This window comes from Antechinus flavipes, chromosome 2 (assembly GCF_016432865.1).
Source record: "Antechinus flavipes isolate AdamAnt ecotype Samford, QLD, Australia chromosome 2, AdamAnt_v2, whole genome shotgun sequence".
Lineage (NCBI taxonomy): Eukaryota > Metazoa > Chordata > Mammalia > Dasyuromorphia > Dasyuridae > Antechinus > Antechinus flavipes.
The window spans coordinates 104,136,253-104,280,431 of NC_067399.1; the positions used below are offsets into that span (position 1 = coordinate 104,136,253).

The following is a 144,179-nucleotide window of genomic DNA, read 5'->3' on the forward strand; positions in this document are numbered from 1 at the left end:
GGAATCCTCTTTGTGGAAACTTTTAGGTGTGATGTAACTTTTTTTTTCAATAATAACTTTTTATCTTCAAAATATATACAAAGATAGTTTGCAACATTCACCTCTGCAAAACCTTGTATTCTAAATTTTTCTACCTCCCTTCCCTCCACATCCATGCCTAGAGACAAGTAATTCAATATGTTAAATGTGCAATTCTTCTATATGTATTTCCACAATTATCATGCTGAACTAGAAAAATAGGATCAAAAAGGAGAAAAGAAAGAGAAACAAAAACCAAGCAAACAACAACAAAAAAGGTGCAGATACTATATTATGATCCACATTCAGTTCCCACAGTCCTCTCTGGATGCAGATGGCTCCCTCCATCACAAGTTTATTGGAATAGACCTGAATCACCTCATTGTGGAAAAGAGCCAAGTCTTATCACAGTTGATCATCACATAATCTTATTACCGTGTACAATGATCTCCTGGTTCTGCTCATTTCACTTAGCATCAGTTCATGTAAGTCTCTTCAGACCTTTCTGAAATCATCCTGCTGATTGTTTTTTATAGAACAATAATATTCCATAATATTCATATACTATAACTTATTAAGCCATTCTCCAATTGATGGGTATCCACTCAGTTTCTAGTTCCTTGTCACTATAAAAAGGTCTGCTTCAAACATTTTTGTACATGTGGGTCCTTTCCCTTTTTTTATGATGTCTTTGGGATATAAGCCCCAGTAGAGATACTGCTGGATCAAAGGATATGTAGTTTGCCCTTTGGAAATAATTCCATATTGCTCTACAGAATGATTGGATCAGTTCACAACTCTACTAAAAATGTATTTGTGTCTATGGTGGAATTTTCTACTGGGCTCCTTTTAGTGTATCAAAGCTGTCTTTCTTCATAGTATCTTTGACTCCAATTGCATACACTGCTATTCCTATAATAGTATTAAGATACCAACCCAAATTCTCTTACTCTCCAAAGTTCACAAGATCATCCTAATCTTATTCTTGCCTTACTATTCCCCCTCTTCCTCCCAAGAGATTTTTTTGTAATCATTTGATTAAAACCACTCTCTTTTCTAAAAGACCATGAATAGGACTAGGTGAAGATTTCTCAGAGGCTGTAAGACCCTAGGCCTAAGTTTCAGAAAGATCAGATGACTTCCTGATCCCTATTCTTAGAGGATTATAGATCAGAAAAGACAGACTCTTGGTCTAAGCTTCAGGAAGTCACATGATCCACAAAAAAGAAGAAAGTGTAGGTAATCATTGGTCAATGGTTACTTCCTTTTCTCTCTAGCCATTGAACATTCCAAAAAGGGAAGACAATGAATAGAAATCAGAACATATAAGATAAATATAGAGAAGATGGAGGGTAATCTTAGAGAGAAGGGCACCAGCAGCCAAAAGGACCAAAAAAGGCTGTCTTTTTTTTTTAATTATAGCTTTAATTTTTTAAGATACATGCAAAGATGGTTTTCAACATTTATCTTTGTAAAATTTTGTATTTCAAAATTTTCTCCCTCCTTCCCTTCTCCTCTCCCCTAGATAACATTCAGTTAAATGTGCAATTCTTTTAAAATATATTTTCATATTCATCATGCTGTGCAAGAAAAATTAGACTAAAAGGGAAAAAAATGAGAAAGAAAAAAAAAAAACCAGGCAAACAAACAAACAACAATAAGAAAGGTGAAAATAGTAGAAAAGGTTCAGTTTTAAAATAACTCATAGATCATAGAGTCTAGTTTTTGGAAGGAGAACATTCCAGACATAGGGAACATCCAGTACAAAGATAGGGAGTCAGGAGATGGAGTGTTGTATGAGCGAATGGCATACAAGTTCGTATGGAGGGAATACAGTATTTGTAGAGAAAAATGGCAGATAAGAGTAATTGCAGAGACAGAAAAACAGAGTAAAGTGAAAAATGAAAGGAGCTGTAACAAAGGCTCGGGGAATACCCACTATGGAAAGGGATGACCTTTGGATGAAAAACCAGCAAAAGAAATTGAGGAGTAATCAGAGAGGTATGAGGATAACCAAGAGAGAGCAGAGTTACAAAAAGCCAAAGAGAATAGAATATCCAAAGGGAAAGGTGGTCAGTAGTATCAAATGCCATAGAGATTCAAGGAGGATGAGAACTAAGAAGAAACCATTTGATTTGGCAATTAAAAGATCGTTTATAGCTTTGAAGAAAGCAGTTTCATTTGCAAACTGAAGTTGGAAGCCTCATCAATAAACAAGCCATTGAAAAATCCAGACAAGGGCTTGTCTAATGATGGAGAAACCTTCTATGGTTGTCCATTCTATTTTTGGGTAATTTCAAATATCAAGAGAGTTTCCCTTATATTGAGTCTAAAATCCGCTTCTCTGCAGTGCAATTTTAATTGAATGTTTCTCATTCTGATTTATAAATTCTAATAGATTAAGTCTATTCTCTCTTTTATATGAGAGGCCTTCACCTAACTGAAGACAAATATCTTGTTCCCCCCAAGTCTTTCTCAAACTAAACAACCTCACTTCCTTCCACTGGGGCTTCAGTGATGTTGTTTCAAGTCATCTCACTGTCCTGTCAGTCCCATTGTGTTGGACATCCACAAGTTAGCACAAAACTGTGGCCCAGGGCAGTGGGACAGTCACCTTCCTCATCCTTTACACTGCTTTTTTTTTTTTTTTTTTTTAAAGCAGCTTATGATTGAGATAACCTTTTAGGCAGCCTAGTCACACTGGCAACACTTAAAACCCTCTTATCTTTTTCATATGACCATATCTTATCTTTTTCATATGAGCTCTTATATATTCACTTTTCTTTTTTTCTTTTTTTGGGTTTTCCTTTTTCTCTTTCTTTTCCTACTCTTTCTCCACCACTGTATGCCCCTTTGGTAACCTAGTTATATAGTTTTCAATTGTATATTCGGTTCTTAGGCTGTGAGTTCCTGGAGAGCAGCAACTTTGTGTTTATTTGTATTCTCTGCATTTAGCATAGTACTTGATACAATGTATGCATTTAATAAATGCTGTTGATCGACTATCTTCCATAATTCACTCTGACTAGATACATGGCAGTTGATGAAATTTTGTTTGAGAGCTAAGCGATTATACTCATAGCTTTTATAGTTGTATTTGTGGCTCATTGGATGTTGACTCTCTTAACAGAGGTTAAGATTCATCTAGAATTTTTGGGTTTTGTTTTTTAAAACTGGAGACCAAAACATATGGTATTATTGAGAATGACAAATGAAGGTTAGAAGCCTTTGGTTCCACAGGTGATTTTATTCCTTTGATTTATGTCAACAAAGTGATTTTGCCTTTGATAAAGATGAATTGGTTAATACCTTAACTCATCAGTCATTATATCCCTTGCTGTGAATGAATTTCTCCCAGGTTTTTTAGTGAAAGCCTGCTTGATTGAGAAGATGATGGGGGAGCACAACAATACAGTTGGCTCCTGCTGAGAGAGAGAAAAGTGCACCTGAAGGGGAAGGAGAAGGGCTTAAAGTGCAATTTCATCTTTACAATTTTGTCTGCTTGGTCCAATTTACTATAGATAGCTCTTTCCCTAACACACACTCATGCAAGTAAATCTCTGGTTTTATTGTCTTATTTGTTTCTCGAGTCACTTAAGAGTCTTTGATCCAAGACCTACAGCAAGGCTCTGTGGCAGGAGCTGGATAGCCAGAGCTTTAGAAGTAAGAGGAGGGGACATGGAAGGGTACTGGATACCTTGGATCCCAGTAATTTGCTGGGCTTGCACAACTCCTCGATTGCATGGTTACTGGCTTCAGTGCATCTGGGCACTATTTCAATGCACATCTATGGAGACCATGTTACAACAACAAAACAAACCACTGTAACTGCAAGTTACATTAGCAGCTTAAAAAAACAAGTCAACAGACTCAAAGGCTTCTTTGGGGAGCCCCTCCCAGGGAGTCAGCTTTGGGACAGGAGGGAGTTACTATGCCTCCTTCTTGACTTCATTACTTTTTTTTTCCTGCTAAAATTTAAAAAAATTTTACTCTGAAGTTATTTCCTGCCCATGTTACTTTCCTCTCTTGTACAGGAAGAAGTTCTTTCTGGTCTTGGATCCATCATCTCATAGTTGGTACTGAATCTAGCAGAGGTCCCCCATCAGTGCTTCACTTTTAAAATTGATGTTGGAGCAAGGCATGCAGTCTAGGGAATAACCTATAGGATCTAGGGCTGGAAGGGGAGGGGGCCCATTAATAATGAACTTCTCAAGGGTATAGCATGTTGCCCCTGAGTGAAAGGACAGAAAAGGACTTCCCAAAATGCCAGTGAAGCAAATCCAGGTATCTGTCAATTGGAGTCTTTCCAACATAATGATCCTCTATGTATGCATCCATATTTCCTCAAATCCCATTTATGAATTGACAAGCCAAGAACACCATATAGAAGTAAGATGAAGCCATGGGAGTTTGGAAGGAAAATTAAAGCTTTTCAGAATTCCTTTTAGCTACTCAATTTAATCCCTTGAAAAACAAATATAAGGTAGGATTGAGACATTTTAACTTCATTGAAGTTTCTATTTTTTTAATTCTTTACCTTTCTTTTCTTGCTTCAGAAATTTGCCTCAGAGATTTCCATTTTTCCAAAATACAGAATATTATAATGCTTTTTTTTGTATTATAAACTTTAATTACCTTTGTAAAAAATGCCAAAACAAATAAAAACCAAAACCTCATTCTTTCCATTTCTTTGGGTTTATCTGCCCCAAATTCCTTCTGATTCTTTTCCTGAGTTTTTTCTTTCTCAATCTTTATTTTCCTCCTCCTTGCTCCTTTCTCTGTCTTCTCGATTGGTCAACCTCATCTCTCTACCATCTCTTCTTATTTCTTCATCCCTTTGAGGAGAGAGGAGAGAGAAAGAAAGAGAGAGAGCATTCCTTTTCAACTGTCATCACAGAACTTTAATGAAACTCACTATCAAGGCTTGCTTAATACTATTCTGTCCACAGAACAAATGGCTTTGGTGGCTCTGAAAGGAAACAGGGAATTGTCTGAATGTGTGGGTGTGGGTGTAGGGCATCAGGGGTGCTGGTGGTGGTGGTGGAGAATTCTCCAGAGTCATTCCAGCCATGAGATGCCATAATTCTATGAAAAGATACACTTGAGTGTGGTGGATCATAGAATCAGAGCTGCAAGAAGACCTTAGAGATAGATGGAGTTGGAAGGGAATTTAGAGATTATATAGTCCAACTCTTTGATTTTGGAAATGAAGTAACTGAGGGCAGTGAAATGACTTCCTCAGAGTATAGCTAGGCAACATCATGAAATTCAGTCTCTTTTGGCTTGTTATCCTAGATTCTCCAGTGCAGATATTTCAGTAAGTGTTTAGCTCTTAACATTTGACTCATACATTCTCTCCCTTCTTGGTCTATTCTATGTTAGGAAATTATATCTTATCCTAATTTTAAGTTATTAAATTCTGTTAAACTTAAAGAGAAATCCCACGCTAACAATAGCTTTCAGCTTACATTTACATATAGTGTTATATTCCAGCACATAAACATATAGTGCTATAGATTTACTAAACTCTTTCCTCATAACATCTCTTTCTCAGTAGGTAGTGGAAGCACTTTTCTTTTTGCCCATACCTGTAATTTCATCATTAGAAAGCTTCTCAGTGAGGAAATTGCCTCTGCTACTTAAAGTTATAGAGATGTGTATAGAGATTGCCTTAGGGTTTTGAGAAGTTAAATGACTTTTCCAGGATCCTCCAGTGACTAGATGTTAGAAATGGAATTTGACTCTAATTCAATGTGACCTTGAGGTTCTAGCATTTCACCACATTTGCCTTGTTGCTGATGTCCCATTTTGATAAGAAAACTGAAAAGTGAAAAACTGAAATCTAAAAGATTCCCAGAGGTTTAGGACTATGACTTAGCCAAACTTTTTTATTTCCTTCTGCACCTTGCAGCATATAACATATATAGTAGTGGCTTAATCTTTGCTGATAATAATAATAATACAATACAATGTGCTTAATGTTTGTTGGATATCATCAAGTTACTTACCAATAATCATATACAGCTAGTCAGGGTCAGAGCAAAAATCCAAAAGAACCCTCCAAACAGACCCGCATATAATTCAGCTACTCCTAAGGTCAGTGATATACATTGCACCATCCCATTAGAGTATAAGTTTCCTAAAGCTGAAATTTTTTTTTTTTTTTGCTTTTTTAAAAAAATTTTCTCTACTTGGCAGAGTGCCTGGCACATAGTAGGCACTTGATAAGTACTCATTGATCAAAATAGCTGTGAGGCTCTAAAAATCTTTGAGAAGGTGGAAATCCTGTGAAATGAATTTCTAAATTTTCTAAGATACAAACTTTCTTCTCTATTTGATGTAATATCAGGGCCACACAAGCTTTCAGTTACTAGAAAGACTCTAGCGTATTCATATATTTGTGATAATGAGCTCACAGGGTTATTGTTGTGAGGAAAATACTTTGTGCATTATAAATAGGTCTAGAAATATTATTAGTAACTACTGTTATAAATAATTTTATATCCTTCTCTGAAATCTTTTTTTTTGAGGGATGTTATTTCAATATTTGTATTTAGGGAACTTCAATTTCCTAACTGATAAAATGAGTGAATTGAACTAAATCACCTCTGAGATTTCTCTCACTTGCAAATTCTATTCTTCAATATCTCTTCTGCTTTTCCACTATCCATTTAAATCTTATTTACCCTATAAAGTTCAGCTCAGCATTCCTTCACAGATAACAATAAACCCACAATTCCTCTTTCTCTGTGAACATTTAATATGTATGCTGCCTTATCCTTTTTATATGTCTTATGTAAATATTACATTTAACATATTACACATAAATGCTGTATATGTTACAATGTCAACTAGGTGGTATAGAAGATAGGGCTTATCATTTTGAATTCAAATTTGGCCTCAGCCACTTATTAGCTATGTGACGTTGAGCAAGTCATTTAACTCTGTTTGCCTCAGTTACTCATCTGTCAAATGATCTGGAAAAGGAAATAGTAAACCACTCCACCATCATCTTTAGAACTTAGATTCAGATCTCACGTCTGAACTTTTGTAGTCTTGAACAAATCATCACTCTGAGATCACTATTTATTCTTCTGTAAAATGAAAGGGTTGGACTAGCTGGCCTCTGAGAGCTCTTCTTGCTCTAGATCTATGAACCTCTGGTTTAAATATAGTACTTCAGATATATTCTAAACAATCCATAATGTTGATTGATTGATAAACTTGATTTTTGTTCTTTTCCTTTAAATGACTCTTTAGTTGCCTCTGTGGGAAACCAGAGGAAATCCAGCTGTTAAATTGGGAACAAAGTCCTTTTCCTTTTTTCTGCTTAAAAATAAACTCAGTACTTATTAATTTATTAATTCAGTTGAATTAATTTATCAATTAGCTCTTTTTTTGGGGAGGATTAAAAATTACTTTAGCAATTTTTTCCTTTTTAGGATGTAGTTTAGGAAAAGGTTTACCTGAAGACTGTGCAGTTTTCTCTGTTGCAGTCTGTGGTCAAAGGAATCTTTCATTAGATTTAATGGAAAGTAACCATGCCTCCAAATTATAGACTGTGCCAAACTGAAACATAATGTCCACTAATGAATTATAAGAAATTTTGGATGAACAAAAATTTATTTTTCTACCTCCCATCATTTCCCTTCCCCATTGGAAAAGAAAAAAAATCCTTGTTACAAATATGAAAAGTCAAGGAAAGCAAATTACATCTTTGTTGTTGTTTTGTTATGGTGTCTGACTGAAAAAGAAGACCTCATTTGCAGTTTTCTTGGCAAAGATTCTGTAGTGGCTTGCTATTTTCTTCTCCAATGTATTGTATAGATGAGGAAATTTAAGTGACTTGCTCAGGGTCACACAGCTAATAAGCATCTGAGGTCACATTTGAACTCAGATCTTTCTGACTTTAGACCACTGTGCCACCTTGCTGCCAAAATTGCCAGCTTTAAAAAAATGTCTGTTTGTCTATTGGTTTGTCTATTTATCTATCATCAATCTATTATCTAGGTATCTATCATTTATCTATGTATATATGTATCATCTACAGAGGTCCTCAAACTACGGCCCGTGGGCCAGATTCAGCAGCTGAGGACAATTATCCCCCTCACCCAGGGCTATGAAGTTTCTTTATTTAAAGGTCCACAAAACAAAGTTTTTGTTTTTACTATAGTTTGGCCCTCCAACAGTCTGAGGGAGAGTGAACTGGCCCCCTATTTAAAAAGTTTGAGGACTCCTGACTATCATCTATCCATCTATCAATCCACTTATCTATCATCTATCTATTTATCACCTATCTTCTATCTACCTATTTCTATATCTATGTATGCCACTCTGAAGCTTGAAACTGTACCTCTCTGAGAGAATGTGCAAGCTTCTTCATCAGTCCTTTGAAATCATGGATAATCATTACATTGACTAGACTCTCTTACAGATGTCTTACAAAATCTTACAGATTTTGAATGTATCTAACTTTACAGTATTGTTATTGTATAAGTAGTTCTCTTGGATGTGTTCCTTTTATTCTTCATTAGTTTATACGTATCTCAAAATTGTTTTTATATAATACTTATGGTAGAATATAAATTAAATTATTCTAAAAATTAATAAAGTGAGACAAAATACAGCCATGAGTAAAGTTTGAGATTTGGAAAAATATCTCACTATTTTGGGTAGGCTGTTAAGGGCAGCTGGTGGCCCAGTAGATAAAATGGTTGGGCTTGAGTCAAGGAGACCTGTGTTCAAATTTGACCTCAGATGCTTATTAGCTGTGAGATCCTAAATACATGACTTAATTTTTCTTTACCTTACTTTCCTTTATTTTAAAATGGGGATAATAATAGTACCCATGTGCCAGGGTTATGGTTGTAAAGATTGTTTAGCATGGTAGACTTAATAAATACTTATTTCCTCTATTCCTATAAAATGCTAGGTTACATACGGGTGTTCACACACCTACACACATAATTGTTTCCTGAGTTTGGAATGCATTTTCTCCTACCTCTGGCAGCCCTTTAGAATCCCTACCTTCCTTTATGCTTTTATTTATTTGCATTTAGATAAACATACTTTTATTGCACAATATGATTTTGGTATAATATTGGAGCTGAGACAGAGATAGCATTTGCTTTACAGGTTAAATCATAGGGAGAAAAGCACTGGTACCATGTAACCCAATATATTATTGGTAGATCTTACTATATATAAAATTTTAATTTCATCGATTATTTTGAGTGCTGATGAAAAGATTTGATTCTAAAAAGAACAAGGATACATAGTATACTTTCATTCCATTCAAAAAAACATTCTGAATTCAGTTGGATTCCATTTGAATAACCTTGACTCAAATTCAAGTAGCACAAACAGAACTCAAATTAAAATTCTTTACCAATGAAGATTTACCACTAAAGTTGGCTTAGGCACTGCCCAGAGTCATAAACCAGTGTCAAGAAACCCGAACCCATATCGCCCTATCTCCAAAGCTAGTTTTTTATACATTATGCCATACCTTTAAGTGCTACATGAATGCCAATTATTATTATTGATACTAGTAAACCAATCTAATTTTTTAAAAACAACACAGAACTCTAAGTTCAGTTTCAAAAACAGTATTTCATAAAGAGATGTGAAGACTGTTATCTTAGGCAGGAACATGGAGAATAGGAGGATAATGAAAACTCATGAGTTTATAAGACTACCTTCCTTTAAATCCTATAAGCTACTCCCAGTCGGAAGACTTTTCTGATTCTCTTAAGTATTAATGTTCTTTCCTTCCTTTTCAAATGATCACATATACATTTATCTGCTTAGATGTTGTGTATACTTTATAGAATGCAAATCTCATAAAAACAGGAATTATTCTTTGTTTTCTTTTAATATTCCTGGAGCTCAATGCATAGTAAATAGCACATATTGACTCTAAAGGAAGGGAATAAACACTTCATAAATGCCTACTATGTACCAACTGTACATAAGTACTGTACTAAAGCTTAAAAGCTTCATAAATTACATAGTGGCTTTATATAAAAAAAAGTTAGTTGGTAATGATCTTCATTAATATAATAATAATAAATATTGCTTATATTTAAAACATTTAAAGCACCTCTTATATGTATTGTGCTATCATAGTCTTTGGATAAATTATTTGTCATTGTCTAGTGATTTAGGTTCTAGTTCTTTTTTTAGAGCTCTAGTTCTTTGTTACTTGAATGAGAGAGGCAGAATGATACCTATCATGAGAGTATGTTGGAGCTCTATCATGTCTGGCAGATGATAAAATAATTCTCATTTAAAACTGCTAAATAGGCTGGAATCTTCCAGATTCCACTGAAATCTTTGACTAAGATTTATGCAAATCAGAAAAAAAAAGCAAGAATTCTCCCACTCCTTTTAAAGTTGTGTGCCTCTGGTTTGACTAAGTTTTGAATCACAGATATTTAGAATTAGAAGGAGATTGTAAGCTCCTCCCTTGAAACTAGTAGGTAACAAGTTTGTTCATGTTTTCCATTTATTCTCTTTCTTTGCCAAGTCTTTTGTAGCATCCATAAAACAGAATAGATTCATTAAATCTGAGATGGAGGTAGTGTATTGGTAAATGAGATTGGCAATTCCACCAAAGCATTTTTTAAAAAAGATGTTTGTATTTGAGGGGAAAAAGTATAGTTGTTAAGATAAATAATTGCCAGTTGCTGACATTATCATGGTTTTAGGATAAATGAGGTCAACTCGACCCAAGAAAAGGTAGGTAGGTCAATAGTGGAATGATTTCGTTGATGTTGTTTTGATTAGACTTGTGGATAAGGAAGAATAGAGAGCTAAGAACTTGTGTATCTTTTCACCAGTCTGGTACTTAGCATTTAATTGGATAGCAGGGGCATAGGAGATAGAGTGTTCAGTGAATACCATGATTTTCAAGCCTTGATAACTAGAAGAATAGTGAAATCATTAAAAAGAAAGAGAGGAGGAGCAAGTTTTTTTTTTTTTTTTTTTGTGGAGGGGAGGAAGTTGATAAGTTCAATTTTCAAAGTGTTGAATTTGATGTACTAGTAAGACCTCCAAGTGGAAATGTCTAGCAAGCACCTTAAATGGAGGATGAGATAAATACACATGGAAAAAAAACAAAACAAAACCAGTCCAAGGCAGGATGTGATGTGTGCTGCACAAATGACATCGAAAATAAGTGTAATTGGAGGATATGTAAGTGAGAGGGCATTGTGAGTATTTAGGGAAGATTTAATAAATAATAATAGCTAATATTTATATAGCACTAATTATTTTTCAGAGACTGTACTAATCACTTTATAACTATTATCTTATTTGATCCTTACAACAGCTCTGAGAGGTAAGTGCTATTATTATTCCACTTTTGCAATGAGGAAACCGAGGCAGAGAAGTTAAGTGACTTGCCAGGCTCACACAGCTGGTGTCCAAGATTGAATTTGAACTTGAGTCTTTTGACTCCAGGTCCAGCCCTTAATCCACTGAGTTCCCAGATATGGTGGAATTTGAATTAAGTTAGGTCTCTCTTCCGATCTAAATAGTCTTTAGGTAGACTCTCTTCCTGGATGTTTCATAAGCATATCAAATTCATTATTTTTTATCCTAAGCCCATTCTTTCTTATAACTTCTCTTATTTCTGACAAGGTACCACCACCCTTCTAATCATGCAAGTTTACAACTTCAGAGTCATTTTTGACTCGTCACTTTTACTCATCCCCGTGTCTGATCAGTTGCCAAATCTTATTGTAATGAGGGTCTGGCACAGCTCCAGACCACCTGAGTTGATGTCTCTCTACCATCTGGAAGATGCTAGAGATCTACTTCCAAGAGAACTGTGATGATGTGAAAGTGAAGTACCTTGGAGAGATGGAAACATGTGTGGACTTTCTGTAACTGGTTTCAGTAGACTAATTGTGATGAAGAGAAGCTGTCTGATTGGCTTTGGAGACATTTGAAAAGGCATCTGGTGGAACAAGGAAATTCCTCCCTCATTATATCTGGTGCAGGGAGTAAAATCTGAATTGAGAGCACAAAGTTATAGGGATTTGGGGATAGAAAACACAAATTTGATGTTGTGGCCAGTCCAATATTGAAGTCCCAAGCAACAAGGAATGACCTTTGGGAGTAACTTGCAGGAGCTCAATCCAAAGGATCACAACAATGTCACTTTCTGCATGTGAACTTTGTGGGGCTAATACTATATAAGAACTAAGTTACACTTTGAGAGTAATCTTCACTAGAGACCAAGTTGGGGTTGGGGAGATTATGCCTCCAAGATATTGGGAGAAATGTTTGTGTGTTTTGTTTTTGCTGTATTTTTGAAGTAAATATCCCTTTGTAAAAACTAACCCATAATTAAATGGCAAAATGGAATTGGTGTTCTAATCACAGTTTCCTAACAAATGGGGGAAACAGATAGTGGCTGTTTGGTCACTGGCTATAAGGAAGAACACCCCATATACCCTTCAGAGTTCCTATGAATACTAAGGGACAATGAAGCACCTGGATCCTGAGAGAATGGGGCTAGAATGTAAATGTTAAATGATGGATTCTATCAAGCAATCAGTGAGTATTTATTAAGTACCTACCATGAGTCAGGTACCCTTCTAATTCCATTTACCTTCAACAATATTTCTCACATCTGGGCCCTTTTCTCCATTCAGGCTCTAGAGCAATCTCACCTGGATTATTTCAATAATCTATTAATTGTACTCATTGCTTCTATTCCCTCTAATCCATCCTTCAAATAGCTGTTCTGTGATTATTCCTAAGCATAGGTCTGACCGTATCATCTTCCAACACATAAAAAACATCAGAGGCTCCATATTGCCTTGAGATTCAAATAGAGACTATTTTGTTGAGCATTTAGAGCCCTTTACAATCTTCCATTGTGACTTTCCATATTTGTTATTACTTCTTCTCATACCTTCTACATTCTACCTATCTGGAGGCAGCTAGGTGGATCAATAGATTATTGGGCCTAGAGTAAGGAATCTGATCAGACAACTACTAGCTCTATGACATTGGACAAGTCATTTGCTTTTGCTTACCTAGTTTCTTAAGCATTAAAGTGAGGATAATAGCAGAATTTATCTTGAAATTAAATGAAATAATATTTATACACTTAACACAGTGCCTGGTACATAGTAGTAATTTTCCCTTCCCTTTCCCCTTCTCTTCTACTAACCTACTTGGTTTTCCCTAACTATGACATTCCACATCTTACCTCCATGCCTGGAATACTTTTTTTTAAAATTATTTTTAATTTATGAAATAATATAAGCATTTTCATAACAGCAGAATAAAAAATGACTGTATATGAAACTGCAAATCTATTATGTATGATTTACTATTCCTTTTAAATATACAATAAAGGTATCATGTATCTTTCTTTTTCTTTTTCTTTTTTTCCTTCTTCCCCTTCCTTCCATCCTCAGAAATGGCTATCAGTAGACACAAGTGTGTGTGTGTGTGTGTGTGTGTGTGTGTGTGTGTGTATGTAAAATTATTCTATACAGACTTCTGTTTATCACAGGAAGAACAACAACTCTTTCTTCAATTCAACTAAACAAGCATTTACTTTAAAAAAAAATCTATTATATCGTACTACAAGCTGTGGATATGACAAAAAAATATTCTTTCCCTCCAGGAACTTATATTCTGCTGAAAGGTCTTTTACAGTTAGTTTGGGCATTTTAATAGTCAAAATTACTTAGTGGCTCAAAGTTGTTTTTAAAACAATATTGCTTCTTGGAATCCCAAGTTCCATTTCAAGTCTCAGCTGAGGTACCACATCCTGTAAAAGGTATTTTAAAACAAGAGAAATCCTTTTGTCAAAAATGACTTTGTCTAGAAGGTATATTTACTTATATCTAAAATTATGATCTTTCAGCAGAAAAAGGAAAGGATTTTTTTTTGTCTTTGTATCTCCAAGTATTTATAATACTGTATAATAGTCTTTTAACAAATGCTTGTTTAGTTGAATTGAAGGAAGAGTTGTTCATCCTTTGTTTTCAAAGAGAACCAGTGACATCATGGGTGATGTCTTAACTTGTGTATGATTTTGATTTGAATTAGGTAGAGTTGCACAAAATTGTCAGCTTTACTCTGTCTTCCTGTGTCATCCAAGACTAGTGGCAGGACAAAAGTAAAGATGACTGATGATGGCCCAAGATGAAATGGTTAGTGACTTCAATGTCTGACCAAGCTCCAAGAGCTCCATAGTGTTTGCTTCAGTTGCTTTCATGGACTTTGGTACAAATTGTTCTCTTCTACCCCTTCTTCTGGGAGAAGTCGTCACATCTTTGGGGGTAGATAATCCTCTTAATTTATTTTTGGGTTTGAGATCTTCTTCACCTGATTTAGTCCATCTGCTGATTTGGTTTACCAACTGTATATGCTGTAGCTTCTTGGAACCATAAGTAAGAGTTGGGTGAATCAGACACCAAAGGTGAGTGAACAGCCCTGAAAAGGGCTTGGCAGCCCTCACACCTCCTGAATACCCCATAGAATACCCCATAGAATAGCAGGGTTTAAATAGGTGAAGGTAAAAGTATTCTGGTAAAAAGAATACCTGGTAAAAAGGAGAATGATTTGTTAAGTTAAGTGAATGACCAGTAGATCTGATTAGAATAGAATATCAGTTAAATTCTATTCAACTCAATGAGATTTATTAAGCATAGACATATGAAGACAGGAAAAAAAGCAAAAAGTCCCTGGAACTTTAAAACTAATGGGGATAGAAGGAAATGTGTGGTACAAGGTATAATGTGATAAGGACAAAAGGGAGACCTGGACAAAGTGTTATAAAACCTTTGGTGGGGAGAGATTATTTTCCAGGTATGAGGCATGTAATAAGGTGTCCTCAGTTCTCCACTCTTCCTGACACTATCAGTTAGCAACTTATACCATATAATTATATGAATATGGTCTTGAAAGAACCCATCCAGCTACTATCGAGTGCCTACTTGAATAACCTGAATTGTTCTTAAATAGGTCATGGATTGGAGAGGATGGCTTTCTATAATGAATGTACAATAGGACCCCTTTAATCTAGTTATGCCCTTCCTGAGAAGTTATATAGCCTAGATTAAGGGAAACTGATTTCTCTCTTTTTTTTCTTCCAGAGTTGTTGTGAGGATAAAAAGAGGTATATTTGTAAAGTACTTTGAAAGCTTTAAAAAAAAATTAATGCGTGCAAAGTTTTCAGAATCCAAATACAAAAGCAATGACAGTCTCTACTCTCAAGGAGTTTATATTCTTTTTTTTTTTTTTAAGGAGCTTATATTATTATGGGAGAGACAACTTATTCTGAGAAGTGCTGGCCAGGCAAAAGAATTTTGTTTTGAGAAGCCATAGGGATGGAGAGTGGAGTAATGAAGAAATGTACTGACATGTCTTCTTCAGAATCATTGGCAATGTTAATTTGATTACAAATGATTACGGTGTTGATTTGGGTTCTCAAAACAAAGTAGAAAGCTAAGGAGGAAGAGAAAGAATTGGTAAATGAGTATATAATAATAGAGCAAAAAATGTCTTAGGTAAGGAAGCAGGATCCCAGAAAACTTTGAGCTGAGAGCAATGTAGAGGGGGTAGCTGAGGAATTAGTTTGGATTTAAATGACTAGAAACATGTAACCCTAATTTGATTGGAAGTAGTAAACTGGGTTAAACCAGGGGTTTCTGAAGTGTTTACTTCTTACCATTTCTTACTTTCTACTTAGCCATAAGGAAACAGCTTTTTACTTTTCATACTTTCTTCCTTTTTGGTTGGAGAAATAGGGGCTTGGCTCTGTTTTCACGTGAACAAATTCTCTTTACTCTCTCTCATTGATAGGAAAGGGAAAGTCCAAATATCTTCATAACCATGTAGTACCCACTGAGCCTACAACATGTACAAATTGCAATCCACTACTTTTTCCTTTCTAGGAATAATTGTGTGTCATATTTTAAAGATTTTTGTTAAGGATACCACTTATATTATATGAGAATAATTTTTTTATGTCAATAGACAACATGATACAGTAAGAAGGATGCAGATGATATGATGGTGTACTTAGGGAAATCTAGAGAGTCAACTAAAAATTAATAAAAATAATTCTTAATTTCAATACAGTTAAAAGATATAACATATCATTAGCATTCCTATATATAATTCAGCCAAAAAAGGGAGAATAAGATTGTTCATTTAATATAACTACAGAAGCTACGAAATACTTGAGAGTATATTTTCCAGTATTTATTCAGGGACTATATAAATCTAACCATAAAACATTCTATATGGAAATAAAGACCTAAAAACAAAACAAAAACATTAATTTCTCATGGATAGGTTGAGACAACATAACAAAAATGACATCACCTAAATTAATTTACTTATTCAACATTTTGCCAAACTTCCAAAAGAATATTTGATATAGCTAGAAAAAAATAATAAAATTCACATGGAAGAACAAAAGTTAATGAAGAAAAAAAGTGATAAGGAAAAAGTTTTATTAGTATTAGATCCCAAACTATATTACAAAGCACTTATAATTAAAATATTTTAATACTGGTTTAAAAAAAAAAGAAAGGTTGATCAATAGAATAGATTAGGTATATAACAGAGAAGCAAGCAAATATAGTAGTATATTGTTTGATAAATTCAAGAACCCCAGTTTCTGAGGAAGTATTCACTATCTGACAAAAATTACTAGACAAAATGGATATCTACCTAGGTTATACAATGGATAGAGTGCTTGGTCAGGACTCTGAGTTCTAATTTAGTCTCATACATTATTGTTTGATGCTGTTTTTTTGTCTGCTTCAGTTTCCTCAACTGCAAATTGGGGGGGGGGGGGAATAATATCAGTACCTCCCAGGGATGTTGTGAGGATTAAATAAAATAATAGTTGTAAAGTACTTAGCACATGCATGGCATGACATGCTACTCTTAATACTTGTTTCCTTCTTTTTCTTCCTTTTTATGCTTTTATACATATATACATACCTATCTATGTACATATAAAACTTTTTATCTCTAAGTACTAAAACCTTTCAGAAGTCCTAACTCTGAGAAGTTGTGAGATACTGCAAGTTGGTTAATATTCATATGGACCTTTCTCCCCAAATCCTTTTGTTATATTCTTGTCATTGAGGATATTTTAAATACTTGTTAAAATTATACACACAAGGATAGAGACAGTCTTTTACCTTTTGTCCTTTCTGAATATTTTCTTCCCATCTTGTGATTGCTCAAAGTTTCTATAACAGAAAAACAAAGTCCCTCATCTTAAAATTAGGAATTACAGGCTGTAATAACATTGATAACAACTCACTTATAATGCACAATCAATCATTGTGTCAGATCCCTCTCTGATTTAGGAAGGAGTGGAACAGTGAACATTTGAAACACAGGAAAGGAAGGAGTGACAGCTGGTATTTCTATACTACTTTATGGAATCACAGCATTTTAGAGTTAGAAGCAGTTATCTAGTTTAACCTGTACCAAAAAGTTTCCACTTCAAAATGCTCTATAAATAATGAAAAATCAATAAACGAACAAGGATTCATTATGCATATATTTATATGCCAGGTATTGAACTAGATGCTAGGAATACAGAACCAAAAGGGAGATGGTTCCTGCCCTCAAGATAAGTAAAAGAATGTTCTACTGGTGATGTTGAATAGGTTCACAGATAAGGAAATCCAGGATGTACATAGCCTTTGCTTGAATAACTATAATAAGAGAGAACCCATTACTTTTCTTTTCTTTTTTTTTTGCTGAGGTAATTAGGGTTAAGTGAATTGCCCAGGGTCACACAGTTAGGAAGTATTAGATGTCTGAGGTCTGATTTAAACTCAGGTCCTCCTGACTTCAGGGCTGCTGCTCTATTTACTGTGCCATGTAGTTATCCTGAAACCATTACTTTTCAAGGCAGCCCAATACATTTTTTTGATGGCATTAATTAAAAAGAAGTCTCATTTGATCCTTACAAAAATCCTGTAAGGTAGATGTCACTACTAGTTTTTAGATGAGAAAAATGAGTTGAAAAATAGGTAGGTGATTTGCTCATTGATCAACAGTAACTAAGAGTTGAAGAGAACATTCAAAGCAGTATTTCTCCTGGTTCCAAGTACAGCTGTGTGTTCCAGTACCCTGTGCTACCTTGTGTTCACTCTGTTCCTTCCTGCACATTCAGTTTATAACCCAGAAGATGTATTGGTAATTGACATGCTTCTCTGTGGTAATTGCAAGAAACAATAATGGAAACATGCTGGATTCCTTTGTTCTCCATAGGGTAGATTTCAGTATTCCCATTTTGCTTTGGACAGTTTCCCTTTGTTGCCTAACGTACCCTGGCTTATTGGCACATCCTAAGGGATGAAATTGTGTTATGAGCAAGTGGGAAACTGCATATATGAAAATCTAGTCAGTTCTGACCAAACTGTGGTTGGAAACTTTGACCAGGAACTATAAAACTGTCAAGAACTAGAAACTGATCTTGCTGCCATACCAAATAGCTTGTTACGGAAACTATTGAGAAGATAAAGAGTCATAGATTTAATTTGCTTTGTGCTCAGCATTGTTTGCGACGGGAGCATCTGGCAGAGTTAAATAGCTTTGCATTACATCATTTTTCATCTCTTGCTTTTCATTTATCATTTCCATTGATTTATTTGACATCGAAACTGGTCCCACCCTCTTCTGAGCACGTCCTGTAGAATAAAAAATGTGCATCGATATCATTCAGTGTCCTCAAGATGAAATATCTTCTTTGATTTGGTTTGGCCCTTTAGAAAAAAAAAAAGAGAGGTTTCTTTGATGCTTTTTTAGCACATGGTTTTATTTCTCCATCCTCAGGAGCAAGGGTGAGCAGCTTGTACACTGAAAGTTTTTCAGAGGATTTCAAGTTCTATCCTGGACTTTCTATTGTTCTGTTGCTGCCATTCACAATCTGGGTGTCTTTCTTTATTGTCTTGTTCTTGCTTTTGACTAGATTACACCCCTTACCATTCATTCACCTTGTTCCAGAGCTAGATTGGGGTGTTGTGAAAACAACATTAGATTAGGAGACTGGAGATCTGTTTTCAAATAATGATTCTGACACTTTGTAGCTGTGTATATTCAGTCATATCAATTAACTTCTCTGAATCTCCATTTCCTTACTGATAAAATAGAACATACTAATTGATGTGGCTTATCTGATAGGGATACTAATAGGGAAACTTTAAAGGGCAATATAAATGTGTATTATTATCATTGTCTTTCATCCTTTTTTTCTGCCTCAGTTTTCACATCTAGTCCTATCAATTCTGTCTTTGCAACATCTTTCTTCCTCTCTGTTCTAATTGCTGCCACTCAACAGGCCTTGATTAACATCCATATGCACTATTGCAGTAGCCTTTTAACAAGTCTCCCCATTGTTTCTACCTCTCTTTTTCAAACCATTCTACATACTTCTGTCAGACTGAATCAGAGGTAATGGGATTTAATGGAAAGAGCATGGCATTTATCACAAGACCTGGATTTGAATTCAAACTCTGATATTTACTGGTGATGTGAGTATGACCAGTGACTTAATCTTTATGAGCCTTAGTTTCTTCATCAGGAAAACTAGAATAATTATAGTCATAGGATATCTATATGACAGGTTGATGTGAGGCAAGCACTTTGTAGATCTTAAAAAGTGCCCTATAAATGTGAATGATTATTATGTACATACCACATGTCCAAAAACTTCATTGTCTCTCTTTTGCCTTAGCAATAAAGTTCAAAATGTTTTGAGATATTTTAACATCTTTATTTGTGGACCATCTCAGCCATCTTCCCCTCTCCCCCCCTCCCCGCCCCCCATTATATACTTTAAATCTACAGACCTCCTGAGTGCTTGTCCTGAAGGACTTTCTCTGTTCGGCTTTGGAACTCCTAATGTTGCCTGGAGCTGTCCTGATAATGACCCATTAGACCACGTTTTACATATAATCCAGCTGTCTGCTTTGGCAGTCTTCTTGACATCTGTTCTGCTTCTGGGCATCTTCCTCTTGCCTCACCCTCTCCTCCTACCCTTTTCACTTCTTGCTCTGGAAACAGTATTCAATCAAAAAAGTACTATCATGGCTTCAAAAAATGAACATCTCAATTCACTACCTCACGTCTCTGTGACTTATCAGACGAAAACATCATTTCCTGGACATTATATTTCTCAAAATGATGTCTTATTTCATATTGCTTAACTTTGTGCTCTACTCAAGTTGAACTAATTTATGTTTAAATCGGTTTCTTCCTTTGTAAAAATAAGATTTATGATTTTTATCTTTATATCATAGCCATTTCTGTATCTATCCTGCCCCATCCCCTCCTGCATCCTTCCCCCAACTGAAGTTTCCTTTGTAATAAAGAAAATACAATTAAGCAAAGCAGTGATCAGTCTGGTAATGTATGCAACATTATGATCCTGTAGTCCACAATTTCACTGCTAAGAAAAAAGAAACATTTCATTTTCTGGTCTAGTACAATGCTCTGACAATAATAGATAATTGCTCATTTTTTTTCTGAAATGAATTGTATTGAATTTATAATTCATAATTTAATTACAATCTTATTTTTGGGATCCTTCCGATTTATCTCCACTTTTCTCAAGGGGCAAAATTATTTTTTTCTTTTGGGAAAGGTGAGGAAATAGAATAAGTTAAATCTAACAAAATCGGATACTGCAACTCTGCAGAGGTGGGGAATCACTGCTAAGGAAAACTTCAAGGTTCACTTTTAAATGGTCCAATCACAAAGAGAAGAATGGAATAAATCCCTGATGATTTGCAAAGTTTCTCCTGTTTCTATTATGCATGAAGCTAAATAGACTAGGCTTGTTATCTATAGATTTCCACAGGGCTAATTAGGCTTGCTCTTACAGATGGGAAGGATGCCAGATCTTGAACATGTTGTAATGAAATTTTCCCTTACTCTTCAACAGGTCCGAATTAATTATAATATAGTATCTTTTGTTTCTTGATCTGGAAATTTTATCCGTGTAATTTCATAGGTGTAGAAATGTTTTCCATTGATGCAGATGGGGAAATGCATCTGAAATTTACAATCTCATTCTCTTTTTTCCACTCATATTATCATCTTCTTCTTTAGGCCCTCATCAACTGTTCCTTGGGCTATTCAAATAACATTTTATTTGGTCTCTTTGCCTCAAGTCTCTCTCAGTCTCAGTTCATCCTCCATGAAGCAACCAAGTGATATTCCTAAAATGAGGGTCAGACCATGTTACTCCCTACTAAAAAAATCAAAACAAATGCCTAAAAGCTCTAGGATCAAGTATAAAGTTCTCTAGTATATAAAACTCTCCACAGTTTGGTTTTAGGCAAATGGACCAATTTGCCTTTCCTGTTTAGTCTTTTTAATACACAACTCTTTTGTATTACCCATCTTCATTAATATGGATTTTAAAATTATATAAAAACATATGAGATTCAAGAAACTTCTCCTATATCTCCATATTTCCATCATGTACAAATTTTTGTACATGCTGCTAATCTTCTTATATAGTTATTACATACTCTAAATGAAATCAAGCTAGGATCCCTGACTTTTTTTTTTTGAGAATTTGGCTTTAGACATTGGAGTACCCTAAGGTAGTCCAACATATCCTCTTGTTTTCTGCCAGAGGAATAACTGGAAAATGGGAGTGAATAGTGGTGCTGGCTCACACTCAATCCAATCATATGGATCCTCCATTGGTTCTCCAATGCTATTATTATCCTCATTTTACAGATGAGAAAACTGAGGCAGATATTTAAATGACTTAATACAGGGTCACATAGAATATCTGAGGAAGGTTTTGAATTCAAATCTTTCTAACTCCAGATTCAGCACTGTATCTACTGTGTAACCTATATACTGTACCTGTCTCTATTAGAAAGTGATAATATTGCTTCATCATTGGTCCTTTGGAATCACAACCCCTCATTGAGTTGATCAAAGTTACTAAGGTTTTTGAAGTTTGTTTTGATAGCATTATTATTAGTATATAAATTGTTCTGGTTTTGTTCATTTCATTATGAATTAGTTCACACAAATGTTCCCAGGTTTTTCTGAAATCATTATCTTCATCATTCTTACAACACAATAGCATTCCATCACATTTTTATGTCATGAATTGTTCAATTATTCTTCAATTGATGGGAGTTCCTTACATCTCCAATTCTTTGACATCATATCTCTCCCTGAACCCTACACAAATTTGTTCTGGATTTGGAACTTCTTATTTGGTGGATAGCCTTTCCCTGTGAAAGGCCAAGGTCTCCCACTTCATGCAGGCTGTCTCCAATCCCAGGTCCCAGGCCAAGCTCCACTTGTTATTGTTTGGGCCCTGATTGGTGCAGACTGAAAGTAAATAGCAATTATTGTGCTTTTGGCCAGAAACCCTGAGGGATTTCCCCTCCCCATTGATGTTTTTTTTTTTTTTTTTTTTTTTTTTTTTTTTTTTTTTTTTTTTAGGTAAAAGAGGACACTCTTTGCATCATTTCTTACTTAGCCTTAATCATTGATTGGGCATCAGCTTTAAAAAGTCCAAGGTCTTTCACTGCAACCAGGGCCATCTCTAGTCATTTTGATCTGTATCTTGTCACTGGACTCAGACGGTTCTGGAGGTGAAAGTGAGGCTATTGACTTTGCACAGCCCTTTTTAATTTAAATCCAATTAATTTGCATGTCACGGAATCACCTTTCTGATATCATGGTCCTGCATGGCATGGCTTTGGTTGGCAACCTCTGACTCAGATATGAGTGGTACATGGGAATATTTGCTCCTGGTTCTCGTTAGAGGTGTTTAAAAATCTCAAATTGGGAGCTTTCTTTCTGGCTATTACCTGTGGCTCCATAGACATTCTCATTAGTCCTCTTGTCATTGAATGAGCTTGGAGATCCACCAGATGGGAGAGCCCTAAAGGAAAAATTCTGATCCTATGTCATTGGACCCTTTTACAACACAAACTCTACTGATCAAAGGCACTTTGTTATCAGAACATCTGCTAGTTCTGCTATATGGTTTCTGAAATCTCTTGTAGGAGAAAATTTGAGTTTTCTCTTTCAGTGACCCTTGAACACTTAGTTTTATAAAGAGAGCAGATATAAAGAATGACTGGGTTGGATCTAGTTCTGTGGTGATGGGTTCACTAGTTCCAGTCAAGCTCTTACAAAGTCAGGGCTTTGAGAAGCAGTATTACATAAGAAGGAATTGCCCACAGGATCTGGACTATTGTCACAACTGGAATAAATATCTTTGTTTTTCTTCTTCTTGGGCATGTTACTGGCTATTTTCATATTTGCTTTGATCCATTTGTGATCTGACAGCCTTTCTCACAGCTATTTTTCTTGATAGAGATAATTTCAAATGGCCTTTTTGATGGGAGCAATTGCATCTCTTTCAAAATGGTATCTTGCCTTTTTCATTCACTAGGAGTTGCCTGTATTCTATTGGCTCTCTGATTTTGGCTTCTTTTCAGAGTAGTTCTGAGAATTGTTTTTTAGTAATGCAGGTTTCAGGGACTCCCATATTGTCTTCCTCATCTTTTCAGTCTGAATCAGGAAGGGTGGGTATTGCTTTTGCAGTATGTTGCAGTATGCAGGGTCCTGCTTATTTTTCATCAACCTCTAGATTGAGGGACTGATTGTTTTTTTATCCCCTCTATGGGAAAACAGTCTAGCTATGAACTGGGCCTTCATTTCTACTTTATCATCATGAGGTACTTCTTACATTTCATTCAATGCCTCAGCTTCAATCTACTGCTCTTCAACCTGTCCACTCTGACAAGTCTTGTTCTCCTCATTCTGGTCATTGACCTTTTGGGAATTATTATTGGGCATATGGGAGTTGATATTTTGAAGATTGACATTTTCATTATTGAAATTCTTGTTGCTCACAAGGGCTGATGAAATGCCTATTCCCGTATCTGCACTCAAACCATAATATGCACGATTCTTGAATGGTTCACAAAACATCTGTTCTAAAGAGATAAATTACAGGATTGGTAAAAATTCAACAAACTGACTGAAAGATTAAAGTTTTACTGCATAATATTTCACCAAGGTAAGATCAACAAATCCTATCCATATTGAAAGGTTTGTGATCCAATTATTTGGGTTATGCAAATGAAGACAATTATAAATGAGCAGGTAATTGATACAGGAAAAAAAAACCTCATTGATAGCTTTCATTTTGTTATCTGTGAGGATGCCAGAATCAGCTAAACCAAACTTCACCAAATCAGCTTGTCTACTTATCTCACATAGTTTCAAAATATGGGAACTCCAATTCTGCCATCTTTAGTGCAGAAAAGATACCATCTTTGGCTAAAAAGCTGAATTCTAACTTCATGTAACTCTTTCAAGTAGCATTTATGTTGAGGTAGCAAAGATTTATTTCAAGAACAGCTCCAAAACAAAAGCATATAAATTAAAAAATAAGCTGATCATCAACTATATTCAATTGCATGCTGGATGAACTCTCTTAAGGAAAGGAACTTGAATTAATTCTAATTGTTCCAAGTTTCAGGCTAAAGCTAATTCTTCATATTTCATATTTCAAAGAGTTTGTTGACTCTCAATCATTCCTCATGGCAAAAGTGCATAAGTTAATGCAAAAGAAATCTTTAAAAGACTGAGATGTGCTGAATCTCGCTTCAAAATGAAGGACCCAAGCATTGGTGACTAGAGGTTGACAGAGAGACTAAATTACTATATACAATCTGGAAGCATAGGTTCTCTTTGTGACAAACAGGGAAGAGCACTGATAGAAACATCTCTGCCTTAAGTGGACCTTTTATTCTTAAGTAGGTCTTTCATTTCTGTCTTGAATCATCAAAATTATAATCCCTCAGTTATTATATTCAATTAGAAAGCTATGATGTCAATCCTGAAGATTACATGTCTCCCATAAAACATTTACTGTATTGTAATTCTTTTGCTAAATTCTTTGTAGTGGTAGTTCACTTTCTAAGTCTCACAATAGCTAAGACCTTTTAGGACCCTAACTTCTTTTTAGGATTAGCCTATCAATCAATGGCATAATTCTCTACTTGCCAGGACTTAATGAAGTCTTCCTCCTGGTTAATTGTGAGTTCTGATAGGAAACTTAACTCTCATCTTTCCCTTGTTAGTTGCTAAAATCCCTCCTCCCCTTTTTGTTTTGGCTGAAAACCTTTATGGATATAGACTACTGTTAGAAGTGTAATAAAATCTTTGCCTTTTGATTTGGAGAAGGTCTACTAAGGCTACAAATTCTTTTGAGACATTCTGTGACATTGGCTTGTAATGTAACCCCAATATACTTTTGGGATAATAGCCCATACCCCAATATTTGATGTTTTATATAGGGATATTCTGGTTTTACCTCCATATCCCATGGTTGGGATACAAGGAAGTTCAGAAACATCTGCCCCCACAGATGCAAGATTTGAATTTTGGTTCCTATGGAAATTTTCAGCTTATGTTCAGAAGGGATGGGAAAAGCTCCATTATGATTACAAAACTTCCCCAAAATATTAACTTGAGGCTTATACATCCAGATGGCTTCCACCAGTTCCAAATGTGAAGTAAGTTTGAGTAAGCCTGCAAGGTCTAGCACATCAGGAATGCTAAAGACCTCATGGCTATGGACCATTGCTTCTCAAGGTAAATGGCATAGAGCTGCTCAATGCTTGGCAACTTCTTAAGTGTTAAAAAACTTGAATTAATAAAGCCAGATGGCATGTATTCCCACAAGTGGCCTGCACAGGGATCCTCAACCTTTACTACTCTCAATTTACAGAATTATTGCCTTCTTTAGCTTCTGGGAGAGACATTCTGTATATGGTATCCTTTAAAAGGAGAAACCTAAGAATTTGGCAGAGTATTGTATATAAGAGCTGGTTTATGTAATCTTTTGTTTCATCTGATTTTGTCACCTCAGGGCTTTCCTTCCTTGGGAGACAGATTTTCATAGGTTTCCTTCAAGTAATGACTCCAGGAGAAAATGACCAATTACAACTTGGTTACTTGAGTTAAAAATCCATTCACCTAGAGGTTAAGGCTTCAATGGAGTGCCCCTGGAGGACCATATTCTGGCTGTGGGGAGACACCAGGACAAAAATAACAAAGGTTCTGCATGAGATCACCAAGAGAGAGGACTTTCTGAACAGGTGATGTGAGTTAAAGCTTGTCACACATGTTTCTTATATGTAGGTCTCATTACTATCATGGTTTAAGCTTACTCCTCCCATGGATGCTGTATGTACTTGTAGGAAAGAGTGAACCAGGTTCTTAGGAGGTTTTGTATTAACTATCTTTACCATGTGATCTGTGAACAGTAGTAGTTACCTCTGGAGACCCAACTTACCAATTGAAACAGAAGTTGGGAAATGCTATTTTTTTTTTTCTCCTTCTCCTCTTCTTCCTCCTCCTTTTTTTTTTTTTTTTTTGGCTTTTCCTCCTCCCCCTCTTCCTTCTCCTATATATTTTTTCAAAAACCTGAGACAATTTACTTTTATCCTACACAGTTTTCATTTTTGTTTTCTTGAAATAAAGTTCTGAAAAACAGGCTTAAAAAACCCCATCGTGTTTTATATAGAGCCTACTTAACCAGCCTTTACCCCAAATCATTCTGGCTTTCACTGAATGTCCAATAACCTTGCCTTCTTGGCTCACTGTTTAGGTTTTGATGGCTTAGAATGATTGTAAATAGCATTTTTTTCTGTTCTGGTGAGAAACTCTGAGGGTCTTCCCCTTCCAAATTGATAACTTTGAGATAGTAAATTGAGCTATCTTTTGTCTCAATTCTTACCTAGTCCTTATTCAGTGAACAGATGTGACCTTAGATAAAATGAGACCTGGGAAAGATCTTTGTCTGTTGTCTATCTACCTACCTATCTATCTTGGTGAAGCGGTTAGGATTAAGTAACTTGCCCAGGATCATGCAGCTAGGAAGTATTAAATGTCTGAAATTTTAGATTTTAGATTTGAATTTAGGTTCTCCTGACTTCAGGGCTGGTGCTCTCTCCAATGAACCTTCTAGCTGCCTTGAAAGACCTTAATTTAGAAAGGCCAAAGTCACCCGCTTCATTCTGGGACTTGACTTTTATTTTGCTATTGGACTTTAATGATTAAGGAGACGAGAACAAGGCTGATGATTTTGCTTTAACTCTGCCTCACTCAAATTCAATTCATGAAATCATCCTTATGATATCATTGTTCTCTTTGAGACTGAAAGACCATCCTCACCCCCTACCACCACCAACAGAAGAGAATTGGGCTCAGAAGAGAGGTAGCTGTCACGGCTAGAGACTCAGGAATCTCTGTTGGTACTTCCATGGTTGTAATTTTTAGTATTATGGCAGTGCATTTAAATGAAATGTTATCTTAGAGAACATAAGCCAGGATAATGAAGGTTACTGTTATGGGACCCTGGAGAACAGTAGGGAAATTTTATCATACAAAGGTAGCTAGCTACTTGATTAAGCTCCCCAGACTTCTTTACAGCTAAATAACGACCAGATTTGTTTGTTTGTTTTAGAGGGCTGAGATGCTATACATCTTGTAAACTGGGAAGACTTAATAAAACAATTTCCTCAAAACATATCAACTTTTGTCTTTTTTTAATCCTGCCAGCTTTGATGCAGGCAGAAGTTGGATTCCCCTCCCCCCCCCCCCCCCCCCCCCCCCCCCCCCCCCCCTGCCCCAGTTAGAACCTGGCCTGTGTTTATGCAGCCTTCTTTAAGTGCTTTCAGAAATGGAAAGAATTCCCTAAACCATCAATCAAAGTTGTGTCATACCTAACTACAGAACTGTAAGAATTGGGCTCTTGGTTGTCATGGACTGCCCCGTTTGCTGATCTTTCTATTAGTTCACAGCTCAGTTCTCAAGAAGGAATTAAATCTGTTGAGATTTTGATGGAAATTTTTTTTCCATCTCCAAGTGAAATAAGATTAACAAAAAGCGATCTCATTTGATTATTTTTACCTTTGCTTACCTTTGCTTGTTCTAAACAAGGCCTTATGGTAATTCATTTTCACTTCATGCTCATAACTGAACCAGCCAGTATTTGTGGAATTCTTAAAGCCACATATCTTCTTCTATGTTGACTTTTGTATTTGAAAGAATACCAGATTTTTTTGGGGGGGCAATTCTGATTGGCATTCCAGAGCAGGTAAACGTGACATATGTTACATATATTAAGATATAACTTTTTAGGATTTATTTTTCTTCTCTCCCATCCTTCCTTCCTTTGTTTGTTCATTCATTTGTTCCTTCCTTCCCTCCTTCATGGTTATCTTCCTCCCTTTCTCCCTTTCTCCTTTCCTTCCCTTCCCTTCCCTTCCCTTCCTTTTCTTCCCTCCCTCCCTCTCTCCCTCCCTCCTTCCCTCCCTTCCTTCCTTCCTTCCTTTCTTCTTTTCTTCCTTCCTTCCTCCCTTCCTTCCTTCATTCTTTCCTTCCTTCCTTCCTTCCTTCCTTCCTTCCTTCCTTCCTTCCTTCCTTCCTTCCTTCCTTCTTTTCTTCCTTCCTTCCTTTTTTCCTTCCTTTCTCCTTCCCTCCCTTCCTCTCTCCCTCTCTCCATCCCTCCCTCCCTTCTTCCCTTTCTGCTTTCCATTATTTCATTTCTTCCTTCCATCCAGACCCTTTCTTCCCAAAACACAAAGATTCTTGGCATGATGGAAAACTTCCAGCTATACCACATATATTAGAACAATGAAGTTGATTTCAGCTACAAGGTTCAGGCTTGTAGTGTTGATTTCTCTAGAGTCTGTTAACTTACTGTCTGACCATCAAATCTTAGTGGGAAATAAAGGCAAGAAGACTTCTGGCAGTAGTCAGTTTAGAAACACTGTGCATAGTCCATGAAGAGAGACTGATAGAAATGTGACTCAAAGATCATGCTAACTCTGAGATAATCATAGCTAGCAAACACTTTAAAACTTGAAAAGTACTTTACAAATATCCATTTTTATCCTCATAAGACCCTGCAAAGTAGATGCTATTATTTCCCTCATTTTTATACATAAAGAAACTGAGGGACAGAGAGTTTTAACGACAGCTAGTGGTCTGAAGCTGATTTTGAACTTGTGTCTGCCTAACCTCAAATCCAACACTCAATCCACACCATTGGATCATGTCAGTGCAAGGGTCCCTCCATCTTGATTTCCAGCATCTGCCTGGTCTAGAATATTCTCCCTATTTTTCTCCCTCTATCCAAAGTTTACTTGTCCTTTAAGACTCCACTCAGGTCCTTCTTCCAATAATCTTTTCTCTGTTTTTTTCCATTTCTAAATTCATCTTATATCATCCATTTGACAAATTAATCTTCTATTCTTTCCCCTTATATAACATTCCTACATTTAGGATGACAAGAAACTAGTTACACTTTATGAGGTCAAGATTAGGTAAATTTATCTGATATGACATCTCAGTTTTTAGCTGCAGAGGTGAGAGATCAACTGAGTTTAAAGGAGGCATTATGGTTCCACTCTATGTTGAACTTTACCATTTACAAAGTAATTTCATCACAACAAATCTCTGAAGCATAAAGTTAAAGTATTTTTATCCTGTGTTAAACAAAAGAGCAAACTGTAGTGCAGAGAAATTAAAACTGAACCCAGGGTTCAATGAAACAGAAAGGATATTTTATTAGACAGAGAAGTGTGATTTAAGAGAATTTTAAATTGCTTTGCTGGAATTAATATGTGTTGTGTCCTCTTGTTAAATGACAATGCTTTGATATGGAAGCATTTTTCTTATGGAAGGTTAAAATTGAGTTTCTGCATTCATATCTTAAAACTTCTCTTAAATCACACCTGTCTAATAAAATGGCTCTATCTTCTGCTAACAAATATCTTACCTAGATAGATATTACCAAATAGAAGAAGTTTGTTTATTTTTTTGCTCCAGTTTTATTCAGTGGACCTGATATCTTGGTCTACTGGCTAGATGAAACAATTCTGATTTTTGGTACCAGATGTATCATAGCTTAGGTTTGTGTTACACAGGTGTTCTCCCAGCTGGGAAATATGGAACCTTGCCATAGTTTTGAGATGATGATTTGGTATAGAAATGTGAGAGTGTTAAAAATAATTTTACATGTTAACAGTGGGCTTTGTCCCTGGTGGGCTCCATATGCATAACATATGACCAGTCCAGCAGCTGTTCTATATTGTAACAGTATAGTTATAAAGTTAGAGACATGTATAGCTATTCAAAACATAAGCAATTGCTTGGAGTCATGGAAACAAGATTCAACAATAAACTTGATTTGTGAAGTTTCCAAAGAAAATAATCTCATCATCCTAAGTTCAGGTGGTCTCGGGGTGTTGAATGAACTTTCTTTCAATTTCCATATTTTCAGTTTGCTGAAACATTTACCTCCTTGAGGCAGTGTAGAGAAGAAGCTAACGCCATTGATTTTTTTCTTTTTCTACAATTTTCATTTAACACATTGAGAAGGAAGTAACAGATAGGTTGGGATTCTGCAATAGAATATTACCCTATTCCCAACTTCAAAGTCAAAGGATCTGTGCAGTGGCAGAGTTCAAAGGTCATATCATGTACTTTAAAGTCCTTTCCAATATCAGTGGACAGTGTGTGTGTGTGTGTGTGTGTGTGTGTGTGTGTGTGTGTACACATATAAATATACATATGATAATGCGAGATGAACACAAAAATATAAATTTTCAGATACACTCTCATAACTTGTGTTATCATGACTTTTTTGCCTCAGAATGGACCATAAGAATATCATTATCTCCATTTGTAGGTGGGATAGATCAAAATCCAGAGAAAATTTTGGTCAAGGTTGTATTGGTGGTAGTACAATGAGGTAGTACAAAAGGGAATACTCCTTTTATACTTTCCAGCATTATCAAACATCAGATAGAATATGAATCACACTGAGCTGGATGAATTGGAATTCTATTTAAAGTATTTCAATATACATTGTAATGTTTTACCCTTATTCAATTTAGCCATGTTGATTTTATATATCTCCCCTCATATCCATGTGTGTGTGTGTATTCATATGTATAATTTCTTTATTGCCAATGTATCTCATATCATTAGGAGTCATCATCTCACAGGCTACACTATTCTTGTCCATGGTTTGGCCCCCATATATAATTATTTCTCATATTGATTTCAGTGAATCCCCTCCACCCATTACATAATATAAGCTAAATTGTTATTCAAAGTATAGGCTGCTTTTGAAACATGAAGGGCCCATACTGAGAGAACATGCACCCATTGTTATCCACATGAACCATGAAGGTTTAGGGTGCCTTTACATCAATCAATATAATCATCCTATTTTCTTTCATGTAATAACAATGAAGTTGAAATATTCACTCCACTCCACTCTACTCTAGTCTACTTTTTTCTTCAATTAATTATGGTTTCCATCATCAGTTTTTCTCTTCACTTATCCCCATGCATTATAGTCTTATGGCTGACAAGTTCTTGAATAAGTTAGAGGTTTTTCAGGCCAATTTAAAATTCATTCTACTAGTATAGAAAAAAAGGTGGTATAAAAATTGGGGCTCAACAACTATAGTACCTTTGGGAAAAGGCCTTATAATAGGAGATCAGATCTGATTATCTTTTGAAACTGAAATACTAACAGATCTTGGAAACTCGTGGGCAAAGTCATAACATAATCACATAATATTGTTGGTAAGTTATTTGGCTCTATTATTAGGATTATTTTCTTTGGTGTGGAGAAATCCTGTATTCTCTCAGTATTTTTGTACTGGGTTCACGTTGGTCCCTAAATTCTGATCCACTGTAACACTCTTGGAAACAATAAGAATATATAGTTGTAGCTGCCAGAACTCTGAAAGGGTGTACTTGAATCTAAGACAGCAGGGTGCTTGTAGTTAAATACCTACTTGGTGTGAGATGGTGGTTCTCTAAGCACATACTTTTTTTTTTTTTTTTTTAAATTTTTATGTAATAATTACTTTATATTGACACTCGTTTCTGTTCCAATTTTTTTTCCCTCCCTCCCTCCACCCCCTCCCCTAGATGGCAAGCAGTCCTTTATATGTTGGATATGTTGCAGTATATCCTAGATACAATATATGTTTGCAGAACCGAACAGTTCTCTTGTTGCATAGGGAGAATTGGATTCAGAAGGTATAAATAACCCGGGAAGAAAAACAAAAATGCAGATAGTTCACATTCGTTTCCCAGTGTTCTTTCTTTGGGTGTAGCTGCTTTTGTCCGTCATTTATCAATTGAAACTCAGATCTCTTTGTCAAAGAAATCCCCTTCCATCAAAATATGTCCTCATACAATATCGTTGTCGAAGTGTATAATGATCTCCTGGTTCTGCTCATTTCACTTAGCATCAGTTCATGTAAGTCTCGCCAGTCCTCTCTGTATTCATCCTGCTGGTCATTTCTTACAGAACAATAATATTCCATAACATTCATATACCACAATTTACCCAGCCATTCTCCAATTGATGGGCATCCATTCATTTTCCAGTTTCTAGCCACTACAAATAGGGCTGCTACAAACATTTTGGCACATACAGGTCCCTTTCCCTTCTTTAGTATTTCTTTGGGATATAAGCCCAATAGAAACACTGCTGGATCAAAGGGTATGCACAATTTGATAATTTTTTGGGCATAATTCCAGATTGCTCTCCAGAATGGTTGGATTCGTTCACAACTCCACCAACAATGCAATAGTGTCCCAGTTTTCCCGCATCCCCTCCAACATTCATCATTATTTTTTCCTGTCATCTTAGCCAATCTGACAGGTGTGTAGTGGTATCTCAGAGTTGTCTTAATTTGCATTTCTCTGATCAATAGTGATTTGGAACACTCTTTCATATGAGTGGAAATAGTTTCAATCTCATCCTCTGAAAATTGTCTGTTCATATCCTTTGACCATTTATCAATTGGAGAATGGCTTGATTTCTTATAAATTTGAGTCAGTTCTCTATATATTTTGGAAATGAGGCCTTTATCAGGACCTTTAACTGTGAAAATGTTTTCCCAGTTTGTTGCTTCCCTTCTAATCTTGTTTGCATTAGTTTTATTTGTACAAAGGCTTTTTAATTTGATGTAATCGAAATTTTCTATTTTGTGATCAGTAATGGTCTCTAGTTCATCTTTGGTCACAAATTTCTTTCTCCTCCACAAGTCTGAGAGATAAACTATTCTATGTTCCTCTAATTTATTTATAATCTCGTTCTTTATGCCTAGGTCATAGACCCATTTTGATCTTATCTTGGTATATGGTGTTAAGTGTGGGTCCATGCCTAATTTCTTCTAAGCACATACTTGATGTAGTGTAAAATTATGGTCAATATAGTTGGCATATACTTAGGGTAATGTGGTGATGTGGTGATGTGATGTTCTTCAACTGCGCATCCAGTGTGGTGATGTAGTGTGCTGGGGGTATTTAAGAGGAGTCCCAGCATCAGAGGGCTCTCAGCAACAGCTCTTAGCAGCAGCAACTTCAGGCTCCAGACTCCATCTTGGACCAGCCACATGGAAACTCTCCTGTCTCCTTCACTTCACCCTAAGATCAAGGACTTTGCCTGATTCCGAGATTCTCTAGAGAGCTAGTCCAGACATTGTATATAGTCAAAGGGAACCATGATTCACAATGGATTCTCTCAAGTAACCTGGTGGACTAGCAAGTTCTTGTGAGTTGAGGTGAGACAAGGCATAGTACAGTGGGAATGAAAAATGGAGGTGAAGGAACCATGGATATTGTAATCATAAAGGGACTGGAGAGATCACTGAGAAATGGTTTGGGGAGAAGGGAAAATGAGGCAATGTAGGGTCAAGGGGAATTATGGAGGAGACATGAGCCTGATGGAGGGAGAGATGAAAATTTCACTTCTTTGCCACTAAGTTTTTTCATGTGTAAAATGAGTGCATTGTAAATAGGAGGTGTTAAGCACACTACCTGTGGCTCATAACACTCTTAAGTGTTGCCTGAACTTGATAAAAATGTAAATTGGAAATATTTCACAAATAAATATGCTGTATAGTATAATGTAGATAATATTGCATTTTTATTTTTTGAAAGAAAAAGACAGTTTTATTTTTAAAATATGGTTCAATTTGTACCAGAATTCATCAGTTCTCTGTCTGGAGATGGATAAGCACTTTTCATCATGGGTCCTTTGGAAAATAATATTACATTTTAAAATTAAGTCAATATGTGACTTATATGGGACCCTTATGTAGGATTTAATTATCCCTATTTCTAGTTCAATTTGATAGCACTGCTTTGAATGAACTCTAAAGACCTTTCAATCTTTAAATATTCTATGTCCTATGTAGGATTATAATCCTGAGAAAAGGAAGAGGAAAATATGTCTAATATATGTAATAACAATGAAGTTGAAATATTCACTCCTCTCCACTCTAGTCTATTTTTTTTCTTTAATAAATTATGGTTTCCATCACTGATTTTTTTTTTTCTTTTTTGCAGACTTGACTCTGCTTTGGACTTATCTTGTGAATTAATTCTGGAGCTAGTTCAATGCCCTTTCTATTCAATTATGGGTCTATTCCAAATTCGGTCTTGTGAAAAACCTTTATTCAATTGTGGAAATTAGGGGGAAAACCTTATTGTATTGTTTGAATCTAGCCCTGTGTTACTGGGAAACTGGACCATCTTTACCTGCTATTTAGAAACCCTTAACCAAGGATTTAGGCTATGTTGACCAGAACTCAGTCATCTCCAAAGAATGATATAAGTAGTTTTCTCACAATTATCTATCTCAAGCAACCCATATATCTTATATGAAAACTGAAATTCAGAGAATTACATCTGTTTATTCTCCATCTCCCAACTTGGAAAGTCTCAGTTAGAAATCAGATTACCTAATGTTGTATTGTTCCTTTTAATAACTGGCTTTATTGGATAGTTTTTAATGTATAAACATCTATCTGCCCTTGTATTTGGGGTCCAGTCCTAAACTGAGGAAGTAGCCTAGTCCCAATCTGTTAGGCAACTAACATGCATTGCTTAATAAATTGATATGTTTGGAAAATCGAATTTTTGTTTCCTTAGTTATTTCAACTTTCATTTGCCACACTTTCTAGAGGGAAAGGTGATGTCTGGGCTCACAATGATGCTGATATAACACAACAAAAAGCACTCATGGCTGTGATACCACCATAATAAAAGATGATGTCATAAATCAACCTTTTGCCAATACTTATTGCTCAATCATATAGAATTTCCTTGTTCAGCCCTCTCGTAACTAAAGCAGGTTTTGATTTTTACTCTAAACTTCTTCTACTTCTTGCTTAAATCTTTGAATTTGGTTCACAGGCAAAACTATAAATTTTGCATAGACTAATACTGTAATGCTACAGTAATGCCATTTTCCTTGAACTGCCCTATCTCAGTCATTCTGCCCCAAACCTCAGGCTATCATATCACCCTTCTCTCTTGATCATTAGAATAATTGATAAGGATAAAAGATCTAATATATATTAGAATATCAGATGCTGCTCCTCCCAATCTATTAGAATATCAGATACCTTTCCCCATCAGAATATCAGATAATCTTCCCATCTCTGGTGCCTCCCTATCCTATCATCCACTCCCCATTATGTTATTGTTTCTGGCTCCCTATAAAGAATCTCTATACCCCACATTTGATATTGGATATTTGGAGATAATAGTCCGATCCAGTAATTGACTTACTCTCCAATAAATTAAATAATTATAACTCTCTAATCTCTATCTTGTCTCAGTTTCTCCAGCATTACATTTACATTACTCATCTCTCTCTCTCTCTCTCTCTCTCTCTCTCTCTCTCTCTCTCTCTCTCTCGATATTTATTCCCCCCTCTTCTCCCTCCCCAACCCCCCTCCTCCCCCCAGAATATCAAGACCTGAACCATGATCTCGTTTCCCAGGAGAGTTACTCTCCATTTACTTAATCCTATTAATCAGTCTCAATTACTAGAATGTGCCCCCTCCTACAAAGGGCACAGATTTGGAATACTCTTCTGATTTTTTCCCCTCAAAAACCAAAATTGTATAGGCTAACAGAATTTCACATAGGCCAGAGACTAGATAATCCACTATAAGAATTACATTTATTTTTATAAAAAATATATTTGTACATCAAAGTAAAAACTATTACATTTGAGACAAAAAAGAGGACACAAAAGTTTTTTCACAGATATAAATGGAAAGGCAATTTGATATTAATGTCAATTCTCAGCTCCTCCCTATTCTGGACGTAAGGAATAAAATCTCAAGTCTTATACATCAGATCATTCCTGCTTTTTTTTTTTTTTCATATGTCATGTACTACTTAAAAGTTATGAATAAGGCAGCAAACTTTTGGGACTTAAATGCTATCCAGGAAGGCAAGTCCTTTTAGCAAAAGAATTCTGAAAAATGGTATTTTATCTTCATTTTGTTTCATGTCACATGGCATGAAACAAAATGAAGGATAGGAGCTTTCCTGTTCCTTGGAACTCTATTCAGATCAATGACATCAGCTATGCCATAGGGCTAGAAATAGTCATATTTTTCTTATATGAAAAATACTGAAAATACCTTTCAATACTAATTTTCTATTAAAAGTTTCATGCACTGTTGAACAAAATTTACAGTGCCTGGCACATAGTAAGTGCTTAATAAATGTTTACTGAATGAATTGAATAAAAGAATGAATAATCACAGTCCATATTTTTTTTTTAAAGAAAACTAGGATGTCCCTTGGAAATGAACATCATTGTACTGTAATCAAAGCTTCAATACAATCTCTCCTCTGCCATGTAATAAATAACCACCTCTAAATCAGATGTAAAAAACAACACAAATATAAGATAGGTCTTCATTTTCTAAAGAAATAGATTTTTATTGACCTTTTCTCTTTCTTACAAGGCAGTTAAAAAAAGAAATACACTTAACCTATTAGATAATTTTTTACTTGTATGTTACTTAATATTAAATTTTTGTTTTCTTTATGTAATTGTCAGTAGAACTGTGTTAAAATTGTTTTAAAAATCATTATAAGTATCATGTATTATCTTTTGCTTTGTCCTATTTTGATAGGAAAAAAACAAACCAACTCTGAAATTTCACAGGATAGTATATGTATAGATCTCTTGAAGCAGACCTGTTTAGTGGATTTTTGTCTAATTCAGATACAGCAAAGAAGGCAAACTTTGAATCTTAACAATATGTGACAATGCCCATTTATAAACATGGTGCTAAATTTTTTTTGAATTATAGGTGAGTGTACAGGTTACAGATGCAGGTTTACTAGATATATCTATAAATAAAATATTAAGTGCTTTAAGATAACAATATTCTTTGGCTGATTTAAGTGCCTATGATGGTTTCTGATGACTGACTAAAATGAGTATGGCCCTACTATTATTGTTAGTCTTAACAATGAACTGGTCCGGAAGGTTCCTATGCTGTTGACTGTCAACATTTCGAGATCTACAATATATTCTCTTGGTCCAGTTAGTGACTTCACTAGCACGAGCATTGCACTTATGGCACTTGTTTGCTGAAATTAGAAAAAAAAGAGAGAGTAAGAAGATTAATTTTTCTATCTGCTACTTTTCTTATTAGGAATCTTTTAAAAGTTGTAAGAAAACCTGTAAATTGATTCTATGTTAAGCTCATTTTGTTCACCCTCAACCATGATTCTTCCCATAGGTACCCAATGTCTTGACTTCTTGACAGTACCTTGTGTCCTGCAGGCTTCCATCTGTGTTTATAGTCTTCCATTTAATTAAACCCAATTTTAGCTAAAGATTACTTAAATGAGAGGATCATTTTAAAAATAAATGAAAAGAATCAACATTGCATTATTATTGTCTCAGTAGGACGTTATTGTTACTTGTGCTTTATTTTCAACATTTTGTGAGTCACATACTGGTTGTGTGAAGCTAGGCAAACCACTTAACCTTGTTTGCCTTAGTTTCTGCATCTGTAGAATGAGCTGGAGAAGGATCTCCAGTATCTTTACCAAGGAGTCGGGCAAGAAAAGTCTCAATGGAACAGGAATACAATGACTCCCTTTTGGTGAAAGGGAAGCATGATTGTACGAGAAAGGCAGTGAAAAAGTCAGAGAACTACTGCATTGGGAAATGTTAGAGATTGGTGTTTATAAGTCATTTAAAAGTATTTAACATTCTTTTCATTTAGTGTTCAATGCCATAATACTCGTGTACTTTTTAAAAATTTGTTCCTATAAATAACTTATGATCTTGTGATATTTTAAAGCTGAGAAATAAAAAAGTTACAGATGTATAATATAGAAATGTTTTAGCATGTGAGACTCTAGTTGGGAAATTTTAATATGTTTAAGTTCCAAGATTGGCAAATCCTTAGGCTGTAATGCTTACTAAGTGTGGGAATTCAGTTAATATCTCTAACTATAATAAATAAATACAATAGATTTAAATGTTTACTCTTTAATAATTTTCTACAATTCCTATGCTAATAAGCATTTAAAAATATTGAACAATCACTTATATTAAAGGAAGAGTATCATAATATCCCTTTATTCTTTATAATAATATGAATTTGTAGAATTGAATGACAAATTTTTCAGTAACCAAAAAAGACATTTATGGAGAAACTATAATATATCTTTATTTAAACTTTACTGTGTTTACTGTGAACAAATGCAAGGTAGATAATTGGAAGGAGGTAAGATGTTCAAGCAACTTAGATGATAAAGGTTTGTTAATTTTTTTTATTTATTTAATCAAATAGTCACACAAGTCAAAATGATTCCCTTCTGACTGAAAATAAGAGGTCTCAGTGTAGGGGCAAGAAGTAATGGCTTTGAAGTCAGAGGACCCAAGTCTAAATTTTTTTCTCTTTAGCTTACTTACTAATTGGGTGATTTTGGGAAAATCATTTACATTAATTCCTTGAGCTTCAGTTTCCTCATTTGTAAAGTAAAAAAAAAATGATCTAGACTAGGGATCTCTTAACCTTTTTTTTGTATCATTGGCAGTCTGGTGAAGCCATTGAAAGATCTATTTCAAAATAATGTTTTTAAGTACATAAAATAAGGATTACATGAAATAATTATAATTATATATATAATAAATACATAATATATAATATAATATATATATAATAAATTATTTTGGAATGCAGTTATGAATTAAAAACAAAACAAACAAGTTCAGGGATCTCAGATTAAGAACCCCTGCACTAAGTATCATTAAGATTCTGGGAGTCTCCCTGTAGCATTTTAAAACCTTGCTTTCTGTTTATTGCAAAGAAAGCTAAAAGACAAATAGGACTAGAAGAGTGAAGGTATGAATGCATGTTTAATGCCAGCTGACAGAGTCAGGGTCGAAGAAAACAATTTATAGTGACTTTTCACGTAAACTATGCTGAAGCTTGGAAGAAATAGAGTGATAGTCAGAAGTGTGGATGTACTATAGAATGCTTTTGTTATACAGTGGTCTTTCAGCAAGTATTTTTTGAGTATCTACTGTGTACAAAGTACTCTGTCAGAAATTGTGAAGGATACAAAAACATTGCCTTGCCTCCAAAGAAAAATTTTAATACTTGATTAATATTTGTGATAAATTTAATCAGAATTTATTTAATAAAAAATGAAGAATGGAATCATGTGTAATTGTGTAAAGGCTAGTTGGTTGGGCTCCACAGTTACTATTTATCTGATAGCACTTACTCAAACTGTGGTCATTGTACTCTAGAGGGCACATTAAAATTCTGTATTTTTCATCTCCTTCTGGAACTTTTAAAAAATTTTTAAATTTATTTTTTAACACACATTGCTTTATGAATCATTTCGGGAGAGTTCACACCTTTTTTTTTTTTTTTTCTGAGGCAATTGGGGTTAAGTGACTTGCCCAGGGTCACACAGCTAGAGGTGTTAAGTGTCTGAGGCCAAATTTGAACTCAGGTCCTCCTGACTTCAGCACTAGTACTCTATTCACTGTACCACCTAGCTGCCCTGAATTCACACTTTAAATAAGGTTTTTAAATTTTTCTTTTTTCAATAATGGTATTGTCAGTACCAGTTGTTTTGGAATAGAACTGCTCTAGGCTTGTTTTATATTTATGAATGTTGTCTAAGTATAAGCTCTCTGAGAGCAAGAATACTCTAATAAATCTTCTTCCTCCTGCAATACATCTACCATGGAGGTAGAGCTGGGGCACACAGTAGTTACTGAATTTTTGAATTAAACTTTTGCACAAGTAAAAATTCATTGGGAGAATTTTTGCAGCAATTGTTTCAGCTACTCTTTTGAATTGAGGAATACAAAAGGCTTTTGTGGGATGGTGCTTTTGTGGGATGTAATACTCTTTCCATAGTCATCTTATAAATTCTTGTTGAATCAAATAATAAAAAATGGCTAAAATTTAGAACCCCAAAGTTGTCAGCATTTTATCTTCATGACAGGGAAGATTCATTATTTTCATTTGGGAAAACATTTAATTTGTAAATAAATAAGCTGTGGCATTTATATTTGAATGAATTGGATAGATAAACAATAATAAAGGATTTAGTTAACTTGTAAGAAGTACTCTAAGATGAATTACACTCAGCTCTCAAAAAGTACATATTTATGTTCATATAAAAGGACAGATTGAACTATGCCCCATTTTAACTGCTTGTTAGTTGTCCCAGGATTATTTTTCTTTAGATTTTAAATTATGCTTGCTTTAAACTCTAAAGTTAATTTTTCAAAAGGAAAATTTTGAGATGATTCTATTCAACTGCTTTGCTCTATGATGATTATTAATGATCCAATATTACTGACCTAGCATTCTCTGAAGAAGAAAAAAAATCACTCTACTAAATTTTATATCTGGCACTTTAGGCTTTAGATATCAAATATTGAATGAATCTGTGCTTCTCATATGTAAACAAAGAGTAGCAAAGAATTGTAAGGTCAAACTTTAGATGGCCATTTTTTTTTCTTTTCAGAAGTCAGTTATAAGACATTAATCATATCTACTCATTGGCAAAGAAACACATACATCACAGAACTGTGTAAACAGGTAAACATTTAAAAATCTGCAATCCTTACCACATAGTTTCCCCAGTTTATTTTTTCTTTTCTTAAAATGAAACTTTGACTTTTAAAGTTAGTTAAGAATAAACTATTCCTGAAGGGATTTTTGAGAAAGACTTAACTTCATGAATAAGGTTATTTTAGAATGAAATGGCCTCTATCAACTTATAACTGCTCTGTGAAGGGTGTTGATCCTTAAAATGTGCCAGAGTTAAGACCAAAAATAAACTCACTGAGATTATATAGGCTGGCATTGGGGGAAACTTGAAACAGGGAGAACACAGGAGGCTATTGCAATAATCCAGTTGTGATGTATTAAGTGCTTGAACTCAAGTGGTAATAGATGTAAAAAAAAAATAGAGTACATTTGAGAGATACTCTAAGACAGGACTCAATGACAGATAGAGGGGAAGGAGAGAAAATGACTTTAAGGTTTTTAGCTTGTGATTCCTGGAAGAGTAGTAATAGTAACAGTGGCAGAAATGGTTTATTTGGGAGGGAGAACATTTCTCAACCCATTTAAAGAAATAGTATGTGTGTTTGGTTACAAGTGAAAAATGAAAAATTTGTGAGATTAAAAAATAAACTTTTAAAGATTATTTTCTACCTTTTTTTAAAAGATTGATTTGGTGAATTTGCATTTTATGAAGAAATAATACCGCCCTCCTCTCCATAGTTGATACATAATGTAAAAATACTTACTCGTAAGTAGAATTCTCCATTTTCATTTCCAGATTTAATCCTGAAAGTGTTAATAGTGTTGGCATAAATAGTAGTGGCTTGGATTTGGAAGATATCTGATGGCACAGATCTATCTGATCGGATACTCATGTACTTATAGACTATAGACTGAGGAAGCTCTCGACATACGGCATTGGATACAGGGCAGAAACAACGACTGTAAAACAAAACAAAACCAAGAAAAAAAACCATTCAAAATGGACATATATATTCATGAAGCTGCTAATTGTTTTGGCTTTCTGAGTTCTGAACAGTGCCATCTTTGAAAGAGATGATTTTTCTTACTTCTCTGATGTTAGGATGTAGGGATCTGAGCAAGGATTTCGTGGATAACAGCGGAATCCACCATGGTAATTCCAACACATTTCCTCTTCCCGGCATTCATTTGCTGTATCACACTCATTTATATCTAGAGATGATAGGTCAAAATAATTTTTATATAAAAATAAGTGTCTAAATGTCAAATACTGACTTTACAAAGAAGGATTTCTTTCTTTTTTTTTTTTTTAACAGAGAATGGATATGATTTAATCTTTTAAAATATTTTATAGAAGCCTTTTGTATCAACATCATCATAATTGCCCACAACAAAAAAAAAATTAAGCAAAAGTATTAGATATAATAAGTGTATACAATACAATACAATACAATACAATAGTATAGTACAATATATAGTATATATAAACAATACAAATAGTATAATAGTTCTCTATCTGCACTATTTCTTCTCTGAGATTTTCCTAGTTTTCTCGTTATTTTGGATTTTTCTTTCTTTTCTTTTCTTTTTTCTTTCTTTCTTTCTTTCCTTCCTTCCTTCCTTCTTTCCTTCCTTTCTTTTTTTCTTTTTCTTTTTGTGCCAAAAGATAGGATTATTTAAGAAATGAGGTTACAGAAAAAATGAAGAGGTAAAATAGGCACTAGGAGTGGTAGATATGAAATAGATTTGGGAGAGCAGTAGGGTTAACGAAGCAAAGGAGTTTAGAAGAATCCATTAAAAGAACATCCTGAATATGCCATTGACTGGCAGATTAAATCCACAGAGGAGTTTAGCAAGCTTAAACAGAGTTATCAATAGTGAGAAGAAAGATGTCATTAAGGGGAAAACACTATGAGGGAGGGAGATGTGTGTGTGTGTGTGTGTGTGTGTGTGTGTGTGTGTGTGATAGAGAGAGAGAAAGAGAGAGAATACTTCATAGTAGGCTTAGTCCTGAAAAGGACTTAGCCTTTACTTGCTTTTAGTGAAATTTTCATTTACATTATTGTAATTTCCATGTATGTTGTTCTCTTCTCACATTTCTTTGAATTACTTAAATTATTTCTTACTGACAAAAAGAACATTTCCTTATAATCATATAAAATAACATTTTCTAGCTATCCCTAGATCAATGGCATAGATATACTATTTCTAGTTTTTTTTTTTTTTAACTACCACAAGGACGTGCTGTAAATTTTCTGGAATATATTGAAGTTTCTGTCTTTGACTTATTTTCCCATAGAGTATATGCCTGGTTGTGGCATTATTGGGTCAAGGGGTACGGACAATGTAGGAAACTTTTTTGAATACTTTCAAAATGATATGTAGAATTATTGGACCATTTCATAGCTTACCAATCAGTACATCCCTTCCAAAACCTTCCAAATCTAAAACTTCTATTAATAGACTCACTGAATTTATAAGAAATCTCTCTTATTCATTGGATCTTAAAAGCTGCAACTTTTAGGCTCTTCTAGAGATTTAGGTTAATTACACATAATTCCAAAATTGATTATTCCCAACTTCTGTTATTTTTGCCATTCCCACTGCATAAAATCAAATCTCAGAGTTGTTCTGATTGTCATTTATCTTAATGTTAATGATTTGGAGCAAGTCTTGAAATGGTCATTTATAGTTTGCAATTCTTTTAGAAACTTCCCATTCTTATTTCTCTTCTATTTCTTTTTTGATATTATTAATAGAAAATTTTAAAAATATCATTTAGTCAAAAGTGCCTATGTTATCTTGCATAATCTTTTCTATTCCTTATTTGAGAATTCTTTCCCTACCATAGAGAAGTAAAAATTTCTGATTTCATTATTTTCTAACTTTTTAATGGTGTGACCTTTTATATTTAATTTATCTATCAACTTTGAACTTATTGTGGTGATATGTGGTGATATATAATGGTCCAAACCAGATTTCTGCTTAATTACTTTCCAGTGTTTCTAACACTTTTTGTCAAAAAAGAGATTTTTTCCTCTATGTAACTGCTTTTGATTATTTATGCTTCTTGCTTATCTAGTCTGTTCCACCGCTCTACTTTTCTGTTATTTTTAACCTGTGCCAAAAAGTTTGATTACTATTATTATATAATATAGCCTGAGATCCAGTAAGCCCCTTCTTGTATTCAGTTTTTCTCATTATTTTCTTTAAGATTTTAGGCTTTTTGTTCTTCCAAATCAATTTTGTTATTTTTGTCTAATTCTAAAATGTATCCCCTTGATAATTTGATGGGCATAGAATTAAATATGTATATTAATTTAAATAGCATTGTCATTTTTATTATATTGGTATTGCCCACTCATGAGCAGTGAATTTCTTTAATATTTTGTCTCCCTTTATTAGTGTTTTGTAATTGTATAAATCTTTGTGTACCTTGTAGTTTTTCTACCATACATTTTATTTATTTTGTAATATAAATTAATTTCTCATAGCTTTTCCTTTTTTGGGGTGGGTTAGTACTTTGTGGAAATGCTGGTAATTTTATGCTTTCATTTCTATTTATCACAATGAAACTATTAATAATGGTGATTAATTTTTTTTTTTTGCTAACATGGAGTTACCTAAAAAATAAAAGGTCCATTATGTCATGTTCAAATAGGATAATAATTTTCTCTTCTTTGCTGATGTTTATATCTTTGATTTTGTTTTGTGATCTTACAGCTATAACTAGCATTTTTGGAATTATATCAAATAATAATAGTGAGAGGAGGCAACTTTGCTTTACCTATTTGTACTGGGAAAGCTTCTAGTTTTTACAGTAACCAATGCTAACTTTTGTTTTTAAATAATTTTAAATTACAATTAAGTAATTTAAGTTACAGTTAAGTAAGCCCCCATCTAATTCTCTGTTTTTACTTTTGTTTTTTTCTTTAACATAAATGAATGTCCATTATATACTTTGAACTTCACAACAATCTAGTGAGGAGGAATAGGGCTATTTATTAACTTCATCTAATAGAAGAAGAAATGGAGATTTAGAAAGGTCACATGACTTGACCACAGTCACAGAGTTAGTGGCTAAACCCCGATTATTCTCTGGTCACAGCTTCTACTACAACCTAATGAATGGCACTTAACTGGATATCTTCCATGTCTCATCTTATTTTCAAAAAATTAAGAATGAATATTCTGGGCCTCTGATTTATATGTAATTAACCTAAATCTTTAGAAGAGTCTACAAGTCACAACTTTTAAAATCCAATGAATAAGAGAGATTTCTTATAAACTCAGTAGATCTATTAATAGAAATTTTAGATTCCACCAGAGTAAATTTCAGGAGACTTTCCCCCTTGATATTTTTTTTAATATATTTTTTAAAGTATAAATGTGCCATTTGTTCTCTGGTTGCATCAGAAGCCAAGAGCAGTTTGTTAATTAAAGGCTAGCAAACTGCTAAAAGAACCTTTATACTGCAGTCTCATTCACAACTTCCAGTAATGTGAATTTTGATTTAACTCTTTTATCTATATAGATGGGCTTTAAAGGATTGCTTTTGCCACATAAGACTTAGTAGTGCAGCATGATTTTGATGAGTTATGAAGTAAGGATGTGAAGAAGGGAGTTATTCAACTCTATTCAATATGAGTTGTTTGAATATTAGTTGTCAGATAGGCTTATAGAATATAAGATAAAGGGTAGGTTTTTTTCCTTTTATAACTTAAAAGAAGTAAGCTTCATTAGAAAAAATACCCAGGTCTGGTTCTTTTAAGTTCTTTTGAGGAGTTGGACTATAGGTAAACAAAAGAATACAGAATAAAAAAAATCTTAGCTCCTCACATTTAATGTTAATAAGGTTTATCCAGGCAGAGTCCAAGGTAAATTCAATTCATTTAAAAACCTAATATGTTAAAGGCACTGTGCTAAGCCACAATAATAGTGTTTATATAGTTCCTATTAAAATCAAGACAATGTACTAAGTGCCTTATTTATTATTTCATATCTCATATTGATCCAAATATCAAATCTTGATCCTCATGACAACCCTGGAAGATAAGTACTATTATTATCCACATTTTATAATTTAAAAAATTGAGGCAGAATAAATGATTTGCCCAGAGTTATACAGTTAGTGGATGATTTGAATCTGGGGCTGAATTGAAATCAGGCCTTTCTGATTCCAGACTCAGCTCTCTATCAATTATACCTGCACTTGTTTCAATCCATGAGAATCGAAAGACAAAAATGAAAAATGGTCAGTGCTTTTAAGGCAATAACATTCACCTCCTAGCATATTCTTGGCCAGTAAGCCTTTATTAAGTACTTATGTGTGATGGGCACTGTTCTGTAAGGGTTGAAACTCTTGAGTCGATGCACTGAGGTCTGTTGGAGCACTTAAGGCTAATTACCAATTGGACAACACTCTATAAGCATATGCTTGGAAAATGGCCCTTCCCACTATCCCACTGGCTTGATAATTGGTGTATACAGAGAATTGTAGGAGGGATTAGAGGTGTGGAGTAAGACTAGCAAGTAAGAAGAAGGAAGGTCGTGGAGATTCTGCTTCCATTCAATTCACTCCTACCTCTAAAGACCAAGAATAAAGACTAAGGACTTTTGCTTATGCTGACTAGGGCTGATTCTAAGGTATCCAAGGTGCTAACATGGTCATCACACTGTTCTAAGCCTGAAGGCAAAAATATAACCCTCAAAGACTCTACAATGATGAAGGAGACAAGGTATGAATAAGCAAGTACATGTAAGATAACTGATTTCATCCAAATCTTGCTTTCAAGAAAGCATCCATATCACTTATTAATGCCTAAGTATGCATTTAGTATATGCATTTTGAGTAGATGACCTTATTTTCATATTAGTGGAATTTTTTCTTCCATTAATAGAAATTTATACTTTATAGAATAGTGAGAGAAACATATTTTTTAGCCCAAAGATTTTTTTTCCTGAATCCTTGAAGTTAAACTACTTAGCTGGTTTCTTATTGCTTGTAGGCATAAAATTTACAATATCCTTATTCTTAAGTATAAGAAACAGAGATTGAGGTTAATAGCATTTTTTCCTTCCCCAAGAATACAAGTTGTGTCCAGGTAGATAGCAAGTGCTATGATAAAAGAAGTCCTAATTTCCTGGAACATAAGTGATTTTCTAATTTAAAACTTTGGTATCCTTAAAACAGCTTATTTATATAAAGAACCTAAATAATTTATCTGAAGATTGGATACTAAGAAAATCAAGTTCATAATAGAACTTTCTTTTCCTGGGATGTTGAAAAATTATTGATCTTGTATATATAACAAAGTTTTATAATGCTAGGATTTGTATTTCATAAAAATTCCATCCATAAAAAGCTAAAAAATGAGTTAAAAAAGGCTCCAAAATCTCAAGAAAAGTTAATGTTTTAATTCATTTGTATATTTAGACAAGAAGCTTTTAATCTGATACTTTTCTTGTTAAATAAAGGAAGAAAGAGCTTGAAATGTGACACTAGTTAGTGAAATGAAGGTCGGCACTAGAAGATTCAATAATTTTTTCTTTAATTTCCCCCCATGTGAAATTCCCAGCTAATGCCAAATAGTTTAAAAGTACTGAAATAAGGAAACTTACCTTGACAGGTTCTGCTCCCAATGACCTGATATCCTTCAGGACACACACAGGAGAATTTTCCCGGTTCATTGACACATTGATATTGACATAGGTAGCTTGAAGTTCTGCATTCATCAATATCTATAGATGAGAACAATAACTAATTCCATTCAATGAATTTACTATAACCAATCAAAGTAGCCAAGCATTGTGTTAGGTGATGGTGATATAAATACAAGAAGTAAAATAATTCCTCCTCTCAAGAGCTTACATTCTAATGTGAAAGCAGGGAAAGAGTTCCCTATCACTTGAATGTGTTCAGAGACAATTTGTTGGAAATGTAAGAGATTCATATTATCATATGGATGATAGACTAGTGATAATGAAAGTTAACATTTATATAATACTTAACTATGGTTTATGTAAGGTTTTATAGTTTTTGTTTTATTGGATCCTCACAATTCTGAGATGTAAGCGCTATTATTATCACCATTTTACTTTTGAGAAAACTGAGGGAAAACAGAGGTTGAGTCATTTGCCTCAGAGATAATTTCTGAGACTGGATTTGGACTCCAATCTTCCTGACTCTAAGCTTGGTCCTTGATCTTTTTTTTGCGACCTATCCATTCCTAGATGGTCTCTGAAGTCCCTAAAATTATATGATTCTATTTAAAAAATAAATATGTATAACAAGAATACAATTCTAATATTTATGAAGTGCTTGGTGAATACAGGATACTGTGTTTCTTGTTGAGAGAGAAACAAAATTTTGATAAGACACACTGTTGCTCTCATGTAGCTTACAGTCTATAAGAGGAGTAAGATAAAGTCAAGAGACTTATATTGGGTATTATTTCATCATATTTTACAGATGTATTTCAAGATGAGCAACAGAATGAAAACAAACATATAACACTGTAATAAACAAAGAGAATTATGAGAAGTAAAAGTAAGTTTTAGCAAAAGCTAACTATATTAGGTACTCTTCAGAGCACAAAGTGAATTGAATGGAATCTTTTTTGAAGGTTGGGGGATTTCTAATACAGACTGAATGAGCTAGTTAATAAAGTTACAACTATCTCTCTTGTTGTTGAGTAGGCAGTCCTAAAAGCATACTATAAAAATTAAATTTCTCAGAAAGTGAGTGAATTTGTCATAAAGATGATCTGAGGACTGAATAAAAAAAGTCCTAGTGCTGGCAGGGAGGGAAGGCCTGGCAGGCTTTGGGAAATGGCATGCTCCAGCCTGGAGGCAAGGAGTGCTTTGCATTTCTTTGTGGTGATATCCCTCTCATTTGTTTCGATGGGGCAATGACAAGTTCCAGGGAGCAACTCTTTTTTAGTCTGAAGTACAGTAGTCGTGATGTGGGGTTTGCAGGGTGGGGTATGACCCTTATGGCCCCAAGTGAAACTTGGAGGATCCTTTGGGTGGAAAGGGAAATGAAATGTGGATGATATCACCCTCAGGAAAATCTCATGCCTTTCGAATTATACTTGTGGGACTCTGCACATGCATGCTTTTCAAGGGACGAGCTACTTTTCCTTCCCATATCAACTAAGTAACAAAGAAACAAGTCTCAGTTCAGTGCATCTGTGACTCTAGATTATATAAGATTCTATCTTTGGAAACAGGAGATCACATAGTCCTACTTCTTCCTTTTACAAATAAGGAAACTGAGTCATCAAGCAGTTAAGTCACTAAGATAATGAAAAGTGTTCTTGAATTCGAGTGCTAAGTTCTGAATTTGAATCCTTCCACTCATTTCCTGTATGTTCTGGGACAAATTGCTTCACTTCTCTGAACCTTTTTCCTCATCTGAAAAATGAGGGGACTAGTCTGGATAGACCATGTCTAAGACTATGGCATTGTGACACAGGTAGTAAGTAATAGAATTGGGAACAGAACTTTCTGAATCCAATGTTCTCTTTCATTTGTAGGAAATGAGACTCAAGAGTTGAAGTGACTTGATCATAGTCATATCACTGCATAAGTGATGGCAGGGATCTAGTACCTGAGTATCTATGGCACATTCTTCTCTTAAGAACGTTAAATGACCTATTTATTATCTATCATAATGCTATATTTATTTTGGTTTCTTCCCATTGACAACTCATACTACAAATCTGATTTTATTGGTTTTATTTAATCGGTTATTCAGTCTGACTTTTCATGGCCCCATTTGGGATTTTTCTTGGCAAAGATACTATACAGGCTTGCCATTTCTTTCTCCAGCTCATTTTACCGATGAGGAAACTGAGGTGAATAGGGTTAAGTGATTTGCCCCAGCTACTGAGTGTCTGAGGCCAAATTTGAACTCAGGAAAATGAATCTTCCTGACCTCAGGTCTGATGCTTTATCCAGTTGCACCATGTAGCTGTTCCACTTTAATAGATGTACTATATTAATTGGAATTCAAAGTTGAATTTCTCTGAGCAGAAATTCATTCCACAAAAGGTAAAGGACACTTCCCCACTCCCGGCCACCCCACCTTTGTACTATTCACATTGCACCGATTTGAAAAATAACTCACCTTCACAGTTGAGTCTGTCACTGCTTAACTCATATCCCTGGTTACACTGACAGATGAATGAACCAAGGATATTGTAGCACTGCTGAGCACATTGATTGCTGGCATCACATTCATTGATATCTGAAAGACAGGTTTCATATCTTTAAACATATTTTCTTTCTTTGTACCAGTTGCATCAGCTGATGACAAGTGGTTGATTTCCCTAGCTGAATCTTTTGCCCTGCAGAAGCTCATTGGAGAACATCAAGTTATTTTTCATAGTCACTGGAACAATTTCAGATCACTTCTTTACATTTCTTTTTAGAAACATTGCAATCATTTTTCGAGGAATGACAGCTATTCTAACGTGTGATGAACTTTTCCAAAAACAATTTAGTGCTGCTATTAAACTGTACATTCCAGCATCTTTCTTTTTTTCAGGTACAAAATGCCAAGTCTATAAATAATTGATATAAGAAACACACACTGATATGGTCTCTCAGCATGCTGTGGTGAAGATTTATCTGTGCTATTTATTACTTTTTAAATAGGTTCTGTTAAATTCCATTACAATTATAACATGGGCCTTTGAGACTCATACAGAGTTTTGCAATGCTCTGAGGCACTGAAAATATTGTGAAAAGGCATTTTTCCTGTGCTAGATTCTTTCCATGTCATGCCAATCTGAAAACTGTGTGCCGTGACAGTGCATTCTGAAAAGAGAGAAGCAGCATGTGAGAATTGGAGGTGCTGTCAGTGGAAAGTTTATGTACATGAACTTGCAATAACCCCCTATCCCTTTGGCACCTCCAACCCTTATTTCACATGCTATTGACTAATTGGTGTGTGTACATCAACTGTTCTGTAGTGTTTTTTAAATGCATACACAGAGGAGAAATAAAACTGAGAGTAAAAAATTTTCCATTCACATCTTGATATGTTTTGGAAAACAGATTGGTTATTGTCTTTTTCAGTTTGGGGATTGCTTAAGGGATCCTGATGAAAACTAGTTCACAAAAAATCCATCAAACTGGAAATAACCATGTTATGATAGAAGATTTGCTTTTTTTTTTTTGAGACCTCATTAAGCTAAGGGGGTTATTTCTTCATGAAAAGGCTTACCTACACAGGTGTAGTTGTTTGCTGCCAACTGAAATCCAGCACTGCACTGACAATAAAAGGAACCTGGTGTGTTCACACATCTTTGCTGACAGTAAGGAGGGATGCTGCATTCATCTATATCTATAATATCACAGGACAAAATATTATTATTTATTCATTTTCCAATAGTTTGTGTTTATGCCCCCAGATTAGAAGAATGAATACAAATAAATCTTAAGAAGAAGTGGAAATTCAAAAATATTTTTTTTCCTATACCTGATACTTTGGGGATATATAACAATACCTTGAATACTCTTTGGTTTAAATCTCACCATAATGTTAGGAAGATGGGAAGTCTTTCCCTTTATTCATCACAAACTTCTAAGAAGAGTGATGAATTGTTTATTCAAATCAGTTATAAGCAATATTGTATGTGTGAATAAAATTTAAAGAGGATTCAGCGATTACTTTCAAATATTAGTGTGTCATTTAAGGGGTGATATCTCTACAACATGTAACACATGAGTAAAGTAAACCAGAATTCAAATTTCTAGGTGATATCATTGGAAAAATTCCAGGTCCAAGGGCCCAGAACCCTAAGTTTTAGATCCATCAATGATTTTTTGGGAAGTCACTTAGCCTTTCAGTGTCTATTTTCTTATTCTGTAAAAGGGAACTGATATAATCATGTTTTACAAAAGTATCACTCCATCCCCTCCCTCCTATGTCAGAAAATTATTCCTCCTCTTAGCTAATGCTAATAACTTTATCTCTTACAATCTTTTAAGAACTTTGGTCCAGAAATCCTTTCTCTCACACACTCTTCAAACTAATTTTCTTACATATTCAGATCTTCCCAATTCTTAAAAAAACCCATTCTTTGATCTTTATACACTATCTAGCTATCATCCCATTTCTCTTTGTTTTGAACAATTAAAATCCTTCATAAAGTCACCTAAATTGCTACTTTTATTGCTTCTCTATGTACTCTTACCTCAAAAACCTCTTGATAATTGGCTTTTGCTGCCACACTCAGCCACTTAATTTTCTTTTGAGGTGGCATGATGAATGGAATATTGGGACCTGGGTTCAAATACTCCTTCAGATACTAGCTCTATCATCCTAAGGAAGTCACTTAAGTTCTTTTGACTTCAGATCTCTTATGGTAAAATGGGGATAATCATAGCACTTCCCTTCAAAGGCTTTTCTGGGGAGCAAATGAGATAATACAGAAAATATTGTTGCAAACCTTAAAAGATTAGCTATTATTATTTCTTAGATTACCAATAAAAATAACCAAGTCCAATGAGAACTTTTAAAAAGTCCTCATTCCTTTTGATTTCTATAGCATTTGATTTTTCATACCTTCCCCTTCCCCTCAAACTCCAAATACTTCTAGAAATTTTCTCTTCCCTGGGCTTCTAAGATACAGGTTTCTCTGGTTCTTCTACCACTGTTCTTTCCTTGTTTCTTTAGCTGTCTCCCCTTCCTCATCTTGATCTCTTTAGATGGGTAGTTTTCAAATTCTATTTTTGGACTCTTTTTATTTCTATAATCTCTCATCCACTTCTCTGCTTATCACCTTTATATTGATGATGCTGAAATATGAACTTTCAGCCAAGATCTGTTTACCGAGTTCCACATTTTCAGTTTTGAATGCATTTTTAGCATCTCAATTTTAAGTATTCAGATCTAAATTTCCAAACTTTCTCTCTCAACCTGCCTTTTCTTCTGCATTCATTAAAGTCAGTGGCATCAATATTTATAAGCTGTCTCTTGGCACTCTCTTCAACTTTCTCTTCCTGTAACCCACCCCTCATCCTCTTTTAGCCAATAAATAATCTAAGTCCTATTGATTTTATCTCTGCAATATCTCTCTACTTTTAGTGCTATACTATCTACTCATTACTACTTGCCTAGATTACTGAAGTACCCTCCCAACAATTCTTCCTGCTGCCATTCCTCTTTTCTCAAGTCAATCTATTTCCATCACTGCCTGATTAATTTTCCTTATTAAATCTGGTCAGTCCATTCCTTTTGGCAGAACACTGCAAAGGCTTTCAACTACCTACTGAGGAAAGTTAAGCTTTTTTGTTTGTCATACAAGGTCACCTACAATCTGGTATCACTCTATATTTATCTTTTGTAATCACCTTCCATGTATTATATTTCTTAGCCAAACTGCTCTACTGCCTTTCCTTATAGTTATTTTCAAGGTTGTTTGTCCTTGACAATGGTGTTCCCCACACATGAAACCCCTTCTTTGAATTCTACCCATTACTTAAAAGTCTAACTCAAATGCCCCCTTATGTATACCTTTAAATCCTAGATTTAAAAATGCAAGGGACTCCAGAAATCATCTAGGCAAACCTCCTTATTTTAGTCCAGAAGAGGGTTAAGTGACTTGCTCACAGTGTCACAAGCATTGACCCAGGCCTCCTGATTCTAAAGGCAGGTTACTTTCCATTCTCCAATGAAAAACATCATGGTTCTTTTGTAATTTATACATTTGATTATATCATGTAGCCTTACTAGATTGCCAGTTACTCAGTGTTATGGATCATGTCTTCTCCAAACATTATATATACCTAAGATACTAAGCATAGTGCTCTGGATCTAGTAAGTATTTAATGGTATTTCCTCATATGTAAATTTACACTGAAGCAACACAGAGAAAGGCTAATATTTTCAGTTAATATCTAATTAATTTGGAATTGTGTTATATATTGAATTTTTATGTTTTTGATACTACTATGTGTTAGAGCTATCTGATGATAAAAGATATTTATACTGAGATGCTTTAAGTAATTAATCTTCAAAATGAACTTGAGTGATCTGAACTGGAATCTTTTACACAAGCCTGTAAAGTTTTGGAATTCCATCCTATTGTAAAGGTTTTAGATGAATATTTAACTTTCAGAGTTATTTGCTATTAAATTGTATTTGTTATGTTGTGATTCCATGTGCATATATTTTTGCATATTTTGTGTGCATTTAACAGATATTTGTCAGGTCAGTCAATTAGCATTTATTAAACATTTACTCTGGACCAAAAACAGCTAAGTGCTATGATACAAAGAAAGATAAAACATAGTCCCTGCCCTCAAGTAGTTTATAGTCTCTTCTTGCTCTACTGTCAATATTTATTCTGTCTTTGAAAATATTTATTTTGCTTTTGAAAAGACTTTGAGTGTGATTTTCTATTTTTTCTTCAGCACTAAAGATTTTTCTATGTCCTTCGTATCCAATAAACTGCCACTTGACAAAGAAAGAGTTGAGCAAAAGCTAAGTCCCTGCTGATTTTTTTAGACTGTTTTTTTCTAACCCTAAGGCTTAGTCAGTAAAGTCAAAGACTAAAGCCTAACAATGGCCAGGCACTTTCTATAGTGCTCAAGTCCAGGCTGATGACAGGAGAGTAGGTAGCATTTGTCAGATACTTAATATAATTTTTGGTATATAGTTAGGTATTTAATAAAGGCTTTTGCTCTTCCCTTTTCCTCTCTTCTTCCCCCACAGTTAGCTACCATCTTTTAGGAATATGGAGATGGTTTATCATAAGAGCCTATACACTTAAAAATGCGATGTCATCTAGAACCAGCAATGCTTTATTCCCCAGAGTACTTACCAACACACTGATCTCCCCGCTTTTGATAACCAGGGCGACACTGGCAGCTGAAAGATCCTCTTAAATTGATACAGACTTGATCTGCTCTGCAGTTATGAGTCCCTGTAGTGCATTCATCGATGTCTTTCAAAAACAAATAAGACACAAAGAAATAGTTTTAGCCTGTTGTGAAAGATTGCTGTTTCTATCTTTTGGTCTTGAAATTTTCTGTTTCCATTTTATCCAGAAGACATTACTACAAAGAGTGGATAAAGAGCTCCAATTCATTGGGTGGATCTTTCTTAAAGGACTTAAGGAAAGACAGGGATAAGTAATGAACAGCATGAGAAAACTTGGAAGGACTGCAATATGCATTGATGGAAAGAATATCCCCAATGATGAAGTCAAATGATGAGGACATGACTTCTGTAAGTAGCCCTTTTAATCAAATTCTATGGAACACTATCAATATTCAAATTTTTTTAAACCAGTTTGTTTCTTGACCTACAAATGCTATTGTTTTTACAGACTTTATAATTTGAATAAAAAAAAAAACCACTGCAAATTTCAAAATGAATTGAAACACATTTGACATATTCTAATGGGGTACAACAGAGTACTATAATTTAAAATGCTTAATTTTTCAAAACTTCCTGGTTTTTCTGACAGAATAATTTAAAATGTCAGATTATATATTCCTCCTTCCCTTTCTAAAAAGTATATATGTGTGAAAATCTCATATTAGATTTGTTACAAGAGAAAAGGACAGTTTTTTTTTTTAAACCAGCTCTAACACACGAAGTCACTTGAAAGAATTTTAATTTGAGCTTAATGTGTGATTTTGTGTGTTTCTGGATATATGCATAGGTGTATATATATATATATATCACATGCACAAATATATATATAATATAGACAATATTAGTAATTTATACAATTTAATTTCTATTTCCTTTGCCATGTCTTTAATGATCCTTATTTTAAAATTGTAAATGAAAGGATTATGCAATCTTTCAGCAATTGGAGATGGTAAACTGCAGCAACAAATTCCTCAAAACTTGTGATTTCTGGTCAACAAATTTCTTAGCTGTACTGGCTGTTCATACAAACATTGGGGATTTCAGAACATCACGGTGGCAGACCCCGGGTGGTGCTTTGGAAAAAATGATGAACTTTTTAATGTACTAAATGGAAATGATTTTGACCAAAAGATTCAGTAGAAAATAGATCACTGACAATGTGAATTAATTCTCAATGCTTGTCTCTCCCCAAACTCATAGAAAGTACACAGATATTTTAAGAACACATCTCCAAATCTGGCAGGTTTAATTATGGTTCAGTATTTGTTATAGACTTGTCTTTTACATGTCTATGTGGATTACTAAAGCATAATATCTTCTTGAGTTGCCCTATTCTGCCAGTGGAGCAGTTTGAGTTCAGGCAGAGGGTAGGATTTCAGACATCAGTTCAAACTGACTGGACATTGAAATGAGATGACAGATTCTTTCCCTGAGGAAGAGGGAGGGGTGGGTGCTAATAGACAAGAGTAGACATCCACCTGTTTCATATCAACTCTCAAAAGATTAACTTTTAACCTTGCATTGAGCTTGTGAAAATGCCCTGTCAGATTCTTAATTTAATCAAAATTATACTGCTAGATAAATATGCTTGACAGATATATACCACTGTGACACCTATGGACACGTACTGACACATTCCTCTGAATGTGCTGTAAAATTCCTTGACTGTTCAATAGCCTCCTGAGAGGCAGTAATTACCAGTTATTTTCTTTCTATGGATTGTGCCAGAGGTGGAGCCTACCTCCCCTTGGAAATCTGTGCAATCTTTATGCCTTCTATTATATTCTCGTTTGCAGCTGATGAAAACATTCCTGTAGGGATTTCTTCAGTGCTTTATGACTCTCTCATGCAAAATGACTGAAGGATTCCTATTGTTTTAGGTCAAGAAACTTTGCCAGGACTTACAGTGATAACTGCCCTTAGAGATACTGAAATGCTAGATTCAGATATGGCAAGATTCCCCATTTAGCAAGTGCTGGCTGTCAATTATGGATTTGTGTTTGTATTGCTCCATTTTCTAAGGAAACCTCATAAATGACTGATACTTTTCCAAGACTTTTCTATTCATAATGTCTCCACCCCATTCACATTTTGAATAGTTTGGGACTCCCATATATCGTCTTTTATTTTGTATTCCAAAATTTTCTTTGATAAAACTGGTTGATATTTTGAGATTTCTTGTGAGATAAGCTTAGAATTAATTAGCTTTCATAAATAAATTCAGTGTTGCCTAAACTTTTGACTTCTTGAATATCATAGCCATTCAACTCTAGGAAAGTTTATTCAGTAGGGAAGGATTTGATATTAAATAAACACGACTACAATTAACTGAACTAGTGCTGTTAACTACATGTGTCCCTTAGAATTTGATAAAGCATATATCTTCATTTACTCCTTCCTTTTCTCCCTAATCTCATAATACATCAGAAACATGAAGATCCATGAGGGTGTTTCATTTTGTTTTTGCATTCTCAGTGTAGTGATATCCAATGTAATCAGTATTTTATATTGTATAGGCAGTAATTCCAGAGAAGTTACTTGAAGGTTTAGGAAGGAGCTTTAAACAATGTCTTGCTCTCAGCAAACAAACTAATTATTCAGAAAGATTAAAGCTAATTTGTGAAATTATACATCAAAGTTAAATTGTGAAAAAAAATCCTTTGTCACTTTAAAAGAAGGATGTGTGGAATACAATAGTAGCATCAAATTTAAAAAGAAATCAGGGTCACCAAACTATACGGTATATAAGAATCCCGAACGGGTTGCATATTGATTTAGAAATCATTATATTTTTTTTTCAAAATTAATACATCAACATATTAAAATTAGGTAAGGATTATGTTTTGGTCTGCCTCAGGCCACACTAGGGAGTATTATGGGCTGCATGCAACTCATGGGCTAAGGAGTCTCTCTGATATTAATAGTATTGTTTCTACATACTTCTAAACATACACTTCTAAACATTTATTGTGGACCATGGGTACTAGGTGTAAGGGGCATCAATGAATCATTTATTCTGTCAATTCTTTCTTCTACTTTTTATTGCCTTGGTTCATACTGTTTACCCAAACCCAAATGTCCTTATTTATTCTCATGGCTTATTTAAATATTTATATGTTGGGTATAGCCCTCAACTCACAGGTTGAGTTCCTGAAAGAATAGTTACACATATTCAATGTACTCAGTCTTTATTCCTAAATCTTCACCAATATGTTTACTTTAATAGTTGAAGGATGCAATAAATTCAAAGTAAAGGTATTTACTGAAAAATTAGGGCAAGAAAAGGAGAAACAAATCATCTCTCCCCATGTGGGGTGTCTTCTCCCACAAATATACTCAAGAGGAGTTCAGAGAATGGACACACATAAAGGTTATATAAAGGAATAGAAAGGTGGCATGTATGGTCAATATGAAGGGTGGCAACTCTTAGATCTTATGCAATGAAAACTCTGACTTTTCAATGCTTCTTGTGACCTTGGTCTCCAGTACATGCTGCTGTATTGAGTGCTGCCAGACATTTTGGTATCGGACATTGCAGGATGTTGCCTTGTTGGACGCTGCCAGATGCTTCTTTGCTATGGCTTCCACTGCTTCCAACATCTGGATAAGTTGAAAATTTTGGGTAGCTTACTGTGATGCTCTTTTAGAAAGAGCAGGAACTTGCATCTGGCTTTGTGTTTGAATCAGAACAATGCCCTGGACCAAATAGATTGTCGTTTTTCTTTGAGGAGCACAATGCTCCCCTCTCTTTAGAAGATACAGGGCCCAAGTTTAGAAGTTCTTGAACTTGGAATGATTTAAGAAATAACTCTCAAAGTTGGTACTGTCTTGCAGGTAGCATAGAAAAATGAATAGAGTGCCGGACTTGGAGTCATGAGAGTTCAAATTCAATCTCAGACACTTACTATCTGGTTGCTTTTTTGAAAGTCACTTTAGTTTTTTCAGTTTCCTCATCTAGAAAATGAGGGGGCTAGAGTCAGTGACCTCTGATACCTCTACCAGCTCTAAATGTGTATGATCTTATAATCAGATGATTAATCATAAATTTTGAGGAGGTATAGAATAAAAAGTATAATTAGAAGTGGGTTGGATTAACCATGAAAGGTTTCTTGAAGAGTTCAATTTTGGATTGGATTCTGAAGGTTTGGTTTGTTATAGAAGAATAGAAAGGAGATTCCCAGGCAAAGGGAATAGTATACACAGAACTGAGGGCCAAGAATAAATAGGTTGTCTATGGAGAATGGTAATTAAATTGAGCAAGCTGAAACAAATAATTCATGTAAAGAAGGAATCAAGGTAAGTGGTAGAAGGCTTAGAAGGCCAAGCTAAGGGCTATGACTTGTATACATAATATAGGAGAAAAACTAAAATTAGCTACAAATAATGCCACTTTGTAAAATGTTATAAAATGTCAAGCTACATTTTCTTGTTATTCTAAATACAGCTAGAGGTAATAGCTAGCAATTCCCTCATTTTCCAAAAATGTGGCAAACCTCTCTTTTCTCATCTCCTCTTGACCCTTGTGCCTTTCATTTCTAAATTATTTCCTGTTTATCTTGTAGGTATATGGCCGTTTGTATGTCTGTTTGCATATTGTCCTTCCCAAAGTGAACTCCTTGAGAGTAAGGGCTATCTTGCCTTTCTTTGTGTCTCCGTGCTTAGCATGATTCCTGATACCTAGTAGGTGCTTAATAAATGCTTATTGACTATTTCATGGCATTACATATTTTGATTTCTTTCAGAGTTTAATGGGGACAATCGTATCCCCATTTTACTTATGCCCATTCAGTCCTTGCTTAGTTTCTCATTTTCTAAACTATGAGTTTGGCAAATTTTCCTCATTCTGTGACTCATATTTCCCAAACCCCTGACTCATGCTGCTTGCTCTCTGTCTTATGCAACATTTTAATCTCTGCAATGTTCTTTCCACAACTTGATAACTTTGCACTGCACATGGGCATTTCAGTGAGTTCTCAGCAGTGCAAGAATTAACTTCACTCAAAACATTTCTGTAAAGCTTCCCTGAGGGCCTTTTTTGATTTATGAAGATCCTCAGTGTTGAATCTGTATTAAAATGAAATAATTCATGATCATTTTTTTTGAGAGGCTTCAGAACAAAGGTAAAATTAGTACTGGAAACAGGGGACTTGAATTCTTTCTGGCTTGGCTTCTCATTTTGTAGCTTTTGGCAGAGATTCCAATATTTTTTCCTCTCTCTCTCCCTATCTATAAAGTAGACATAATGTTTACTCCAGCCCCTTTCATGATGATCATGGAAAGATTAAAGAAAAAACTACCATTTTCCAGGAGGACAAAGACCATATCTTTGGCATATGCTGAGTTGGGGTATATAGTATCTGGAACAATGGTTTGTTTTTGTTTTTACAATTTTTATTTAAAAGAGACTTTTTTCCTGAAATACCAGCAGGGAAAATGCCAGGTGTTTCTTGATTTGTATGTATTCAAAAACTTTAGTTTTTGCTTGGTTTCCAGTTAGGGCCTTTTCACATTGAGAATAAATGAGAGAAAATGGCAGGAAGGATTTATATTTGATATAAATAACAATTGTTCAGCTGTCTGATGAGTATCAGACACAAGTCTTTCAGTCATTCCTTCCTTATAATATTTTGAGATTTGGATATATGCCAATCTGTCTGGGATTGTTTAGGCATAGCTCTCTCCTGAGGGAGAAAGGGCTGAATTAGTTTGACCTCTAGGGCAGTGGTGTCAAACTCAAATAGAAATGGAGGCTGTGTTCTGTGTCAATGGAAGAAATATGCAGACTGACAGAATCCCAGATAACTGGATATCAACGGTTCTTATTCTCTGAAATTTATTATAAGTTTATTGATTATTGGGATTATAGATATCATGAAGCTTTTCTGGTATCACCACACACTTCCTAGGATGATAACCCGATATATAAGAGATACTATATGAATATTATTGAACAATTGAATGAAAGGAAGACCTCAGAGCTGCCTAATATCATCTCATGTTCATGGAGCTTCCTTGAGATGCATTTTTAGAAGATGAATTTGGGGAATATCTAGCTTTCTTGCATTGATAAATCTTTCTTTCCTCACTTACATAAGCTCTGGCTTCATTATCTACCTATCCTTAAAAGTCTACTTCTTGCCTAATGCTGTTTTGAATTTATTTGATTTGTTTTCACAGATGTGTTGGCTTCTTTCCAAATATTCAAAGTATTTTAACTTTTTATTTTCTAATTAAGAACTCTCAGTTTAATCTGATTTTTGCAACAGCCATTTCATTATTACGATTCTTTAATGTCTCTCTAAATAGTCATGATTCTTAAATATAGTTAGATAACACAAAAACTCTATATAAAAGAGGCAGTTTAGATATCAGCAGGTAGAGCTGTTAAGAAGACTTAAGTTAAAATCCAGCCCAAGACAGTTACTTGCTGTGTGACCCTGGCTGGGCAAGTCGCTGAAAATATTTACCTCAGTTTCTTCAGCTGTTTAAAAAAATACATATAATAATAGTACCCACAGGGTTGCTGTGAGGATCAAATGAGATAATATCTGTAAAGTACTTGGCATAGTGCCTGGCACATAGTAGGTGCTTGATGAATATTTATTCTCTTTCTATAGAGCATACAGTATAATATATTAATAAACTTCTGTTAATTAAAAAAATCATTTTCAAGATTCTTTAAAAAGTGAATACTTTAAATAAACTTAAATGTGTAATTCCTTTTCCATAACAATTTGATATCAAATCAACAATTCAACAAGCATTTAAGTACCAATGTGCTAGGCACTGATATAATACAAAGGAAATATTTTTAAAGAGCTTGCTATTCAAATTGAAACTCAACAAATCTTTACTAGTTTGTAGTCTGTCTCATTATATAGTAATAGCACATCTAACTGGAATATAATTGGAAACTATTAGGTAAACAAAAGAATATTTACAAATAAAAAATGGAGATCAAATGGGATAGAATTGATGTACCTTACTCAAAACAGAACCTATTATGTCCTTACTCAGAAACTATTTACTCTTTTATTATATAGAGTAAATAGTTTATATTTATATATATAAAAGAGTAGAGTAAATATATATATATATATATTTATATCTTTCTAATGAGTGTGTCAATCTGATTTTAAGGCCCACAAAACTTAGAAATAGCAAAATTGACAGGGGAAATAGATGTTATAGGTATGCTTTCAAGTAATAAGAGCTGACAGCAAGAGGAGAAAAAGAAAAACTATAAAGAGAAGACACAAGAATTCAAAATACATGGCAATCTAGCCTGTTTACTGTAGGAACAAACAACCTTATGTAACCAGAAGACCTAAAAAAGGCAGTACTGTATTACAGTCATATAATAACGATATTCATAATGATGACTATGAGTCATCAAGAAAAGATTTAATTATGTTCAATACACACTTAAGAAGGGTTAATTGAATATGGTGTATTTCAAAAATGCATTTACAGAATGGTGAAAGTAAAATAAGGTTTGGTACTTCATGGGGATAAACCTTGAATAGTCTGGAAAACTTTACAATAAGAACAACCCACTCCTTGAGGATTCCAAAGAAAATGTATTGCTCTTCTCATTTGTCTTATTTTTCCTTATGAAGGTTGTTACTTTGTAGTTTTTTGGTTCCTCCCTTGATTCTTCCTTTCATATTAGAATAACATTCATAATGTTCCAAATTTTCTGGGTTCCCTCCCCAGTTCTCAGCCAATTATCAATGATTTCTGTCAAAGACTTTTTATTTTCCTTGCTTCTTCCTTCACAATACTGGGATCAAATTAATCTGGGCCTTGTGCCCAGTCCAAGTTAGCTTTTTCACCCTTTTGAAACAATAAGCTAGAATTTATTCATGTTAAACAGTCATGAGAGGGAAAGTGAATGTCAGTATTAAGTAAGAGAAGAAAACTATCTTTACTAATGTCCAACAAAAGGTTAATAGTTCCTGTTGCTTATCAGTGCTGCTAAAGAGATGGTAAATAATTCATTGTGCCCTAAATTAAAAACAAAAATCTTTCCCAAATTCAACAAATAGCACTCCAAAGTCCTTTCAGTGTTCCTGTTTTAAACAATGGGACTTAAGTCTTTGCACAAACTGCCAAGTCAACTGTCCTGGATTTCATAACGGAATAATATGCTGTCATTCATATGTAAAAATGATGCTACTGCATGTGTTTTCAGTTGCTTTTTCCAGTAACCCTCTCTTGACTTGTCTCCCCTGTGACTAGTGGCACACATCTGTGAAATGGTCAAATGAGGGTTAGAGGTGTGGTCTATGGCTGTGAAAGAGAGAAAAGTTAACTGGCTTATGTAGAAATTGATTCCATGACTCATCAGTATCATTCATTAAACACGTGAGCCAATTAGCCAGAGACTTTTAGAAGAGTGAGAAAAGAAACAAGGGCCCTTATTATAATTCTTTGGTTGCCTGCACACTACCAAAGTGAATACTTCTTGAAACAAGTTTTAGGGAATAGAGCACTACTTTGTAAAGAAATAAATTAGCTTCAGGAGTATATGCTGTCATTTTTATAAATAACCTATTATATCCATGTAGAACCCCCCTATTTCCCTTCCCATTTTATTCAGTTATTAGAATTCGGTTTTAACAAGGGTGAAAAAGATAACCCCTGAAATGAGAGATTTAAATTTGATACTTTGGAAGGTAGTAGGAAAAATAAACAATTCGCAACTACTTGGAGGAAAAGAATGTTCAATGAAGCAAACATATTCATGTTTGTGAAAATTAAATAGTGTTAGACCAAGTTAATCACTCCTGTTTTCATCACTGCATCAAATTCTAGAAGCTTTTGGCCAGACAATTAAATAGAAATATGCTACCTAATTTACTTATAGAAAACAGAATTGACCTTGGTAATTTTTCTCCAAATCTCTGTTGGTTTCCTAATATTTACCACACATTTGAGTCTGAGTGGTTGTTGCTTTTTGAGCTTCCTACCCATTCTGTTTATATTTTCCTGATTTTGTCAGCAATAGAAAGAATATCAGTGACAATCTCTATTGATGTATTGTTTCCTTCCTTGTATTTAAGTCAGAAGAGTGCCAATACTGGAAAGCTGTATCAAGACAAAAAGAGAGGCTTTGAGCATGGGGTCAGATAGACTCTCTGTTGGCTGTCCAAGGACATCTAGTTAAATTCACAGATGTTTCTTGCTAGATTAGTTGCAATATTAGTGATTAACATTTTTGGTCACAGCAACTCTCAAATACTTTCACGTCCTTGCAGAACGTTTTTGCTTTTTTTCCTTTGTATTCCTAGCCCTTAAAAACAGTGCCTGGCACCTAGAATCTATTTATTAAAATGTTTGTGGATTGATTGCAAACTGCATCATAGCAAAAATATCCATACTGGTGAAATAATAGATTCTTGAAATGTTAAAGTAGGGAAAACATCTGTTAAATGTGCTGATTCTGAGGTGGCATGTGATTATGGGATACATTGAAGCAAAAATGAACAATAATGAATTACTGGTATTTCTAAATTAGCTCTGTTATTCTGTTTTGGCAGTGTGAATGAATAAGTAGAAGCAAGGGATGAAGCAGGATGAGATTCCCAAGTTCTCAGTCTTCTTTGTATTGGTCCTATGCTCATTGTTTAAAGGAAGTTAGTATCAGTTTGTCTTATGTATATTCCTATGAGCATGCTTTACTTGTTTAATTCCATACATGCCAGCTCCTTGGAGGGCAGATATAATTGCCTCCTATCTGACATTTTCCTCTGAGAGAATTTTTTCTTTTCCTTAAAATTGTTCTTCTGAAGAAAGCTCTGGCTTTCCCCCTTCATTTCAACTTCCTTCTCTTGTGCAAATTTTCCCTGTGTAACCTGAGTTCTGATGGTTTAAGTTAATTTGTTAGACAAAGTATGGCTGGAAAAGATTTGATCTTCAGTGATCATGCAGGGTCCTCTAGTCAGATGAATGTGTAAGCCTAATCTGGACAATGATTGTTGAATGTATTTTTAAGTGCAATTTAATGAGGGAGAATTTACAATTCTCAATATGCTTTAAGGCTTTTCATATTTATTGATCAAGATATTTTAGGTAAACGATGATTTTGTGCCTGAGATCTTCATGCCATGAAGTCAAGTAGGAAATGACTCCATGCTTTGGTTCCATTTTGGAATCATGGTCATCATTTCTCTTGGGGTTTCTACATTTTTCAGTTCTATGTTTTGATGCTCCATCTATGATGATGATCCATGGTTCTCTGGTTATCTGAACACTACCAAAGTGTATACTTCTACTAATGCAAATTGCAAAATTTCACATTCTCCTCATTTAATGTGATTTTTGTTTATGTTTTCCTATAAATCCTCCATAGAGAATCCACTTAAGGCTTTCACTTTATTATGGTGTCCAAGTATACCAGCACCATGCCAGGAAACATAATCACTTCCATTTGAATTATCTTAGGAAGATTTTGAAGATTGCTTGGCAGGATAAGATACCAGACACTGAGGTCTTCTCTTGAACTAAATTACATAGCATTCAAACTCTACTGAAAGGAACACAACCCTGTTGGGCTAACCACATTGTTCGAATGCCAAATATATATTTGCCAAAAAGATTATTTTATGGAGAAATGCTGATTTAGTGATCTGAAAAAATGCTACAAGGACACTCTCAAGAACTTGTTTTCATGACACAGGAGAGACTGGTATAGGACTGCTCAACATGGCATGTCCTCATTAGAGAAGGTGCTGTGCTATATGAACAAAACTGATTTGAATTAGCTCAGAAGAAATGTGAGATTCATAAAGTTAGAAAATTCACACCAAATGTTCACATGGACTATTTGTGTTCGACCTGTGGCAGAGCATTCTGAGTTTGTATTGGTCTGATCAGTCAGACACACCGTAACTCGACTCTAACTTAGTGATGTCATTTTGGGTCTTTTTTGAGAACAAAGGACATCCACCACCATCATCAACCACTGTGATGATGATGCATATGACCATCTCCCACAGTGAAGCCATAGATGTATTCTTTCTTAAGTGGAGAAGTTGTGAAGGAAAAAGTAATCATTTTACTGATACTTAGTATTCCCTTAGTAGTATGTTTCCCCTGATATATTCTGTATTGAAAACTTGGGCTTGGACTCTTTCTATGAACTCCTTTAAAATTACCTACTCTCTTGGATTTATTTACCCTCTGAACTTTGGCTTGACCTGGCACAATATTCTATTTATTTTGTCAGAATACAACTTGAACCACAGCCTCCTTCTGGATATAAGGTCTCTTCCTTAGGCTCTTACCCAAATACACAAAAGAGCAATTCTGATTTTCTCAGTATAGAGAATTCAAGGTGGTAGGCAGTTTTTAGGCATCTCTAACCTTGTAGGTAAGTCCCAGGGAAGTGCCTGAGGTAGGATTTGCCCAGGATCATATGGAAGATATTTAGAAACAGAATTTAAATGAAGATCTTCCTAACACTAAACTTAGCACTCTATTTTCTCTTCCACCTTAGTCCACATTCATTGCTGTTGAATTGGTGTCTTAATCCTCTAGAATATGAAGTATCATGCTAGCCCTGGGGCTATCCATCTAAATCTCATTCTTGCTAGGTGACTTTTCAACCTATTTTTCCATATGATGTCTCTGAAGCTACTTTTCACATGTAGTCATTCTTAGTAACATGGTATAATTCCAACCACCAGAAGTCTCTCCATTGCCCTTTGGATTCCTGGACATTTTACATTTTTCATGATGTTGTATTATTCTCAGACATATAAGTGTAGTGTTCTAGTAAGAACACTGTCCTTCAGAGCCCTGACTTCTAACACAAGTCAGGTCACTACTTTGTGCTTAAATTTTCTCATATGCCAAGGAGATTATGATATATTACTATCTATCTTTTAGGGTTGTTGTGAAAAAAGTGTTTTATAAAATGTAGAAGACTATTACTTCCATTACTAGAAGTCAGAGAATATTAATGTTAAATGGAGTTTGAGACCATTAGAAGGCAAGGTTGTCCTCTTACTAATCAATTTCAATTTTATGTTACTATCAGATACTAATGATTGATGCCTTTGTATCTTATCATGTTAGAGGGGAAAAAAGCAAATGAACATTTATCAGATTTGCTACCATTTTGTGAAATAGTAGCATTGAAATAATTTTCTAAGTCTTTATACAAAATACCTAAAAGCAAGATGGGAAAAAGGGAAATGTTTGTTTAATGAAAATACTTAAGGAAGCTGAGTGTTTTTATTTCAAAAAGTTTCTCAGGAAGAAGCCACATTAAAAATATACTTCTGCTCTAAACATGCTTGTGACATTTACCTAAAGTTCCCAGAAGAAGTTATCTTTCTTAAATTCCGAATCCAGAGTAAAATGAAATTTTGGGTTTTTACTTTTAAAATTCCCTTTGCATTTAATTTGGGGAGCTAAGGCAAACAGGAATGATAAGGAGCTCCCTAATCAAAGGGGCAAAAAATAGTATAGAAATGATCTTTCTTTCTGAACTAAATAAATGACTAATTTCTTCAGGATTGCTGACTTGGTACAAGTGTGTTAGAAATAATTTTCTCTTTGAGAATTAACTGTGCAACTGTCAATCAGCAAGCATTGCTTTGATTGGCAAACCTACTGTTTGCCAAGTATTCTGTCAGAGCACTGAGAATATGGGGAAAAAAAGAAAAAAAGAAAAAGATACAATACCTATTCTCAAAGGAGCTATAGTGTTGCTGGATTGTCACTAAGCCGCAGAACTGCTTAATATTTGTAAATTCAAAAAAAATTATGAAAAGAAACAATGGGAAATGAACATAATGAATAGAAAATAAAGAAGAGATGTCACAAATTTGATTTAAGAAAGAGACACAAATTAAATAAATCTTCGAAGTGAATTTTTCGCATAAAGTAACATAGGTCAAAAATCTGCTCTACTTTGCTTTCCCTGGAGTTGGTATATATTCCTTAAAATAATTATAGTATGAAGTCCTCCTATGGGCTATGTAATATTCTGGTTTTTTTCCATAAGAAAAAGAATCAATTCAAATTTCCAACCTGAAAATTAGCTTTAAGTTATTTGCTCTTGTTCACCTACTGATTTATTTGTGGAACCCTTTTAATAAAGACTTTTGGCTTCAGGCACAAAGATTTGGTTAACTTTGTTTATTGTGAAGCTGTCAGACTTGGCTTAAAGGTCCCAATAAGTGATCTTTAATTGTGAAAACTCTTCACAGTTTCCAGCAGTTGCTAAGCACTGTAGTTCTCTTAATATCCTGGAATTGTGACTTTCAATGGACACTCTGTTGCTTTTTCTTAAAACTCCTTTCCCACTTCTCATGTTAGTTTTTGCTACACTAAGAACATATTGAAATATAAAAGACAAAAACAAAATGTGTTGATAATTTTTTAAAAGAGAGAATGTAAAACCAGCTACAAGGAATATAGGATTTTTTGCATTTAATAAATTAGATAGTTGTGTGATTTTGGGCTAATCTTTTAAACTCTCTATGCTCCAGTTTTCATAAAATGAAAGGATTGACCACTGAAGCTTCTTACAGCTCTAAATTCATTTGACCCTATTAATTTGAAAGAGAATACAGTACAGTGGATAAAGAACTGGTTTTAGAGTTAGGAATTCAAGCCTCACATTTTGATATATTCTGGCTACTGGTGGCTGCTGAAGGTTCAGTAGCTAGATTATTGGACATGAAGTCATGAAAACTTGAGTTCAAATTTGACCTCAGATACTAATTAGCTAGGCAAATCTTTTAACTGCTACCTGCCTCAGTTTCCTCAATTGTAAAATGGAGATAATAATAGCATCTACTTCATATGGTTATTGTGAGAATCAAATGTAGAAAAAAGGCTACATAGCAGGTACTATATAAATGCTTATTTCCTTTTCTGTGTGACTAGAGGCAAATTGTTTAACTTTTAAGTTAAACAGGCAAAGAAGGTTATAAATTGCAAAACAGATGCCCATCTACTTTGTAAAGGAAGTTTCATACTAATAAAAGCAAACAGAATGAATCTGCTGTTGATGTTTACTGAATTTTTCATAGCAATAAAAAGGCATTTTTATTATTAAACAATAACTTTTTAAAAAGTTATTTTTTCAAATATATATTTCAAATATAATTTTCGTTATGGTAAATATATCCTGTAAGTAATAAGGGAAAAACACTTTATTATGAACTAATTTTTGGGAAAAAATTTTCTGATGAAAACATTGTGACTTTTTCTTTAATGACCTGAATATATAATGAGAAATTATTTTGGTGTTAATAACCATTGTTATTTGCTGAATGAGAACCAAAGTATGGAAGGTAATTTTTTTTAAACGAATTTTTCTTTGATGAAAGGGCAGCTATTTAAAAAAGTGGGATTCCAAGGTTGGGTTCCTTTCCTCCCATATGAAGCTCCCAGGAAGTACAATTATCACTAGTAAAAACCTATCATGTTATGCATTAACTGAGCTACTCTGTTGAACACACAAGTGGCTAAGTATTCCCCTCAATTTTCACTAGCCTGTTGGACAGTTTTCCTCAAGATTAGTGTTCTAGAGTAAAAATATTAACTGTGACCTCAGACAAAAGGCAAATGGTGAAATTATAATTCTTAACACAGAGATACTGCTGTAATGTTTGTGCTTCAAAGGTCAAGGTATAAAAAGACGTAGATGGAAGATTACACCTTTATATCTTTTTTTTGGTCATGGTAGGTAGAAATTTGGCAATGAAAAAATGATGGTAAGTTGGCCATCTTATAGAATAACAGATATACTCTTTCATAACCCAGGAGTTATATACTATTTTGCAAAGTTTTGAATTGTAAAGATTAGGAAGGGATATTCAAAGCAGAGACACATTCATGGAGTAAAAGTAAAAGACTGGAGTAGAATATGTTATGTTCCAGCTGAAGTTTAAAAAAAAAATTAGGTGTAGCAATATGAATTTCAGACAAGGCAAAAGCAAAAAGAAACAATAAAAAGAGACAATGAAGTAAACTACATTTTGCTAAAAGGAACCATAGATAATGAAGTAATATCAATTCTAAACATATATGCAACAAGTGGTATAGCATCAAAAATCTTGGATAAGTTAAGTGAGTTACAGGAAGAAATAGACAGTAAAACTATACTAGTTGGGGATCTTAATCTTCCCCTCTCAGAACTAGATAAATATAGGCACAAATAGATATGAAAGTAGTTAAGGAGGTGAATAGAATTAGAAAAGTTAGCTGTAGTAGAACTCTGAAGAAAACTGAATGGGGATAAAAAGAAATACATCTTTTTTTGTCAGTGAATCATGACCCTACACAAAAACTATGTATCAAGGCATAAAACCTCTTAATCAAATGCAGAAATATTAAATATATACTTTTCAGATCATGATGCAATGGAAACATATATAATAAAGGATCATGGAAAGATAGATTAAAAGCTAAAGGGAAACTAAATAATCTAATCCTGAAGAATGATGCTGATACTTAAACCAGGAAGAGCCAAAACAGAGAACAAATCATAGAAACAATCAATACTTACATTAAAGAGAATGATAATAACAAAACAACATGCCAAAATTTATGGGATACAGTCAGAACAGTACTTAGGAAAAATTGTATACCTCTAAATGTTTACATGAATAAAACAGAGAAAAAGAAGATCAATAAATTGGGTATGCAATTAAAAAAACAAGAAAAAGAATAAATTAAAATTTCCCAATTAAGTACCAAATTAGAATTCTGAAACTCAAGGGACAAAGTAATAAAATCAAAATTAAGAAAACTGTTGAACTAATAATAAAACTAAGAGCTAGTTTTATGAAAAAATTCCCAATAATTAGCTTTGGCTAATTTGATTTATTAAAAAAAAGTAAAAAAATCAAATTACCAGCATCAAAAATGAAAAGAGTTAATTCATCATCACTGAAGAGGAAATTAAATCAATAATTAGAAGCAATTTTGCCCAAGTTATATGCTAATTAACCTGACAATCTAAGTGAAATGGATGAAAATTTACAAAAATGTAAATTACCCAGATCATCAAAAAAGGAAATAAAATACTTAAACAAACCAATTTTAGAAAAGGAAATTGGACAAGCCATCAATGAACTCCTCCCTCCCCCCCCCAAAAAATCTCTAATACCAAATGGATTTTATCAAATATTTAAAAAACAATCAATTCCAATACTATCTAAATTGTTTGGAAAAACAGGTAAAGGAGTTCTAACAAATTCCTTGCCACAAATATGGTTCTGATACTTAAACCAGGAAGAGCCAAAACAGAGAAAAAATTATAGACCAATTTCTTTAAGAAATATTGTTACAAAAATTTTAAATAAAAACTTCACAAAAAGATCACAGCAATTTATCATAAGGGTAATACACCATGACCAGTTAGGATTTATACTAGGAATGAAGGGTTGATTCAGTATTAAGAAAACTATTAGCATACTTGACCACATCAATAACAAACCAAGAGAAATCATATGATTATCTCAATAGAAACAGCTTTTGGTTGCTTTTAAAACCATCAGAGAGAATAGGAATAAATGGAGGTTTCCTTAAAATGATAAGTAGTATTTATCTAAAACCATCAACAAGCATTATATATAATGGAGATAAGCCAAAAGCCTTTCCACTAAGTTCAGAGGTGAAACAAGGATGCTCATTGTTACTACTATTATTCAATATTGTACTAGAAGTTTTAGCTATAGCAGTAAGAAAAGAAAAAGACATTTAAAGAAATTAGAAATACACAATCACTCTTTGAAGATATGATGGTATATTTAGAGAATCATGGAGAAAAACTAAAAAAGTACTTTAGCAAAGATACAGGATATAAAATAAATCCACATAAAACATCAGCATGTTTATATATTACCAACAAAGTTTAGCAGCAAGATATAGAAAGAGAAATCCCATTTAAAACAACTACAATATAAATTATTTGGGAGTCTATTTGTCAAGACAAACCCAGGAACTATATGAACACAATTAAGAAACATTTTTCACACGAATAAAGTCAGATCTAAACAACTGGAAAAATTTCAATTGCTTATGGGTAGGTTGAGTCAATATAATAAAAATAGTAATTACATCTAAATTACAACTAAATTAACAAAAATATTTTGTAGATCTAGAAAAATGATAAAAAAAATTCATCTGGAAGAACGAAATGTCAAGAATATCAAGTGAATTATTGAAAAAAAAAGGAAAGGAAGGTCACCTAGCCTTATCAGATCTAAAACTATATTATAAAGTGATAATTGTAAAGACCGGTTAGTATCCTGGATATCTTAGAATCAGCCAGAGTCAGGATAAGCAAAAATCCTTGGTCTTTAGGAGGAGATGTAAAAAAGATGGATGAAAACTCCAGGAGCTCTCCACAACCTCCTCTCTCCTCCTTGTCCACAGCCAAAGTGACCCTTTGTGAGCCAGCACAGAATAGTGAGAAGAGCCATTTTCCAAGCATATGCTAATAGAGTATTTTCTAATCAGTAATTAGCCTTAAGTGTTTGATTGTCTGATTCTAGTGCACCTATTCAGAGTTTCAGCCCTTCACAGGTAATCATCAGAATTATTTGGTATAGACTAAGAAAAAGAGTGGTAGATCAGTGGAATAGGAGATACACAAGACATAGTAGGAAATGACTATATTAATCTATTATATGATGAACCAATTATATTGAAATAGAATTTTCAAAACAAAAAAAAATCATGGACCCCAGGTTAAAAAATTCTTATCTAGTCTAATCAATCTAAAATGGTTTATCTGAATAAGAACAAGTTAAGTGACTTGCCCAGTTAGGAAGTGTTAAGCATCTGAGGTTAGATTTGAACTCAGGTCCTCCTGACTTCAGGGCTGGTGCTCTATCCACTGCACCACCTAGCTGCCCCATAAGAACAATGTTTAATAATGAAAAGATTATTTTCTCTATCAATACTAGCTCATAATTTTCCAATGCATGTCCATAATCACTAGTAGGTAAGTATGCTAAACAGGAAAGGAACGCTATTTTTATAGATCAAAGCTCAGGATTATAGTCATTGTGGGTATGTAAGAAATAGAAAAATCAGATTGACTGTCTCCTTATGAGCAGGCCTTGGAAGACTCCCTTAAATTGCTTGTTTATCAATTTCATAAGCATATAATGAAGGGGCATTTAATCTTAGCATCCACATAACTCTGATTTGGGGCTGAATAAAAAAAAGTCATAATATGAATCCAAATGCTCAAAAAGTATTTGATTGAATGTTAATATTATAGGTGACAAATAACAATTAAAAACAATACAATATTCTATTTAAAAATTAACAATCTCACATGGCCAAATGACAAAAAAAGATACTTTCTCTATAGAAGAAGGCAAAATAAATGCTCAGAGATAGGGGATGGATTCTGTGGTATTTAAAGTTAATAGGAAAGGAAAGGAATTCACATTTATATGACATCTATTATGCGATAGGCACTGGACCAAGCACTTTTCCAAATATTATTTCATTTGATACTGATAATAAGTCTGTAAGGTAAGGTGCTCATTTTACAGTCAAGGAAAATGAGGCAAATCTAGGTTTAGTGCCCAGAGTCATCCAACTATTAAGTGTCTGAGGCCAAATTTGAATTCAGGTCTTTCTAACTTAAGGCCTGTACTTTATCTATTATTAGCTTCTTCTATGCCACCAGCTTCTCTAAAAAAAGGAAAACTTGAAATAAGATCACAGATTTTCATGTATTCATAGGATCATAACTATCAGGCCAGAAGGACCCTTAAAACATAGTGTCCAATTCCCTTACTTTGCAAATGACAAAACTGAAGTAGAAAAAGGTTAAGTAATTTGCCCAGGCTCACATAGCTAATAGTGTTTGAGGCTGGATTTGAACTCATCTTCCTTGTTTGGTCTAATACTTTATTCCATTTATTCCCTGATGTCTTTTTCTTGGAATAAAAGGTTGTCTGGCTACTCTGACAGATGGATTGATGAATGTTTTCTTATTGTAACATTCCTTGAGAATAAATATATATTTCTCTTTTTTGGGTCCTCAACATTTGCATTTTATGAATTTTTGTTGATTTTTTATAGATCTTTTATAGGTTAGTTCTTTTGTTGAACTTTTATAGGTCATTTCTCTATTACCTTTCGCTAAGTTCTTTGTGGCAACTATGTAGTACAGTGGATACAATGTGAGGTTTGGAGTCAAGAAGACCTCAGACACTTAGTAGTTTGTGCTTTCTTGGGCAAGGCACTTAAATCTATTGACCTCAGTTTTCTTATATGTAATATGAGCTTGAGAAGGAAATGGCTCACCACTCCAGTATCTTTGACAAAAAAATCCCAAATGGGGTCACAAAGAGTTGAATATGACTGAAATAACTGAATGACAAAAAAATTCTCTTTTAATACTTCATTTTGGTGCTGAGGGGAACTACAATTCTTGAAAGTAAAGCCATTGAACATAAGCTTCTTCAGGTTGAAGCACTTTAAAAAGACTTCAAGTATAAGCCCTATGTTATGCTTTATGCCTGTCATCTGAGAGACTGCCTAAAAATGGAGGAGACTGTGGTCTACATATTTGGACAGAGCACCCACAGGGACAAAACATATGAGGAAACTGAGGCAAATAGGTTTAATCTCCAGATCGTAACTGTGAAGGATCTAAAGATCTTGTAAAACACCCATTTGATGGGTAAAGGGTTAGTGGTTCTTAATAACAGCTACCACTTGTAGTGGCCTAAAAGGAAATATGTCAACTAAAAAAGTAGACCAGTTAATATATGGGAATAAGAGATGAATAAACTAGTGTTTCACTGGTACTGTCATAAAAGCACATTGTGAGGAGATTCTAACACACAAGACTGAGACTAGATTGTAATCTGAAACATTAGTAGGGGTTCTAAATCTGCGTTCCATGAACTTGTTCTGTAAAATATTTTTATAACTATTTTTTAATACAATTGGTTTCTTTTATAAACCTATATATTTTATTTTATTCATTTAAAGACATTAATCTGAGTTCACAGAGAAGTTAATAGGTTTCCACCAGGAATGGAAGGGGGTCCATGACACAAAAAGATGAAGAATTCCCATTTTGGAGGAGATGCAATGAAGTCCCAGAGCATCCCTGATGCTTTTGTGGTTGTCCGATTCTCGTTCTTTATTCCTCACTAGTCCCTGCTACTATGGAGACATATGTATGGCTGATAGGTCATAGTAAAACTTAGCTTTAGAATCAGAAAACTTGGGCTTATGTATCAGTTCTGCTACTTGTAAAATTTCAACGCTTTGGGTCTCATTTACTTAACCTATAAAATAAGATCATCGCATTATCTGTAAGGTCCCATTTGGCTGTAGCATTTTCTGATTCCCTAATTCTCCATTTGTAGGTGATACAAAATTTCAGATTGCTACTGTGTTCACTAATAAGTAGGCCAGAATGATGGGCTAAATCTAAGAACATAAAATTTCATAAATGATGTTATAAATAGAAAATGTATTAAGAAATGATGAATTGTTGGATTTAGAAAAATATGGAAAGACTTGGACTTATAAAGGATGATGTTATCCATCTTCAGAGATAAACAAGCATAGTATAGTCTTATATAGAGGCAGTAAAAGTAGCATGATTATAAATATCTATGTATAGACATGTGTATATGTGTATAGATATTGACATATATGAATTAGTACATTTACGTGTATATGTATCTATCTAAGTATATTCATTTTTAATTGTAGCCTTTTTGGAGAAGAAAGGGAAAAAAAGAATAAAATAAAAAGTGCACAGCAGAGAACAAAAGAAAACCTTCTTAGGTTTTTACATTATAATTCAATAATAACAAATTCATACTTTTTAAAATGACATGCATCTTTATTTATATTTGTAGCATTTACAAAACCAGCTCCCATTAATTATACAAAAAGCCCAGCCAGTTTAACCTATTTGTCAGAAATAGACTTTTGAAGAAAATAAATGTATTTTATGGAGCAAAAACTACATTTTGCAGGGAATGAAAGGCTGTCAAATTTGCCTATTTAAATTTGGTAGTTAATCACAGTAGAGGGAACTCTTTGAAAAATTTGTATTTGAATATGGTCCAAGTCATTATATTAACAAATTATATTCAGCTGGGCATTCAAACTAAGTTCATTTCTATTTTGAAGTGATTTTTATGGATTTTGAAATCCTATGTGTGTGCTGTTCTCTTTTGCTATTTCTTACAAAGAAAATTCTCTTCTACATGTCAGGATTTAAGATTCTCCAATCTAATGGGAAATAAAAAAGGGAATCTATACAGTTAATACAGAAGGTCTCAAGCAAACCTTCACCTCTGAAAAGTACAAGTAAAGGCATATTCCTTATTTATGAGGTGTTCCAAGATGGAAACTTAAATTGGCCAATAAATGGATATGCCAGGTGTTTTACTTTTGCCAAATTTTGGTTGTAGGGAGGTCCTCAAAGAAAAGCTGGAAAGTCAAGATTGAATGAAATGGGATCTAAACATAGTTAAAATTCCTTTTGTGTGTACTATAAGCTTGTCAATATATTCTCAAATCTCTAAGCTCTGATTCTATCCAACTTTTCTAGATTTTGTTGTCTCACACTTTCTTCTCTTACAATTTTTTTTCTAGGAAAAAAGAGAATTTTCCATAGAAGCAAAAGAGAAAATGGATTTATCTTCTTTGCCCATTCCCATGGTTTTTCTTGTAGAAGGGTTAGATCAATTAACTGCTGGCAACAGAAAAATCTCTCTGGGCCTCAGTTTTATTGGCTTTTAAATGGGGGGATACTTACCTTACCTACCTGTAAATCTTATTTTGACCAAAGTACTTTGTAAATTTACAAGTTCTATATGAATATGAGTTCTTTTTGCCTTCCAACTATCATAATCTGTAGCCTCAAAGCACCTTATTAAAAGTAGGGTGGTAACTCTAACTCTAACTTGAGTTCATTGCTCTCACATACTCATTGCCTAGGAAAATGTGAAAAGAATATTAAAAGAATATTGCTATTAATTTTCTATTTAAAGACCACATATGGCAGAGAACTTGTTCCCAATCACTTCAACTACATTATGTTAAAATTAATAATCAATGTTCTACAATTTATTAGGTGTAAGTAAGAGACAGAAAACTGTAGTTTAAAAGATTGTTCAAGAGGTTATTTAGACAGCATATTGTTTCATGAAACCAAATTCACAGTTAAAACTATATTAATTAGGATTATGCTAATTTGGAATTTGTGATATGTAACTCATGTTTTTTTGAACTAATATTTGGATTTGTCTTTATCTAGAATAAATATGATTGCTGAATAATTACTACTATTAATTGGAAAACATTTATCCTACTTAAGAGTAAAAGTATTGTTTGTAAATGGCATTTATTTTATCAATGGTATTTATATACCAATTTGAATGGGTTTATTACAAATCATTTGAAACTATTTATTAAAGTTTTAATAAAGACCTCTATGATAGAGACCTAAAATATTTTGGACTTTCCTAATTATAAAGTCATGAGTATATTTGAAATTAGTATCACTATTTCTTGGGAAACCATTCTTACTTTTAACTATCAGACTGACTAGCTACAATGAGGGTAAATGAGTAAAATCTAATTATATACATGTAATTGTTTTGCTTCTTACACTAAAAATACTTGAAATTAATGCTTTAATTATGTTACTACAGTTCAAAAATATTACATGGCTCCTTTCTCCCTCTATCAATGTAGAACTGTAACAAAAATGAATTTTGCAACTCATACATAATCTTAAGAAAGCTGACTGGGGCATGGAGAAATTAGTTTATTTGTATATTGAGGGAAGTTGGACAAGATGACTTCTAAGGTCTTTTCCTTTAAATCTATAATCCTATGATTTTTTTTCAGACCATAAAGCTAGAAATAGAACTTGAAACCAAGTTTTCTTGAACCATTTTGTCCCACCATCATTTTTGCCCATTAGTTATAAAATAATGCCCAAAGTTCTTATAGTGGCACCCCAAAACTCCCTTAATCTGGCTACAAATGAACTTTTTTCAATATAATTTCCCATTGCTCTCTTATTAAAACATAATAGATAAAGCATTGGAATTCAAGTTATAAAGGCTTGGATTCAACTTTTCATTATCAACTGTATGGTCAAGTGTTTCTGAACTTAGTAGTTTCTGAAAATAGTAATTTTTAGTTGTTACATGAAGAGAAATACTTGTTATACCTACTTCATAAGGTTGGGGAATATAGAAGAGCTTACCTTAATAATTAGGACTTAATGAAAGTGGAATGGGATATATTGGACAGTTAGTAGGTTTTCCACAATAGGCCTGCTTCCTTTAAGCAGAGACTGTATGACAAATTGTTGAGGATGTTGTCAGATTCCTAGTTAGATCTTGATTAGATTTCTTTCAGGGCTTCTTTTAATCTTGAAATTCCGTAATTCTTAAAATTAAAGATTGGCTATTTAAAAAACTCAAAACATGGTCCTTGATACAGAAATTCCCACTTAGAATCTGCAGAGCAGGGAGCTATAGAAAGTGACTCCATAACAAAATTATCTTCCTTATTGACTGTCATTCTAATTTATAATTTCCAAAGTAGTCTCTACCTGTTTGGGGTCTGAGTGGGTAGACAGTATCTTAGCCACATTTAATCAGAGTCAAGAGCACAGACTGTGACTTCATTGCTTAGGGAGTAAACAGGCATCCTTCCTTCCCAGAAATTCGAGGTGGATTAAGTTCAATCCTAATTGGATGGTGGGAATTGGGGTGGCAAGGAAGGGGCAAGAAATAAATCTTATTTAGAGAGTATATTACATTTTTTTCCTTCTGAACTGTTGAAAAGATCAACTCTGATTTTATTTTATTTTTTTTTTAAAGAAACATATTTGACCACTTCAAATTTGTTCCAGATGGAGTTAGTCATAAGATGATTGATTATCCACTCAGCTTTGCAGCTATGTGGTTAAGGTAAAAAACCTAAACCAAAATAGTTTGGATCTGTCCTTCATAGTAAGTGGCAGAAAGGGTAATCCTTAAACTATCAATCCAGCTTTAGTGATGAGAGGTGAGAGGAATTCAGAGGGACTACTTATATCAAGGAAATGGATTCACAAATATTTATGTAGATATGCTATGCAATCAAAGTACAACACAAAGAAAACCAAAGGAATAAAGCTTTTCTTTTCAACCTGGGGGCTTACCCTAGTGAGGATTGTGTATCAGAGCTGCCACTTTGAAACTAACTAGAATCCCTGGTTATAGCCCTGGATCAAGCTCACCTCCTGGGAATCCTCTTATATTTGAGCCAGAAGCTGGCATGTATCTGGCTTGCATGGTACCCATTCATCACCTAATTGCACTTTAACAGAGCTGTATATATATGTTTTTTAAAACATTGGCATCTAAGAACTGAACAAGCATGGAAAAACCCAGATGAGAGAGTGAATAGAAGAGAAAAATGACTGTCCTTCACACAGTACTGTATTATGTGGTTTTGAAAGTCACTTAGGAATATTTGATTTCTTTCCATTTTCTCTACAGAATCCTTTTTGGTCACTTTTTAAATACTATAGCATTTTTCTTGTTCTTTCACTGATGCCAACTGTTTTTCTTGTAACTGATTCAAAATGGAGCTGATTCAATAATCTCCCCTTTTTGTCTGCATACTAAGATTTTGCTTAAACTTCTCAATTTGAACCATTTTCATTCTTCTTTGTACTCATCTCAAAATTTTTCTCCTAATAATAAACCATTGTTTTCCTTAATAACAATATCTAGCATTTATACCGAACTTTTAAGATTTGCAATGTGTTTTACAAATATCATCTTATTTGGTCCTCAAAAACTCTAAGAAGTAGGTGCTATTATTATTCACAGTTTACAGATAAGGAAACTGAGGCAGGCAGACAGTAAATGGTGGTAGGGCCTCAGCTTTTAAGTGTCTGAGGCTACATTTGAACTTAAGTCTTTATGACTCTAGATCTATATACACATTATCTCCTGTATTACTTGGTTGCCTCTTAATATGAACTATTCTGTAGGGCACTGGATTGGTATTGAACTTAGAAGCTTCTGTCATATTCTAAGTTCCTCCAGAATACAAATTCCCAAACTGAACAGAAAATGTAATTAATATGAAGCAGAAATGATTATTGAATTTCCTTTATTCAGTGAAATGTGGGAACAGGCCAGTCTGCACAGAATAATTTAACATGTATGTTTTTCTACTTTCTTTTTGCTTATGAATATTCTTGATGTGTAGAGCCAAATAAAAGTGTTTTTTTTTTAATTTAAAAAAAACAAAACAGAAAACTCAAAGTGTATAACCATGATTATCAAGTAATTTAGGAATAAATTGATACTGCTTTTAGAAATTTCACTTTTATGGGTAAAATAGATTAGATTTATTAAACCTCCCAGAAAGATATTAGAAGCAACCCAAATCTTCTTTTGGACAATACACTGCCTATTCTGACCACACCCATTAGGCTGTGTATCTGAATCATCCAGGCTCCTGCCCTTCAGGGGTTATAAGTTTTTCTTTTAACTCCTACTTAGTTTTTTGGGAAAAAAAATCCAGATGTAATTAAAAAGGTCTGACTCAAGACAAATAGAAATAATGTTGATAAGCATGAACCAAAAATTAGCATCTTAATTAACCATAGTTCTATTTGTAATTCTTTTGTGAAAGAGAATCATTTATTATCTTAAGCAAAACCCTGAGCCTTGCTAATTTTTGACTGACAGAAACCCAGCTGGGGAAATAGGGAGGCATATTGTTTCATATTAATAAAGACTAATAATGTCTCTGATGTAGACAGGAGAGGTTAGTCAAGCAAATATATTATAAGGATTAACAAATCAGGTACAAATAAGTTCCTTTTTTTTTTGTTAAGTTGATGTTCCTTTAGCATGGCCTATTTGGCTTTTTTCATACTCCAGAGCTTGTTAGTACAATGCCTGAAAGACAGTAAATGCTTAAAAATGCTCTTGTGTTACTTTTGAAATTCTGGATTAATCATTGCTCTTTTATTTTCTTTTTAAGCAGGGTCTAAGAAATTATTTTCCCATGCTAGATTTTTCTTTGGGGGAAATGGAGAAAGAATTACTTAGGACTTGATGCTATCTTGATTTAAGCCCAGTGTCATAATCACAAGCAAACAGTTTACCCTAATCTCTGAGATTGTGTATCACAAAGTGTGTAAATATTTGAATTGAGTTAAAAATCTTTAGCTCACAAATATACTATGAGATGAAAAATTTTTACTCTTTAAAAACTTGAGTGTTATGGTCCAGATTTTTAGCAAACAACTAGTATTGGTTGCCATAAATTTGGGAGGAACTCTAGAAGGCATTGAGTCCTAATTCTCTCTCCTCAATCCTATAGAAAGAAAAGGGACTTGTCTCTGGTCATACAGCTTCTTGGAGTTAAGTGTAAACTAATCCAGGTCCAGCACCCTATCTACATCATACATCACACTTCCTGTTTTACAATAGAGCATCAGAACATTAAAACTTTCAGGTTCTTATCCTTGAATCATTTATGTTATGGTCATAGATACACATGAAATCTTCTGAGGGTACATTTTAACATCGCTTGGTATATTTTCTATAAAGATACCCTCCAAATAATAAAGAAACAACTAGTAATAAAAATTATAAATGTATGGTATGTATCAGTACTGGATATCTAACAAGATTCTAAAGTTTTATAATTTATGTAAATGTCAATAATCAGGAAGTTAAAAAAAGTATTTAAGATCTTCATCTCTTGTAATCCTCTCATTACGTTAAAGGACAAAGTCATATTAATTACCAAGCAGTTACAAATAATATCTCTAACAGTAACAGTCACATTTTAATTTGTATATTGTAAAATATACAAATAGTATAAAATAGTGAATGTACAAAGCAAATTGCTCTGTGCAAAGCTGTTTTCCCAGTTAAAATTCACATATATATGTATACACACACACACACACACACACACACACAAATATAACACCAATGTGTTGTTATTTTGATTCTGATCTGTTAGCACAAGGAACTCCTTGTAGAGTGTAATGTAGTGTAATATAGCTCAATAGCGCCATTGTAACTCATTGCCTTAGACAATGATCCCAGAAATTTATCAGGTGATTCTCAAAGTATTGACTACACGATGTCATCCCAAGGGATATGTGATCAACCAATCACAGAGTAGTAAAATGAATCACATCTCAAACTCACAACAGAAAATTCTAGAGCTTGCTGAGTATCCTCTGATACTTCCCTACTCTCTTTTTCCCCTCTCTGTACAAACTCCCAATCTGTCCCACTTTCTGAACTGGGTATTGCACTTTCGGTAGCAATTATAATCTAAAGTATCTGGGTACTTAAAACAGCAGCTGCACAGCTGCCATTGGGGCAAATTCTACAGAGCTTTTTACATTACCATGTGGCTACAAGAGGTGTCTCTCAAACTCTAAGCTTCAGGACAATTGGCTACTGTTAATAAAAGTCCTTTCTGTTTTAGTTTTAGATGGTTTAAAGAAAATCACACAGGATAAGTAGGCATGGATCAATTGCACTCTTCATCTTTTTATTACATTATCTTTTCCCCAAAATTGACCCTTCTTTCAAACTTTCCTACCACCATTATTTTAGCCACCTATCTTCACTATCTTATGTTATCTTTAACTGCTTACTCTCCCTCATCCAGCATGTCTAATCAGTCACCAAATCCTGTAATTTTTACTTCCGAAATATTTCAGATCTGCCTCCTTCACTTTACTCACACAGTTTGGAACCTCATCACCCTTGACCTGAATATTTCCCAATCTCTTATTTTGTCTCTTGCCTCAAATCCCTCCTTTCTCTATTTCATATTCCACACAACTGCCAAAATGATGTTTCTAAAGGACAGGTCTGATCATGTCATTAAGTGACCCCCTGTGGCTCCCTATTAAATAGAGGTTCAAATAGGAGTTTATCTTTATCTAATACTTTTAATATTTAAAATTTTTTGGTATATAAAATATATGCATTAATAATATATTTAATTATCAGTATGATACTATAGGCATGTAACTTAAAAATAAACAAATATATGCATATATACATATTGAAGAATATGTTGCAAAAATATTTAGGCTACCTTTTCACCCAAGAGAAAATTCTAATCTCAGGCCTTTCTCTCCTTATTGGTGACTTCTTTTCAGGAAGGAGCTCACTTTGCTTTGCCTCACTCATACTTTGACTCTCCATAAGTCTCCTCATTCTCCTTGTTAGCCACTATATGTCTCTCCCAGATCCCTTATTTGTGTTGTCTTCATTAGAATATAAATTCCTTGAGGAATTAAAGTTCTCTGTCCTGTTTTCTTTTATTTGTGTAAAAATACTTATACATAATAAGTACTTATTAAATACTCTACCAATTCATCAATATGAGTTAAAAAAAATGAAGACCTTTGAATTAAATGACTGTTGATTTGCTCACAATCACTTAGTTGGTCTATGTCAGAGGGGGAATTGAAATTAAGTCTTCAAGTCTCCAAGGTTAGTGCTCTATTATCTATGCCATCACAGTCTCATAACATCTCTCTCCTCTCTGCCTTCTCTCACCTCTATTCTATCTATCTCTCATTTTTCATCTCTTTCTGTGTACAGAAAACAAATAAAAAGGTTATCAAATCTGGTCTCCATTTTCAAATGGTTCTTGACAATTGAATGCAGAAATAAATGTCAGTTCCTAACAGGCATCCTAAAGTTTATTTGGTTTTTTAAGAATAACACAAAACAAAGTATGGATGTTCTATAAGTATTAAATAAGAGAAAACCTAAAATTTTTGTTAGTCATTGTTTTCAACCTTCTTAGCCAGTCAAATTTTAACAACAGTAAAATCCATTTATTTAAGATTTATGTTTTTTTCCCCTTAGCTTGTTTCCTTGAGAAATATTTTTAAGTAGGGCCTGCCTCTTAAATAGATTTGTACATGAAAACGTGCATATTGATAATTATATTTTAGTGGAATATAAACTTCTTGAGGGTAAACCTTGTTTCATTTTTGTCTTTGTATCCTCAGCACCATGTGTGGCATGAATTAGGCACCAATAAATGCTTGTTTAATTGAATTATCATGAGTATTTGACAAATCTTATTTATAGCTACTAGAAATTTAGGATCCATTATAGCAGGACAATATTTCTTCCCATGATTATCATAGTACTACTCTTTCCTCTTAGTAGTACTCTTTTTCTTTTTACTATTTTCTTTTTCTTATTTTTCCCATTCTCTGTGCTGTAATGTTCCAAAGTAAGGAGCCCACACTAGATTATAATACAACGATTTATACTTTATATTTTGCTTCTCTCTGGTTCCATAGATTGCTAACATAATGGTGACCATTTTTTCAACTTCCTTTGTCTTTTGTCTACTAGCCCCTGAATGTATATTTCTTCAAATCAGTTCAATTCAGTGTTGCAGAAACCATTCAGAAGAGAAAAGAGAAAGAATTGGTATAGTTAGATATAAGATCTTATAATACCATCAGCACAATATGGGATATACATTTATCCAAGTCCAGCTTGGCACTTAAATTATTTAGTTACCAGAAAAGAGTTTGATTCTCCTTCAAAAACTTTTAACTCTTTTCAAATGTCAGTTATGTAGTTAAGGAATTTATCTAACTGATAGGAGATAAAATAATTCTTTTTCTTTCCTACTTGGAAAATTAAATGAAATTTCTTTCCTAGTAAGCAAAATCTTTGACCAAATGATGTGTAGCATCTCCTTCAATAATTTTAAAGTTTAAAGAAATTTCTCTAGTTTAACCAGAAAAGATGCAAAGCTTTCCCTGCTGAGTTTCAGTCAATACTATAAATTCCTCTTTAATTTTTAAAGAAAGCAAATGATTAAAAGGAACCTATGACAATTTATGAATTTAGTAATTTTAGAACATTAATGAAAGAACAGGAAATATTATTTTGAATTTATTACATTCCAAAAAAATGCTAAACAATGAAACTAGCACAAATCTGAGCTAACCCCTAAGTGGGGTAAAAAAAATCTCATTGATTTTTCTAATGAAGACAAAAGGGGATCTTGTCAGTAGCTAGTTTAATAGTTTCCAATCAATTGAGCTACCACAGATGGCTAGTGACTTTAGGGTGAAATATTGCTTTATTAGAAAATCCTCATGGGATATTACTATCTACTGTAAAGTCAAGCCATAGAGGAAAATGCTGTTAGCATTCTAAATTTAATATGGAGCTTAAAATTATTCATAAATTCCTTTAAAAGAGTAAAAGAAAAAGGCAAACAAAATATTTTCGTAAATTTTCAAATTCCAGTTTTCAACTGGAGACATTTTTGTAAGTAAAATTATGAAAATTATTTTGGCCAAAATTAAGAAAGCAGCTTATGTCAGATGAATAAATAAGGGATGAGAACTGCTTTGGGTCTAGGTGAGTTTGTGAGCTAGATGTTGCTAAAAAACCACAAAAATAGCAAGAAAAAATAAGATCCTGGTGAGACTTTGGAAATGGCCAAAGATATCTACATACCATAAAACTTTGTGATTAACAGTTCTTCTGCTTATTCCTTGACCTGAAACTTGCAGCAGGAAAACAGGGATCATCGCATACATAGCTGAACAAGAGGATTAAATTATCATGAATGACTAGATTTTTATACTTATCCTTAATGAATGGAGTTCTGTTCCCAAATGTCTCCTGATGAAAAAACTTTTATTAATCCAAAGAATAAAAGAACTCTGAAGATAAGATATCAGTTCTCAGAATATTATTTTCTATTTTATTATATAAAGTTTTGCCATAATTTCAATTGCTCAATTAAAAAAATCTTTTGCAGGAGGAAATACACATTTACCTGTTGAAGTTGGGTATTTCTAAAGGACAAAATTAAAGAAATTGGATAATGATATTTCATTATTTGAAATGAGGCAATTTGTCTTCAGAGGTAATAATTATATTTTTGCCTCTATCTAAACCTGTTTTAAAATTACTTTACCTTGGATGACCTTTCTGACATTTAATAGAAATCCTTGCACTGTTTGAGAAAAACTATAGGGTAGCTGTCCAAGGTGCCCCTTTTTCTTTTGATAAATCATATTACTTTGGAAAAATACAATTTAGAGGAAAGTTAAGTGGATTACCATGCACCCATTTATCATACCATTTTAGTCAGTATAATTTCAGATAATATAAGTTCTTTGTGTATATAAATGAGTGTATGTATGTGTGTGTTACATATAAATGCAACTGTAAATAAGCTAAATTTAGGCAAGGAAAGAAGACATTAATCTTGAATGAATATATGGGCTTCTAAAATATTTTGTAAAAGCTTATATTGGATTTTTTCTGGATGGATTTTGAGATCAGGGATCTTTTGATACCAGGCCTTGAACTAGATACTCATGAAAAGTTACAACATATCCAATCTTATTAATGAGGTTGTGACTGCAGAGGGAGATATATCTTAGACATTGAAATCTATGGAAAAGCCCCTGTATGCTGAAACAATAAGGATTAGAATAACAGGTATATTTAAATAATATTACAAGACTAGGAAAGTTAAATTTTGTTGAAAGCCTGATTACTGAATAATTTTCAAAGAACTGGATATGTGGTTTGAAATAAGATAGTCCTCCCAAACAGAATTAATTAGTAAGATAACCCATTATCTCTTTCTTTATGGTATTTAATATTGTTGACTATCATTTTTTCTGGTTTTTGTGATACTGCTCTAATATGAGTCTCTTTCTGTCTGCCAGATTGGTCTCTTTTCTGGTTTTATCATTCTCATCTTATCTTCTCTGCATATGTTCATCCCAGGGCTGTCTTGAGTCTTCTTCCCTTTATACTTCCCCCTCCCCCATGATATCATCAGTACCCATGAGTTCAATACCTTCTTTGTAGATATTATCTAAATCTACATATTTAGTCTCAATCTCTTTCTTAAGATCTATTTCTATAACTCTAACTATTTGCTGGATTGTCCAACTGAATATCCCAAAAGCAAACCAAACTCAATATGTCCAAAATAAAACTCATTGTTTTTCCTCCTTAACTTACCTTTTCTCTTAATTTTCCTAAATTTGTCAAGGTCACCAACATTCTTCCTACTTAGGAGTCATCTTTGACACTTTGACTCACCTTCCTATACCCAATCAGATTCCAAGCCTTATCAATTCTACCTTTTTTTTTTTTTTTTTTTTTGGTATTTCTTGCATGTGTCTATTTCCCTCTAGTCATATCATAACTGTTGTAGTTCATATTCTTATGACTTCTCACTTGGACTATTACAATAATCTCCTAATTGGTCTCCTCTTCAGTTTCTACTCTCCAATTAATTCTCCACACAACTATCAATTGATATTTCTAAATGAAAAATCTAACCATGTCATTCCTCTTTAAGAAGCTTTAGTGGTGCTCTAGGGATTGTAGACTAAAACAGAAACTTTAAGGTAAAAATTTAATGTTAAACAAAAGATTTCTCTCTTAATACCCTTCATAATCTGGCTTCAAACCATGTTGCTAGGCTGACTATATTCCTAATTCCTAGAATTTCTTCTCTTTTGACTCCTACCTCTTGGAAACCTTTAGTCCCTTCAAGACTCAGCTTGAGCTACCTCTCTCAAAAGGTCTTATGCCCTCATTTTGTACTGCCCACCCCCTTCATTTTGTCATTTTTCATAACATCAGAATGTAAGATCAAAAGAGATGATAATGTTTCACTGTTGTCATTATATTTCCAATGCCTGGGATATAGTTGTCATTCAATAAACATTTGTTATTGATGGACATACACCAAATATTTATTTATCTTTGAACATATTATGTTCTTCAATGGAATATTAGCTCTTGATGGCAAGAACGATTTCACTTGTTCATTTGTATTATCAACATCTAGCACAAAACTTAGTATAGTGTCCATAGATAATAAATATTTGTTGTTTGGTGACCTTAGAACTATGGTAACAATTTTAAGAATTCCATAGCAGATTTTAAAGAATGGAGTTTGTACTAGTGTGTTTACAAACTTGGAAATATTAGAAAAGATTAGAAAATTGAAATGCTGTGGAATATTCTTGAGCTGGATCTGCTTTCAATATTGATATTATAGAAATACTCATAGAATGATACCCTTTTTTTAGGAATCTAGGATGTAGACAGTAAAATGTTTTACAAGTAAATTAGAATTAGTTATCTAAAACACTTTATTTATATATAGGAGATTCAGATTGTGTCACAACATGACTCTAAAAGCACCCCTGAGAAATTGTTTTAAGGGTGCCAAGTCAAGTGGAATGAGTAATATATAATATCTTCTCCTTTTTCTTCATAATATGCCTTCCCTCCACCAAGCACAGCAATTGTTTGGAGTGGGAAAAAAATAAATTTACCTGTGGAGATTTGAAATAGAGACTACATATAAAAAGTGATGGCAAATTCTTTCCTTGTTCACTTCAGTGTGGCCCATGCAAACCTACAGTGTTTTTTGTTTTGTTTTGTTTTTTACAAGTATCAAACCCTATTCCAGGTCTAGATTTTATTCCTTTTGGCTTCTTTGGTCCCTGAGGAAAGCAGATCCCTTCTACCTGGGTCCCAGTCATTTGTTCAGAAGTAGATCAAAACTGTTCTCCTTACAGTCAGATGACTCTTAATTAAATAACTTCATTGGACTTTTTTCACCAAAATTCCTATGCATTAGTTTATTTCTCATTCTATGATTCAAGAAAAATAGCCAAGATCAGCTACTCCTATCCATTTCTTCTTATTTCTATTCTTTCAAGATTATTATGCATATTTTCTCTCAAAGCTTGAAACAATTCTCTCAGAGTTAATCAGCCTTATGGATGGCATAGAGCACAATGGATTTCAAAATCTCTCTCCCGTTAGTTCAAACACTGGTATAAATACAGATATAACAAAAAAACTTTCCAGCTCCAGCTGGAATGGGACTATACATGGTTCTTCTATGATGGGGATAGAAAATTTTTTGGCTATATAGATTATTTATTGAACTTCATGAGTTCCATAAGTGGCTTATCTGAAACACAAAGGAACATCCAATTTTTCCTCATTTCTCATCTTGTTCTGGGATGCAGATAGATTTTATCATAGCATATTAGAGTTAGAAGAGACCTCAAAGATCATTTCACTTTAGAGCTTGGAAAATTAAATCTTACATAGGTTAATTAAGTCATTCCTCTGTCACACATTTATTAATGGTAAAGCAAGAATTAGAATTTAGATTTTTAAACTTAACAATCCTTTTATACTTCCCTAGTTGATTCACTATGTCACTTCCCATTAGCAGCTTTTCCAAACCATTTAATCCTCCTTCAAATCTTCCATGGCAAAATCTCCCCCCACCCAATTCTCTTAGCTGAAGTGTTTGCCTCATTCATCACCAAAAAAGTTGAGGCCATGTAGCCAAGAATCCCCTCTTTTCTTCTCATCTCACATCACTCAGATATCCTTCCTTGCTATTTCTTCCTTCATCCCTATGTCATACAAAAAGATGGTTTTTCTTCTTGCCAAGGTTATATACATGTTTTATATATATATATATATATATATATATATATATATATATATATACATATATATATATGTATACACACACACACACACACACACACACACACACGGTTTATACATGTACCTTTGATCCCATTCCATCCTGTCTTCTGAAAAAGATTTTCCCTTCTATCATCCTCACCCTTTCACTAATCTTCAATCTCTCCCTGTTTACTGGCTCCTTCTCTCCTATTTACAAATACTCTCATGTACTATCTTGTCAAGGCCTTTCCTGATCTTCTCTCCACCTCCAATTGTTAGTGCCTTCTGATTTTATCTAATTTTTACACTGTACATATGGTACATACACATTGTAGTTTGCATGTTGTTTCTTCCAATAGAAGGTGAGCTCTTTGAGCAGGACTATGTTTTGCACCTTTCTCTATGTGCTAAGTCCCTATCACAATATCTGGCAAACAGTAAGTGCTTAATGAATGCTTGTTCACTGGCTAATAATAAATTTTGTGCTGTTAAAATGAATATTTTTGCATTGCATCTAGGCTACTTCCAAGATGCTCCCCTAAAAGTCCTTTCTCTGTTACAGAGTACTGTCAACATGATGACAGTTACAGGAAATCAGGACTCAATGGCAATAATATATTCAGTTTGATGATGGCTTGGTGCTCTCCCCAGACTTGCTCTCACATAAATGGCTGCCCAAAGCAGATTCCTGGCTTACTTCAAATTTTCAGGATGTGCTTTCTTTGTTTGTCCCAACTCAGGCTTTAGTTAAGAGGAGTAGAACCCGTTTCAGATACCAGGAAACATTATATTTTTATTGTATTTTTGTGTAAATGTGTCACACCTTGTGCATATCATTTCTTATACTGTTCTATGTAACTGTTACTTAACTACTGTATTATATTTTAACTTTTTGTGTGTTTATATTACTTGCCCTCTTATAAATAATAAACTTTAACGTAGCATCCTATCTTTAATAGAAGTTCAATTAATATTTGTCTTTAATTAAATTAAGTTCTTCCATGTAAGTCCCACTGTGATGAGACAGGATGGTGTAGTAGAGCACTGCACTTGATGAAAGAGCTGGATTCAAATTCTGCCTCTGACTTACCAACTGAATAGCCTTAGACAAGTAACTTAACCTCCCTCTACTTATCTTCTTCATTAATAAAATGAGATGGTTGGACTAGGTGAAGTCTTTTGACTAAATCTATGATTTTATAATCCCATGAACACAACATACTAAGGCAAAAAAGGTTGTAATTTGTATACAAGGAGTGAATATACATACCTACAAAATCACATATCCTTGAAATACTGCATTAATTAACAAATGACAATCTATCAGGATCTCACCCAATTCAATTGATCTTTTTTATACTTGAAGTTAACTTAATCATCAGTTATTTAGCATCCAACAACTTTTACTAGATGCATATTTAACTTGAGAAACATACAATCTTTTTATTTGATTTTATTCAAAAGCTTCTGGGTTTGGTCAGGATATGATTAAATGGTTTGATAAAGTGTTTTCTTCTCAGTTTAAATTTATAACCATATGGAAACCATAGCAATAAACCATCCATGCTAAGACTAGGATCTGTGCACTGTGCCTTCCTTTCATATAATTTCCTCACCCTCAGCTTTATTAAATGTTTGCAATCATTTATTTAGGTTATACTACAAGGCTACAATTATGGTTAAATGTTTTGTAATGACATGATTTCTTCTGCTAATTTTGGAGCAGCTTCATTTTTCAGCATGCAATTTATAGTTACTGCCTGGAAAAAACATGCGGATGAGTTTTAGATGTAGAATAAATTATATGTTTGTGCATTTGTGCAAAACCAAGCACATGTGGGAAAAATCCAGTTTACTCTTTGGTTTTAAAGAAGAAAACTGCCAATAATTCAGCAAGTGCAAGGGTACTCTTTATAGGCTGGACCACTTGTTGGTTTCTGGAAACAAAATATTGAGGCTTTCTCCTAGAGAAAGTAATAATAAGCAAAGACCACTGCACATTCCTGAGGTTATTCAGGCTTGCAGTTTTTGCTAAAAGCTGCTTCTCATTGCTACTATTATATGATGAGATTTCATTTTACAGCTTATGTTAACTAGTTTTAACAAGAATTTTCTCCCATTATTAGAAAATAAATCTTTTAACAAAACTGAACAGATGATATAGCAAATGAAAATGCTTCAGATGCTTGACAACTCAATTGTAAACAGTCAGTCATAATTAAACTAGATATCTCTTTTGTTCTTTGAAATTAGATATACTACATTGACAAGATGAAAGGTGCAAGGTTGAGTTTGACTTCTCCCTGCAGGCTATTTGCCTTCCTTAGAATAATCAGCATAGTATAAAGCAAAGACCATAAGATTTGGTGTCAGAGAACTAGCTTCAAATCTTTGCTCTGCCACTAATTCCTCATGCAACATTTTTTGGGTCTCAGTTTCCTCATCTGTATAAAATTATTATTTTGGGTTATGTAAGTGAGGTTTCTTTCAATTCCAAGTCTATTTCTGATGAATAAAACACAAAAAGAGATCATCTCAATGTGTCATTTATCTTAAGGGAAACAGTTGAAAAAAAAATTCCATTACACAGCTCATCAGCATGACTAGAAAAACAACTAAGAAATGAAAACCCTACTCAAGTCACATTGCTCATGGAATACAGAAAGATGACAACAGCTTGCTGGTTTGTTAGATGCCCATTTTTGTGGCTTACATCCAAAAACCTCATTCCCATGATTCAGGGAGTAATTACATGCTTCTAACAAATTCTCAGAATATCTGCGCTGTAGCTCAGATTTTAAAGTCAGACTATTGGCAATCAAAGCCAGTACTCAGTAGCCAGGTCAGAGAATCAAACAGGAGTGCTAATTGACTGTTCAGAGCCAAGGAACAGTGAATAAGCAGATTATGCCAATATTCTTTCCTCTTCTTTCCTAAACCAACTGATGATAGAGTTTTTACCTCTAATCTTCTTTTTAAAGACCTGTTTATACCTTCCTGAAGTTAAGATTGGGTTGTTAGAAGGAAAATAGCAGTTTTTTTTTTGAGAATTGTGCAGAAATGAGACTTATTTATGTCTTAGCTATCCTCCTTTCTACTCAAATCACCAATGTCCAATCTTTTGATGGTAATTCCCAATTTGCTTCTATGTATAATTATGTAATAGTTCATCACTAAATAAGCACAAATATTTTAAAGAAAAAGAACATTATAAATAAAAGGAATTGTAAAATTTACTTTTTAAATATGAAATCAAAATTTAAGAACTAACAATTGTGACAACATTCCGTGTTTAATAGCTATAATCCTAAAAATTAAAATCTGCAATACATAAAGTTTTAATGAATTTTTAAGTTCAGAAAGACTTAACAAAAAAAAGCACTGAGATGCTTTAGGTGGGCTAAACACTCATTGTATTGAATGTTTCAATACTTTTTTTGGTTAATACTATAATTTACCCAATTATAGCAGAGAGTTTCTCTCCTTAGTATATAGTTTCTAATTTCAAAGCTCTATGCTATACTATGTAATTATACATACCAAAAATTAGGTATTTTCCTTACAAAAAAATGAACTGAACTAACTAGACTACAACAACATTATTGTGGATCAACAGTAAGGCAATGTAGAAAGCTATTTGGAAATTATAACCTCAGGTATGCTAAACTACTTGGTTACACTGTAATTTTAAAAATCCTTTCTGAATTGTTAGGTAACTTTAAGTTGCAAATTAAAGAAGTCAAAGTGGGACTTTTTTAACCACTAAGAAGTACCATACATGTTAATTCAAGTTTCTTTCTTTCCTTTTTTTTTAAGAGTAGAAGACTGGCTAAGATCTTCTTTCCTTTACAAAACAATATTTTAGCTTTCTTTTTGTCTGTAAAGGAAATATCACAAGATAATAGATGATCCCAGAGGGCATAAAAATTTAATCACTGAGGATAATCTCCTTAACATCTTAGACTTTTTATCAGAGGCCAGCCATTTTGAGCCTTCAAATTGTTTCTTAGTCACAGATGGTAAAAATCCATCAATCAATGAATATTCAACCGAATATTCAACATGAATTTTGGGGAATAAAATTTTCATCTAATTGGAGATTTTATAAATCAGACTATTCATTATGGAAATATAAAATTTTCATGGGTACCAATCTGAAATGGTAGTGCTAATTGAAGTTTTACATGTATGTAAAGAGGTGTTACTACCTACATATCCTGTAGGCATGAAAAGATCCATTTGAAATGGCCCAAGTATAGATAAATTTATTTCAGGGCTCAATAAACCCCCTCAACAATGAAGTTCATTTAAACAAAAATGATGTTAAAATAATTATATTGGGAGATTTTACTTTTAAATAATGAAGAGGGTTTTTGTTCATTTTAATGAATTCAAAATTTAAAAACCATTAATTAAAGAAAGCCTTGAATCAAAGCTTTGATTTACTTTTCCCTGGATAGCAACATAATATATTAGCTTGCAGATAGGCTCATTTATTAACAGGCAAGCTTCTCACAAATATAGTTTTCTTTTATATTTCAAAACTTGGCAATATTTTATATTTGTACTCTCATGTTCAGTTTGTTTATATTTCTTTAAAAAAAAAGAACCTTAATCAGCTTTGATTATATGACCTGGAGAAGGAGTATAGTGGCAAATATAATAAGAAATGATAGACTTAGAAATCACTTCTATTTTGGCCACAGAATCTCTTCTATGTAGATTTATAAACAGTACATCTGATGTTTAGTGAATTTATAACACTTTCAGCCAAACACGAAGAACTAACTTAGGAAAAGAGAGAAAATTGTTCAGTATGGCCTGTGCGTTTGCTTGGAATTCTTCCTTGTTTCATACACTAGGATGACAGCTAACATAAGTTCTCAGATTGATGCAAAAGACTAGTACAAATTAAATCCCCTCCCCCATAATTTGTCATGTTTTGACATGCCTTCCCTGGTTGGGAAAAGAATCTAAGTATTTAAGTTCAAGAAAGTCTTTTCTGGATTGTAGCCTCACAGGGAAATAAGAAAGTGCATTAAGAGAAAGTGAATCATGACAACAGAGAACTTTATTACTTAATCTGTCAGTTTATTTCAATGGGGACTTGAAAGAAAGAATTTCTATGAACAGATAGATAACTTGAATGAGCGATATGTGCAGTGGAGAGAGATCTGGGCTTGGAGTTGATAAAATCTTCCACCATACTGACTGTGTTACTCTGGTCAAGTCATTTAAACTCCCTAAGCCACAGATTCCTCATAACAATACTTACAGCATCAGCTCAAAAGGTAATTATGAGAGAGCACTTCAAATAAATATAAATAAACAAATAAAGGTGCTTTAAATAATTGTACCATAAAGTACTATATAATCAGTAATATCAGATTCCTGAGTTCAAATCAGAATTGTAGCAATTCAGTTTTTTTAAACCAATAAATAAAATAAGTATGGGGGAAAATCTCTAGATTTTAGTTGACTGAAAGTTAGTTTCTCATGGATGTCATTTCTTCTATTAAGTTTCTCAACCCTCTTAATTGTCATGTCCCTCACTTCCTCAAATTATTTTGTGTTTATTTGTGTACTCCAGGGCTGTGGTATTCTAGAAGAGTGGAAGCTCCCTGAGGGAAAGGGATATTTTCATTTGGATCTTTTTTTATCCCCTGTATCTGGCAATATGAGGAATGTAGTAAATATTGAATTGAGTTTATTTTCGTTTGTGACACATTTTAATTAAAAGTTTATAGTTATTTCTATATCAAAAGGCTATTTTAAATCACCGATGGATTAATTAATTAAAATTAATTAAAAGAAATGATTTCAATTTTTTTTACATTATTTTTCCTGATGATAATGAATGACTATGTGAAGTTATGGGAGAGACATGAAAGATGTTACAATAACACTTATTAGAAATGTTAATTTTTGAAAATGAATATGTTAATAGGGAGATAATGTTGATAATTTCCAAGGTCAGCAATTTCTCAGTCTTTATATTTTTCCTTGGAGAATCCAATGAACTATTTCCCTAGAAAAAGGTATACCTTTTTCTTAGGGGCAGCATGACAAGGAGATATTATTTTTGCTCTTGTGCACTGTAACTTACTGGTTTCCATATTACTTTGGGGAGAGAAAAGTCCCTTGGACCAGCTACTCTTCCAGAGAGCTACTAACACTCCTGAGTGTGCTAGAATCAGATTAGAATGTAATTGGGAAAAATTTTATAAATTAAATAAAAGCAAAACACAGATAATATCAATACGTAGTTTTCTAAGTCAATATTCAGCCAGTAGAGATCTTATGTTTGGTTCAGTGGCCCCTTTTTCTATTTGATATCACTGACTTATTCCATATATTCTTTTTATTTCATCCTCCTATACCTTCTCCACTTTTCTCCTTTCTCCATTTCTGCCCGCTACCCCCCAGCTGAGTTGCACAGTGGATAGAATTGCATGCCTAGAGTAAGAAAAACTCATTTTCCTGAGTTCAAATCCTGCCTCAGACACTCATTAGCTCTGTGGCCCTTGGCAGGTCACTTTAACCCTGTTTATCTCAGTTTCCTCACCTGTAAAATGAGGTGGAGAAGGTAATGGCAAATTACTCCAGTATCTTTGCCAAACAAATCCTCAAGTGGGCTCACAAAAAGTTGGATGTGACTGAAATTACTGAACAACAACCTCAAAAGATTTTTTTGGTGCCAAAATTTTTTATTTTGTTCTATTGAAAGTAAAACAAACTTTAAAAGAATAACAAACACACATTTTTATGTGGCTTTCATTTTTGTTTTCAAATACCAGAGCATCTGGCACATAGTAGGTACTTAACTAATGCTTACTAACTTACTGATTGATTTGACCTAAATTTTAGATTAGTCCAGAAAAACCTCTCTGACATCATAATGAACCACATAAAGCTTGATGAAAGTCTGTACCAGGGTAATGACAGGGGTTAATTCTATGTTTTAAAGATCACATGACTAACTAGCAAGAAATTGTGTCTGTAGGAGAGAACCACTGGATATGGGCAAGGAGAAACAGATTCAGGGGCCAGGTCTGGACCAGGACAATGTCTCAGACTGAATGTCATAGGTGGAAGTGGTTATAGCTAAGTATATCTAAATGAACTAGACTATAAGGAAGATTGAACTTGTTAAATTTGCACAAGATCAATTAGGAAAAAGAGGGTGAGATGATCAGAGAAGAGTTGCTACACAAATGTGGAGACTCTTAGAGGAAAGGGAAAATGGGATTACAAGGAGGGTCCTCTCCAGGTATCTGGATAAGGAATTCCATGGAAGATCTGACTAGGAGCAATCCAATAGAAGTCAGATAAAACTGTCCATCATTCTATCAAGTAGTACTTGTAGTTCCTCCAAAAAAAATGCCTTCTCTTTTTTGGTGAACATTTAATGTACTCCAAGTTTTCTACCACTCCCAAGGCTGGCTTTTTCCTCCCATTAAAATGTAAGCTGTTTGAGGACAAGAACTATCTTTCTCTTGTATTAGCTGTGCTTAGTACAGTGTCTGGTATACAGTAAGTGCTTAATAAAAGTCGACTGTTTAACTTCACTATAGAGCTTTTTAGTAAATCCTGATCAAGACATTCAAGAAATTTGTAAACTACTTATGGAAAATCAGAGAAAGATATGGGTGGAGTTTCAGATCGTGAGGAAACTACTATGGTCTACCTAAATCCAGGGACTCTGGGATTTAGAGAAACTCGGAACACAATAAATGGTACCAGTTATTTGGGTCAAGGGCTGACTGGTGCCAAATGAGGCAATCTAGACCCCCCGTCCCTAGCCACCTGGCATTACATTTGGAGAGGTTAAGCCAGGGAGCATCTAGGCTATTAGGTTGATCAAAGGGGCTTCTAATTGCTATGGACAATGGATGACTAATGTTTGAAGCCCAGGGGAGTACCGCCAACTTTAGGCAAAACTGTGCCTAAGGTAAAATTTGTCTTTGGCATTCTCCCTCTTTCCTTTTCAGGGTTCATTTATTCTTTACTCTCCAGGTGGCCTCCTGCTGACCAAGATCCTTGGCAGCTATGCCTCCCCCCAGGCTTGCTCTCCCAAATGACAGCGCCAGGGCTCAAACCTAGTTTCTTGAATCTAAGGATAGCAGTCTTTCTATTCAAAAGCTGCTTGTACATAGGAACAAAATTTAAAATTGGCCTAATTAATTATGTGAACATTTGTTTCTTTTAATTAAGTCATTAGATGAAAGAAATATGTAAACATATGAAGATATCTATCTATATGTGTACTTCTCACACTCCCTTTACCCCTACTCCCTAGTGGTCAGTCTATTTTTTTCTCTCATTGCCCAGAAGTTTGATAATTTTATTTCATTTTTCACAATCAAGCCTTTATCGTTTGAAAAAAAATTATGAGTAACAGAAAAAAAGAGACTAAGAATAAAAATTTTTTCCTAGTCTTAACTGGTATTTTCAATTAAACTGAAAGGGTACATTAAGATAACGTGATTTGTGTATTGAAAAAATATTGAGAATTAAATAAAAGTTTAGCTATAGAACAAAACTAGCATAATTGGCAATTTCCCTTTACTTTTTGATGCATTTGATAGCATAGTTGTTAAAGCAGCAAGTTGGGGCAGTTGGTAGAGTACTGGATCTGGAATTAGGAAAACCTAAGTTCAAATCCAGTCTTAGATATTTAGAAGCTATGTGATCCTAGGCAAGTCATTTAACTTGTTTGCCTCAATTTCCTCATTTATAAAATAGGGATAATAATAGCATCTCTCTCCTAGTTTTGTGAGAATAAAATGAGATATTTGAAAGTGCTTAGCAAATCTTCAAGTGATATATATATATGTGTGTGTGTGTGTGGGTGTGTATATGTCTATATTAAGCTATTGTTATGATGATGTCAAATTAATTTGGTAAAATATTTTTGTAATCTATATTAGACATGTGCCATTAAATTGCTTAAACCTTGCTTACTTCCAAAAAATTAAAATTTTTGCATGGTTTAGAGAATAAGCCATTATTTCTTGGGAGAGTTTTGTTGTTGTTGTCATGGAAGCTGCGCTGTACATAAACAATTTGTATATGGTTGTATGTACTATCTTTTGCTTCATTAATTTCACTTATTAAAACTCCTTTTTAAAACTAAAAAATTTGTAAAAAGATTATTTACATGTTAAAAGTACAATTTGTGGTAATGGAAAATTTCATTTACTTTATATACATAGTTTTTCTCACTGGAAAATCTTTCTGTGGGTTGCTACTGTACATTCTTGCGGTGAAAGTTTGCTCAGGAAGTCACTGAGAAATGTTATTCACATACTATACTATGTTAAAATTCTCTTATTTTCCCATGAAACTAAAAAAACTGGAAAAATAAAATAAAGGTATTAGAAATTCATAGAGCTCATTTCACTATATATTCAGATTTTATAAGATTATTTTTCATTCAAATGATAACTGTCAGTAAGAAAATAAATGACTAAATAAAAAAGTATCTTTTAGGTAATTTATCAAAAAGCATGTCAATACAATTACCTTATTAAAAATTTTATTTTAAAATTGGTAACTTAAAATGTAATAGAGAATCATCAGCAAATAACTTATAAAATGTTCTTAGTTTTAAAACATTTTGTGCCAATGAACTCCACCTGTTGAAAAATTCTATGGGGAAATGAGAGATACTTTTAATGCCAATGTGACTCATCTTTAGGCATTCATTCATTCATTTATTTGAAGGCATTGGCTCATGGTAAATGTGCTTGCATTACCAGATACGACCAGGCAATACTTAAAAGGGAGTGGGCATCTTTATTAAAGCAGAAGGCTCTTCAAACTCCAATATGATGTCAGTAATATAGGTCCTCAGAGGGTACTATTGTTTTAAACAAAGATCTCCACACGTTCACATTGGTTATAAAATATTATTTAGTGCTGCTGGACTGGAATGAGAATGTCATACATCTGTAGACAATTAGAAGAAGCTGGACTGCACGTTTGATTAAATAATAAGACAAGCCTAAGTGTGACTCTTCTTAAGTTAGTCAGATTCCCTTGACAGATTAGCCAGTTGTTATCATATGAAATAACCTCTTTTTAACAACAATTAAGTAAATCCACATTTATAGGAGCTTTGCAAAACTGTAAAGTGGGAAGAAATCCAATTTAAGCCTTAAGTCATCCCAAAGACTTTTCATCTTTCTTGAAAGTTATACAGACTCTATTCCTCCCTCCCCTTTTTACAAGATGGATTAGAAAGAGAATCATTTTGGTTGGAAATACTAGTGTGCACTCAGTCAATCAACAATTATTTATTAGGTTCATGCTATATGTCAAGTATTTAATGGTCTAAATTACAAAATAAGTTTTCCCCAAATTGAGTTTAGTGAGATAGGGATTTTTTTGGGGGGAATAAATTTTTAATACTTTAAATTTTTCATTGGAAAAAATATGATTTAGATTTATTCTCAATAATGTCAAATGGTGACCTTACACTATAACCGATGGATAAGCATAGTTTTATACCACTTTTATTCTTAGTTTTAATACCAGGAATGCTCGATTATAACCACCTTCTGTCTCTTCTTTCTTTTGGATTCTAGGCCAAAGTCTTTATGTATCTTATAGTTCACTTACCGATGGTATCAGTTGCAATGAGTGATTGTATATATCCTTGGGAAATTATCACTTAAAAAAAAACCCTGTAGTTGATACAATGATGCAAACATACCTAAAACTCAAGGCACTGAAAACAATTGAGCACTTATAAAAGTGAATTATACTCTTTGGAAAAAAAAGTTATAGTAAAATCTACATTAAAAAACCTAACTACCAAATTATGTATTTAAATAATAGAAAAAAAAATTGATATGTTTGCAACAAACTCAAGACACTTTGTCAGATGTTACTATAATATACATTATCAGTTCATCAGTTTAATTTCCATCCCATGTGGCATAATCTTTGAATTAAATATACTGGACACCATGCAGATGTTTAAGAATTCATCATCAATATCTAAATACTGACTCATAGAAGTAACAAAAAACAGATGCTAATATGAAGAATCCTCTGAAAAGTGACACAATCCCATTACCAGTCAGTACATGAAGTGGGAATACTTTTAGAATAAAAAAAGACAGATGATGATGGATTTTACAGATGTTGATCCTTTACTGAATGGGGCATTCTAAATTGCAGTATCTTTTGAGTAAGATATATACATTAAATGAATAGTCATAATGACCAAATACTATTGAATGAGAAATAATTTCATAGGTGGCTCCAAAGGGATAAGTTGGAGAATGCTTAATATGTTGACTGCACTCTCCCTTTAACATTTAGGACAAAGTAGTGCACTTTCTCAAGGGGTAGTAGTTCTTTACTATGGATTACTGGAAGATAATAGTCCTCCTGGATCCATGTTGGTAGAGAATGGAAATGGAAGTACATTATCGCTAAGTCACAGACATATCTGTGTAAGGAGACTTAAATTACTATGGATGACAAGTACTTATGCACTCTTTAGCTTGTTCTGACTTCAGTCACATTCCTATCAAGTCTATACAATTAATGATTAGGTCTACTGGAACAGCCAGCCTCCAAGGCACTGCTCAGATGAGCAACAACTGGTGTGTGGCAACAATTAAAAGACTTGTGCTTAGGAAGGGAAAGGGGGGAAGTGGACATAAAACTCTTTCATCACGGTCTTATTATTTGGTAAATAGCCTATATCTCTTCCAAACACCAGATTGTTATCAGCTTTGTAAGTTTAACTTTACTGTTGTTGCCACAGTGACACAGAGATAAATGCTCTTTATAAAAACAAACAAAAAACCAGGAAGACAATGCCAATGGTGCAAGTGACACAAATGAAATGTGGTCAAATCAAACTTTTAAAATAGTGATAAATGTGGGTGGGGTAAGAGGAGATCATTCAGTGGAAATAACATGGTTCCTGTGCCTGAGATTCAAAGGAAAAAAAAATAACTAATAAAAAAACCCCAAACTTCTTACAAATATAAGGTTGACACTGTTGAATGGCATTATATCAAATTCCAGATGGATAAATTGATAATTACTAATAAAATAGTTGTATATATGACCTAATCTTATTACAAAGCAATGATAAGTATTTTAATATTTAAATTTAAATATTTAAAAAGGAATACACACTTACCTTGGCACACATTCTGTTCACTTGGTTCGTACCCTGCCACACACTGAATCTGATGAGGAGGATGGGAAGTCATGCGTTGTGGGTCAGCTGGGGTCCTTCGAATGACAAAATTATTTCGGCCTGCAGGGACTTCTGGGGTTCTCTCAGGCTGTGGAGGCTCATTATTGACAATAATTTGAGCTGTTCTAGGTAAGCAGAGGTATCCACCATAATGGTTTACACATTTCATTCCTCCTTTGCAGGCATCTGGGACAATTTCACATTCATCAATATCTGTAGTCAATAATCATAATAATACAAGTCAGGAATATTCTTAGTGGGAAAAATATTTTTTCAAGCATGACACTTTTCAGGTATACATCATACTTTTTTTCAATAGTAAACTTAAAAATAAGATAAATTGCTCATGAAAAGAAAAATGCAAAGTTAAGTTAAAATTTAAAGCTTTTAGAATTCATTTACCTTTGCATTGCTGCCTTATAGGATCCCATTCATATCCATCTGTACATTGCTGTGTATGAGACATCAAAAATGAGTCCATGAAATAGTTAATTACTGCATACTTTCCTTTAAAACATTCTGAAACACCATTCTTATGTTATAGTGAGTCTCTGCCTTTGTCAAGAATCTATGATAAGATGGGTGTTTTGGGAAGAACTTTTGGGAAGAAGTCAGGTAATCTTGCAAACTGGGCATGTCTTTTAATAGTCAAATTTAAATTTTTAATAGTCAAAGTTAACTTTCTTTTCAATTCTAATCATTTTTCTGTTGTTTCAACTTTACTGACCACTTTCTTAGAGTTTTCTTCATTTGACCAAAATGACATTAATGACTCAGATCTCCTAATGTTTTGATTCTTCTTTCTGACCTTTTTGTTGATTTTTCTTCCTCCCACTGTGGAAATTGCCCCAAAGTTCATCCTTTCAGAGTTTTTTTCTCCTCTCTAGAGTTATATTCTTGGAGAGCTCATCTACTTTTATGCATTTAGTGACTACTTTTATTAAATAACTTCAAAATCCACATCTAAACTCAGACTTTCACCATCTCACCATTTACTTATCTGTAGTCACTTACAGGTAAATATCCTGCAGATGGATATGTTCCTAATACTGATAGTTTAATAATGTGAAAATTAACATATCATTGACTTTCTAAATCTGTCTCCCTTCCCCGATGTCAGTGACTTCATTTGTCTCTTGGTATTCTAGAGTTATTGTGACTCTTCCTCAAACTCCAAATTCTTCTATTAATATAGAACTTTCTAGATCTGCTAATTTTTTGGACTTCATTGTCTCCTATTCAAATATATTCCATTTCTATAATTATTGCATCAATCATGAGTCATCATACCTGAACAACAGACTCCTAGCTTGTAACTCTATTTCTCAGAGTTGTAGGACTCAAATGAGATATCATGTAAAGCACTGAGCAATTTTTAAAGTTATTTTTTTCTTTAAGGTTCTAGATGGTATTTTGGATAGAGCACCAGGGTTGGAATCAGGAAAACTCATCTTCATGAGTTCAAATCCAATCTCAGACACTTATCCACTCTGTGACTCTGGGCAGTCACTTAACTCTGTTTGTCTCAGTTTCCACAACTGTAAAATGAGCTGGAGAAGGAAATAGCAAACTACTCTAATCTTTGCCAAGAAAACCCCAGATGGGGTCACAAAGAGTCAGATGTAACTGAAATGACTCAACAAAAAACAACAACCCTTTATATACTTGCCAGTAGAATAGTTCCCAAACACTGTTCACCAAATCAACTCTTTGCCAGAAACTTGTCAAGTATCATCTCAATTTATCATTTAATTCACCCCTTTTATTCTAACCCATTCATCCTATCCAACCTCCTTTCTCTGCAATTTTGATACTCTACATGAGCTATTCTGATCTCTTCATAATTTTTTACACACATTTCGTATCTTTCCATTTTCATGACATTGCTCATGCTCTTTCTAAAATTAACTCATTTCTCAACTCTGTCAATTTCTTTCATTTATTACATTCAAAAACCAGATCAAAACCAATCTTCAAATCTTCTCTAATCTGAGATTGATTATTATCTTGCTTTAGAATGTATACTGTTACATTATTTGTACAAGGGACATGAAGTATATTCCTCCTAACCCATCATCCTCCCTTCAGTAGTAGCTAACAATAACTGCTTATAGAATGGAAGGGTAAGGAATGTTTATCAGATAATGAATAATCTTTTTGTTAAGTGCCTTCTTAATGAGAGAAAGCTGATTCACACAAGTAATTGGTATGATATTTAAAAATGCTTTCCCAGTTAGTTTTAGGTACTTAATATGATATGTTTTATATAGAACTGTTTGTGAGCATATACTAGATCAAATCTAGTATTATGAGCCATAAACAAATACAGCTTAATATAACAAGTACAAAAATTGTTGCATAGGAAGTCTTCTATTATGCATGAAGAGTCAATTCTAAGTCAAGAATTTGAAATTACTATATATTCTTAAAAAAATCCACAGATATGGCTGCTAAGGTTGAAAAAGATTTAAATGATTAGTAAAATGAGACAATATAAATGAATTACAAGTATTCACTTACAAAATTTAATCATTCTTTAGTTTATGTTAACTAATTTATTAAAGCAAAAGTATTTTATAAAATAATTGGATAAAGCGGAATAAAATTTAATTTTAGCTTTTTGAAAGAATGACTTTGGGTGAATTAATAAGTGAACATTAAAGTTTAAAGATTAAGAAAAGGAGATGCATTAATTTAGTATTTTTCTGACCTGGCTTAGTCCCAGGAGAGGAAGAAATTATCATCTGATCATCAAATTAATAAATCATTCATATTAATTTGTGTTTCATTAAAATTAACCTAAATATACAAAGACACCTTGCCAGAAAAAATTAGCATTTTGAGGATTATATGGTTTTAAAAAGTGGCGATCTTTATTATCAGTAATATAATTACTCACATTCAAGAAAAATTTTTAAATTTACAGACTATTTGGAATTTAGTAAATTTGCAAATTGGGATCAACTGTTTTTGATCATTTTAAGCCAGGGCAAATGTTATTATTTTCTTCATAACACTGATTATTAGAAAGCAGAAAACACAAGCAAGGTGAAAAACTTACCGGAAGTGAGGCAGTCTCGACCCTCCTCTGTTCTTACCACATCAATTTCCCGGCAAAGGGAGGAGTGAGAAGATATTTCCAATATTTTATTAACCATTGGTCATAGCCATACAATTATTTTCTCAAAGAACTACTGGAAATTTTACGCATTATGACAAAAATTTCATTTAACCTACTTATACAAAGTATATTTTAAGAAAACTTTTTACACAACACTAGTTTTGACTAACACAAATCTCTCACAAATAGGAGCCTTTAAATGCATCAAAACATTTGACTTTACTGTTGGCATTATTAAACACACATTGCCCTTAACATATTTAATAAACTAGTTAGTGTTCCTTCTTATGAGAAATGCAATTAGATGAACAAACTATCTAAGAAGCTTCTGTAATAGTTTATTTGGGAGCAACCTGTGACTAAATTTTTGGTTTTACCAATCAGTATGTGATTTCCTACTTACCCCTTTCAAGTTTTTTTCTGGCTTAATGAATATGTCTAGATAGTATAAATATCTTTCCTTTTTATAAATCAGTTTTTTTCTTGCATTGCTAACATATTTTGTTCTTATCTCATTTCATGATGCAAACACACATTTGAAAGGTCTGCCTCTATGCTGGAGTATTGTTTAATTCATTACACACATTATGTTAAAGACTGCAGGGAGTAATTCCCACATCTGTTGCCAGAGGTAGATAATTTCTCTCATATTACAAAATCTCTATAAACTGAAGTTATCTCGAATTCCATCAAACCTTACCGTGTATGTGATAGTCTCCTCAGTCTCCTGTGACCTTACAAGAGCAAGAGTCAAAGTGGTCAGGACCAGTATTTTCAACATCCTGAATCTCAAAGGAAACACAAGAAAAATGGATTTTTACTATCTTTGCTGATTGAAAGAACAAGAGGGGATGTAATGTAACTTCTAAATTACATAGAGAATAGAGGGCAGAAGAGATTGAGTCTACTATACCGCACTGAGAATGAGATTTTTCATCTTCCCCTACTCCACCCTTCCCTTTTGCCCAACTAGGCATTCACTAGCATAAAACCACCAGAAAGCCTTTGTATACTGTGTAGTGTCCATCACTTGGCAGATATATATTATATATATATATATATATATATATGTATGAGAGAGAGAGAGAGAGAGAGAGAGAGAGAGAGAGAGAGAGAGAGAGAATGTACACTGGTTATTACACCTAGAGGGAGAATTAACCACTATCTATTTCAAAGTAGATAATGTGAATTATTATTACTAGTCTTTTGGAGAGAAGAGGTGTGAGTGTAGGGGTATTTTTAACCCCTCAGGTTTCTTCAAGCTTTTCACTATCTTTCCAATAAATGGCTGCAAAGCCTAGCAAAGTCCCTGGGGGGAAAACACCACATTTTCTTAGTTTGGTTTTCTTAGAGATCTCCTAAGTATTTTCTTCCCTCCCCCTACTTGTTACTCACCCATCTTGGTAGAGCCCTCGCTTGGCAGCTCCCTCCTCCCCCGCACAAATTCTCCCAGTGGAGTTTCCACAGAGGTTCCCAGCTAAGAGCTAACAGCCTTACAAGCCCCACGCAAAGCAGATAAGGGTTTTCCTCCCTTTTTCACCCGAGAATTCGACCATAACCTCCAGGCAGAGGGCACATAAAAGGCATTGCAAAGGTATCCCCCGGCTGGGGGTTGTGAGGGTTGCGGGCTCCACTGGATGTGGTCTGGGCGGGCATGTGGAGGTGTTTTCCAGCTTCTTTGGGGGAACCCGTTTAACTTCACATTACTAAGCGCTCCTACTTTTAACTCAGTTCTAGAAGGACAAGAGCACCCTCACATTGATATGCATACATAACCTACAAGCACATGCATACGTGAGCAATCAGAAATATGAAAACCGTTTTTACATCCGCGCAAACTTGCTGATTTACATGCACACATATTGTATGAAGAAAAAGCACACTGATGTACATACAAGCTTATATGCCCAGATCGATTCCGATGTGTGGATACATAGTCTGAAATATCAGCTAACCCTAAACACACATAAATACAAACTTACACATATGCGCGCGTGAACACACCTGATACCTAAAATCTTAACATGTGCAGAAAGATACAGAGCTGTGTGCCAGCAGAGTGGCTCCCACACTCCCGCAATGTAAATCCCAATTTCTCACCAGTACCTCACCGAAGAACTAGGGCACACTCGGATGTTTGTGCTTTGTAGACGTTCGGGAGCTAATTAAACACTAAAAACCTGATGATTACGCCAGGGGGCTCTTACCTGCTGGGGTGCGTTTTCCCCTCCAGCCCGGGGCAGTAAAGGTGTGTGCGATGCAGGGCGAAGCTAGATGGGTCTGAGCTGATGAGGTCTGGCAGCGCTGGAGGAGGAGGAGGAAGAGGAGAGAGGGAGGGAAAGGGGGAGGGAACTGAGGGAGGCGCAGGGCCGGTGCAAGTGAGGCAGCTCTTACGGGAGACAGGGCTCAGTTCTCCGCGCGCTCTCGCTCCGGCCGGCGCGCGCCCTCCTCCTCTGCCTCCTTGGTTTCCCCAGACCCGCCCGCTCCGCCTCCCCACACCCTGCTCCTGGCGCCTCAGCTCCTTCCCACCATCCCCCTTCTCCCCCCCTCTAGTTCACCTTCGGCTTCTTCCCACTTTCCTTCCCTCCCTTGAGCTTTGCCTTTCGGGGAACTATAAAATGTAGGCTGGACAGAGGCACATTTGGCTATGTTTTCTCGTGGTTTGAAATAAGACCTCTTTTTTTCTCCAATCCTTCAGTTAAAAACATGCCTATATATGTGTGTGTGTATGTATACACAGGACACGCAGGCTTTTAACAGTGATCAGGCTTATTCCTCTTATTTTTTTTTTCTTAAAGAATAAATTACTCTCAACATTTAGAAGATGAACATCCAATAGGTTCTGGCCCTTTGCCTGACCGTCACCCCTTTCCCCTTTCTGTCTTCCCCTTCTTTCTCCCTCTCTTCCTGTCTTCCCTTCCCTCATGTTGAATTTTAAGCATTAGCAAGAAGCACCCAGAGAAAAGTATTTTGGAGAACGGCAAGTCTTCCCAGTCCTGCCAAATGGTAATATTTATTCTTAAAGTTTTCATGATAAAATCATTCTAATAGTTTGTACGCATCTGCAGATAGCATCCGATTATGACTTCTCATACTATTCCTATTTATTTATTGATCCTCATCTCTCATAAATTCTCCACAATGGTATAGCGTGGGTGCTAGAGTCCACTGGTCTTTTTGGGGCCACCAGTAGGGCATGGAGTCTATTTGCTATTTTTCCCTCTTATAGGACCCACTACCTTTACTTTTCATTCTATACTTCTCTCTGATGATATCATTATGCAATTAAATAAACCTCTCTCCTTTTGGGTAACTTACAAATTTAATGGTTTGTACTCTGGTATTCCATGATTTGCAGTCATACACAATTACCAGAAGTACAGGCATCTCATAGAAACGGGACGTTCAGAGTCATTAAAAGCTCTGCGAAATATCCTTTATTTTTATTTCGAGCTGAATAGCAACATGGGCAATTCTGTATCTATAGATATAGAAATCTATATCAAAATCTATAGAAATCCATAAAATATATAGTACCATATATACCATTAGTATAGCTAGTTTTACTTTTTAAGTATATAATTCAGCCTGTGACTTTTAAAGATGTTCTTCTTGTCTGTTCTTTCTTTTCATTAAAAACAAACAAACAAACAAATGAGTCTTGTCCCATTGACTCCAGGGCTGGTGCTCTATCCATTCTATCACTAGTTGCCCTTATACAGAGTTCTTAAAAAGCTTTGTCTTTACACTTTTGCTATTGAATAAATTATTCTTCTGGTTCTGTTCACTTCATTCTTGTATTTGTTTCTACGAATCTTCCCAAGTTTCTCTGAAACAATACTTTTTTTCATTTTTTATGGGCATAATGGTATTTAATCACATTCATGGTGGTACATATTCAGGTACCCTAACTTACATTGTCATCCATTCTTTAATTGATGAGAATCCCCTTTGTTTCCAGTTCTTTGTTCCCCACCCCCAACCCCCCCCAAAAAAGGGAAGGTGTAATTAAGTATTTTTGTATAAACAATCCATTCATTTTAACAGAGCTAGTAAGTGGTAGTTAGGTGGTAAAATGGATGAAATGCTGGTCCTGGAGACAAGAAGAATCATCTTCTTGGGTTCAAAGACAGCCTCGGATATTCGACAACCCTGTAACCCTGGGTAACTCCAATTACTTCAAAAAAAAAAAAAAAAGAACTTTCTGCAATGGCCAATCACAATTTCAGAGAATCATAAATGAATCAGGTTACCTATCTTTTGACAGAGAGGTGATAGATTAAAAATACAGGAGACATTTATCTTTTGATATGACTGAGGTAGGAACTTGTTTTATTTGATTATGCATATTTGGTGCCTCATTTTTATTGAATAAAAAAATTATATCTCAATGTCTTCTTCCTTTCCTTTCTTTACTTTCTCTTCTCCTCTCCTCTCTTCCTTTCCTCTTGCTTTCCTCTCCTCCTTTCCTTTCCTTTTTCCTCTCCTCTCCTCTTCTCTTGATTAGAATTCTCAAGTCTTTCATTCTTGTTTTTCTTTACAATGTTATTATTATTGTATATATTGTTTTAGCTCAACTTATTCCACTCTAGATTAGTTCATATTTGTCTTGGAAGGTTTCTCTGAAGCATTCATTTAATTGTTTCTTGGGACACATTAATACTCTATTAATTTCATATAACATAATTTGCTATCCTTTTTTCAATAAATGGGATTTAAATTTCCAGTTCTTTGCTAATATAAAAGGGCTGCTGTAAATATTTTTTATACATAAAGATCATTTCCCTCTGGTCTTTTTTGGCTATGCTGGAAGATAATTCACAGTTTGGTAATTTTTGGGACATAATTCTAATTTATGTTGTAGAATGACTGGATGAATGCACAATTCTATTGTCTGTTTTTCAAAAAGTCATTTTCCTTTTTTCTCATTTTTGCTAATTTGATGGGTTGAAGTAAGCTTTAGAATTGTTTTATTTTGCATTTCTTTATTAATGATTTTTGTGTTTGTTGTAAGCTCAGATTTCTTCCTTTGAAAACTACCTGTTCATATTCTCTGACCATTTATTAATTGAAGAATGGCTCTTGTTCTTGTAAATTTGAATGAATCCCTTATATATTTTTGATATGAAACTTTTACCAGAGAAACTTGCTGCAAAAATTCCTTCTTTAACCCTAGTTATCTATGTCTCTTTTAATTTTAACTGTTTTAATTTTGTTTGTGTAAAATTTTTAATTTTATCTCATTAAAATTGTCCATTTTATCTTTTGTGATCCTTTCTATCTTTTACTTGGTCACAAACACTTACCTTAGTTACAGATTCAAAAGTTAATTTCTTCTTCATTCCTCCAATTTATTTATGGTGTTATTTTTTATATTTAAGTCATGCATCTATTTGTATCTTAAATTGGAATATAGTGTGAGATGTTGATCTATACCTAGTTTTTGCCATGCTCTTTTTCATGTTTCCCAGTTTATGTTGAATCTTTACCCCAGTACTTGGAGCCTACCAGTTTACTGATCATTACTCTAGTGTGTTCTGTATTTTGTCCGCCTAATCTGTGCCTTAACTTACCTCTCTGTTTTTAAACCAGTACCAATTTTTTTTTTTTGATTTGTACTGCTTTGTAATATAATTTGATTTATGGCACTGTTAGCCTTTTTTTCTTTCCTGGTTTAAAAAAAAATTTATCTTGACCTTCTTGACCTTTTGTTTCTACATGTGAATTTCATTATTATTTTTCCTAGCTCTAAGAAACCAGTGCTTTGGTAGCTTAATATGACACTGACTAAGCAAATTAATTTGGGTAGTATTGTCATTTTTCTTATTTTGGCATGGCCTACTTATGAGCAATTAATGTTCTCCATATCTTTATTTTTGTAAATTGTTTCCCTTTCATTTTTGAAAAAAGAATTTAGCTTACTTTCTTTCTCCTGTTCAATTATGGTCTCAGTTCACAGTCTAGCCATAGCATCTATCCAATATGTATGAATTAACATTCCTTCATCCTCCTCTTCCCATCAGTTGACAATTTTGTTGATTCCATTTCATGACATATTATAGAATTATAGATCTAGAATGGAATTTAGAGGTCATCTATTTCAAAACCTTTGTTTTGCAGATGAGAAAATTGAGGACCAAAAAGAGGTTACTGCTTTCTCCATGGTCCATAGATAGTAAAGAGCAGAGGCTGTATTTGAACCTGGGTCCTTTGACCCCAGAAGCAGTTTGCTATTTATAGTATCTCTTTTCTACTCACACATGTCATTCCTCTGCTCAGCCATCCTGGGTGGCTTCCTATTGCCTGTAGGATAAAATAGGAACTCTTCATCTGGGCATTTAAAACTTTTAATAATCTTGTTTCATTTCACCTTTCCACGACTATTTTACATTATTTCCCTTACTGTTCTATACATTTCAGCCAAACTGGCATGTTGACTGTTCTCTGAACTGGGCGTTCTGTCTCCTCGATCTGTCCCATTGCACTGGCTATCTCTTAGCTGGAATACACTTAGCTTTACTTCTGCCTCTGAGAATCCTAAGGGAAACATATCCTACTTGTAAGTGCTTTCTCCCTTCTCAGATTATGAAATAGACACTTCTGTTCGCAAGTAGTATCCTCTTAATGTAATGTAAGCTTCTTGAGGACAGGGACTTATTTCTATTTTGGCTTTGTATTCCCATCACCTAGTACAGTGCCTTGAACATAGTAGACATTTAATGAATGCTTACTAGATCGGAATGGATCAGATAGACCAACTCTATGGCTTTTCCATATAATTATATATCATGAATTGGAAAATATTCTTTATGCAAAATATGTTGAACCTGTGTAGATAGTTAGATTGAACTCTTTTGAGTTAGAGATTAGATTGTAAACTCATTGTGGGCAGGGACTATGTTTTTCCTCTTTTTGTATCCCTGGTGCTTAACAAAGTGCTTGGACATAGTAGGTAGTTAATAAATGTTTAGTGATTGATTATGTATCTCATGTAGAAAATTCTGCAGTATTCCACAGTTTGATACAATGAGCAAAATATCATTTGAAAATAGGACTTCATCATTTATAGGAGATTCCATTTCCTTTTAAATTCTGTATTGGTCATTCCATATGTTGGGGGCAAACATCTCTAGTGAACATAAGCTTGTATATTATTATTAGCATATAAGCATATATATATCATTATTATATGTACTTGTATATTCTATTTTATATGCAATAATATTGAAATACATTCTATAGTTGTGTATTATTTAAATGATATATATTCATATAATAATTATGTATATATAACTATATACAATTATGTAACATATTATATAACAATGCAATTATATAACTATACAATTAGAACATTAAAAGTTATTATATATTCATATAGTATATAATCATAGTATTAGGTTATATATAATTGTGTAATTTATAGCATAGAGTTCATTAATGATAAGATATAATTAACATTATTAAACAATTATAACAAATTATAATATATTAATATATACTTGTAATTGCATATATTGAGGTAAATATTATGCACATATATTATAAAGAATGATTAGTATTTCTTGGTATTTCCTGATATATAATAATATCTTAGGTTCTTACAAATAGAAAATTTTTCCATCCATTATATTTGTATCCCTAGAGTTCATGTACAGTGTTTGCTATGCAGTAGATACTTAACAAATACTTGTCGAATGAAAAAAAGGGATAATGGGATTTTTTGCCATTTCCTCCCTAGTTCATTTTACAGGTGAGAAAACTGAGGTAAATAAGTTTAAGTGAGGGTTGTATAACTCAGTCATATAGCTAGTAAGCATCTGAGACCACATTTTAACTCAGGAAGATGTCTTAGATCTAGATCTGTGATTCTGTTAAAAGGCAAGTGCTTGGTTGAGTAAATCAATAAAGTCACTCTGCGTCATTTAAAGTTATAGATAAAAAGATATACTTAATACTTTAATTAGTTGAGAACAGGTTTCAATCAATCAACTAGTTAATTATAGTCTTATAAGTCAGAAAAAAAATTCTTTGATCAAGTAGTCGTTTACACATGTTGAATATTTAGATTGGTTAAGGAAACTAGGTAATGCCTTAGGGAACCTGTATTAAACCTGGGAGCTAGTTTAGAACCAAGAAGAGTCTCTACGAGAGGTGAAAGCACTCCAGCTAAGTCCCTATGAAAGAATCAAGCGGGGAGAAGAGCAGAGTTCTCTTTCCACCCCCTTGAATGTAAGAGGATCTTGTGTACTTCAAAGGTCCAGATGACTTCCCATATTCTTATGGGTGTTCTGGCATTGTCCCCAGATCAGTTGTATCGAGTGTAGAGGGCATATGGAGCACAGATTGACAGCTCCGCAAAGAACTGAGGAGTGAAGCAACACCATAGCTAAGGGGAGCATTGCCCGGCTCTAACAAGTGGAATTTCAAGAGCTATGATTTCCATCATTGTTACAGATGTTCTCTAAGCACCAATCTACTCTTCCTTGGATTTTGCATTTGTGGAAGACTGTATTAACAGATTTTATTTTATTTTTTAAGGAATGGGCTGCTTTGTACCAATTATTCTTCCCCTTTTTCAGACATTTCTGATATTTTGTGACTCTATTTGGAGTTTTCTTAGCAAAGATACTGCAGTAGTTTGTCATTTCCTTCCCCAGCTCATTTTACAGATGAGGGAACTGAGGCAGAAAGAGTTAAATGATTACAAGACTAGTTTCTGAGGCTACATTTGAATACAGGAAGATGGGTCTTCCCTGATTACAAGCCCAGTGCTCTATCTACTCTATCATTTATTTACCTTAGTAAATAGCTCTTTCTAAAAGCTAATTAAATGGTTGGCTAATTGACCATCAACTGATAATTATAGCAAGAAGCACATTGTCTAGGAAGCTCCTGAGCTATACATTAGGAAGAACTTACATCAATCTTTAAGAATCACTTCTAGATCCCCAAGTCCATGTAATAGTTATGTTCTGGGGACCTGACTCATCAGTGGGATTTGGGATAATAATAATAGTGATAAATAGCATTTATATATTTCTTTAAAATTTGCAAAGTGCTTTATAAATATTGTTACAACAATCCTGGGAGATAGCTGCTTTTATTTCTCCATTTTTTTTTTCAAATGAGATAACTAACGCACAAAGCAATCAAGTGACTTGTCCGCTCATAGAGTTAGTGTCTGAGATCACATTTGAATTCAGGATTTTCTGACTTCAAGCCCAACATTTTATCTACTGTAATACCTCATTATCTATTAAAGCATGTGCTTATGATTCCCAAAGGAAACTCTGGAAACTTCTTCTATAAGGACTTGAAGAATTTAGGAAGATATGTAACATGCTGTTGAGCTGTGTGGATAGAGAAGCCTTTAGTATTACGAACGATGGAAGCTGAAAAATTGTGTGTGTGTGTGTGTGTGTGTGTGTGTGTGTGTGCATGCACACATGTGTAAGTATACAGACTTGTGAGCTAGGCCCCTTGGACAATTTTTCATATTCTGTTGTTGTCAGAATATGAGCCATTGCCTTGAACTTTTATCATAGAGAGGTTGTTGTGACAGTTTTGTAAAGTCCTTTCCATTTGAGGCAGGTTGAATGCAGAAGCTCTTTTCTACTTGGAACGGCCTCCAAATAGAGTTATTTTTGTGACCTTGCACATTCACATCTTCAAAGTTTTAAGGCACTAATTCTTGCTTTCACAATCACTTGATGATGACAAGCATAACTCCTTCAGGAATCTGACTTTGGCTTCCTTTCATGTGGTTTAAGGAAGGAGCCAGTGAGCAGTTTCTAAACAGGTTCCCCTGTTAGCTATTAGTGTACTATTTTCAAAGGCAATCTTACATTCTTAAGCTCTTTTTTTAACATGTTCTTTTCTTTTAACTCACTGGTCATAAATTCCAAAGAATAAAGTTTTTTTAATTGTTAGTAAAATCTTTAAAAAAATTTTAATGGCATTTTATTTTTCCAAATACATCCAAAGATAGTTTTCAATATTCACCTTTGAAAACTAGCCCTCTTCCCTTTCCAAGACAGCAAGCAATCAGATATAGATTAAACATGTGCAATTCTTCTAAACATATTTCCATATTCGTCTTGTTGAGTGAAAAAAAAAAAGCCTCAGATCAAAAGGGTAAAAAAACATTAGAAAGGGAAAAAAAACCAAACAAATAACAACAAAAAGGTGAAAATACTATGTTTTGATCTACATTCAGTCTTCATAGTTTTCATTCTGGATGTGGATGGCCCTTTACATTACAAGTCTATTGGAATTGCCTTTAAGTACCTCATTGTTGAAAAGAGTCAGGTCAAAGAATAAAATTTTAATAGGTTCATACTCAGATTTAATTTCACCAATCCTTTTGTAAATAATAGAAGTCATAGGATTTTAATGCTTTAAATTCTGAAGGAGATGTTCATTAAGATAGTCTTAATAGTCTGTAGTGCTTGTAAGATGGAAACAATGCCAAAACCAAACTTGACAGGGAGGAAGTAAAAAGGAAGCAAGCATATAAAGGTCTCTTCTACCTCAAAGATACTGTGATGCTATGGATTTAATCTTTCATCCCTAGAGGAGACACCTATATTGAATCCAGGGTTGGATGAAGAGGAAAAATTACTTTGTAAGTTTTAACTGAACTTGTAGAAAATTACCTGTTGTATAAGAAACTCACAAGATTTTGTGTTCTGTAGATAGTTGTTTGATTTCTTTGAGAATTTTCTACATTAAGCATTTTAACTAGGATGGACTGTGATATGGAAGTCTCAGCTGGTGAATGTGGAGGGGTAGCTGTAGATCAGGATTAAGGAATTTTAGCAGAGTAATATTTACATAAAATTCATTTGCCTGAAGCCTTTCATTTCTGTGAACACCAAATCCACCTTTTTAAAATATGCTTAATACTTCTTTCTTGTCTGCAAAATGGGCATGAGAAAACTTGCAAACTTTTATTTCAAACACAAAAAATATTTTCAAATGCCTGGAATTCCTGTGGAGGTTTGATTTCGTCATAGAATTAGAGGCTATCTTGAATGATCAGAAAACAAATTAATCAAGAATGACTAGAACCACTAGAGCGATGAAGTTGTATTTAACAAATTTACCACATTATAAAAAAACAAAACAAAGCCAAAACAAAACAGAAGTAAACAACAATAACAACAACAACAAAAACCACTGCTCTTTAACATGACTCTAAACCTGAAAGCTTTCTCTAGAAGCATAATTATATTTTGCCTTCTGCCAGTTTTTTTTAATCTGACCTACTCTAGACTTTGCATCTCTTTAATAAAGACCACTGTACTTGTGTTGCTAAACTTGAATTAAGAATATCAGGAACAGGGGGTAGATAGATGACATAGTGGATAGAACACTGGACGAGTTCAAATCTGGATTTAGACACTTAACATTTTTTAAAATAACTTTTTATTGATAGAACTCATGCCAGGGTAATTTTTTACAACATTATCCCTTGCATTCACTTCTGTTCCAATTTTCCCCCTCTCTTCCTCCACCCCCTCCCCCAGATGGCAAGCAATCCTTTACATGTTGAATAGGTTACAGTATATCCTGGATACAATATACATATGCAGAACCGAACAGTTTTCTTGTTGCAGAGGGAGAATTGCATTCAGAAGGTATAAATAATCCGGGAAGAAAAACAAAAATGCAAGCAGTTTATATTCATCTCCCAGTGTTCTTTCTTTGGGTGTAGCTGCTTCTGCCCATCTTTGATCAATTGAAACTGAATTAGCTCTCTTTATCGAAGAGATCCACTTCCATCAGAATACATCCTCAAACAGTATCATTGTTGAGGTATATAATGATCTCCTGGTTCTGCTCATTTCACTTAGCATCCGTTCATGTAAGTCTCACCAGTCCTCTCTGTATTCATCCTGCTGGTCATTCCTTACAGAACAATAATATTCCATAACGTTCATATACCACAATTTACTCAACCATTCTCCAGTTGATGGGCATACATTCATTTTCCAGCTTCTAGCCACTACAAACAGGGCTGCCACAAACATTTTGGCACATACAGGTCCCTTTCCCTTCTTTAGTATCTCTTTGGGATATAAGCCCAGTAGAAACACTGCTGGATCAAAAGGTATGCACAGTTTGATAACTTTTTGAGCATAGTTCCAAATTGCTCTCCAGAATGGCTGGATGTGTTCACAGTTCCACCAACAATGTATCAGTGTCCCTGTTTTCCACATCCCATCCAACATTCCACATTATCTTTCCCTGTCACTCTAGCCAATCTGACAGGTATGTAGTGGTATCAGAGTTGTCTTAATTTGCATTTCTCTGATTAATAATGATTTGGAGCATATTTTCATATGTCTATAAATAGTTTCAATTTCTTTGTCTGAGAATTGTCTGTTCATATCCTTTGACCATTTATCTATTGGAGAATGGTTTGATTTCTTATAAATTAGAGTCAATTCTCTATATATTTTGGAAATGAGGCCTTTATCAGAACCTTTGATTGTAAAAATGTTTTCCCAGTTTATTGTTTCCCTTCTAATTTTGTCTGCATTTGTTTTATTTGTACAAAAACTTTTCAATTTGATATAATCAAAATTTTCTATTTTGTGGTCAGTAGTGATCTCTAGTTCTTCTTTGGTCATAAATTCCTCCCTCTTCCACAGGTCTGAGAGGTAAACTATCCTATTCTTTTCCAATTTATTTATAATCTCATTCTTTATGCCTAGGTCATGAACCCATTTTGACCTTATCTTGGTGTACGGTGTTAAGTGTGGGTCAATGCCTAGTTTCTGTCATACTAATTTCCAATTTTCCCAGCAATTTTTGTCAAATAATGCATTCTTATCCCAGAAACTAGGGTCTTTGGGTTTGTCAAATACTATATTATTAAAGTTATGGCTGTTTTGTCCTTTGAACCTAACCTATTCCATTGATCAACTAGTCTTATTTCTTAGCCAATACCAGATGGTTTTAGTAACTGCTGCTTTATAATATAATTTTAGATCTGGTACAGCTAGGCCACCTTCATTTGATTTTTTTTCTTTAATTCCCTTGAAATTCTTGACCTTTTGTTTTTCCGTATGAACTTTGTTGTTATTTTTTCTAGTTCATCAAAGTAGTTTTTTGGGAGTCTGATTGGTATAGCGCTAAATAAATAGATTAATTTAGCTAGTATTGTCATCTTTATTATATTTGCTCGCCCAATCCAAGAGCATTTAATATTTTTCCAGTTGGTTAGATCAGACTTAATTTGTGTGGAAAATGTTTTGTAGTTTTGCTCATAAACTTTCTGATTTTCCCTTGGCAGATAGATTCCTAAATATTTTATACAATCAGTAGTTACTTTAAATGGAATTTCTTTTTGTAACTCTAACTGTTGGGTCTTGTTAGTGATATATAAAAATGCTGATGACTTATGTGGGTTTATTTTATACCCTACAACTTTGCTGAAGGTGTGGATTGTTTCTAATAACTTTTTAGTAGAGTCTCTGGGGTTCTCTAAGTATACCATCATATCATCAGCAAAGAGTGATAATTTGGTTTCCACATTGCCTATTCTTATTCCTTTAATCTCTTTCTCAACTCTTATAGCCAAAGCTAGCATTTCTAATACAATATTAAATAGTAATGGTGATAGTGGGCAACCGTGTTTCACTCCTGATCTTATTGGGAATGGTTGTAGTTTGTCTCTGTTACATATGATGCTTATTGTTGGTTTTAAATAGATGCTACTGATTATTTTAAGGAAAAGTCCATTTATTCCTATACTCTCAAGAGTTTTTAATAGGAATGGATGTTGGATTTTATCAAATGCTTTTTCTGCATCTATTGAGATGATCATATGGTTTTTGTTAATTTGATTATTAATATGGACAATTATGCTGATAGTTTTCCTAATATTGAATCAGCCCTGCATTTCTGGTATAAATCCTACTTGATCGTGGTGTATTATCCTGGGGATGATTTTCTGTAGTCTTTTAGCTAATATCTTATTTAAGATTTTACCATCAATATTCATTAGGGAGATTGGTCTATAATTTTCTTTCTCTATTTTCAACCTACCTGGTTTAGACACTTACCATTAACTGTGTTCTGAGCAAATCATTTGCCTTGCCAAAAACAAATCATGAATTTCCAAAATCTTAGTTGTTATTTAGTCATTTTCAATTATGTCTGACTCTTTGATACCTCATTTGGTGTTTTCTTGGAAAAGATAATAGAGTGATTAGCTATTTCCTTCCACAGTTCATTTTCCAGTTGAGGAAACTGAGGTAAACAGGGTTAGGTGTTTCCAGGGTCACACAGCTAGTAAATGTTAAATACCTGAGGTTACATTTGAACTTAGATCTTTCTGAGTCCAAGCCCATGATCTATCTACTGCTCCATCTAGCTGTCCCTAGTTTAATTTAAGTAATTTAAGTATTATTAATATTAATATTTTAAATAGTATTATATGTAGTACACACACACACATATATAGTACAGTATATATAGTATAATATATAGTACAGTGTAGATAGCATAGTATAGTTAGTATGTATATATTATAGCATAGTATAGATAGTATGTGTATTTATATATTGTATAGTATTGATAGTATGTGTATGTATATATAGTATAGATATTAAGTATAGATAATACATTTACACATATAGTATGTAGCATAGATAGTGTACATAACAGTATAGTATAGATAGTATATATATATAGCATAGTATAGATAGTATATAATATAGTATAATATAGATAGTATAGATATATATACACTTACTATATATGTAATATGTCTAGTAAAGTATAGATACAATGTATATAGTATAGATAGTATACATATATTATATTATAGTATAGATAGTATATATACAATATAATATAGACATGTCTATATAATATATTTATATACATAATATAGTATAGATCATATACATATATATAGTACCTATATCTATATAAATACTATATATAGTACCATATAACATCAATTATACATATAGCATAGTAATATATAGTATATATAATTGTATTAAAAATAAAATCTCTGCTCCATTACTTTATCCTTTTATAGTGATTGCAGTGACCAAATATTTAGGTAGTAAATTACAAAGCTTTTCAGTTAGAAAGCTTCACACCTGACCTGCTGTACTAGGAACAATCTAACAAAGTTCAATTAAGAGATGATCATAGTTAGGATGGCCAATTAGGAAGGGAAAGGTTGTGATATCACTAGCTGATGATAATGAAAACATAGGATAATAATTGGCTGCATTTTCAGATTTGTAAAACATGTTATATATATTATCTTATTTGAGCCTAACAGTCCTGGGAAGTAGGTATTATAAGTATTATTATTATTCCTCACTTTACAGATATAGAAATTGAGGCTCAGAGACATTAGGTGATTTGAGCATATCATATATCAAATAAGTGTCAAGCAAAATATCAAAACTCCAGTTTACTCCAAATACAACTCATATTCTACTTTACCTTGCTGCCTCTCACATATCCTGTGGGATGGAAATAAATCACTAAAATGGTTTGCCAATATTTTATTTTTTGCCTATTTTCCTCAACAATTATAATTTTTTTCCAATGGCTCTCAAAATATCTTGAAACGTCCTATTTTTTTCTTCCTTCATTTCATGAAAGGTCAATCATAACAAAAATATTTAGTTCTCTGTGCCCTCTGTGAATATTTGGACCTGCATTTTGATACTAAACATAAGGAAGATGTATAATCAGTTAGAATCAGACCTAGAGTTAGGACAACTCAAGTTTTACTTGCGATACATACTGGCTGTGGGACTAGACAAGTGATTTCACTTTTCAATGTCCCAGATAACTAAAACTATGAGTTGGAAGGAAGGGTCCAAACTTCACTGATTGTTTTTTAATCATTTTCCGATATCTATCAAATTCCAAATATGGAACCTCCTCCCCAAATTCATTAAAAAATTTAAAGATCTGATACTTTAGTTAAGTATTGAGTGACAGTGTAGAAACAAAAAATGGTGATTCCCTTATGTGTATTTAAATCTAACTTTTGAACATTGTGCTATGATATTAGTGAGGGTAATTTATGATTCTTCCCCATTATGTTATGTCACATAGCAGTGAAATTGCTGAAACTAAGCCCAAAAATGGAATGGAAGTTATTATTTTTTTCTCTGCACTTAGAGGAATTTCAGAACATAAATTATTTTGATAAAGTTGCTTTGACTGATTTTACTTTCATTATAAAACACAGAAAAGCTGCAAATAAGTCTTTCCACTTGGAATTTATAGTATGCTAGTAAAGGATGAATTATAAGAAATGGCATCTTTGACTTTTATTATTGATTAAAAAGACAAACATGGAAATTCTATTTAAGGTAAGAGGTTGAAAGTTTATCCTTATAATATTTCACTTGGATAAATATTGCTTATATTTGAATTTTTTATGGAATCTTTTAAAGATACTTAAAGTATAATCATACATATTTTTAAAGGGACAATAAATACAAAAATAGTTGAATTCAGTTCATTTTAGGGACAAAAATAACTTATTAAATTTAATTTTAATTTACAGTTAATTAGAGAAGAGACATTTATAGAATGATAGAGCTAGAAAAAACCAAGAGATGAATTAGTCTAAATCCCTCATTCCCTATTTCTCATTTCTTTCAGGAATCCAGATTCACAACTTTTGAAACCATCAACAAGCATTTAATCAGTCAACAAATATTTATTATCATGTACTATGTGCTAGACTTCCTTCAGGTTCTGGGGCTAAAAATTATAAAAAATCAAAACAATCTTTGCCCTCTAGGTCCTTGTAGTCTATTGAGTCATCCTCAGCTCTTCCCTAACCAAGTTCTTTGTATCTAATTATATCTAATAAGGTGCTGTCTTGTCTTGTCTTCTAGTTCCATTTTACTTTTTGCGTTTAACTTCTTCTCTCCACTTTGTCATCACTCCTGCTTAGGCCCTTTTTAACCTATTCCCTGAATTATAGCAGTAGTCTCCTTGACTTGAGTCTCATATCCAAACTATCTTCCATATGGCCACTAAACTGCTATTCTTAAAGCACAGGAATGACCATGTCACTCTCCTGCCTGGAAATTTTCAGTGACTTGGTATTCTTTCAAGATAAAATAAAAACTTCTCTGTTTTGTATTTAAATTCCTTCACAATCTGGTCCAGTCTGTCTTCCAGATGCATCACTCCCCTTAATACCTCTGATCAGTTCCAATTAAATTGTTCTACTAATTTCTCCACATACAGAGTGCCATCTTCCACCTCTATGCCTTTGGAGAGACTATCATCCTTACCTGGAATATATTCCCTTTCCCCCTTAGCCTCAAAGAATTGTTATTGAATTAAATTAAATTAAATTAAATATTTCAAGGATCATCTCAAATGCCTTGTCCTACTAAAGGCCTCCTCTGGGAACTCTCATTTGTTAGTACTTTTCCTAAAGTTTTAACTTTAGATATATTTTGTATTTTAGCTCTAGACATAGTTTAAACAAATACATTATATATATATGTATCTACATATACATATATATATATACACATAATTTATATCTGTGTATATCATGTGACATTTATTCCTTTCTTCTCCCCATCTCTCTACTTCTTGTTTTAGAACTATGTGAAGTTCTTGAAGGAAAGAACTGTTTTGCTTTTGCTTTTTTATCTCCAGGGCCTAGCACAGTTCCTGGCACATAGTAGACACGATGCTTATTGAATGAATTCAATTCAACAAACACTTATCAAACAAATACTATAGACTAATTACTTTGCCAGGCACTCTGTTCAGCCTACATTAGGCGTAATAGTTACAAAAACAAAATAAAATAACCTCTGTCTACTGTATTGGTATGTAATAAGTATACATGTAAGAAAATGCTGACTCTATACAAAGTGATTTCTGCAGGTGGGACACATTTCTAATATTTAGGACAAATTTGTCAATAATAGACCAAGAATTCCACAGAGCACAAGGACAGGTTAGGAGAGAGTGGATGTAGACAATAGAAAGATAGAGTTGACATGGAAGGATATGAGGGAGAAGTGATCTTTGGCTTTGAACATATCTAATAACTCAGAAGCATAAGGCTACTGACTAGATCCATAGACTGTTACCTCTTTTACAGAAGCAAAAGTAATAATGATTTGACAGTAGTCCCAGTGAAAGAGTTGGAAGATGGAGTTGTAGTGGAACAGGAATGTTGACAGAGGAGATGTCCAGTCCTTGGTCCTGCTTAAGGGTGCACATTGAGGTTGATAGAGTCCTAAAGCCATTTTTTTATGGAGTGGTGAAGTGTATTTGGAGTATTCATCTTCAGCCAGATGAGTTCATCTTTGCATCAGGACTTATTATATATGGTCCAGAATATTATTATGATATTGAATAGATTTAAACTATTTCTACATTATTTAGAAAAAGGAGACAGTTCTTAGACTGGCATCCAGTATGGAATGATTGGTAGGAGAAGCAGAATATCTGGCTTATTCCTGATGAAACTCGGGCCTCGATAAGTTAAGGACAGGATCTGCCCAATAGCAAACAGTTAGTGGAAAATGCCCTAGGAATATAACACAGATTTATTAATTCTCAGTCCAGGTTTCACACTCATAGACTATTTATACAACTCTTTTTTGCCCTTAACTCATTTACTTTTCATTCTTCAGAAGTTCCTACTTGAAGATCAAGTGAGATATTCGAAGAACAAATGCAAAGTAAATTGCCCAAGATACCCTAAATTAGAAGAATAAATGATAATTATTTTAAATTCTGAACTGTTAAGATACTTGGCTCCTGAAACTGACAGATCCTATGAATAATTAGCAATTCTCTAATCTATTCTATGTAATATGGTCTTGGCCTAAGCAGGAGTTTTTATTGTTTTAAGGTTTTGTTTTCTATTTCTCTCCAAAGAAGAAATTCTTCTACATTTTTAGGAATAATTTTTGTTATAATTAGATGGGTATTACATATTTTGGTACATGATTTTCATTTTTAGAATTTCTTTTTTTCTTTTTTTTGTGAGGCAATTAGGATTAAGTGACTTGCCCAGGTAGTAAGTGTTAAGTGTTAAATGTAAATCTCTCCAGGTTTTTTTGGGAAATCATCCTGTTGATCATTTCTTATAGAACAATAATATTCCATGACATTCATATACCATAATTTATTCAGCCATTCTCCAATTGATGGGCATCCACTCAGTTTCCAATTCCTTGCCCCTACAAAAAGGGCTGCTACAAACATTTTTGCACATGTGAGTCCTTTTCCCTTTTTTATGATCTTTTTGGGATACAGACCCCAAAGATACTGTTGGATCAAAGGGTATGTACAGGTTGATAGCCCTTTGAGTCTAATTCCAAATTGCTCTCCAGAATGATTGGATCAGTTCACAACTCCACCAACATACATTAAACTTATAGAATTCATTTACTTCCCTTATTGATTTCTCTCTATATTATTTTGTACATTTCAATTTATATCACAAAAGTAGTTATCCTCTGCAATAATATAATTGACAATCCATACACATTGCCTCATCATTTGAGATTCTTATTATTTTTCTCTCATAAATCCTGCATAGCCCTTATGATGGAAGACTTTCCATAGGTCTTTTAACATCCCATGAATACTAGTGTAATATTTTAACTTTCTATCTAATTTTCTTCATCCTTGTTATGTGACTAGCACATGTTCTTTTCTGATTATACATTTTCTGATGAAAATGTAGAAGATAATAAACAGATCAAAAATAGAACAAATCTTTCACTACTGTATGAGGAAGTGAAAATAGCTGTGAGGAAGAAGAAAATGGGAAGAACTGCAACAAATTAAGTAAGATCATCATGTTTCTTCTAGTTTCATCTATTTCAAACACCTCATCCTTTCAGATAAGGAAAATAAGGGCTAGAGAGAGTAAGTAACTTATTTATAATCACAGAGTCAATAGAAAGCAATGGTAGGATTCTAACTTTCAAGTTTGTTGCTCTTTTCACTGACCCAGTCTGCCTCCTGAATGTGTATATTGATGTATGTGTGTACACACATATATAGCTTTACACCCCCAAATACTATATGCTATTTATATATTTATATGTTTTGAAACTGATGTTTTAAAGTCAGCTAAAAGAGAGAAAGGAACCCAAATATTGAATAAAATGACAAATGGTATTATTATTACCAAAAAGTAATTAATAAAGTATCAATAACTAATGACTTGTCTGCCAACCTTTTCATCATTATAAAATTTCTATGAGAATGATCTGAATATAGAGTGGATAAAAATATGAGTGGGAACAGATAGGTTTTCAGAAATAATTTTTGTATAGTTATAAAACTTGATTGAATGGTACAGAGAATATAAAATTCCTCTATATTTTGCTTATTTATAAAAAAAGTATATATTTTTTACTTACAACCTTAAAAAATTTCCTCCAATAAGTTTTATCCGAGGAAAATATCTTATGCAGCATAATTATATTTCCTGGAATTTCTTTTGGATCTATTTTCTGTTCACGTCCATGTCCATAAAAATCCATTTTAACTGAACCATCCCCAACCAACATCAAAGTTTAACAGATAATATCACAGTGTAATGCCTCTCTGAGATCACTTTTTCAACCTTAACTTGGACAGGCCATTTGGATTCCCAAAGGATAGATGTGAATTAATAGATTTTGAGATAGAAAAACTAGAGCTGGAGGAGTAGAATGGATGCAAAACCTTAGAGAGCCACGAGAAGAAATGGGTGGAGTTCAGATTCAGGAAGACCTGGCTTCAAAGCTCACCTCTGCTTATGAATTATGTGATAATGGACAAGCCATTTGACTTCTCTGGGATTTTTTTTTCTGAACCTGCAAAGCTAAGAAATTGGACTAGATGACTTCTAAATTCCCTTCCAACTTTGTCTGTGATCTTTTGATCACAGTTATGTCTAACTCTTATCCATTCTATAGCAGCAAAAGCAGCCGTGGTAGCTGGACTGCCAAATGAAGTACTGGATCTTCTCTCTAGATTTTGAGCAAAAAGGTTGAGCAAGAAGCTCACATATCCAAGACATAATATTGCTATTTTGAGCAATGTCAACAAAAAATTTCCATGGTATTCCCCTAAGTACAATTGCAAGAAATCCTATGAAAAAAAAAAGTATGATCTGATTTTCTAGTATCTTCCTGTTAGTCAACTGAGAGGTGTTTCTCCTCTTGTGTTGAAGATATACTGAGGCAATGTATATGGAGTGGTCTCACACATATTTCTTCCAGTTTCTTTAGCTTATATCCCTGGGCTGATAAAATAATGCAAGAAGCAGACATGAGTTTGTTTGCAATCATCAGTCCTGGTAGTTTAGGAGGTAATAGCTTGAGAAATTAGGGAAATGAGTGTATACTGCTTGATTTAATACTTTGTTTTTTACTTTGCTTTATGTATTCAGTAAATCTCCTTTACTTACCAGCATAATGGAGAACTGGCCAATGAAGGTCTTGTCTTTAAAGCATGCGCAATATTTCCTTTCTATTTTCAATAGGACACAGTATAACTTTAAGAAGCCTTCTTGAGATGAGTTACTAAGAGGTTGGTGAGATAAATAGGTTCATTGCTGTCTTTGGAGCCAGAAAGACTGATAACAAAACTGGAATTGAGTTTATATACAAAAAGATTGCTCTACCCCTCTGTTATTCCTTTCTTGTGCCTCTTTCTTCCTTGTTAGCTTCCAAGTGAAAAACTACTGTAAACCCATAAGAAGAAATTAAACTGAATTGCATTAGGGATATTGTGTAACACTTGTGCAGATCATCAGTTATTTCTTGAAACTCAACTCCATTAAAAGAAAAAAAAAGATTACTTACCATGGAATAACACATTTTCCAAAGAATCAAAATTGTGGGTAGCCCAAATGCCCAGTAAGCATTTATTAAATGCCTGCTATGTGTTAGACACTATGCTAAGTTTTGAGAGCTGAAAGAAAGACAAAAGAACCTCTGCTCTTGAGAGTTACTGGAGAAATAACATGAAAATAAATGCGAACAAAAATAATATATAGGATAAATCGGAAATAATCATTAGAGGGAAGGCACTAGAATAGAGGGGAATTGACAAAGGTTTCCTGATATAACCCAAAGTCCATTGATATGGGACTCTCTCTTCAATGATGAATATGAATGCCAAAGTTTGTATTTGGTTCTGCAGGCAACAGGGAGTGACTGGAGTTTATTGAGTGAGCGTGGAAGGGAGGTGACATGGTTAGATCCATACTTTAGGAAAATCACTTTGTTGGCTAAATGGAGATGGATTAGAGTTGGGGGAGATTTGAGTTAGGCAACTCAATTAATTAGCAGGCTATTGCAAAAGATTAGGCATGAAATGATGGTAATCTGCACCAGGGTAATGGCACGGACAGAGGAGACTAGGAGTGTATTTGAAAAATGTTGCAGAGATGAAATAGATAGTCTTTGGCCATAGATTGGAAAGGGGTGGGGAGAGTTGGGTGAAAGAGAGTTGAGTCAAAGATGACTACTAAGTTATGAGCCTAAGGGATTGGGAGGAGTAAGGTACTTTTCACAGTCATAGGGAAGGTAGGAGGTTTTTCCCTCCTTAATAATATTTTATTTTTCCAATTACATGTAAAAATAGTTTTCAACATTCCTTTTTGTAATATTTGAGTTCCAAATTTTTTTCTCCTTCCCTCCCTTTCTTCACCCCCTCCTGAAGGTAGCAAGTAATTTGATAAAAGTTATACATGTACAATCATTTTAAATATATTTCCATATTAGTCATGATGTGAAATAAAAAGGGGAACAAAAGGGAAAAACCACGAGAAAGAAAAAACAAACAAACAAAAAAAGGTGAAACTAGTATGCTTCAATATGTATTCAGTCTTCATAGTTTTCTCTCTGAATATGTATGGCATTTTCCATTACAAGTCTATTGGAATTGTCTTGGATCACTGTGTTACTAAGAAGAACTAAGTGTCAAAGTTGATCATCATGTAATCTTGCTTTTATTGTGTACAATGTTTTCCTGGTTTGGTTCACTTCATTCACAGAAGCCGTGGTCTTTTGAGTTTTTATTTTAATACTTATTAAATCTTTGTGAAACTCAGATAATATTCCCATATATTCTCAATGATATTTCCCCCCTCCCAAATACATGTAAAGAGAGTTTTCAATATTCATTTTTTAAGACTTTGTCTTTCAAATTTTTTCCCTTCTTTTCCTCCTCAAGATAGCGAGCAATCTGATGCATGTTAAATATGCACAATTCTTGTAAATATATTTCCATATTTTTAATGTGTGCAAGGAAAATCAGACCAAAAGAAGAAAAAATTCAAGAAAGAAAGAAACAAACAACTAACAACGAGAAAAGGTGAAAATACTATCCTTCCAACCTCATTCAGTCTCCATAGTTCTCTGTCTGAATGAGGATGGCACTTTCCATAAGAAGTCTATTGGAATTATCTTGAATCACCACATTGCCAAGAAAAGCCAAATTCATGTTGATCATGATCATGTGTTGTTCATGGCATAATTTTGTTGTTACTGCGTACAGTGTTTTCTTGGTTCTACTCACTTTAGCATCAGTTTATGTAAATCTTTCCAGGCTTTTCTGAAATCAACCTGCTCATTATTTCTTACAGAACAATAATATTTCATGTCATTCATATACCCTAACATCCAGACATTCCCCAATGGATAGGTATTTACTCAATTTCCAGTTCTTTGCCACTATAAAAAGAGCTACTACAAACATTTTTGTAATATGGGTCCTTTTCCCTTTTTTATGATCTCTTTGGGATACAGGCTCAGTAGAAACCCTGATACTGTGTATGCTGTGTATGCAGAGTTTGAGAGCCCTTTGGGCATAGTTCCAAATTGCTTTTCAGAATGGTTAGATCATTTCACAGCTTCACCAACAAGGCATTAATGTCTGTTTTCCCACATCCCTTCCAACATTATCAATATCTTTTCCTGTCATCTCAGCCAGTTTGAGAGGTATGAAGTGAAACCTCAGAGTTATCTTAATCTGCACTTCTCTAATCAGCAGTGATTGAGAGCATTTTTTATATGACTAGAAATGACTTTAATTTCTTCATCTGGCAATTGTCTATTCCTATCCTTTGACCATTTATCAATTGGGGAATGACTTGTATTCTTGTAAATCTGAATTCTCTCTTTAGTAAAAATGAGGGCTTTATCAGAAACACTGGTTGTAAAAATAGCTTCCCTTCTAATCTTGGTTGCATTGGGTTTGTTTGTGCAAAATTTTTAAAATTTAATGTAATCAAAACTATCCATTTTGCATTTCATAATGTTTTGTAGTTTTTCTTTGGCTATAAATTCCTTCCTTCTCCACAGATCTGACCAGTAGACCCTTGCTCTCCTAATTTGCTTGTATATCACTTTTATGTATAAATAATAAATCTATTTTGACCTTATCTTGATGTAGGATGTTAGCAGGGAGTTGTTGTTTTGAGCAAAGATAATAAGTGTAGTTTTGGACATATTGAGTTTAAAATGTCTAGAGGACAGTTAAAGTGTCTAACAGGAAGTTAGAGATGCAAGATTGGAGGTTTTCAGGCAGATTAAGGATTAGATAAATAGATCTGAAAATCATCTTTGTTGAGAAATATAATTGGATTAATGGAACTAATGAGATCACTACATAAAATAGCAGACATGGAGATAAGAAAAAGCCTCAGGATAAAGCCTGTGGGATACCCATATTAATGGAATAATCTGGATGAAAATATAGCAGGTAGGAGAAGAACCAGCAGAAAGCAGTGTCCCAAATATTTGGGGAGAAGAGATTATCTAGGAGGAGATGACTAACTGCAAAGAGATCAAGAGGGATAAAGACTGAGAAAAGGCCATTGGATTTGACAATTAAGAGATCACTCATAGCTTTGGAGAGAACAGCTTCATTTCAATGAGTTAGAAATTCAGATTATAAAGAATTTATTAAAAAAAAAGAGTGAAAGGGGAGAAATTGGAAACTCCTACTGTAGACAATCTTCTCTAGGAATTTAGCCAAAAAAAGCAGGAGAAATATAGGATGATATTGGGTATAGAAGGATCAAGTGAGGGTTTTTTGAAAATGAGGATGGGCATGTTTGTGGGCAATAGGTAAAGAGCTGGTACAGGGATAGAGTGAAAATAAGTGAGAGAATGAGGAAAGACTCATCATCATAGGCCTAAATAGACTGAAGAGGATTATCAGGGATGAATTACATGCAAGGAATGGTATAAAGGTCTTTTGAATAGAAATGTATAAATAATTTGGTAATCACAACATTTTAGAACTGGAGAAGCTTAAGTCTAGTTTCTCTAAAAGATCAAATACCACCCACAGTGTTCCCAACAAATTGTTTTTCTGCTTCCCTTTGAAGAATTCCTGTGTTTGAGAATTCACCCCTAAAGAATCCCCTTTTAATTTTGGATGACTTCAATTATTAGAATTTTTTTCCTAGTGTTGGATTGAAATATAGTTCTTAATAATTTCTACCCATTAATCCTATCTATGCTTTCTGGGACCAAGCAGAACATTTCTGGGATCATTTTCTGGGACCAAGCAGAACAAATTTAACGCTGGTATGAATGGCTTTTAGTACACTCTTGCCTGAATTCCAATCTAGTATGCTTTCTGCTGTACAATACTGCTTCCTACATTTGGTCTGCTTTTATTTCATGGACACCTTAGAGGTGAACTAAACTTTTTTTTTAATGATTAGCTAAAAAAGTAGATAATCTTTATAAAAATAGTTTTGCATGAACTGTTTCTACAAAGAGCAGTATTTAATGTGTTGTTGAATAGTAATGGAGAAACTTTGCAAATGCTTTTGATTGAATTCTTATATATGCAGGTTCTGCAATGTTCTTTTTATCAGTTAGATGTGAACTTTAATTTTTTTCCTTTCGATAGTGGGGATAGCTTTGTCCTTTCCATTTTTTCCTCTTTTCTATCATTCCCCTTGTGACTAAGGATATAGATTTGTCATATTTAGTCAAGTTGAGGGGTTTAAATGATGATAACCAAATGAAGCAAAAGAATAAAGTTATAATATAATGTGACTTTAAAAGCATAATTAAATTTTCAATTAAAATATCCATATGTTTATGAAACTTAAAGGAATCTCAGAAGGCCTTGTTTTGTCTTAGGAAAATGCCATCTCGAAGGAATATGATGAACAGGAAAAGATTTTGGAGAGTAGAAATATATTAATAGTTACATTTTTTAGAATTGCCCTCTAGAATTTCTTTCTGCTAAATTTCAACTACATATTTAAAATAATTTTTAAAAAAGTATCCCACCCCCCCAAGACTAGATATGTGTGGTTGGGGCAATGAATGGGATAGGAAAAAATAACATAAGTGATCCACTCCTCAAACAAACCAGGTTAAAAAAATGATGAATGTATAAAAATGTTTCAGAGTTTAAACAGTTGTGGAAAGAAAGGGCTAAGAGTTAAATACCTTAACTTCATGTCTCTACATAGTGTGAAAAAAATATTCAGTGTGAAGTTTTTGTTTTCACCATATGGATAACAATTTTTTTTTTTTTTTTAAATTGAGGTATCTAACTCAGATCTATTTTGCCCTATGTTGTCATTCTTTTGAACAATATTCTCTTCAAGGTTGCCAAACAACTATTAATTGCTAAATCCTATGGCCTTTTGAAAACAATTTAAAACATTAAAAAAAATTGAGTTCCAAATTTTCTTCCTTCTATTCTTCTCCTGGCTTCTTCTTGAAAATACAAGCAATTTTATATAAATTATATATGTGTAGTCCTACAAAACATATTTTCATATTAGCCATGATACAAAAGAAAACACAGAACCCCTCCCCCCCTTCCCGATTCCATCAGTTTTTTTTCTGGAGATAGCAGTTTTCATTAGAAGACCTTTGGAACTGTCTTAGGTCATTGTATGGCTGAGAATAACTAAGTCATTCACAGTTGATCATTGTACAATGCTGCTGTTACTGCATACAATGTTCTCCCGGATCTTCACTTTGCATTAGTTAATATAGATCTTCCCAGGTTTTTCTGAAACCATATTGCTCATCAATTCTTATAATACAATAGTATTCCATTACAATTGTATATCACAATTTGTTTAGCCATTCCCCAATTGATGTGCATCCCCTCAAATTTCCAGTTCTTTGTCAGCACAAAAAGAGTTGCTATGAGTGTTTTTGTATTCATATCTCTTTGGGCTACAGACCTGGTAGTGGTATTTCTCAGTCAAGGGGTGTGCACTGTTTTATAGTCCTTTGGGCATAGTTCCAAAATTGCTCTCCAAAATGGTTAGAATACTTCATAACTACACTAACAGTGCATTACTATCCCAATTTTCCCACATCTCCTCCAACATTTATCATTTTCCTTTTCTGTCATTTTAGCCAATCTTATTGGTATAAGGTGGTACTTCAGTTGTTTTAATTTGTATTTCTCTAATCAATATTGATTTAGAGCGGAACTAGGAGCTCCTTAATCTGATATTTAAGGCCAGTCTGATTCCAACTTATTTTTAGCTTCTTTTCCAATCTATGTTTCTAGTTAAATGGACCACTTACTGTTTTATGATTTTATCCTGTTTTCTCCTGTTTCCATGCATTTTCACTATCCCTTATGCTCCTGTTTACAGCCAGTAGACACAGACCAATGTCTGACTCTATGCATAAGTAGGAACCCATGTAGTCAACCAAGTCTGTTATATATACTTGGCAACAAGCTCTCTCTAAATTAAGAGGTGCTAGTTTCCTCTCTTCTCTTAGCTCTATCCTCTGACAGGTAACATTTCTCTTTTCTTCAATTTAGAATTGGTGTTCTCTGTGGATTATCCAATCAGATCTTGGTTTTGCCTATCCCAGGAGAACTAATCCCCTTTGTCTTCTTCTAGTGCTTTCTAATTACACAATCTCTATGCAGTGAGTATAAATGTCCACTGTTAACATTAACTTGTCCATTTACCCATCCTAAAAAAAAAAAAAAAAAAACCTTTCACTAAATTCTACTATGTGCTCCAACTATTATCCTATTATCTCTGCTCTCTTTAGATGAATTCCTTGAAAACACTATCAACATTTGTGATTAAAAAAAATCTATTTCCTTTACTCTAACTTAAAAAAAAATACCATGCAATTTGAGTTCCAGTCTTATCATTCAATTGAAACTGCTGTTTCCAAAGTAACAAGTGCTCTCTCAGTGGACAAATTCAATGGTCTTTCTCCTGTCTCAATCATCATTTTTTGTCATATCAGCAACTTTGATGTTATTCCTATCTCCTCTCTCTCATTTACTCCATATATCCAATCAGATGCCAAATATTGGATTTTTTTTAACCTCTAAAACATCCTTTGCAAATATCTTTCCATTCACATAGCCAATACTCCAATATATTTTCTCATCATCTTTTGCTAGATTACTGCATTAGCTTTCCAATAAAACTTTTTCCCTCAAGTCTTTCCTGTACCTCACTCAACTATCAAAATGATCTTTCTAAAAGGTAAGTTTGACCATGTCACACACCCCCCATACATAATAAACTCTAGTGGCTCCCTATTCCCTTTAGAATTAGCTGTTAATGTTGCCATTTGTAAATTGGATTGTTAATTAGATGTTAATGTTGCCAATTTCTCTTCTTCCTCCCTCCCTCCCTCCTTCCCTCCTTCTCTCCTTTTTTCCCTCCCTCCCTCCCTTCCTTCTTTCCTTTTTTCTTTCCTTCCTTTCTTCCTTCTTTTTTAAAGTATATTATTCTTCTCCAGGCACCCGACTATCTAACTAACCTATGCTTAGGTTAAATTTTTTTCTCGTCTCTCACAAAATCCTTGATTTTTTTTTTAAGACTCAGCTAAAACATCAATTTTAGGAAGTTTTTTCTTACCTCTCACTTGCCCCCATTGTATTTATCCACTTCCATCTTGATCTGGCTTGATCACTCAAGAATGTAAAGTCTATACAAATCTTAATAAAGGTAAAGGCTGAATGATGAAACTGGACTGGCTCTGAGCTCATCAAGCTGTCCCACTTCTTGTTGTTCAGCTTCTGCTTTTTATCCTTTTATGCACAATGAAATTTTAGGTTGCAAATCAGATAGATGAAGCTAGAATAGGAGCATCAATGTAATGTCACATAAGTGACTCAGTAGATAAAGCACTGGATTTAGAATTAGGAAGATTCATCTTCATGAGTTTAAATCTGACCTTACATTCTTACTAGCTGTATGAGCCTGGGTAAATCACTTAACCCTGTTTGCCTCAGTTTCTTATTTGTAAAATGAGCTAAACAAGGAAATGGCAAACCATTTCAGTATTTTTGCCAAGAAAACACCAAATGGAGTCATAAGGAGTTGGACATTTTTTAAATGACTGAACAATAATAACAATGTATTGTACTTGGAACTCACTCTTGAAATCCTATTTCTACAGGTCCCAGGTCATGTGCCAATATATCCAGGAATCTTTCCTTGATTCCCTGAGCTCCGATTTTTTTAACCATTTTTTTTCTGTGCATCATGGATTTCTTTGACAGTCTGGTGTAGTCTATAACTTCTTCTCATTTAAATGAACAAAATAAAATATCTAGGATTGCAAAGGAAATCAATTATATTGAAATAAAGATGTTATTTTTTCTCATCCATGTTCTCAGACCCTCTAAAATCTTTCTACAATCCTTTTGAATATCTATGGACCTCAGATTAGGAACATCTGCTATAGCTAAAAAAGATTTTCTCTTTCAAATTTGTTATATATTTCATTTAGACTTTATCACATTTTATCAAAAGTACTACATTTATTTTGCTTTATTTCTCTCATTAGAATGTAAGCTTCTTGCGGGGGGGGGATAATTTTTTTTAATTTTTAAGATTTCATTTCCTAGCTGAGTATTTTGTATGTAGGAAGCATTTGAAAGTCTATATTAACTTGAATTGTACATTATCATTTTTATTTCTATAGATTGTGTTTCATTTAAAAAACTGACACAGGCTGAGATGAATTTTAAAGAGGTTAGTATTTTCCTTTCTTGTCTTAGAGGAGTGGCTATATATGTGATTGGTTCTAATAGCTGGTGCCTGAAAGATTATTTGTGACTTGAATTTGTGATCATTCTATCTCAAGCATTAGAAAGATCATTTAATGATCTTTATATGAATCCTAGAGTTGTTTTGTACATATGTTTGCCTTTCTATGAGATTTCAAATTTCTCCATGATGATAATTGTCTTCTAATTTTTTTGTATTTTTTATTTTTCCCAATCCAGTATTTTGTATATAGTTGGTATTCACTTATTGCTTTGTGGGCCCCTTTCCCCCCTTTTTTTCTGTGTGTGGTACACATTCTCACAGAATTCTGGGGTAACTTGTCACTAGAAGAGGGGAAACTATGCAAATCACATAAAAGGCCTTTCTTCATGAGATAAAAGAGTTATACAAATCTGGAAAATGAATCAAAATGGGCTAAATATCTCTTTGGAGATAGAATCCAAGTGGTGTTATGGGACTTAACTGGCTTCCCTGGAAAGTTAACATCTGTGCCTGGTCTCCTTGGAAGGAAGATTTAATGAACTCCTAAACTGGACTCTTCTGGGGAATCTATGCCAGATGGCTAGTTTCATCTAGTGAATGACAGGCCTTTTGAAGTTCGTCTATCCACATTCAATTCTAGCTTTATTCCACCCGCCAAACAAGATCAGCCAACAGTTAAGATTGAATGATTACCACAGTGAGAGGACCTTGTGAACAGAGAAGAATACTGACGAGAAAACCTTTCAGGAAGTGGTACTTTTTTTCCATGAAGGAAAAAAAAGATATGAATGAAGAATTATAAATTATTCCATATATATATATGTAGTAGGGAAAGGAGAAAAAGCTAATAAATATAAAAGTAGAATTAGGGATTTAAGAGAAAGAACAAAAACAACAAACAACTGATAAAATAAATTCAAATCTTAAAATACAATTTTCTTAAAATAAAATAAAACATAAATATGAAAAAGTACATATTAAATAGGAAGTCAGTTATAACCATAAAGGAAGTCAGTGTTAACCTTGCTGGAACCAGAGTGCATCATGAATTCGCAGAATGTTAGAACTGGAAAGTGACATTGGGGAACATCTAATCTAACCTTCTCATTTTATGTGTAAGGGATCTAGTCTTTGATAGATCTAATAACAAAAAAGTCCAAACAACTAGTGGTCAAAATAACTGTACCAATGTGTTTGATAATCTTTAGGGCAGGTAAGTGGTGTAGTAGCTGTAGTGTCTGATCTGATGCTAGGAAAGTTCATCTTTGTCAGTTCAAATTAAGTCTCAGACACTTATCAGCTATAAGTGGATTTACTAGTTTGAGCGCATCACTAACCCTGCTATACAATGAGCTGGAGAAGGAAATGCTATATCACTCCAGTGGTCTGATATGGCAAGAAAACCCAAATGGGTCAGGAAAAATTGTACATGTCTAAAATTGAATAACTGTATAACCTTTAAAAATCAGTCTGTTGAGTCAAGGAGAGAGACTTTGAAAGGAATTCACTCTTTTAAAAAAATTTTATTTTATTTAATAATAACTTTATATTGACAGAATCCATGCCAGGGTAATTGTTTACATTATCCCTTGCACTCGCTTCTGTTTCGATTTTCCCCCTCCCTCCCTCCACCCCCTCCCCTAGATGGCAAGCAATCCTATATATGTTAGATATGTTGCAGTATATCTTAAATACAATATATGTTTGCAGAACCGAACAGTTCTCTTGTTGCACAGGGAGAATTGGATTCAGAAGGTAAAAATAACCCGGGAAGAAAATCAAAAATGCAAATAGTTCATATTCATTTCCCAGTGTTCTTTCTTTGGGTGTAGCTGCTTCTGTCCATCATTTATCCATTGAAACTCAGGTGTCTTTGTCAAAGAAATCCACCTCCATCAGAATACATCTTCATACAATATCATTGTCGAAGTGTATAATGATCTCCTGGTTCTGCTCATTTCACTTAGCATCAGTTCATGTAAGTCTCCCCAAGCCTCTCTGTATTCATCCTGCTGGTCAAGGAATTTACTCTTGACAAGATTGGTAGAACCTTCTCTGAAGGTGGAGAAAGTAAAATTATAAGAAGCTATATAGACCTGGGAGAGCAACTGCTACGAAAAGAGGGCAAGGACTTTGGGGTGAAGTTTCTTGGGTGTAGGACACAGTGTGTAGGACAGAAGCTATGTTGCTAACAACACTTCCTCTGTCTACTGTAAATACCAAGGTGAAATCCTCTATCACCTTTCTCTCATGGAGCTTCTTCACAAGAACCTGAAATCTTTTTTTTTCCTAGGCAAGAGAAAGTCTGTTTGTTACTTTGAAATATTTAATTTATGTTTGTCAATACTATTAGGCATTTGCTAGTTGTGGGGTATACTTATTGGAAATATAGTTGGAAAGAAGCAACTGAGAGGGAAACAGCCTTTTATTTGAACCCAGCTACTCTGACTCTGAATCTCAGCCTATAGTACTGCACTTTTGGAAAATGCAAAAGGAACAATTTTGCATTTCAAGTTTTTTTTTAATGAATGAATTCTAGTTTAATTATGGTTTTATATGTACCTAGAAGATAGTCAGGATAATCGCCAATCAATGTTAGGAGTTCTTACAAGATGAGTGTTTGATAACTGAGTAACAATCTCTTCATAGAAAGTTAACATGTCCAATGAATTCCAGAGATAGGGAATTCCCCTTATGATGGGCCATAAAAGCTAGATGGTTAGTCTCTCACTTTTTCCAGGGCTTCTTCACTTTTTTAGTGTCTTCCTCTTGAATATAGCAAGGAGGAGGGAATGGGATTTCTCTTTTTGCTCCCTTTCCTCCCTTTACTGGAACAGTTAATGGTAGTTTGCAGGGGAGGCATATGACATTTCTACACATATTTACATGTGCTCTAAGAAGAGATTGAGAATAGGCTTTCTCAGTTTCACAGATGGTAGGAACCAAGGTTCTGAGAAATTTTTTTTTTTTTGCAAAAGCACATGGAAATGGTAGGTATTTGTATGTCTAGTTGGCCTGAAGTGGGAGTTACTTCATGGGAAACTCAAATTCAAGGGTTCCTGTGTTTGAGAATTTGGGCCCTAGGCCATTTAGAAAAACATTTCTTGAGATCGTGGGTTCTTCAGAAAAAGAAGATAGCCTGTATCATTCTTTTTCAGTTTTGTATTTTGAGAGCAAAGCCAGTGAGTTACTTAGACTATGTAGGTCCAATGGAAAGGAAGCTGTTCAGCAAACTCCCAAATACATTTATCCTCTGGGAAATCCAAATCACAGGGTACTACTAATTCTGGAAGAGACTGTGTATGAACCTATGAGACAGAGATATTTCAATGGAAATTTGTTTTGATAAATTAATTTAGCTCCTTTCAAGGTAGAATATTGTTAATGGGCTCTTTTGAGCACTCTGTTTCCATATCTATTCATAGGTTCTGGTGTGTTCTTTGAATTCTTTGCTTTCTTTGTGATGAAATAACGTCTGTCCTATACCCAACACCTGAATTTTATCTTGAATGCTTATAGGTGTTCCAAGAATCCCTTTTACTTACATTTGTGGAAACTTAAAAATAATTTATATCAAGAATATACTGGGATTTTTTCCTGGAGCAATTCCAGGTTGGGGCAGTGAGTATGAGAGAAACTGGCCCTATTAGGGTCATGTCCATAGTTTTTATGAGCTCAAAGTATTAGAAGTGGTATAGTTACCTGGGATGTATGTAACATTTTAATGCTTTTTAAAAATACCTAATGTTTATGTAATATTCTAATAAGAGAGTTTTTTCCAAATAAAATTTAACGAATATTTCAAGGTCTTTTAGTGCCAGGGAACAAACTCTGGGTAGCATCAAATTTGAGGAAATGATTAGAAGAATGAATGACAGCAATAAATTTGAAATTATGTAATACTATGTACCTTAATTAGAACACCATTTGCTTTGGAAATTATGTATCTACAATCTCTAAAGAGACAATCAGATTAAAAAATTCAATGAAAAATTTGCTAGTAAAAGCAATAATTTGTATTAATGCTGACAAAATAACTGGATAGTTTCACCGTATTTTGGAAATGTAGCTTGCCACATAATTTATATGCTGATAAAGCCTAAGTATTTATTTTTAATTGATAGACAGATATTTAGGACATTTAAATTTATTAAATACATTTTGCCATGATATTAAAAAACTATTCACCAGCACTAGAATACTAGACTCATTCTAAAATGATGAAATTTCAGAGGGATAAATAGTTTTATGTGAATTAAAAAAATAAACCTCACAACCATGTAAGTTATACTTTTGTCTAAGTAATAGTCAAAAATCTTGGAAGACTCAAGATTAAAGACATCAAACCCACTTTATTTCAGTCCACTGAATTAGTTTCTTGTCACTATATAAAAGGCTGCTTTTTGCACATATGGGTCCTTTTCCCTCTTTTCCTGATCTCTTTGGGATACAAACCCATAGAAATATTGCTGGATCGAAGGATATGCAGAGTTTGAGAGCCCTTTGGCCATATGAACTCCTTTTGAAGCTAGAAGAATTTGATTTTCCCTATAGGATTTTGGTTCTTAGGATCCTAACTGTTCTTTCTCCAATCATTTAAAATTCTTAAAACCTTGGATAAATATTCAATTCTGCCTAACTTTCATCTCCTAATTTTGAATTATGGTCACTTGAACTTTATGAAGGCAAAAAAGAACCATGTTTTATCTCAGTTGTGTGTCTCCTCTAGTACAATGATGCACACACCAATAATAAGAGTTTTTAAAATCTGAAAGGTTTTTGAAAAGATATTTACATATATTATCTCATTCGATCCTTCCATGGGATGTCTTATACAGATGAAGAAATTTTTTTTAATTAATTTTTTTTATTAAAGCTTTTTATTTACAAAACATACGCATGGGTAGTTTTTCAACACTGATCTTTGCAAAGCCTTCTGTCCCAAATTATCCCCTTCTTTTCCCCACCTCCCTCCTAGATGGCAGGTAGTCCAATACATGTTAAATGTGTTAAAATATATATTAAATCCAATATATGTATATATATACAGTTATCTTGCTGCACAAGAAAAATCGGATCAACAAGGAAAAAAGTGAGAAAAAAAAAACAAAATACAAGCAAACAACAACAGAGTGAGAATGTTATGTTGTGGTTCACGTTCAGCTCCCATGGTCTTCTCTTTGGGTGTAGATGGCTCTCTTCATCACTGAACAACTGGTATTGGTTTGAATCATCTCATTGTTGAAGAGAGCCATGTCCATTCAGATGAAGAAATTAAGGCAGAGAGTAGTTAAGCCACACAACTAGTAAGAGTCTAAAGCAGGATTTGAACCTCAAATCTTTCTGACTGCAAGCTCAATACTTTATTCTCTGTATCCCTTATGTGTCAGAAAGAGCTTTACAAATTGTTTGGTGTCAAGGAAAAATTACTGGATTTGTAATCGAAGGGTTAGGTTTGATTGACAGCAATTGTTGTCCATGAGACTTTAAGCAAATCATTTAACCAATTAACTAAGCTTTTTTATTCTACTTTAATGAGATTGGATTATATGGTATATAAAGTTTCTCGCAGTTTTAAATGCTATGACTCTGTGAATCTATGAACCAGGTTTACTGGACTAAATTAGTTTTATTCAAATGTTCATTTATAATGCTATTTCCTTCATACTGTTCCATGCAATACCATTTTCCCCAATACTTTGTTTTGGTGGTACCAATTAATGGTCTTAAACAGGATATTTCTCTATAATGAACCATAGAGTCTTAGAGTTATGAGGAACTTTAGATGTCATATGGTTAACTCCAAAAGGAAGCATCTCAGGCTATTTTTATTCATCCAGTCTTCATCCTATTTCATTTTAATGTCTTTTTTCTCCCCTTGAAAACATCATATCACTTAAAAATCCATTAGTAGCCTGAAGACAGAAATATTTATAAAATGTTTGAAAGGCTATGCTTATGCTTGAAATGTTATTAGGAAATTGATTTTTTTTAAAAAAAAGATCAGATAAAATTGGATTTTAGTAAATTTTTAAAAAGATTTCTTAAATAAATTATGGTCATGTTAGGGTAAATCCTTGAAATATTAAAAAAAACAAAAAAAAAACCCCAAACCCATCTTCTTCCATAGGCTAATACATTATCCTGGATTACTTAAAACATATAAATAAACTAAGATATACTTTGCTAATAAAGTTCTTAGCATATGGAAGACTCATAGAATGAATTAGTAAAGTTTATGATTTTAGAGTATTCCAAACATGCCCACTGGTACTTAAGGAAACATATTTCTTTTTATTTAAACTCTAGGCAAATGATATTTTCACAATGGTGTTTTACTACTCAAAATTACTCTGAGAATATGTTCAATTGAGTTGTCCTTATAGTAATTAAATCCTTTCTTTCTCATCTGTCAAGTAAGAAAGAATCATGTAATGGTGAAAAGCTTTGAGATCTTTGGGAATTCTGAATGTGAGCCAAGAAAAAAGTTTAATTGTCAATTATAGACCTTTTTTGTACTATTAAAGGTTTTCTTTTGTTTGTTGTTTTTGACTTTTAGGAATACTTCATTTGTATGCAAATTTGAAGCACTAAAGTAGTTTGTTTTATTTTTAGAAATACAAACACCTAAAAAAGTTGGCACCAAATTAATAAATTATTTGACATTTAGACAACATATTAAAACAATCATGACTAGACCTAAATCTAACCAGAGGGACTGTTTTTTTTTTTTTTTTGTACCATTATTTTCAATTTTAGCTTATTTCTTTCTCCTTCTTCTTCCTATTCTTCCTGTATTTGAAACTTATCTCAAGTGTTCTAGCAGAAGAGAATTGGAACTAGATGAACCCTTGAAACCCTATAATTCTAGGACACATTTTTGAGGATGATGGGTGAGAATAGAGAGAAATGGAAAAAAACCCTCACTCTTAATGTGATAGCTCAGAAATTCATTATTATATCATTAAACACAACTGTTTTTAAATTGCTTCCTAAACAATCTATTTTCTCCCCTAATTACCTGATAAATTTGCTTTACTTAAAAATGAATTGATAATATTTATAAGCATATTTTATGACAACTCTTAGGAACTTGTAGATATACTTCCCTGGAATTTGCATTTCTATAAATGATAATCTTTGTCAGATTTGGAGATCTCAGCCATCTATATTTAACAATATACAATCATCATTCAAAATCATATCTCTAAGAGAGAACAGGTCTCACCATATAAATCCAGCCTCCGAAAGAAGGCCAAAAGGAACAGAAAGACATTACTGATTGGGACTTCACTGGAAGTTATCTTGACTCAATATTTTGTCAGCAAGTTGGAAGATAGCTAGTGATTCATCATGTGATGAGAAATTTTGAAATTTGTTGGGAAAGTATTTGATGTGAAAATGTCAAATAAGTGTTTTTAGATTAGTTACTGGAATGTTCAAATGAATGTTATAAATTTAACACAAAGCATAAGAACCACAGCAGTGGGAAAGCAAATGTTACTATATATGATCTGATAATGTAACAATTTTTTTTGGACAACAGAGTATGGCTGTTGAATTTTAGCATAGTTCAGAATATTTATTCAAACTTATTTTTAAGGCAGTAATGATATTTTTCTGAATTTTGTACATAAAAAATTCTCAGAAAAAAGGAACTAATTTCATTAGTAAAAAGATTTATAATAATGAACTCTAGAATTAAAATTCTTTCTTTCTGTTCCCATTTTGTACATAGGAGCATTCTTTCCTTGATAGAGAAGGTAAAGTTTGCTATTAACCTTTGGTCTATGGTATTCCTAATGTAGAGTCTAATAAAATGTGCCAACTCTAGTATGCATTTTTTATAGGAATACTTTCCCCATGGAATAGAAGTCCATGCAGCAACTAGGGACATAGGAGGTAGTATGACTCTTAGTCACTGCTGATTTAGGCTAAAGTCCAAATAAAGATCTAGAGGAGAAAGGTTCTTATTTCTTGGGCTTTTCTGCTTGTTTTTCTTTTCATTACATGATTAGATTGACTTATTAACTCTCTGTTGTCTTGCCTTGTACCAAACTATAATTTAACATTGAAAAAAATAAACTAAAAAGAATTCACAGTTTGAATATTCTTAAATCCACAGTCATTTAATTTATTTCAACTTTGAACTATAGATCACTTTTTCCCAAACTGTGAGATATAATTTTTTAATTATATTTTTAAAATTTTATTATTATCTTATTTTCACTGATGGATTTCACAAACTTTTCATCATTTTCTTATTCTTACTTGCCTAAATTAGTGAGTATAAACTAAAGAGCAGAATATTTGTTTTTCTTTGATTCTCAATTTACTGTCTCTATGATTTTTAGCCCAACTTTCAAATGCTTAGGTAATCCTTGCTATTTTCCCTTGCCTTCCTTTTCAACTGTCAGACCTTGTATGGTTAAATTTGCTATAAAAGACTGGGGAAACAATTAGATGTTTTGAGTCTCAGCTTTCCTCATAAAGTGACCTGTCTTGCCAGAATGAAAAATGTAAAGTTTAAAAAGGGATATAAGAGTTTGTTATTATGCTTAATAATATTGCTTAAACACGAAGATAATATATCAACTGAGGCAGCTAGATGGCACAGTGAATTGAGTACCAGGCCTGGAGTCAGGAATATTACTCTTTCTGAGTTCAAATCTGATCTTAAACACTTCCTAGCTACGTGATAGCTTAATGTGATCACTTAAACTCTGTTTCCTCCTCTATTAAATGAACTAGAGAAGGAATAACAAACCATTTCATTACCTCTGCCAAGAAGATCGCAAATGGGATCATGGAGAGTCATACATGACTAAAAAGCAATTTAAAATGTGCCAAGTAATACAGTGTATTATAATGTCATCACAGAATCTGTGAGTTAGAAGGAATTGCAAAGGCTTTCTAAAGATACCCATACCTGAAAATTATCTACTCTACATATCCCCAAAATGGTTGTCCTTTGGATACTCTCCTGTTCATCAATGTCCCTCTTAAAATGTGGTATCAAAATGAATACCAAGTTCTAGAAGTGGTCTGGCCATGGCAGAGCACTATTTTTTTTAACCTACTCCTGGTCTTTATAATTCTCTTAATACAGTTTAAAATCTAATTATCTTATTTTTGGCTGATATTACATACTATTGTCTCAGAATGAGCTTTCTGATCATAGTTTTTAATGTCCATTAATTCTTAGATTGTCTCTTCTTCTTCTTCTTCTTCTTCTTCTTCTTCTTCTTCTTCTTCTTCTTCTTCTTCTTCTTCTTCTTCTTCTCTTCTTCTTCTTCTTCTTCTTCTTCTTCTTCTTCTTCTTCTTCTTCTTCTTCTTCTTCTTCTTCTTCTTCTTCTTCTTCTTCTTTTTCTTTTTTTGCTAAGGCA

At 33.8% G+C, this 144,179-nt stretch overlaps 1 protein-coding gene and 1 pseudogene across 3 annotated transcripts; both read right to left on the reverse strand.

Moving 5' to 3' along the window:
• Nucleotides 1-23,784: 23,784 nt before the first annotated feature.
• Nucleotides 23,785-33,520, reverse strand: LOC127546467 (F-box only protein 38-like; annotated as a pseudogene).
• A 2,558-nt stretch (nucleotides 33,521-36,078) lies between these two features.
• EFEMP1 (EGF containing fibulin extracellular matrix protein 1) lies at nucleotides 36,079-107,192 on the reverse strand. 3 transcript variants are annotated; one of them, XM_051975312.1, is made up of 12 exons: nucleotides 106,978-107,192; nucleotides 105,471-105,552; nucleotides 104,711-104,737; nucleotides 102,052-102,100; nucleotides 101,590-101,862; nucleotides 54,812-54,934; nucleotides 51,208-51,327; nucleotides 50,107-50,226; nucleotides 47,598-47,717; nucleotides 42,065-42,188; nucleotides 41,741-41,936; nucleotides 36,079-37,530 (listed from the first exon to the last, which is right to left on the reverse strand). In XM_051975312.1, the coding sequence occupies exons 2-12, from the start codon at nucleotides 105,549-105,551 to the stop codon at nucleotides 37,369-37,371; spliced, it is 1,395 nt and encodes a 464-aa protein (XP_051831272.1). In that variant the 5' UTR covers nucleotide 105,552; nucleotides 106,978-107,192; the 3' UTR covers nucleotides 36,079-37,368. The 3 variants fall into 3 exon arrangements, with proteins under 3 accessions (XP_051831272.1, XP_051831271.1, XP_051831273.1); XM_051975311.1 differs by having other exon boundaries at nucleotides 105,471-105,558; XM_051975313.1 differs by lacking the exon at nucleotides 104,711-104,737 and having other exon boundaries at nucleotides 105,471-105,558; nucleotides 106,978-107,191.
• Nucleotides 107,193-144,179: the final 36,987 nt, after the last annotated feature.

Excerpts from the sequence above, each read along its gene's own strand:
- EFEMP1 (XM_051975312.1), bottom strand. The coding sequence starts at position 105,551 with ATGTTGAAAATACTGGTCCTGACCACTTTGACTCTTGCTCTTGTAAGG. Across the intron at positions 51,328-54,811 it reads GCGGGGAGATCAGTGTGTTG|ATATAGATGAATGCAGCATC; the intron begins GTAAGTACTCTG and ends GTGATATTATAG. Across the intron at positions 37,531-41,740 it reads ATGGAGAATTCTACTTACGA|CAAACAAGTGCCATAAGTGC; the intron begins GTAAGTATTTTT and ends TTCTAATTTCAG.